Raw genomic sequence first — 144,179 nt, forward strand, 5'->3', positions numbered from 1 at the left:
TTATCTAAATTAGTGTTAGGTGGCATGTTTGTCGCTGCACAATGAAGAAGGATTTTCCAGAAGTTTATTTATCTGGTCCTCGGTGTAACTAACCATATGTGGTTCAGACATATTTAGAAAAAAGTGTGCGAAATGTCACAGGAAAAAAATAAAATACTTTTATTTATGAAATGCCACAAATGGTCACAATTTTTTGGTGCTGCACTTATGACACAGCATCCTGGATACCAACCTAGGATACACGGAAAGTAGTAAAACAGATATTTATACTGGTAGACACTATGTATATTGCTGGACCAACCCATTCTATATTTCAAATATTCATACTGTATGCAAATGGTCTAGCTGCTGACCCTACATGCAGCTGTTTTCAATAAAAAGAACATTTTTCAAAAATGGTCACAGACAGGACCTACACACTAAAACTGAAGCTAAAATGACCGACCACTACAGAAATATGAAGCACTCTGAAAATGAATTGAGTTGGTCAGTAATTTGTTATGCAAAGTGTCATCATAGGGGTGGGTCCATTTCAACAGTCTTGGCTAAAAATGACGCTAAAATGGTTGAGAAGCTTTGCACAGCCTCTGATGGTTAAAATGATTTGAATGAAATGTGGTCCTTGATATGATTTCTGTTTTGGTTGAATTTTCCGGATGCATCTATCTTTTAGCACCTTACATAGTGATTACTTGGATAAAAACCTATTGTTGATTATAATTAAAATCCTTTCTTACCTGTAGAGGGAACCACCTATGAATATTTGTTGCTGGTCTCCTTTATAATGGAACTTTGCCTATCAACACTACTCACAAGAGTAAGGTCATGTACAGGCTGATTGCATTAATATTTTAAGTAAGCATCAGTGACCTATAGGATCATTGTACAATAATGTATTTTTAAAGTGAAAAATGTATTGTATAAATGGTATGTGTCAATGTATTTAGGATTTAATCATTTCAAGATGTCTGCCACCTTGTGATATATTACATGTTCATAATCTGTTGATTTATTTTAAGGTGTCTCTAGGCTAAAAACACAAGCACCTGTATGGGCCTAATAATCTACATATTTAATGTGTTTTATTGCTTTTGGTCTGTGCTTTTGGGTCCTCGTCCCTTCTGTAATACTTGTGCCTCAAAAAGGGAACTTTACAGTTTAGGATGGCCGCCACAGGTTCATGATCTACCACATGACTTGCTCCCAGCAAGCTTTGCCCCCGATGTGTCGGCACCACTTTTGTTTACTCATGGCAGTCTTGTCTGTATGGATTTAGCTTTTTGAGTTTACGGGAGCTACAGATGCCTACATCGAGTTGGATCACAATGTGAAATTAAAGAATAATTGGCACCCCTATTTTCACAAGGTAGGCAAATGTATTGGACTGTAATCCCATGGTTATTTTTAGGTCTCAGCTAGAAAACACATGTGCTGTCTCGAGACATGTTGTGTTCAATCTGTGGTCTTCAGCCCACCAGTAGGCTTCCTATTTGTTCACTCCATCATCACTCTCATATCCTTTGTCTCCCCTTTCTATGACATGAATACAACATTTCTCTTCTTGTATTTAACCCTCCTTCAGATCATGACCCAAGTACTAGTGTCCATCCATTGATTCCATTTTGGGAGCTGCTTTTTTTTTTCTTGTAGCACTACGAGTACTCATGTTTTCACAAGCACCATCTCCTCTTACCCGCCCTTAAGTTTGTTACTTCTTTCCATCTGCACATTCTGTAGTAATGTGTGACTTTGTTTATTCCCTTCCTCACCCAACCTCACGCCATTTCCATATATTTTTGTTTTTTAAAATGTTATTGCGTTTCATTGTTAAAAATAAATCTGATATGGATACCGACATTCCAAAAGTAATAAAAGCAAATATTTTGCTTTTAAAATGATGTTTCTTTCATGCAGCATGTTGTTTATCAAGCCAGGTGTCACCCACATGTCCTCTTTTTGCTTGCCTTTAATTTATTTTTCACTCTCCTAGTTCACCCACAATGTAATTACATGAGTGCCTGAGTAGACCCTAAGTGTTTCATTAGTGCACGCATGCTCCTCAGTTTTTTAATGAGTGCATTGGTCATAAGTGGGTATTTAGATGCTGCATAGGTTCTGGCCAAGTGTTATAATGATTGCATAGTTACAGCCTTGTAAAGTTAGTGTTAAATTAAAAAAATGGTAGAAAAAGGAGAGATGCAGTGAAACCGAAAGAATGAGTTGAGAGAGTAGTTGTTGAGGTCTTTTCTTTGAAGAGGAAGCTTTTCATTTTGATTCTAAATGGAATGGAGACTCTTGACAAAATAGTGTTGTGCATGAGGAGACAAAACCTGAAGATAAGATTAGTGAATAGAAGAAACTGTTGAACAGTTTTTAGTGGACAATGGATAAATACTTCTTATACAAAAGCTTTCTTGAAAGAAGAAAGCTATCTCCAGGATAACAAATTAGTTCATGCTATTGTTTAAAGGCAACAATGTTATGAAACGAAAAATGATAGTCCTATAGCAAAAGAGGTGATGGTATCTAGAAATGTAGAAGAAGGTATTGCAAAAGAGGTGCAAGGAGGGCGTAGTCAGGGTACTCTATACAAATAGAATTGTAGTAGTGTATCTAGTATTAGACCGCAATCTACTGATATATTAAGAAAAATCCTACATATCTTCCCAAGGCAAAGTTTAAAACACAAAATAAGTTATATCACTCAAAAATGCGAACTTTAGGTAGGATGCCATATTATGTGAACATCCCTGCTTTATGTTTAGGAGAAATAAGTAAAGCACGTTTTTATTAGGTTGGCAGATGTAGAAAAGGTTTGTGGTGATGTGAAGTTTTGTTTCTTTGGTCATGATCATAATTCTAAGAAAATTGAAGAGTTTTTAAGAGGAGGAGTAGTAGAACAAGACACATATATTACAGTTGATAGTTTTAAAAATAGATTACAAAATGTAACACACTTTGCTGTATGTTTGTTTATGTTGTTGATGCACTTTCTAGAAGATTTAACCACAGACTGTTGAGTTATATTTAAAGAGTGAAAAGGTAAATTATGAAAACTGGCAAAAGTTACCAGTGTATTTATTTGAAGTTAGTTATAGGTAAGTTATAGTTAGGAATTAACATTTAAAAACCTTAGAAAATCAGTGAAAAAAACAAGGTTTACAGGGTTATTATAGTTATTTGCTAACTGTAACATCCCTGTAACATTTGGTGTTTTCATTGAATTTCTAAGGTTTTTTAAATGCTAATTCTTAACTATAATGTCCCTGTTACCTGTTGTTTTTACCTAACAATCATGTTTGCACAGTGGTGGAGAAGGGGACTTGGCCTCGGACCAGATCACAGGAATCCTGCTGTGTAGGACTTACAGGAGGTACCAGGAATGCTCCTTGGATCCCAGGGTCTCCCAGGAATAAAGTGGACTTATTCTGACTACCAGTAGTGCACCACAAGCTGCATTTGCAGAGTGATGCAGAAAGGGGGTTGGCCTCCAAAGACCTCTAAGCAGTCCCGCTATGTGGGACTTACTGGAGATAACATAAATAGTAGGTGCCCCCAAGGATGCCTTTGGGGCCAACTACTCCTCCTGTTATCGCCAGTAAGTCCCACACAGTCAGATTGCTGGGAAGTGGTAGGAGGCCACAGCCTCTTTCTCTACCACTCTTTAGAGATGCTTTCTGGCACACTACTAGTAGGGGATGAAGTCCCATTGGCTAGTGAGGTTCCTTGTGGGCCAATGACCCCTCCAGTTACCTCCAGCAAGTCCCACACAGTTTGTTTGCTGCAAGATTTTCAGTGGCTACGCCCCCTTCCTCCACCAGTCTGAAAACACACCTCCTAGCACACTACTAGTTGGGGGATAAAGCCCTCTTGGCTCTACAGGGTCCTCGGGGACCAACTAGCCCTCCTGTTACCTCCAGTAAGACCCACACAGTTGGATTGCTGAGAGGTTGTAATAGGTCTTGCCCCCTTTCTCCAACACTCTGCAAACGCAACTCCTGGTGCACTGCTGCTTGGGGGAAGAAGTCCACATTTGTCCTGAGGGCCTCAGGAGACAAGGGAACCTCACCCCCCCACCAGCAGTGCACCGAGAGGCGTGTTTGTAGAGTGGTGGAGAAAGGGTGTGTGGCCTCTGACCACCTCTCATCAATCCCAATGTGTGGGGCTTACTGGAGGTAACAGGAGGTCTTGTTGGCCCCTAAGGATGCTCAGTAGCCAAGAGGACTTCATCCCTGAGCCAGCAGCGAGTCGGAAGGCAAATTTGCAGAGTAATTGAGAAAGGGGGCGGGCCTCTTGTGAGGAAGGTGGCTGTGTGGCCTCCTCTCCTTGGACCATTTTGGGCACTGGCTCCCCGCCCCCAGGGCCTGTCTCCTTTTTTTCAAATAAAAACAAATGTAGGGTCTCCTGCACTTCTCTATTATTAAATTCCCAGGGTGGGCCAGGACCCGGGGGTATGCAGCCATAAATATGGAAAAAAAGGGGGGTTTTGTGGACCCCCTGTGCCCGGAGAGGGCCGCCACCATCCCAGGGATATAGCAATATAAATCAGGAGCTCCACAGACCCCAGTGCCACAAGGCCCACTACCTCCACAGGGTTATTCATTTTGTAATTGGTGGGCCTTATGGACCCTCCTGGTCCCCGAGGACAACCATCTTCCTGAGATCAAATTCTTTTTTTTAAACTGGGAGGAGGGCAGCGGGGAATGCCACCTCCAAGGGGCAGTTCCTACTTCAGTAAAGGAGGGGGCAGGGTGGCGGTCCGCGGACAACACGGGGTGGCAATTGAGTGCCATCTGGGGACAGGAGATTGCAGAGCAACAGGGGATTGGTGATCCGATTCAGCCTGTTGGAATAGTTGAGCGCTCAGGGGCATGAAGGCGAACTCCGGGGCTAGCGGTGGGACGAAACTCACCTGAGCCTGCTTCAGGATGCCCCCAGAGTGGATGTGAACGAGAGTTTTCTTGTGTGCAGTCCTTGCAGAGCCTCCATTTTGTGGTCAGGCAATGTGGAGTGACAGACGAGCTTACGTTCCCTCTTCACAGCCGATTCTTCCGATGGATAGGAGCGAGGAATGGTACTCTTGTCGGTGCTTCTGCGGCTCTTGTCGGTACTCCTGCGGTTCCGAAAAGGGGTGTCCTGGGGTCGAGTGAGGACTGGGAGCCACCGTTTACCAAATGAGGCAACAGTTTTCATCCAAAAGGTGTTGCGCCGGCGAACCTCATCTACTCAGTCTCTATTCAGGCTTAACCAGGTCGGGGGTTGCTTCGGTGAGTACACGCCCTTCGTTTCAGGGGATGGTGGGGAGGCAAAAAGGGTTATTCCTTCATTGATGTTGGTCATTCCCCGTAGCTCAATTTCAGTCCTCCCTCCCTGCGGCCAACAGTAAGTTCCACACAGTTGGATTGCTGAGAGTTGGCCGGAGGCTCTGTTCGCTTTCTGCATCACTCTGCAAACATGTATAGTATTTTAAAAAACATAGAAATTCACTGAAAAAACAAAGGTTGCAGGGACGTTATAGTTAGGCTCAGATTTCACTCAAACAAAACCATTGAAATTCAACAGTTATAGCTAAGTGAGCTAACAATAACTTACGCCCTGAAATGCACTGCTTATAACCTCCCATATTACATCACTCATGTTAAACTAAACAATCCAGTTAAAACGTGGAAAATTAAAAACACAACACTGCATATACAATGGGCAATTGTGTGTTGTATTTCAACAATATAAATGCGTCTGTTCAGTGCTGTGTACCCAGATTTCTGCATAGCTGGAGCAACCAGTGATGCCTAGGCTTCCTAAAACCAGTACAGAAAGAGAGTACAAGATGTTCTGTCTCCTCTGCATTGCTGCATTCCGGGCAGCCTAAAGGGATTGTGCCAGCCCATGTAATGATAGAGGCACACAACGAGAGAACCCTATACCTGAATTGTAAGTATAGGTTCCTGGCTAGGATAGGTTGAATATCATCCAAGACAGGCTCTAAATTATACTGACCTTAAATTCTCAGGAACACTGTAGTTAGATAGCCTGTTTTTGAGCTCCCCTGAAGCTGTGCAAGTTTGTTCTCCCTATAGCTCCGGGCCAGTTCCTTCCTAGAAGTTGTGGGGCAGAATGCCTCGGCGTTATGCCATTGGCTTGCTCTACCCAAGGCCAAAATTGTGCTCCTGACATGAGCTATCCATGGTAGTTTTCCCACACCTTGTAGAGTCAGTACCTCCCTGAGCTTGGGTTTGTATTTAGCCAATTCTGGGGTAGCCCATGAATGATGCCAAAATGTGAGGGGTCTGAGGGTAATTTTGTCTGCAATTGGCCTTTCCCAGGGTCATAACGGAGTGGTGTAAGGGGGTGTTAAAAGGTTGTTTTCACGATTTGAGACGCCCATATTTTTTGCTTTTTGAACACCTAATTGTGTAGCTTTTACTGTGGAAGAGACTCATATGCTGGGATTCACCCACAGTGAACTCATGATTAAACAGATTGCGTGTGGATTGTACTGGTGCCCGCCTTGTGAGAGAAGGCCGCTGTGCGGCAGCCAGGGTTAGGGCCACCGGACTGGTTACAGGTAGACACACGTGCACATGCATGTGTACCCGTGTAAGGGATGCACGGGTAAGATTCATGTGCGCAGCCCAGGAGCAGGTACAGATAGAATGGTGTGGCAGGAATTATGCAGAGTTGGGTGGTGATATGGAATAGGGTTTATAATGTTGGGGAGACACATGTAAGGGAAGGTGAGTGCGCTTTAATTGTTTCACTGTTAGAACACCCCATTACTCTCCTATGAAGACAGGGACCACATTGGGTAGTTTCACTTCCATGGGGCCTACAAATCCCAGACACGCACCAAAGTACACTGTAAATTGTGTATAAAGAAGTATTCTGCTGAGTCCAAAGTCATATCTGTTCTGCGTATGGGTCATCCAGAAAAGTCATATTCCTCTGTCTCAGCTCATAATAAGAGCCTGTCTGGTTGGGACCCTGCCAGGCTGAATTAATTACCTTCCTCCCCAAGCTGTAGCATCAGAGGCCTAGCCCTTCACTGCAAGCATTCTTAGGGTGAAGGTCTTCTCTCCAGGAGGGAGAGATAGGGTAACGCTGCAGGTTATCCATCAGCAGCTGTCAGCCGGTGCCAGGCACCAGGCCTGCTCCGGGCCATAAAGTCAGCAAAGGGGATTATTAGAGACCATGTCGCAGGGACGCCATTTTGATGTATCCCAGAGGCCTGTGCATGAAGGAGGTAGCAGGGACAGAGTGGTGATGTGTCACTGCAGGATAAGGCAGAAGGGCCTTCCTGCCAGCCCCGTCCAATTTTTTTTATAGGTCTTTCACAGGAAGGGGATGGGGAGGGTCTTGCTGAGGAAGACTCGTGCTGGAGCCTGGTGCCATGGGCAGTTGGAAGGAGGAACCCCCTGACTGTCCCATGATTCTGGACTGTGCCTTTGAGAGAGTCCAGGACAAGTGAGGAGAAGTCTCGGTCTCTGCTCAAGGAAGAGGGAGGCCCAGAAGGAGAGCAAGGTGAAAGGCTGGTGTGGGGAGCCAGTGAAGACAGCTCCTTGCAGAGTCACCTCTTGGAGGCAATGAGGGTGGTACAAAAAGTGCTCCAGGTGACTAGGGCTGGCCTTCAGGAGCAGGAATAGGCCAATATTGACAGAATGGGTCCCCTGGAGGCTGTGATATGCCCCCGGAAGTAGACAACCTTTGAATTTGACCTTTGACCTCTGATCAGACTGATGATCAAGCTCGTGGGGCTCCGCCGCTGGTTTTGGATGTGCCGCCGGGGTGGGTCAGGTCCTGGCGGCTGACCCCAGAAGAAGGGGATGTAGAGGAGCATTGTTACACCCCTATGAAGGTGCCTATGGGGCCCAGGCACTCCTTCCTGGGCCACTGAGAAGTTAAGTCGGGGCGCGCCATTGCGCTTCCCATGAAGATCTCTGGGGCCCAGGATCCCCGACTCTGGGCCCCAGTGTCTGCGGTGATTAGGGGGGAGTGCTGTTGCACTCCCCCAAGGTGGGAGAAGACAAAGCCAGGGACCCCCAACTCCAGGCCTCAGTGTCTACGGGGGTGGGAAGTGCCGTTGCACTCCCCTGTGGCAGGAAGAAGGTGGGGGGAGTGCCAACGCACTAACCTAAGTCCCCACCTGACTGGCTGCAAACTCCATGTCTGCCCGCAGAGGTGGGCAGACCACAATGGAAGGCTGGCTCCTGCGGCAGCATGCTGGCCAGTTGGGGAGCTGGCGAAAGTAGCCATGGGTGGGCTCTCCGACCTGCTCTCTGCACTCACCTGGATGTAGGGTGCCCAGGTGGGACCAGGCATCCCTGGGAAGTGCGGCTGCAGCTTGAGGCTGCCCACAAAGGCAGTGCGTCACCCCCCGGAGCAACGGGGAGCTGCTGCTCAGTTATACATGTGCAGTGCTTGAAGCACCCCATAAGGCCTTGCGGGGCAGGATGGGCCTTGAGTGTTTTTTGCGAGTGGTGGCCCCAGGAGGACGGGGGCACCACCATTTGTTGGAAAAGGTACCGGGGGAGCTGCAGGAGCAATGCAGACTCCCTCAGCACATGAGAGGAAAGTCCCCCCTAAGTCTCTGGGTACTTAAAGGAAACAACCCCTCAAGGGCTTAGCCAAGCTTCAACACCAACCTTTGGCTGGAACCTTTGTTCTGCAGCTGGGGGGGGGGTTCTTGGGACTGCACCAAGGTTTGAATGGCTGAACTTGGGATGCTTTGGAGAGACATCCCCTAGAGGTGGAGAGGTGCAATTGCACAAATGGTGCATTTACACTATGTTATTTCTTTTGGGGACTGGAAGTCACATATTATTTGTGAAATCATAAGCAAACTGGGGTTTTGTTGCTAGGCATTCCTGCTAGGGGGCCTAGTTGTATATGCTTAATCCTGTGATTATAACTGTGATACCTTTTAAGGACTTTAATTGCATTGCATTATAATTGTTATGAGAAATTATTTGTTCCTGTCATTCTAAGGGATGCTTAGACATGTCACTGTCCGTCACTGTGATTCAAGGGTGTATACTGTATGGTCAGTATGAGATGCTCAGTCAGTGTTGTGTGTCACTATGTCAGGTGGTCCCATTAGAAATGCTGGGTGAGATAACGTGGTGGGCCGTCACTGAGATGGTGCCAGTGGGAAGGTTCTTTACTCCAGGTTATGGTCAACCCACTGCATTTGGGGGAAAGATGATGTGCATACACGGGAGTGGTGGTACTAGACCCCCCTGTAGGAGGGGTGGGAATATTATGCAAAGTCACAAAGTAATTCCAATAGCTTATGTATATTTGTAAGTTGATGCATAGTATTGAGTAGTGTGTGTGTGTGTGTAATAAATATATTCTTCCTTTTTATAAAGAAAAGTATAGACTGGACAATCAATTATTGAGTGTTATTTCTGCATACTTGTAAATGGCGACTACTAGCTCACCCCACCTTCCTTGAGTAAGCCTTAGACTTCTCTGCAACTCTTCTCTCCAAGTCAAGCTCTACAATGGGGTGTTTGGTTCCCAGTGAAGGACAAATATAGACATGTTGTTTGTGCAGGCCTCTCAAATATTGCCTTGTTTTCCAACAGGGGGTACTTATGGGAAGGCCAAATAACTGTCTGATGAAAATGTTCTCGATCTTAGTAATACATTGTGGTGAACAATGCACCCATATTTCAGCCCTGTACAAAGAAGCACCCCTTGCTTGCACTTTGTATATTTAAACAAGCAGACTAATGGGTTTGTGAATGAAAGTCATAAATGACTTAGTCAATCACCCCATGGTCTGTGCTAGCTTTAATCTTGATTTATTGATTTGGGCTGCCCAGTTAAAGTAACCCCAAGGTGCTCAAATACAGACACCCTCTCCAGCGGAATACCTTGTAGGCAGAGGTTTGGTCAGGTTGAACTGCCTGAATTAAAAACCATAAATCTTGTCTTTTGGGTATTAATCTCGAGCCCCCTGCATTTACAAAAGTAATTGAAGCTATTGAGGGTCCTCTGAATGCCATTCGTGATTTAGAGATCAAAAAAGTTTTTTCGGCGAATATCATTGCCGGCACTTTCTGGTTTGCTATCTTGGGTGCATCAATGTCCTTTTCCGCATTTAGGGGGTTATTCTGAAGAACATGCGATAATCAGCACCAAAATAGGCTAACTCAATTTTTCATATCGCCATCTAACGCAGGAAAATAAGGCTGTGTTAACATCGTATTCACAACACAGAGGTAACATGCAATAGTTTCCCGATAACGCATCAAATGTCCGCCATAAAATTACTGTGACAGCAATAACTATCCAAAGCTGAACGTGAAAAAAGTGATGATGGGCCTAACCGCAAAAAATATCTGCAATAATCTGAACCAGGCCTTCAATTCACACACATGAGGTGGGAAAAATCACTATAAAAGCAGAAATCCCCCCACAAACAAACCCAAAACAACTGCAAAGCACAATGGAGGTATCCAGAGCAAATACAGAGGACAACCAGAACCCCACAAGCCCCACGGAGGACCAGCCTTGGACCTCTGGGTCAGGGAAGGACAAGGCGAAGAAGAGGAAGACGCGGTTCAGTCCACAGGAAAACAGGATCCTGATAACGAAGGTGGTAGAACACCATCAACTACTGTTCGTCACCTCTACTGTGTCATTGACAACAAAAAATGGAATATGGCAGTACATCGTGGAAATGGTGAATGCAGTCGGAGTGCTGAGGAGGACAATGAAAGAGGCCAAGAGGTGCTGGAATAATGTGAAGCACAAAACCAAGCAGAAACTCGGCAACAACCTGGAGCCAGCAATGCACACTGGAGGTGGGAGTCCAGCGCCACAGTAGGAGCTGGATAAGATGGAGGAAATGGTGTCCATAGTCATTAGTTTGGAGACGGTGGCAGGATTTGGGGGACCGGACACTGCTCAACATGACCTGACACAACAGCAACAGGGTGAGTAACGACGATGGCCTGGGGAAACGGGGAAGATGGGCACAATGGCACACTTGCACAATGAAGAATAGCACAGTGTACACCCACAATGATTCCGGATCATGTTCATGATCCCCTTGGCACACTGCAGCACACCTAGAAACAGCAAGTAAGCTCCCGTCGACTATTTGCCCAGTGGGTGCCTTTCCCACACATCACAAATGTCACAAATAACCCAAGCACATGTGCCAAACCCGGCAAAGCGGCATGTCTGTGAGTCATACTGACAATGCAAGTAACACTGCATGACAAATAGCATTGCTGCAGTCAATATATCATAACATGTTGCACACCACATCACTGAGGTGGCTGAGTGTGGACCACATCCGTAAAGGAGCAGGTCAAACTTTGACACATCCACATGTACAAACAACCCCTGACATCAACCACACATCTGCAGACATACCATGCCCCAGACTCCCAACTCCCACCCAGAGCCCAATTTACCCAAGTACGCAACAACTCAGCACTGTATTAGGAAGAAGTCAAAGCACACTGCCTGAAAGGAATAAGGGGCAGCAAAATCAGAGCTGCATGGGTGACTCTCCCAAAATGCAGCACACATACATAACATTCAGAGCACATCAACAGTGACAACTATGTGGTGCAAACTGCAACACTTTCACAACAGAACAGAAGGCTCCGCTATAGAAACTGGCCAATCACATCTGGCAAAGCTGGGAAATGTGAGTTGATAATGTACAAGTACAAACACATATCCGTTATGTTGTCAAAATGCCCTCGGTCCAGATTCAAATAGGCAGCTCCTCCCAAACAGTCACAATGTGCATTGTCATGCACTCTGTATGTAAACTTATACAATGCGTCAACATACATGTGAACACAATGCTAAACTGCATCTCCCCTTCACATTACAGAGGGAAAATCAACACCTCCTGCAGAGCAGACCAAACATCTCTACTGATGACAAAAAGGATCTCCACACCATCGACCCCGACGCCCTCCAACAGCTCATGGACAGCCTCAGCATCCCACCTCCAGGAGCAGGGCAGCCAAGCTGTATCGACGAGACCCCACCCCTGCACATACCACACAGCAGGAAGCATCCACCACCACCACAGCTGTTTCCCAGGACCCCCACGAACAACACATGGCCTTCCAATGCCGTGTGTTGGGGTGCCAGGAGAAGATGGCTGATCAGTTGCGAGTGGGGTTCGATCTCATAGCATCCAAACTAGATGCCACACATGGGTGTCTAAATCAAATCAATGACCACTCACAGTCCCTAACAGACACCCACAGTCTACTCCATGCTCTCCAAAGATCCATGGCTGACATCACTGGAGTCCTGACTCTGAGACAAGAACAACTGTCTAGTCAGAGTGGCTCTAGCGATGTCAGATGGCAGATGGGGAACATGGGGAGGATCATGGAGAAAATGGAGTGGACGCAGGCGGAATGAATGGCTGCCACAGCTGCACACCAGCGAGAGGTAGCGGGGTTCTTCCATGCCCTGCAGACCCCCATCATGGCATTGCTGTCACAAGGCCTGGAGCGGATGAATACTGCTGCTACTACTCCATCCACATCTCCGCCCCATGATGTGTCAGTCACAATCAGTGCTGCAGACAACCCACCTCTAGCCACTCATGTGTCACTTCCACACAGTGATGCAGACAAAACAACACCACCCACATGTGAGGCACATGGAACATTAGAGGACGTAGATGCGGGTGATTCTGCCTTAGTGGTAAGAAAGAAGCGGTAGCATTCATCTCCGCCATATGGCCTCTTTATGCTTGGTTCTACCCTCTGCATCATCACCTTCCACTGTCCGACACTCACCTTGAATCTCAACATGGACTGCCATATTCTGTTTGGTTACCAAGGACACAGCAATCAGAATGTGGACTGAACTCTTCCTCTACCAATGAACTTGTCAATCCCTAAAGGACTGGCCCTCCACGGGCATTAATGGTAAGTGGGGTTTGCATGGCCCTGTATTGCTCCAGCCTCAACACTCAACTGAATGTGAATAAAACATTCTAATTAACACAGATGTGTCATATTTGGGATCAATCAAGTATGAAAGTATGGATGAATGTAGGGGCAGTGATTCCCCCTCATGTCCATGTTGCTAATATTGCGGGACTTGAGTCACAGGGTGTAACTCTCTGCATCATGGTGGTACATATTTGAGCCCAAATGACACCCTGTTATCTTTTCTTGGTCACAAATGACAGCCTTTATGTCATGAATTTGGACACATGTGATACGCTGCAGAGTGGGATTACGTACTATCTTTGACACCCTGAAATGGCATTTTGAATATGTGACACCCTAAACCGGCTCTTTGTACAGAAGCGACACACCCACCATCTAATTGCCATTTGTGATATTGTTAGCACTAAATGTTGACCTCACACTTGTCAGAGTGATGTGTTCATGCAGAGGAGTGACATGCACACAGGGAATGTGTGTTGGAATAAATGTATATGCACTTGCTGTGCCTGTGGTCATTTTGTCCTGTTCCATGAATGCTGAGGACAATGTGACGTTCTCATGTGAAGAAGTTGTTAATGATTGTGTTACTTCGGGCTATTCCTGCTGCAGCTGCACTGGGGTGTGGTCCACCTGCATCATCCTCATCATCATTGTCCGGTGCATCTGGCACTTGCATTGGTGCGTACACATATGTGGTGCTACACACAACATGCAAACATGCAATGATCATCCTGCACACTATTTCCGGGTTTGTACAGGAGTCTTCTACCTGTGATGTCCAGGCACCTGAAACGTGACTTTAACACAACAAATGAGTGCACCACAATGCCCCTGGTGCGGTTGTGGGCTGCATTGTACAGCCTCTGGGCCTGGGTGTCTCAGAGGGGTGTAATCATCCATGGGCAGACTGCATATTCTTGATCACCTGTGACAGGGAGAGAGATATGTGTCAATCAGTGGTTCTGCATTTTGTATTGCCAGGTTTATTAGTTTAGTGGTATGTGATGTGTGTAACTTTGGGATTCATGTTTGACATGTATTGCTTGTGGGAAATGAGCAGCAGCCATGTGTGTTACGTTGCCTCACAGCTGCTTCTCTCGCCCCTGAGCCTATTTACTTGTGTGCGCTGTGTGGTTGCATCACTTCCACTCCTAAGACACACCATTGACTGTCTGCGCATGTCCACAAACCTGACAATGACACTGTGATATTGGCCGTTGAAAGTGGTCAGCCACACATGTGTAAGCCTATTGTCAGGATATGATGGACACATCCCGGAGGTGAACCACGCCTAGGGGCTAGGGCTATTTATTCCCACTCTTGTGCTGGACTAACGTACATCGGCCCAGCCCACTCCATTTACGCTTACACGGGGACCATAGCTACATGTCCAAGGTCTTCCCCACGGCTTGAGGTAACGTGGTTGCGTCCACTGTCCGCAACACTACAAACACCAGCAGTATATGTCCACATGGACATGTCTGTGCTCTGCATACTGTAGTCTGTCTAGCACATCACTGCCACATTTGGCATTTTGTACATTCTTATTCATGGGTCACTTGCCTCCTTTGCAAAGACTTAGTTCCCACCGCTCCCCACATTCAGCAATTGTGTGTCAGAGGTGCCATGACGTAGATGGTTTGTCTACATGGCTGGCCACGGTTACCACAGTAACTTGTGTTGTTGTGTCTGGTAGGTGGGCATGTTGTTTGGCATGTTGTATGTGATTTTTTAACCTGTGCATTCCCAAAGTTGTCAGTTTTATGGTTGTGGAGTTGAGGTGTGTGGTGCGTTAATTTGGTACTTACCAACGAGCAGTGCATTTCCATAGGTGCATCTTGGAAGTGCTGGTTGATGATGGACTGTCGGAAGATGTAGGAATCATGCACACTGCCTGGGTAGTTGGTGACGCTGTTGGTGAAGATTCCCCGGTGGTCCACTATTGCCTGCACATTGATGAAATGCATGTGCTTCTTGTTGCAGTAATTATGTGCAGTGTCGGCAGGAAAGTAGGGCATGTGTGCAGTCAATTGGCCCCAACAGGTGCGGGAATCCAGCTATGGGGTAGAAGCCTTACTTTGTCTCCAGCTGTTCCTGCGCAGTGTGGGGGAAGTGAAGGTGCTAGGGTACCAAGCCGATAATGGCATCCGAGACAGGTGTGAGGAACTTTGATAGGGCTGGCTGTGAGGCTCTTCTGACTCTGGCAGTTGTTGGTTGGAAGGTACCTGAGGCCAACAGGTGCAGCACAGCCTGCAGCTTTGCCTGAGAAGGGATGTTGGTTCTCCGATGTGTTGGTACCATCAGCCTGTGGGCAATGTGTGTCAGGATGGGGAGGATAGTTGTCCTTTTGAGCCTGTAGTGGGCAATGACATCCTCTGGAGCTAAGTCTGTGAGGCTGGTGCCTTTTTGGAAGGTCCACTGTCTTGTTCTGCCCTGCCTCTGTGGTAGTCCAGGGGGGTGGTCTGGGCAGTGGGGGTGGTCGTGGGGGTGGTAATGGTGGGTGTTGTTGCCCTCTTGGATCTCCGAGCTGCATGATAAGTAGCTCCATGACATGTGTTGGTCTTCAGATGTGGCTCTGGGCTGGGTTCCCTTTTATATTGTAGGGTGTCATCCTACTTAACACCAGTAGAAGGCAGGTGTTAAATCCCTCCTGCTAATGCACCTTATAGCCTGTTTAAGGATCGCATCGCCGATCTGGCTGATCATTGAGTATATCACGAACTCGTGTTTTTGTGTGTTTTTGCACGGGAATGCCTACTCTGCATATGATTAGTGTTAGTTGTTGCTCTCATCCGTGGCAATGTTTTTTGCAGCAGCTATCACTGGAAAACTGGCGATATCGGCAGTTTGCAACAGCTTGAGAATAGGGCGATAAATCTTTTGCCACTTTTGTGGTGCTAAAGTGCCGATAAATTAGCAATAAGTCCTTGAGAATATGCCCCTAAGTTTCTCTACAAGTGCGTTAATGAATAGTTAAAAGAGGGTGGGAGCAAGAACACAACCTTGTCTAACTTCTCTATCTATGGATATAGGGGCAGTTAATTCTCCATACTTAACTAATCTAATTTGGGCATGATTGCATTCATGAAGCCGCTTTTACAAGAAGCATAGATAGATTGGGGCCCCCAAATCACTTCAGACCGCCCACAATTTATCTCTTGGCAATAAATAAAATGCATATTTTAGGTCCACGAAGATTAGATAGAGGCTGCCATCATCTATGGTCACTGTTTTTCCAATACAGGAGTTGTAGTCTAAAGATTTGATCTATAGTAAACAACTTTTCCCTGAAGCCTGCCAGGAATGGACTCAGGATTTTGTGTTCTTCCATCCATATCTGAAGTTGATCCAGCAGCACACAGGCAAAACATTTCTGGCTGTAGTCAATTAGACTTAAAGGTCTATATTTTGTGGGAAGAAGTGGTGGGCCCTTTTTATAGATTGGCAGGAATTCTGCAACAGCCCAAGTTGGAGTTATCACCAAGCATTGCACAGGGCCCACAGGTAGGGGCCCCAGATGGAAGGTTCGCTATGAAAGAAGACTCTTATCTAGCCCCAGAGCTATGGACGGAGCTACTTTGCTTATGGCACTACTAATTTCTTTAAAATTTATCTCGGGGACCTCAACATAGAATTTCTGTGGAGGAGAGTTCTCATTAACTGTAGTGACTCTCTCGACCTCCAGCCTTGAATAAAGCGCCTCAAAATGGGTCTTCCAGACATCAGCAGCAATGTTGGGTTATGTAGGCTGTTTCCCATTGCTCCAGCCTGTGTTTACTATATTCCAAAAAGTCTTCATATCATGATTAGATAGGGCCCTCCTCAGAGAGTCCCACTTTTCCATCTCCCACTTTTTCTTTACATCGATAATGCTGTTTTTATATAGCTCCCTCTTTTCTCTAAATGCAGGCCTGTCCTTGGTTTTGATTGCATCAATGAGAACTTGCTTGGCCATTCAGCAGCTTTCACTAAGCCAGGAATATGGGTCCTTCTTACACGTTTGTGTACTGCAAGAGGGATAAAAATATCAGCCTGGGCAGATGTCAATGCAACTTATGTAAGGGAGATGGATATGCGATCATTTGCAACAGAGTGTTCCACTGCCACTAAAAGCGGGATAATATATTCTTATAAGGTAGCTAACCTATCAGAGGATTGGTATATAGTTGTCCACCAAACTCTTCTACTACAGTTGGTAAGTATTGGTCTTGCATCTGGCATGGGTTTTGGACCAGGGGCAGTCTCCAAAATCAAGGCATTATGATTGCTGTTGTATCAAGGCACAGCCTTCTATTGAAGGTGTAATTTCCAGGTGAATCCGATTTTGTACTGCCATTACATCATTACATGCTCTAAGGGAATGTTTCAAAGTAAAAGATTTAGTCTGAAGCACCAATGGAGTTCAGGCCCTGGTTGGAGGGGATATTTGACTCAGGGACTGCCCAGTGATGGTCCTCTTCACTGGGGATTCCTCCATTGAGGGCATTCAGAGGCTCAAACTGGCAGTTGAAATCACCACCAAAAATCACTGGGACGTCGATAGGAATTGTTGATACAAAAGTAGTTAATTGATTGAATGTCAACGAATCTTAACTATTGCTTACAGGCATAGAGTAGACATTAACCAGAGCAATTCTGACCCTTGTTGTGAAAGTAAGGAGAATACACAGGATATCATTTGAGGAGGTCTAAAACTGCTCAGCTGCACTACCGAAGTGAGTTCCAACCCATGTGCAGAGTCCACCAGAAGGCCTGCCCTTTCCCCTAGTGGTGGCAACTATTCTGAATGGTGCATAGCTCAGCCGCTGTGATTCCTCCCTGGTCCAGGTTTCATTAAACATGCATAAATCATGTTGGTCTACAAATACCTATCGGTCAGGATTGGCCAGTTTTGAACCCACAACATTCCATGACAGAACCTGCATCCTGGATGAGGCTGGGTATCTGCCTACATTTAGTGACTGGGCATCTATTTCAGGTGGCCTGGCAGCGCCTATATTATTAGCCTGCTCAACCCCTTGTGGCAATCTCATTGGTGGGGTTTTAATGCCGCATTAGGCGACTGCTCCCTGTCAATTTCTCTCTGTGTTGTATTGGGGTTAGCCATCCTGTGTTGTATTGGGGTTAGCCATCCCTCCACCAGCCTCCAACCTAGTTGTGGCACTAGAATAGTAAAGCCCTCTAGTAGAGACAACCCACCCCCGGGATTCCCCTAGACAGGTGGATTTCTCTTCCTGGCGATGTGGTCATTTAAGTCAATCAATCGTTCTAAGCCCCCAGATCTATTTGTTGTCAGAATAATATATAGTTAGGGTCGGGGGGTTCCTGCCACAGACTAGTTGGCTGGCAATTCTGGTTCCATAACCCTGCCTCATGTCATATTTACACTCTGATTGCTAGAGCTTAACCTGGGATATAAAAGGAGCTTAGTGGTCGACACCTGATTCCCACATCCTGGCTGTAGTGATTCGAACTTAAAATGCTCAAGACAGTCATTGGATTTTTAAAATTAATCACTATGCAGTCTGCTTTCACGTCTTCCTGTCTTTCTCCACCTAGCTAACACTACATATCTAGAGGACCTCGCATGCGTCTTTATAGGCAAATTGCCTCTGTCTGGCCATCCAGAACATGCACTTGTCATTAAGGTCAAGGTGAGTTTCTCTTTGCCCCCCTTTAAGCTCAGGTAAACCTGCTAGAACAATTACATATGGGGAAGAGGCCGGGAGTAGATTAATAGTAGGCAGAAATGACCTTACTTAATTTGCATCTAAGCTAGATACAAAACCAACCCCCCTCACTGCACCTAGACCCCTGTCTATACATGCAATCTTGCTCAATTAGCGAATTATGATGTGGCATGTCTTTACTCTTTGCCTCTTGGGTGACCTGATTGGTGTCAATGGTGAGGATACAATTTTGAGCATGGGAGGGCTTGGGTCTTGCTCGAGACATTGGGGGTCCAATATCTGCATGACAGCTTGCATCCTTCCCCCCAGAGTTTATTGCTGCACTACCTGCCCTTGCTTCTAGCAATTCAGCAAGCTTGTCAGCCCGTGCTACCAAGGAGCTAAGCTTATCCTTGACAACAGACCAAAGCTGGGCCTGTAGGTCCACCACCAAGTTCGTCACCCAGGCTGGATAGTCCAAGGCTACTTGTGCACTTTCTGCAGATCCCCTGTTTATGTCCAGGTCCTCCGTGGGGTCTTCAGAGTCAGGTGTCCCATCGTCGTGCTTCTTGCATTTAACCCCATCCTAGCTACTTGCTTGCCTTTCCCATTTTTGACAGGGCCTTGGGCGGTGTCATCTTTATGCACATGGACATTGGATACTTTGCACACTATTGCATGGTCTGTGTTTTGAGACATAGGAAAATTGTTGTCCTGGGGAAGGGTTGGGTGGGGAGTTCCGGACGTACCAAAGAGAGATGTAAATCTGGGGTCAGGGACAATTGTCTTTCTGTTAATTCAATTTCAGTCGCCACCACACCTGAAGCCCTCTGTCGCATCCTATCAATGGAGGTTGGGGGCAATGATGATATCGTTGGCGGAAGCAGCGCTTGCTTATTTTCAATACAAATTTGTTTCCCCATAGTTATTACTTTGCACAGGCGTAGCTGTAACCACTGTTTCAGAATAATGCTGGCCCAGCCCAGAGCTTGTTCGGGTGTGGACAGGCACAGAAGGGCCTGCTCTTGGTCCAGTCTTCACCCGGGCACGTCCTGCACAGCAGGAGCCCTGGTCCCGATTTATTCACACCTCCTGGTACAAAGCAACTGCAGCGGTGTTGGCGGCAGAGCCATGGATCCTCACAGGGCATGTAGTCCAGCGCCCACCAGCATCATGGCATTCTCAGCATTCCACGCAGCAGGCGTCCTGGCCCCGATTTATGCACACATCCTGGTCCGAAACAACTGCGGCATTGTCCGCAGGGGGTGTGTAGTCTAGCCCTCACCAGCACCACAGCAATCTCAATGTCCCATGTAGCAGGAGCACAGGCCCCAATTTTTGCGCACTTCCTGGCGCAAAGCAACTGTGGCGTTGTTGGAGGCACAGCTGCGGATTCTCATGGGGTGTATAGTCCAGCCCCTACCAGTGAAATGGTAGGCACACTTTGAGGCTCGGGAAGGTTCTGGGCACAACCCACCAGGCCTTCCAGTTCAAGTCGGAAAAAACACTTCTCCACACCAAAGCCTTTGCCCACTGTCTCGGAGCAAACCATATCTCATCACAAAGGAGCCATTGAACAGTCAGGAGACACTGGGCATTGGCAGAAAGGCAAATTTGGCTTAGGCTGAAAAATGACAACTGTCTATAAGTGTCACTTTTAAAATAGTAAAAAAAAATCTGACTTTACAATGAAGTTGGGTTTTAAAATACTATAGAATGTGTACTTAAATAATTTCTCTACTGCTTTCAAACTCAAACCAAATTTAAGTATTATCAGTTGTTCTAATGCAACCCTATGGGAGAGTCCACCTTGCTACAGAAAAAGACTGTAGAGGATTTGCACTGCCAGGACATGTCAAACATTTTGGGCCTCATTTACACCAGTTTGAGTCAGGGCAATGCTGCAAGTCACTTTGCTGCGCTGCCCTGCCCTGCGTCAAATGAAAAGGGCAGAAATGCACTGGATTTATGAGATACTCTGTATTCCTGTCCTCTTCCACTGCACTGACATACCAATGGCAGCCTTGTGCCAACTCAGACACCCTTGCACCTTGGGACAAGGGTGTTTGCATTGTAGGAATGGTTGTTTTTGTGCAGGAAGGGACACCTTCTTGCCCAAAAACAACCAATGGAGGCGTTTTCCTCTTTTTATGTACTGCAGAATGTGAGGAGATAAAGTTATCTTTCCTCATTATGAAACCCCTGGGGAAGCGCACAGTTTTGATGCACTTCCAGGTTTACTCTGTGTTGGAAATCAGGGAATGTGCCAAATACCATGGGCATTGAGTGGGATATGGCATGCCTCTCCAATGCAGTGTGAGGCAATGCAGCAACTTGCGCTGGATTGCCTTACACCATATCTAAGAGGCCATGAAAAACCACACAGGGTGGCTTTTTATGGCCATGTAGATATGGCTCTGCAATCTGTGCCACAGAAATGCAAAACAAGTGATGTTCAGGCAGCAAACAGGGTGTGTAAATAAGCCCCTGTATAAATAGTTTCTACTTTTTAAATACTATGTACCTCGCCATATGAACATTTAGGGCCTGCCTTATGTGTGACTTCCAAATATTGAAGTGGAAGGTTTGGGGCTGGCAAAAGGTTTACTTTGCCAGGTCAAAATGGCAGTTTAGTTTTCAAATGCATACCAAGGCTCTGGGACAGGAATGAAGATATGTTTTATAGTGCTAATTCAGTGGGACACACAATGAGAGCTGCAGAGCACTCATAGTATTTAATTTACAGGTCCTGAATACAGGTAGTACTGGAAATGAGGAGCTTACAAGTAGATTAAATGTGTAAATTCTGAATGTGTAAATGTTACCTTGCTTAAAGGGAAAGCATGCACACTTTACCACTGGTTAGCAGGTAAAGGGCACTGACTCCTATGGGACACAAATCAGGTTCAGTTAAAGAAGGCACAAGTATTGTGTAATATCATTCAAAGTCAAAATCAGCTTTATTCAATGCACCAAATACCACCATAAAAGCATACTAGTTAAAAAGCATTCCTACATTACATCAGGGTTGAAGTTTATACGATTAACAATTTAAATTGTATCAGCTAAAAATGTATACGGTGAGACAAGATACTTATACATATATAATTTTAAAGTGCAAGATGCCATTGTTAAAAAGTCTTAGAGAATTGGAGACGGATCAATTATACACTTCAGACTTTTCAACCTGCAATACAGACATATGATATAAAGTGCTAATGCAAAAAAGTCCATAATGATACATAAAGTGCAAGATACCACTACCTGACAGAAAACCTAATTTGAAAGAGGGCTAGGATTAATCATCTTGAATTTCATATAGCAATACATCCAAATGTGAATAGTCTTTTCTTTTTCTGATTGCGAGTTGTGCAAATAGAGAAACAACATTAATGATTTTCGCATTTTCCAGACTACATACAAAGTTAAAAGCATATTTATAATTAAAAAGCCTATTTGATAAAAACAATGGTTTTACAACTGATTTCCGGATATCCTTATAAAAACTACAAAAAATAATGAAGTGCAGCGTGGGCAATTTGATAATTTATAATACAATTTTTCCATTCTAGGAAAGGCAGCTAAGTAATGTTAGTCTAGGTAAATAAAATCTCTATTGTACATTACTCACTAGTATTGAATATGGCTATATACCCCTCACAAGTGGCTGTTGGCAGTAGGAAACAACACTATGTTTTTGACTGGCAATCCTTTCTCTTTCATGTTCCGTGGCATTTAGATATCTGGCTTTCAGATAATTTTTACAGATCTCCTGTATAGATGTGGGATTCTCCCTGTCAATGTCGAATTCAAAACTTGTTAGGAGGCTAAAAATATACTCCAGCCATGGTATAGCTAGGCAATTCATAATTAATTATTTTGTAAATTTTGTTTCGTCTTTAGCCCAGACTCTGTGCCAGAAGGTAAGGCCAGCCAATGTTATAGAGTCGCTTAAGTACGAGACTGAAAGTTCTTTATGAACTATATAATTTGCTGTTGCGCTAGGGACTGCCAGCAATATTTTTAGAAAATTGTTTTCTTGGATTTGTAGGGAGGTGGTGTTAGCTCTCCCCCAAATTGCAGCCCCATAGCAGAACTCTATAATACATTTACTCCAGTACAGAGCTAGGATTTCTCGAATGGATTTATTGCCTATTTTAGCTGAAAATCTAAAAATGCTCTCTATAACCCTTAACAATTTCATATTACATAATTCAATATGGGTAGTCCATGTACCACTCCAAATAAGGAGCATCCCCAAATAAGAAAAGGATGAGACTCTGTTTATAACAACCCGCCCACATGGTGTTGTTTGTTCTTAAGCCTATTGCTCGCACATGTCATGACAAATGTTTTCTTTAGATTTAATTCAAGATCTTTTTCAGTCATGGACAGGGCAACATTTTCTATTAGGCTTTGCAGGCCGTTAGCTGTCCTTGATATTAGGACAGCATCATCTGCATATAATAATTCTGGCGTGGAGCATGTGCCAATTTACTGGGCGTCCAGAATTAGGTTTTGTAAAAAGTGGTCTACATTGTTTATATAGAGAGAAAATAGGATGGGTGCTAATACACAACCCTTTCTGATGACACACATAACCCTAAAATCAGGTGTACATTCCCCCATTTTTCCATATTGTACCCTAGATGTTAAAAAGGTATAGATCTGGGATAAATTTGTAATTATATTGATAGGGGCCCCTACCGCTTTTAGTATTTCCCATAATTTTCAATGATTGACTAGGTTGAAAGCGCTGGTGAAGTCAACATATTAGAGGTGTAGTGCACCTTCCTTTGCTAGAGTATATTTCCCTATTAATAACTCTAGGTTTAGACATTGTTCTACCATCCCAATATCTCTTCTGAAACCATACTGGGCATCAGTTAAAATTATGTTCCCACTGGCGTAATTTTGAAGTCTTTCCAACATTAATTGGCCCATTTATTTGGACGTGAAATCAAGAAGAGATATTGGCCGATAGCAGTTAGCCTTCCCTCTATCCCCTTTTTTAAAAATTGGTAGGATGATACTTTCAACCCAAGTAACAGGTAAAAAGCCCCCAAGGGTAGCATTAAAAACTTTTTTTAAAATTGATATTCAGATGTCAGTTTAATACTTCAAAACATCGATGGGTACCCCGTCTAAGCCTGCGGCTTTACCATTCACACTTTTTTGCAGAGCTATTTTAATCTCTTCTGGCATTATAGGCAATGATTAGACTGGTTCCACCAATATAACATTTCCTTTTTTACTCTCGCTTACTTTTGCAGCATCTGGATTAAAGATATCCTCAGAGTGTGATATTCAATCTTCCAGAGGTACCACAATATCACAATTTACTCCTGTGTTCTCTTTGAAAAAGGTGTGATTAATTGTTTTCCAAAAGAGGACTGAGTCTTTCAACTCTGCTGCCTCAATTAATTTCTCCCAGTCCCCCTCACAGATCTTCCTTTTCCTTTCTTTCAGGGTATTTTTATAGGTTCTCCTCAAGGTGCTAATCCTTGCACTATCTCTTGGCTTTTTTTTAAGAGCTAATTTCAATTCCCCCTTAAATTTTGAACATTCATGGTTAAACCATCTAGGATTGAGATCACATATCTTCTTCCTCCTTTTAGTTGTCAAATCACCAGCAATTTCGGTTGTGATATTACAGAAAGCTGTTATAATCGCCGTATTCGGGGAAGAGCTATACAGACAGATTTCTAGGTCTCTTTGTTTTTTCCCTTTAAGATTTTCCATGAATGAGGCTGGATTCACACCCAACCATTTTATTGAGACTCCATTAGTCCCCTGTGTGGTAATATCATTATAAGCTATCTTTCCCAGATCTTTTTGTATCAAGTTTAATCTCAATGACACTGTTAGAGGGTGGTGGTCATTAAGGAGACATTAATTAATCAGCACTTTTCCACCAGTTCACTACAATTAGCTGATACGATAAAGTGGTCTATATTTGAAGATGATCTTGCTCCTTTGTATGTTTGTTTCCCCATCCACTTTAGTGGGTTCGAAGATTACAAGGTCATATTTATGAACAGCATTCCTAATTTTTTCACCATACAGATCATGTGAGAAATGGGGAATCCTATAGCCAAGACTATCGCAATATCCACAAGGTTCTCTAGTTTCAAAAACACATTTGGCGCAGTTAAAATTACCTGCCCAAACTAAAACATCATCTCCTCCTCCTCCCTCCAGAAAGTAATCCAAGTCATTTTCTAGTTGCTTAATAACCTTGCTCTTTGACTTGTCAAAAATATTACTATAAAAATGTATAACAATAATAACCTGCTTTCCTACTGAATAAAAATACAAAACCTGATAATATTGTGATAAGATTGCCGTTTTCTTTCAAATCAAAGGTGATGTGACTGCAATTAGTGTGGCTAAACTAACTTTCGCTCTTCCTATCCTGGACAGACAGTTTGATAGCCATTTATAATAAAGGCTCAGTACACCAAGGGGTCAATAGGACCTCAGGCGGATCGCCCCCGCCCACATTGCGGTGGCGATCTGCCCGAGGTCCGTCCCTGCCCACCACCCATTTCTCCCCCGCCATATTACTATTGTGGGGGGACCACGGTGGACGGAAAGACCGTCTGCGGCTTTTCCGCACGGTCGACAAGTCGTCCGGGCGGAAAAGAGTTTATTATGGTGGCGGTGTCTGCTAGACACCGCCATCCATATTATGATGGGAGCAGACACATGCCTTTCCGTGGCGGCGTTGCTGCCACGGAAAGGCATGCTGGAATCTCTCCACAGGACTATTAGCGTTTCGCAGAGGTTGTTTCTTCTTTTTTGCAGGGGGATATCGGAAACCTATCATCTGTTGACACTGAGATCTCTAAAGGTGTAGTTAGTACACATGGGTTAGATTTATTATGGGCATTTTCATCCATAGTTGTGTTTACTACAGATGACTCTATCTCCTCTCTCATACTTCTTGTATTATTTGCAGATGTTAAAGGATCATTCCCACCTTCTAATATAGATTCTTTTAAGGCAGCATCAAGTGCTGTTTTTGTTGCTGCTAATTGCTCCTCTACATGGACAATATCACTGTTAATGAGGCCCACAGCGTTCTTCAAATATTTGGTGATGGGTGCACTCTTTGTAGGCACTTTCCCCCCTTGTAATGGTAACTTCCTTTTGCCCATAGTTGGGCAGTATATTACTCTTTAAAGGTTGAATATAGAAAATAAACTAATTAAATGTATATTTCTCTTACCACGGATGGCGGTTTGTTTTCAGAGCGTCCAAGGGGGGTGGCCCTGCCCTGCCTCGTCCGGCCATGGATGGACCCAGATAAGCCCGCCCTAGGCCTGGGCTTGGCCGGGTGCAGCCCAAGCATGCCCACGCCAATTCCACACTGCAGGAGCCCAACCGTTCTGTAAGCGTCTCCCGGCGCTCTCCTCCGCGTCAGCGGTGTGCGCGCCGCAGGTGGTGCAGGGAAATGTAGTCCCTCAGTCCTTCAATCCTTTGCTACTCACATCCGGCGTCCAAAAAACCCGGTGAAGAAGACAACAAGGCGGCAGATATGGCAGGTATGGTGGTGGCAATGTTCAGAAAAAGACTCCCCATTCAAAAGATGATCATTTTCAACACGAAATGCAGTAAAGTGTGTCATGGAATTTAAAATAGTATATATATGAATTTCATTCAGGTTAATAGGCTGTGGGAGTGGACATTTGGTGGGTGGAACCTGATATATTTGTGCATATTTTGGTACCAGACACTCGGAACTGTTATGCTGCTGTTTTTAGGATGGGTGAATTTAATTTACCTAACGTTTTTTTCTTTTCTTTTTTCCTAACTCAATTATTCTGTTTCTGGCAACAAGATCTAAAGATTAAGTTTAAACACAGAGAAATGTTTACAGTTTTACTGTGGTTCTATGCAGGTCAGTGTTTTGGTTAATTGTCAGATAAGACTCTACAGACCATGTATAAGGACTTAGGCACTTTATTATCTATTTGCACAACAGTACATAATGTTTACAGTTCTTATTGCATTGTTTATGGCACTATTTAATCATTGCTTGTTACTTTTACTATGACCAATGGACGGCTGGGATAAAGATGTGTGTATGTGGTATCAATGTTCTAGTACGGTATGTAACCAATGAAGCATTTTTGTGCACATTTGTATAATAATGAGCGAATTAGGGAAATGCAAATGGTCTGAGCTATTTAACATGTCACATTTTAAAATGATTGATAAATTGTTTTTTATGCATGGCACTAATGTTTTAATTGTAATGATTTTTATTAATCAAACAATAAAGAATAACTTAGTGTAACTTTGAGTTGTTGTGCCTACATTGTGTTATTTAGCTTTTATTGTTGCTGAATGCTGTGGTGTTGTGCTCTTATTCGGTGTAGCTATGTTATTATGTTGTGTTGTGATGTATTGTATTGTATGGTTGTGCTGTGGTGTTTTTGTGTTGTAATATTTTGGCTAGTTGGTTTGAGGCATTTGTTGTTTTCATGTGCTGCTAGTGTGGTGTTGTTGTGTTGAGTGGGTTATATGGTTTTGTGTTGTATGAATGCTATGCGTTTTGTGTTGTAACTGTGCTTTGCTGTTACATGTAGAGTTTTTGTGTTGTGTGTCCTCTTGTGCATTGGACAAAGGAACAAATCTTTGGGGCTTGAAAATTGTAATCTTTGGTATAACATTAAGGTTAACATCTGGTTAGCAAGCTGCGTCAAGAACCAAAACTTTATATGGCAGTGAAAAGTAAAAGTAAAAGTTATATTTAGTCTTAAATTACCTTATTCACAAAAGTAAAATTGGCTCTAAACATACGTTTGTGACGCAATTATTCTTTCTTTATATGTCTGCCATGAATCCCCAAAGAAATCCTGGCTGGCGTAAATGTGTTTATTAAAAATTATTTGTGCGACACAAATGCAGATAAATCTTCGGACGCATATTCCAGTCAAGGGTGGGCAGTAGACATTATAAGACGTTGCAAAATTGGGGGAATACCCCATAACTTGTAAATTTATGGGGATACCTTATCTCGTCCCTGACCTTGTCCTACCCTGAAAATAGTAACAGATTCGCGCCAGTCAAAAGCTTGAGTAACTCCTATTCCAGAATGAGAGGAGGAACGAATCACCCCCAGGATTATTGACTGTTTAAGGGAAGAGCTTATCCACTGGGAAAAAATGTCAGATGATATTCCAGCTCGTATGGCGTGAAAGATTTCCTGGGGCTACTTTCCATGCACACCACTTAAAATGTAATGCATTGAAAAAAATACAAAATGTGACTTCAGGCAGAGGTACAAATCTCTCCCTATACTTTTACTTGAACTTATTCTTTTTCCTTTAATTGGGACCAAAATAGGAAACCTTACTTTCAGATCACTTAAAATAACTCTGCCCTTTTCAGGCGCCTTGATACCTGCGGGTTATTGTTTTTGCGCGTTATAAATTATTTTCAATCAAACAATCATGACTTTTGCAGTAAAGAACCAGCGATGGATACGTCAATCGTCTAGAAATGTCATGCAGATTCATAAGACAACGATAAAGTTGTAAGCAAATCAAGAAACCAGTTTCTGTTTGAAATCTCAGCGTTACCATGATTACAGCGTCAGCATTGCAAACTCTATAATATGAGGAATAAAATATCGAATGTGCTTCACTGGGAAGTACATACATATTTTTCATTTCTGGGAAAAAATGAATGTATTCTGCTATTTAGTGTGCTGATGTCGCTAGTCTTGCTAAGCACTGTTTGTTTACTTATGATCCACATATGATTAACTTCACAGCCAAGAAACAGTCAGAAAAATGGAGAGAATATCCAGATTTTTACAGCATCATGCATTCCCATTAAGCAAATTTCTCACTGTGCAGGCAGTGCCATTTTCGGAACCACATATGGCTCATTCCCGCTGTGTACCTCTAGTACTGCTCTCAGCTGCACCTAACAGTCATTCTAATACAGCTAATTGGATTCCAGTTAATTCACCACCTGCTCTTACAGACTGGTTACTTACTTCCACTGATATATTACCAATATTAGTAATTTCTGCTCCGACGCATGCATCCGCAGGCGGAATCAATGGAATTCATGTAACAATTGTGAAATGATTCCCGCGGGACCAATGCATCAAGGTAAAGGCTTTGGAGATGGAATGGTATTTCACGTAAATAAAGGCAGAACAATTTCACATTCAAGATGTAGAATCATACTGTGTTTCTGTGTTGAGGTTCTAGTTGTTTAATGTATCACAACTTTCCTATTGGTTGCTAGGCACGCGCACATCTAGAATGTTAAGCAGGTATAATAATGATGTCAGAGACGGGATTGTCGGATTTCACCCTGACTCTGCGTAGTGTCACTCCTCGCACAGGCTCTTTTACCTTACAAATAAAATTAATAAAATTCATTCCTTTCTTCCGGAGTTTCTTCATTTCGATATCACTACATTGGCGACGAGATACGGGATTGTTTGCAAATAGAGCTTGTGGAGGAATTTCTTCAAGATTTCGATTCTTCTTTCCGAGGCAAGTATTTGCTCTTCAATTTCAGTAAGGGACTTTTCTTAAATATAATTCTGCCTCTTTTCTGTGTTTCATCGAGTGGCACAGTAACGGATGTTTCCAGGAGTCCAGTTTCAGAGAATACATCGTGGAAGAGCGTCGTGTCACAGAAGCATCTTATAGTTATTTTTCAGGCAAGTGAGAATATTCACGTTTGGGAAGTGAAAATGATTGTCATTTCGCGAAATCGTGTCACATGTCTTTTACAGCATTGTGTGGAACTGTAATTCGTGGCAAAATGATATCTGAGGAGAGTGCAAAGTTCGTTGACAACGTTCGTTGGTAAGAAACTGTCAACTGCCAATTCACAGCTGACGCCATCTGTCATTCACGATCATTCTTGGTTCAGCATCATCAGAAGTTATAGCTGCGCGAGTGCGTCATCACGGCTTCGACGTAAGTACGCGACGCCATTTTGGATGGGCGGTTCTTTTCCTTTCAGCAATGCTTATGTACGGGAAACGGCCATTACAACGATGCCTTTACAACGAAATCGTTAACCACGCATGCAGTACAACGCATGCGTGGTTAACACGAAAGCCTTTACCACGCATATCTTTACTACGAGGTTTGTAGTAAAGGTATATGTGGTAAAGGTAAAAAGAAAAAAAAGGGGGGCTTGGGGGGGTCTCCCCCCCCAAAAAGAAACTCACCTGAAGTCACGTCGGGTATCAGCGTTGTTTAAGAGAAAATGGAAAATAAACTTCCGCTTTCTCTTAACGACGTATGACGTCACCACGCTAGTAATTGTGGTAAATGTAATGCGTGGTAAACGAATTCCGTTGTAACGCATGCGTGGTAAAGGCATGCGTTGCAACGGAATTCGTTGTAACGTCATATATTCCTTATGTACGCGAAAATGAGACAAATAGGTATTCGGTTCGTGACTAAATCTTCGGTTTTCATCTCTACGCTAAAGAAAGGTAAACAATCGGAACTGTTTGCTAAAAAAGGTGTTTGGGTAATAACCTTTCCTCTCCGCCTTTCACACGTAAAGAAGTGCATTTCTTCCTTTCAGTTCGAGTATATTGTATTTGGATTTAAACTGTCAGTTCTCAGCTGACGGCATCCGTCAGGATGACAGCTCTTGATTCAGCATCATCGGCTATTCATGCTGCGTGAGAAGGTCATCGTGCCGGTGATGTAAGTACATGAAGCCATTTTGTTTAGCAAATTATTTCCTGTCAGCAGCACACATCGTCGTGTTTATTTCGCAGCTAAGAAAATACAAAAAAAAAAACTGTGTACAAAGTGTCATTTCCATCGCTGATCATAACGGAAGGTAAACGAATATAATTGGCATTAAAGGAAGAGTAAAAGGACAGACCTGCTTATTTATTGAGTAGATTAGATGCTTCTTTTTCCTTGTAACCTTTATCAGTCAAAGTGTTTTCTTATTCAAGTGCTCAAATTAAGAACATTTCAAGAGTAGTGATTTATTCAAGTAACAAGTACAGTTTATGTACGTAGTGTGTTCGCATTCTAAATAATGCGAATTAATAGACATAATCCAGCATCACAATTGATTTTTTTTTATTAAAAGGGAGTCAGAGGAAGAAATACAAGTCATGTCCAGTGAAAGTATTTTCAATGCTCCTGCTCATTTTCTTGAAGTTCCAGGTAAAACGGTGATGAAGTGGAAGACCTGGTACAGGGCTTTCGAAAATTATGTGGTTGCGATTAATGGCAGGAAATATGACGTTAGGTTATTTATTTATTTATTTATTTACGTTACCTAAAAATATAACCAAATACAATTTTAGAGCTAAAATTAATGTGGTAGAGGATTTTAGTGAGGATATGTGTTCCAGTGTTGTTCTTTAGCATTGATCTAATGTGGATTCTTGTCTTTCCTATTGATCGTGTTCCAGTGTTGTTCTTTAGCTTTGGTCTAATGTGGATTCTTGTCTTTCTTATTGATCCTACAGCATTCAGGAAATCTTAGATTAACATTTTGATTCTTTCAAACGTATTCTTAGCATAAAAAGTAGAAGTATCAAAACCTAAGTTTATGTGGCAGTAAGGGGCAGAAACTTAGTAAGGTGGAGAGATAAGGTCACAGTTAAGTAATCCTAATCTTGGATCTTCCGATCCCTTGTATTAGATTTGGTGTCATTCCTTTTGTTTCTCTCCCATCAGGAGCCTGTAATGAATCATCTCTGTGTAAGTAAGTATATATATAGTTTGAAATATTTGTAGAAGAATTACGATTATTATTATTATTGTTCATTGTTCATATAGCATACCGTGCAAAGAAATAGCACAGCATTCAGTAAACCAAATATAAAACAATAAGCGATACCGTATGTATGTTATATTTTTTTTTGTATGGTTCTATGCAATGTATACATGGTATTAATGGAAGTAAACCTGGGTCTCCAAATCGTTGCTGCTTCCTGTTTTTAGAACATTGTGCATGTTGCTATAGATGTATGTTAAAAGAAGGAAAGAATTGCTCATATCTTATCTCCCAATAGAGTTATACTCATTTTTATTATTGTATTTGTACTCTTTGTGGGGGTAAGTCACATTTGTTTTCAATATATGTGTTGAATATTGTGATGTGTACCACTTGTAACAAGCACGGTACGCAATGCACAGAAATGTTATCTGTTTCCTTCTCAACTCAGCTCTTTTCAAAGGTGCCTTAGACGGGCCTGCACCTCTTTTCATTGTTATGCAAGTTTGTCAGCATTTTGACTCGGTTGTAGTTATGGACTTTCCGCGCTCATTGGAAGAAGACTCATTCTCAGGGACGGAATTCTACTGGCGTTGGCATCTAATTTACCATTTAAAAGACATTGTTCATGAAAGAATAATCCTCATTTTTTATGTGAGGGATGGTGGTGTTGTTCGAGGTTTCCTCAAGGAAAATTAGAAAAAGAAGAAGTATAAAAATGTTGGGTCGCTCTGCATCTGCCTTGCAGCTAGTGTGTATTCAACGTTTTATTTTTCATATGTAGGAATGACAACTTTTATGCAGCCAACTGAATAGAGTTTGTTGTGGGTCTCATAATATCATCATATGTATTTACTCCGTATTCACCATGTTTCCCGGTTCTGCTTGAGGGTTGGAAGGAGCTTACATAATTCATCATATATCCTAGTTATCCTGTGCACTTAAATAATATGAATGTATGTAAAATGTTCTTCCCTAAAAAAGGGAGATGTTGTGGTTCTAGTTGTTTAATGTATCACAACTTTCCTATTGGTTGCTAGGCACGCGCACATCTAGAATGTTAAGCAGGTATAAGAATGATGTCAGAGACGGGATTGTCGGATTTCACCCTGACTCTGCGTAGTGTCACTCCTCGCACAGGATCTTTTACCTTACAAATAAAATTCATAAAATTCATTCCTTTCTTCCGGAGTTTCTTCATTTCGATATCACTACATTGGTGACGAGGTACGGGATTGTTTGCAAATAGAGCTTGTGGAGGAATTTCTTCAAGATTTTGATTCTTCTTTCCGAGGCAAGTATTTGCTCTTCAATTTCAGTAAGGGACTTTTCTTAAATATAATTCTGCCTCTTTTCTGTGTTTCATCGAGTGGCACAGTAACGGATGTTTCCAGGAGTCCAGTTTCAGAGAATACATCGTGGAAGAGCGTCGTGTCACAGAAGCATCTTATAGTTATTTTTCAGGCAAGTGAGAATATTCACGTTTGGGAAGTGAAAATTATTGTCATTTCGCGAAATCGTGTCACATGTCTTTTACAGCGTTGTTGTGTGGAACTGTAATTCGTGGCAAAATGATATCTGAGGAGAGTGCAAAGTTCGTTGACAACGTTCGTTGGTAAGAAACTGTCAACTGCCAATTCACAGCTGACGCCATCTGTCATTCACGATCATTCTTGGTTCAGCATCATCAGAAGTTATAGCTGCGCGAGTGCGTCATCACGTCTTCGACGTAAGTACGCGACGCCATTTTGGATCGGCGGTTCTTTTCCTTTCAGCAATGCTTATGTACGCGCAAATGAGACAAATAGGTATTCGGTTCGTGACTAAATCTTCGGTTTTCATCTCTACGCTAAAGAAAGGTAAACAATCGGAACTGGTAAAAAAGGTGTTTGGGTAATAACCTTTCCTCTCCGCCTTTCACACGTAAAGAAGTGCATTTCTTCCTTTCAGTTCGAGTATATTGTATTTGCATTTAAACTGTCAGTTCTCAGCTGACGGCATCCGTCAGGATGACAGCTCTTGATTCAGCATCATCGGCTATTCATGCTGCGTGAGAAGGTCATCGTGCCGGTGATGTAAGTACATGAAGCCATTTTGTTTAGTAAATTCTATGGCAGGACAGGAGGCTCAGATTATGCTTTCTCGATTTCTTTACTACAAACAGCAGCCAATAGAAATACAGTAAAGAAATGAAAAACTACAACTCCCATGAGCACCTACATAACCATAGAGAGCAAGTCCCTATATAAAGAACCATAGAGGGCAATACATCCTCTTTCTTTGCTGCTTCGCAGCCAGTTAAGTCCCTTTCTACAGTTATTGTGTTTTTTGCATGTTTGCTGTGTGCTTACTGCATTATATTGTTGCGCCGCTACTTGCCGTCTCCCGACGCTTTGCTTTGTTCATATTGGCGCTGTTGCTTCCTTTGTTGGTACGGCTTGTGCCTCCGACTTGCGGACATTTGTGCATGCAGTGTTGTTTCTGGTGAGCGCGTGGTCGCCTCTCCGTTACACTCGGGCGCTTTGTGCCCGCGTTATTTCTCCGATGGAGTGGGACGGGGACTGGGGAGCTCGCGCACGACTGTCGCGCGTCGCTCCATTTCCGGGACACAGGCTTCTCTAACGCGCATGCGCGTTGAGTTTGTTTACACTCCGTTTCCTTGTGGAGCCCTGACACGCTGAGAGGCGGCGTTTCCACAGCCTCAGCCCACAGCCTACCGGAACGTCCCCTTTGACGCCCTTTTCTTCAGCAACTTTACAGATTGGGGCTGTATAATCTCTAGAGGTGTTGCCTAGAGTGACTGTCTGTGGCAAGCCTGTCCCTCCACATTTTATAATAACTGTTGTTCGGGCTGAGTATTGCTCTGCCTGTCTGGCTTGCTTGGGGTGGTCACTCCCCCGGACTGGGTCATTCTAGTTGGACTTTTGACCTTTAATTTGTCTATTGTGGGCATTGTTCTCAATCCTTCTTTATTATTTCCTCATTTGTGCTTTGCTTCGTGATGGCTGGCTATGAGGATTCGGAGGAATACTGTTACGATGAGGAGCCTGAAGATTCTTTCGGATATGATTTGGTTGACGCCCTTGACCAGGGGGTGCAACATTCTGTTAATACTGCGCTGGTCCGCGCAATTGGCCCGTTGAAGCGTCATCTGACCGATTACGCTCAGCAGCAGGGTTGGGTGCCTTCTACCTCAGGTAAAAAGTCCTCTAAGTCACCTAAAAACCCTCATAGGTCTGACTTTGTTAGGTTGGCCAAGTCTTTGTCTGCCCCCACTGTCTCTAAACGGTCTCATCTGCCCCCTCCGGATACCGATGATACCTCCTCCTCTTCTTCCGATCCCTCTGGTTCCCCTCCTGCTAAAAAGTCCAGAAAAGAACATTTTGTGGACGCCTCTTCTCACCCGCCTGTCCTCACCTTCGATCCTACAGATATCATTCACCCTAATTCCAAGTCTTGGCTCCCTGCACCTGAGGTTGCGGAATATATTCAGGCTCATATCCGTGAGCCATTTGACCAGGAGGTGAGGTCTCGCCTCCGTTCGGAGTGTCCCCGCCCGGAGTTGGCGGAAAACCTAGCGGACACTCCGGAGGTGGATCCCACTATCTTGACATACCTGAAGAAGTTCACCAAGGATCCTAAGAAAGGCATTGACCGTTCTTGGCGCCTCTGCCAGGATAAATTACTGGATCTGATTGGCCCCCTTACCAAAATTTTAGATTTAGGCTATCAAGCTCAGGGGTCGGCGTCTGGCATCGATCCCGATGAACTTATTGGCTGGGCCCAACGGGCTATTTGTCAATTAGGGAACGCAAACTGTGCTCTGTCCACTGAGCGTCAGCGTTCCATCTTGTTGAAGATGGATCCCAGATTGGCTGAGCTCGCAACGTCTGAGTCAGGGCCCCTTGCTCAAGGGCTCCTGTTTGGTCAGCCTTTTCTGAAAGAGTTGACGAAGTTTGTGGCCACCTTCAGCGGCCTGGAAAAGGCTCAATTCTCTCTGTGCAGGGCATTACGCCCGGTTTTTGCCAGGGCCGGACGTTCCAAGGGACGTTCGTTCGGCCGTGGTTCTGGACAGCAGCGTGGCCAGCAGTCCCAACAAGGTGGAGGAAATCAGCAGTCTTCCTATTCTGGAAACAAAACTACCTTCTACCCCTCCAGAAAAGGTCGAGGTCAAGGCAACAAAGGAGGCTATGGTGGAAACCAGGGAGGACGCCAGGATTTCTCCTCTGCAGGTGAGCCTGATTCCTTACGAAAGTGTGGTTCTGGGGGGCAGGGTGCGATTTTTTCTGCACAATTGGTGCGCAATCTCCAGCGATCCATGGATTTTGCAAACAGTGCAAGGCTATCACATCGAGTTTTATCATCCTCCCCTTCAATCTCGCGTCCCTTCTCCCCTTGTTTTTTCCCAACACGATCAGGACGTGATATCCGTGGAAGTAGAGTCCCTTCTGCGCAAAGGGGCGGTTGTACGGACTTACCTGCATCCTCAGGGGTTCGTCAGCAATGTCTTTCTAGTGCAAAAGAAGGGGGGGGGTGCTCGTCTAGTGCTCAACCTCAAAGAGTTCAACAACGGAGTGGTCTATCGCCACTTCAAGATGGAAGGCATCCATCTTCTCCGGGATCTCCTTCGACGAGGCGATTGGATGGTTCGCCTGGATCAGAAGGACGCTTACCTGTCCATTCCCATTTTTCCTCCTCATTGCCGTTTCCTCCAATTCCAGTGGATGGGAACGTGGTTCGAGTACTCGGTTCTCCCGTTCGGTCTTTCTTCCGCTCCGTGGTGCTTCACGAAGTTACTGAGGCCAGTCATGGAATCTCTGAGGGCACGCGGTGTGCGTCTCATCATGTATCTAGATGACATCTTGTTGATGGCTCAGTGTCCAGTCCAATTGCGAACCCACTTAGCGTGGACGATCGAGCTTTTGCAGTCTCTGGGATTTCTAGTAAATCCTCAGAAATCTCTATTACATCCCTCTCAATCGATCGAGTTCCTGGGTTTCCTGGTCGACTCGGTCTCTTGCCTACTGCTTTTGCCTTCCCAGAAGATACGGTCTATCAAGAGGGAATTGACCTTACTGTTGTCCGAACAGAGTGTGTCATTACGATCGATCGCTCCAATTGTCGGACTGTTGGCTTCGTCCATTCAAGCGATCTTTCCGGGTCCCTTGCATTATCGGGCCCTGCAGCGGCTCAAGATCAGGCATTTGCGGAAAGGTCTTCGACATTCCGATCTTGTCCCTCTTTCACCAGACGCGAAGTCGGAGATGATGTGGTGGCTCGACCACATGGAGGCTTGGAACGGGAAAGCCCTGTTCGGCTCGGCTCCAAATATGGTGCTGGAATCGGATGCGAGTCTTTGGGGTTGGGGAGCCCGGTGCGGGTCTGCGACGACGGGAGGCCTGTGGTCACAAGACGAACTGAGTCTTCACATCAACTGTCTGGAGCTCCTGGCGGGATCGTTTGCGATCCGCAGCCTTGCTCCTCAAGCCACCAGCTGTTGCATTCTACTCCGCAACATCTCTGCGGTGAGGTATGTGAACAAACTAGGGGGTACGAGGTCGAAGCTCTTGGCCGAAATTGCGAAGGACTTCTGGCATTTCTGCCTGCAGAGGAAGATCACTCTTATTGCAGAGTATCTCCCTGGTCGCTAGAATCAGGTGGCAGATTGGAACTCTCGCCATCTGCTGGACTTCAGCGATTGGCGGATTCATCCCCGCATGTTTCGGCATCTGTCTCGCCTCTGGGGTCGGCCTTGGATAGATCTTTTCGCCTCTCGCCTCAATGCGCAGTTGCCCAGGTTTTTCAGCTGGCGCCCGGATCCGGAGGCTCTGGCCACGGATGCCTTTCTCCAGGTCTGGCCCCCTCATCTTTGCTATGCGTTTCCCCCATTCGCGATGATTCCGCGGGTCCTGGCTCAAACAAAGCACTTCCAGTCGGAGGTCATTCTGATAGCTCCTCTTTGGAGGGCTCAGGCATGGTTTCCGGATCTTCTGGAGATGAGTTGCTCGACGCCGTTGCTCCTTCCACAGAAGTGGAACTTGTTGTTGGATCCTCTACTCCACCCGCATCCTCTCGTTCTGTCAGGTCAGCTCCGGCTGGTTGCGTGGCGCATTTCGGGGAACGCTGGGAAGTCCCTGGCTTCTCTGGAGACGCTAAAAGATTTATCGGTGAAGCTTGGGCCCCCAACACGCACAAGCGTTATGCATCAGCTTGGCGTCGATGGAGTGGTTGGTGTTCTGAACGGAACTTGGATCCCGCTTCAGCGGATGTTGCTTTAATGGTTAATTTTCTTGCCTCCATTGCTTCCTATGGTTCTGCTTACAGGACAGTCAATGCCTTCCGTTCCGCTGTTTCTGCGGGCCACGATTTGGTTGACTGGAAGCCTATTGGGGAGCACCCCTTGATTTCTAAATTGCTTCGAGGCATTTGGATGCTTAAACTGCCTTGCCCGAAATATGTAGCACTTTGGGATGATTCCGTTGTCTTACGTTTTCTGGAAGCTTGGCCTCCCAACCCTTCCTTGTCTCGTAAGCAACTTTCTGTGAAATTGACGATGCTTCTTTGTTTGGTCTCTTGTAAACGCATTTCAGATGTGCGCGCATTAGACCTCGCAGGGCGTTCGTTTTCCCCGGACGGAGTCACTTTTACAATTTCCCGGCGCACCAAGAGTAATATGTCTTCGGTGTCATATCCAGCTTTTCCTCAAAATCCACAGTTATGTGTGGTGCAATGCATAAAGGATTATGAGGTAAGTACTGCTCCTTTTCGACAAGATTTGTCTGGACAGTTGCTGATTGCTTTGCAAAAACCTTTTAGGCCTGTGGCGCCAGCTACCCTAGCCCGTTGGGTACGTTGGCTTATGTCTGAGGCTGGCATTGATGTCTCCATTTTCGGGGCTCATTCCGCTCAGGGTGCCATGGCCTCCAAGGCTTTTACTGTTGGTGTAAGTTTGCCAGACATTATGAAGGCCGCTGATTGGTCTTCCGATACTATGTTTAAAACGTATTATTTCAAACCTATTGTAGATATTGCTTCTGTGGTGGTGAGTCGGCTTTGAACAAGCATATTCTGAGCCTCCTGTCCTGCCATAGAATTAAAAATTTGCAAACATTCGTGACAAGAATTTTCAATTCTATTAAGGACACGGAGGCGAGGATTATCCCACCCAAATGTACTTTACTGCCTGTATCATGTCTGTTTCATTGCTATGGCTTTGTGACATGTTTTCTAGCACTTCTTTCCCTACCCTTTGTATATTATCTTATGGTACTGGGATGGCATATTACGGCTATGCTTTTCTTTTAGGTTCTGACCAGAAATGAGTTCCTCCAGTCTTCTCCTGACCGGCGGTCGGTCTTTCGGATGCTGGACATGTGGAATCCTGTCTGCTCCAGTCTCCTGTTCCTTGGTTGTCTGGGATTATCACCGGCTGGTCGTTCTACTGTTGCCTTCGGATGTTTTCCTTCAGGCTGTTCTTCAGTTCACGTGAATTGACTTTTCATTGACTTGTTTATTTTACTGGACAAAGAAAGAGGATGTATTGCCCTCTATGGTTCTTTATATAGGGACTTGCTCTCTATGGTTATGTAGGTGCTCATGGGAGTTGTAGTTTTTCGTTTCTTTACTGTATTTCTATTGGCTGCTGTTTGTAGTAAAGAAATCGAGAAAGCATAATCCTCGCCTCCGTGTCCTTAATAGAATTGAAAATTCTTGTCACGAATGTTTGCAAATGTTTTATTATTTCCTGTCAGCAGCACACATCGTCGTGTTTATTTCGCAGCTAAGTAAATACAAAAAAAAAAACTGTGTACAAAGTGTCATTTCCATCGCTGATCATAACGGAAGGTAAACGGATATAATTGGCATTAAAGGAAGAGTAAAAGGACAGACCTGCTTATTTATTGAGTAGATTAGATGCTTCTTTTTCCTTGTAACCTTTATCAGTCAAAGTGTTTTCTTATTCAAGTGCTCAAATTAAGAACATTTCAAGAGTAGTGATTTATTCAAGTAACAAGTACAGTTTATATACGTAGTGTGTTCGCATTCTATATAATGCGAATTAATAGACATAATTCAGCATCACAATTGATTTTTTTTTTATTAAAACGGAGTCAGAGGAAGAAATACAAGTCATGTCCAGTGAAAGTATTTTCAATGCTCCTGCTCATTTTCTTGAAGTTCCAGGTAAAACGGTGATGAAGTGGAAGACCTGGTACAGGGCTTTCGAAAATTATGTAGCTGCGATTAATGGCAGGAAATATGACGTTAGGTTATTTATTTATTTATTTATTTACGTTACCTAAAAATATAACAAAATACAATTTTAGAGCTAACATTAATGTGGAAGAGGATTTTAGTGAGGATATGTGTTCCAGTGTTGTTCTTTAGCATTGATCTAATGTGGATTCTTGTCTTTCTTATTGATCGTGTTCCAGTGTTGTTCTTTAGCTTTGGTCTAATGTGGATTCTTGTCTTTCTTATTGATCCTACAGCATTGAGGAAATCTTAGATTAACATTTTGATTCTTTCGAACGTATTCTTAGCATAAAAAGTAGAAGTATCAAAACCTAAGTTTATGTGGCAGTAAGGGGCAGAAACTTAGTAAGGTGGAGAGATAAGGTCACAGTTAAGTAATCCTAATCTTGGATCTTTCGATCCCTTGTATTAGATTTGGTGTCATTCCTTTTGTTTCTATCCCATCAGGAGCCTGTAATGAATCATCTCTGTGTAAGTAAGTATATATATAGTTTGAAATATTTGTAGAAGAATTACGATTATTATTATTATTGTTCATTGTTCATATGGCATACCGTGCAAAGAAATAGCACAGCATTCAGTAAACCAAATATAAAACAATAAGCGATACCATATGTATGTTATATTTTTTTTTAGTATGGTTCTATGCAATGTATACATGGTATTAATTGAAGTAAACCTGGGTCTCCAAATCGTTGCTGCTTCCTGTTTTTAGAACATTGTGCATGTTGCTATAGATGTATATTAAAAGAAGGAAAGAATTGCTCATATCTTATCTCCCAATAGAGTTATACTCATTTTTATTATTGTATTTGTACTCTTTGTGGGGGTAAGTCCAATTTTTGGTTCAATATATGTGTTGAATATTGTGATGTGTACCACTTGTAACAAGCATGGTACGCAATGCACAGAAATGTTATCTGTTTCCTTCTCAACTCAGCTCTTTTCAAAGGTGCCTTAGACGGGCCTGCACCTCTTTTCATTGTTATGCAAGTTTGTCAGCATTTTGACTTGGTTGTAGTTATGGACTTCCCGCGCTCATGTTTCCCACCGAGGGTACCCCGTAATTCTCCATTATTTACTCAAAAAACCACGGACTCATTGTAAGAAGACTCATTCTCAGGGACGGAATTCTACTGGCGTTGGCATCTTATTTACCATTTAAAAGACATTGTTCATGAAAGAATAATCCTCATTTTTTATGCGAGGGATGGTGGTGTTGTTCGAGGTTTCCTCAAGGAAAATTAGAAAAAGAAGAAGTATAAAAATGTTGGGTCGCTCTGCATCTTTTCATTTGTAGGAATGACAACTTTTATGAAGCCAACCGAATAGAGTTTGTTGTGGGTCTCGTAATATCATCATATGTATTTACTCCGTATTCACCATGTTTCCCGGTTCTGCTTGAGGGTTGGAAGGAGCTTACATAATTCATCATATATCCTAGTTATCATGTGCACTTAAATATTATGAATGTATGTAAAATGTTCTTCCCTAAAAAAGGGAGATGTTGTGGTTCTAGTTGTTTAATGTATCACACCTTTCCTATTGGTTGCTAGGCACGCGCACATCTAGAATGTTAAGCAGGTATAAGAATGATGTCAGAGACGGGATTGTCGGATTTCACCCTGACTCTGCGTAGTGTCACTCCTCGCACAGGCTCTTTTACCTTACAAATACAATTCATAAAATTCATTCCTTTCTTCCGGAGTTTTTTCATTTCGATATCACTACAATCTGAAAAGTATAGTGTTAAGTACAAATTCACTAAGGCAAGAAGTATTTGTACTAGTTTATTGTCTGGAGCTCATAGATGTCCTTCCATTTCCTCTGCACCGGTCACATATTCACATTCAACTTCACATCATAACAATTCTAATATGGAACATTGCTAGTTACCTAGCAATACGTAAAGTAACAATACAACACATTCCCAATCTTATAATAAAAAACAATATTTAATAATTAAAGAATAGGAAAATTCATTAATTACCTTACAAAAATAAACAAAGCAATCAAGAGTAATTACATTGCATTACATAGTCATTGTGGTTTCCGAGCCATGACTCCTACCACTACATAATCCTCCAACCATTTAGGAGGTCTTCCGGATCTTCCAATCTTATGGTCAATAACATCAGATGTTGAAGGGTTAGACTCCTCACCATTCACTTCTCTGTCTAGCAGAGATGTTGCAGACGAAGAAGCAATAGCACCATCCACATCACAGACAAAGAAGCAATTGCCCCATCCACATTCACAGAACTGAGAAGCAACTCTAGAATGTTCCAATACTTCATCACCTGGAGTACTCATGAGAGTACCATCCATACCTACGTTCTTTAATAGCATTAACTAGGGTAACTTTGGGTTTGACACCAACAATACCGATTTCATGTCCTAAGTAGGAATCTTCCCTTCTGCAAATTTGCATTGGACAACTCCACAGTGAGCCCATTAACTTTTAAGGTGTTCATAAATTGCCTATGTGTGTCATCATGACAAGTTCTATTTTCCCCAAAGACAAAAATGTTGTCTTGGAAGAATTTGGTGCCTACGGTCTTATTGAATAAATTAAACATAAGTCTTTGAAAGACTGCGGCCTCAGATGCTAACCTGAAGGGCATTCTTTTAAATGGAAAACAGCCAATAGGGGTAATAAACGCAGTAGGTTTTCTAGACTCTGGTGCTAAGGGAATCTGGTGTTAAGCAGACGATAAATCGATTGTTGAAAAAGCCTTAACACCTTTTAAACTGCTCACCATCTCATTATTATTTGGTAAGGGAAAGCGGTCAATTACAATGTTCCCTTAAGATGGCGAAGAATGACACAAAACACATTTTGCCATTGCTACGTCGTGCAACTACTAAGGGAGAAATCCAATCAGAACCATTAATAGGTTCAAGGACATCAGCTGGCACCAATTTATTTAGCTCATTGGTTACTTCTTCCCTAAGCAAGATGGGAATGTTGCTACACTTGTGAATCTTAGGAAAAGGATTCTCCTTTAAAATAATGCAATGTTCGACATTTTTTAATTTGCCTAACACATTGATAAAGACTTCTGGAAACAATGTAGACATAATGTCAGCTACTCTAGTTCCATCATCATTTACTTTGACTTGACTTGGTCTATCCACCCTAGTACTAGTGGGCCTTTCTTCGCAACATATAATTTGGCTCTGGCTGATCTTCCTTTAAATTTGAATGTGAACCAACTGTAACCTAGCATATCAATTTTCTCGCCAGAATACCCTTCAGGATAAATATCAGATTCAAGCAAGGTATCACCGACTCTGTGTACAAATGTATTATTCCACAAATCTTCATTAATAATAGAGTATGGCGATCCTGAATCAGCACAAATGTTTGTCTCAACACCACCAATATTAAGTAAACACTCAGGTTTGTTCATGATCACATTATCATCAATGTTGAGAACCAATTTGTCAGATAAATTTAAGACATTACAAATATCATTTTCATCTGACGCTCTTTCATACTCGTCTGGCTGGTATTCCTCTAGAAAACATTTGACATCAACTTTTTTCTTGTTGCAAACTTTTGTATAATGATCTACAATACCACAGTTAGAACATTTGTGTTTTAATGCAGGACAAGACTTGCTATGAGCTAAATGGTCCCAGCTGTCACATCTATAACGCCTATACTTAGTAACCATATTAGTTTTATTTTGTGGTTTATACTGCCTTTGAGACCTTTGAACAGTTTTGCTGTTGATCTTAGCTGCAATGGTTGGGGTATTACTTTTATCAATTAATTCTTTAGCACACCTGCCAGACATCTCACCCTTGCGAGCAATATTAATAATAGCATCCAGGGGAGAGTCACCATTAATCCATAAGAGATCTTGGATAGATTGATTATTTGAATGCATGACGATCTGATCGCAAATAAAATCATCTAAATGGTTCCCAAACTTACAATCCATGGCCAGTTTTTTTAATTCAGAAATATATTGATCAATTGTCTCTCCAGATAATTGTTTGCATTGAAAAAACGTGTACCTAATAATTCCAATGCATACCTTGGGAGCGAAATAAGTTTGAAGGTCTTTCAATGCTGCATTAGTATCACCAATAATGAATGAATGAAAGTGGATTTATAACAGCGCGAATTGCTGCCCTGAGGCGTCCAAGCGCTAGAGGAACCTGTTGGTTAAAGATGGGGGAGGTTGCAGTAACAGTTGTCTTAGACATTTGGTTACAGCCTTTAAACCCATAAGGACCAAGTGAGTGTAATAAAATATGTTTTTTTGGGCTGGGTGCAGTTTTTCAGATTCATCAATAGCCTCTATGTAATTTAAAAAATAATCTTTCCACTCACTCCACTTAAGGGTGGGTTCTGCACCAGATGGCCAAAATGAATGAAGAGAAGAAATCGAAAAATTCTGAGTAGCCACATTGATGATAAGGTTATATATATATGACTAAGGCAATGTAATGTAAAGTACAAGAAGTAGAGAAATACAATTGTTTGTCTTGCAATTGAGGAAGAAGAAAAAACAATTTTGTTGTCAAAACACGAGTCAAAGTACCTTAAATACTGCCGAAAGGTTCATAAATAATGAACGTTGATGTGACTGTGGGCTGCAAAATAAAATCACAATTCCAATCGCAAATGCAATTACGTTGAATAGCTGACAGGAAAGTTCTCAGCGATGATGGCAAGATAAAAAAATTGAGGCACGTACGCGTCACATAAGGTCACGCTCTTCTGACCTTGCGTAGTGTGATGCGTCGCGTGAAGTGACGTGCAATTCTTGAGAAGACGCTCGAAGAACTCTTGAATGGAAGTTCCAGTGAAGAGTCCAAGAAGGATTCCAAGATGCACGCTTCGAGAACTCGAGCAGCAACAACAGTGGCGTTTGAATGTCCGCGTTGTTCAAAGGTAAACAACACTAGATGATAGACAATTTGTTCAAAGGATAATTCCCATCTTACCGTCACTTAAACCACGATTTTCACCACAATTAATATGTAGATATCCTGGTGGCAAGATCGACAGCATATGTAGATGAGATTTCTTGAAAGATCGAAGTAAGGACAAAATATGTTTTCTTTGGTTACCAATTCGAGTAAATCCAGTAGGTAACCTTTGCGCAACCAGGCAGTCCATCCGAATGTGGAAAGGTAGCAGGAAGTTCATATTGTAGAAGAAGAAGTAGGAAGAATTCCTCAAAAATTCCAGTAGAAATCCGAAATATTTTTCTTGACAGGTAGTCAAATTCCAGTAATCATGTGGATTCTGCTCCAGACAAATTGTCGCCAATCTGTTAAGTACAAATTCACTAAGGCAAGAAGTATTTGTGCTAGTTTATTGTCTGGAGCTCATAGATGTCCTTCCAGCTCCTCTGCACCGGTCACTTCAAGTAAACAGTACATTCCACTTCACATTATAACAATTCTAATATGGAACATTGCTAGTTACCTAGCAATACTTAAAGTAACAATACAACACCTGGGTGTTAAAATTCTACCTCGTTTTGACTGGTGGATGCAGAAGAGAAAATAGGATTGCAGATTAACCATGTAGTCTGCGGCTACAGGGAATTGGATTTCAAACAAAGCATTGCCTTATTATAGATGGCATCTTAATTCTGGTTGGATGGCTAACAGGAGTTAAATGGCCCATCTACATCTTGAGAAACCCTGGAGCACCACATCTGTTTAGTTTCATCCTGAGATTTTGGGAGCTAGAATCAGCTGAAATCCCTGGTGAAAATCTGGCGGAAATGACGATTTACCAATTCAATAGGATCCTGAATTACCAATCCCCCTGGTAACTATTTATATATCTTGGGAGACTCAGAGTTCCATAAGTAATATCCATTAACACCGCCCCCATAGTCGCTTGTACCCCTGGTAATGGGACCTATGTGGTTTCAGGGGAATGGTTGGTGAGATAGATAGGCTGGGGAGATTAGGTACTGTTAGGTTGCAGGGACAGGGCTTTGAAGAAGGAGAGGTTGCAATCTATGAAATGAGCTGCCATCTATTTGCAGAATTACAAAAAGAGAGAATAAGGCAGACAGACATGAGACTGAGGGGAGTCTATACTCAGAAAGCATACGGAGGATGGAAGGTAGGAAGAGAATCATTTCTGAAGAAAGAAGAGAGAGAAATCAAGCAGAATTAAGGTCAAGTTCAGTTTTTTTCATGCAGGGGTTTAGGAGTATAGTGGAAGGCAGCATTCTGAGATGGTAATCAATCTAAGGATGCAAGTAGTAGAAAGCCATCTGAAGATGTAAGCTGTAAGTAAGAAAACATTATACATAGTGCTTAGTATCCAGGGCAGAAAGAGTAAAACATGCACATTTGAGTGTACACATCAATTAAACATTAGGGACCCAATTCACAAAGGTAAACAGACCAAAAGTCTAAGTTTACGACTTTCGGTATAAACAAATGTAAGTTATTTGTAGGTACTCTATGTCTGCAGTTGGGGCAAAATCTCTGCAGTCGAGGTGAAGTTTTCTAATTTGGGGTGGAATCTCCACACATGGGGAAGAGATTACACAATTGGAGCAGACTCTCCTCATTCATGGTGGAACCTCTGCTCTCATGGTGGAGGAAGTAATAACATACACCTGTATACAATTAATGCCACCTACACCCTTTGCACTAAAAACCAGATACAAGCAGCACACATTCAAGGCTCTGCTTGTTCCACACCAACACTGTGCCTGCCTGCTCTGCACCTTGACACGATGGTACCAATGTGAAGGAAGAGCAAGTACACAGAGGAGAAGACACAATTAGTTGTGCCATATGTTTGGAGGAACTATAAGAAATTGCACTGCCTACCACCATACTACTGCAGTGCAACATAGAAGACAGCCCTATGGCAGGAGTTGGAGATTGCAGTCACTACTTTGAGGGGAGGGGATGTCTTGGGGGGGTAATATCCGGTCCATCATGGACATAAAAAAGAAGTGGCAGGATGATAAGCGGTGGGTGAAGGAGAAGTTCACCAGGATAGAAGTGGCCAGAGCTCTCCTTGGTTGACAAGCTGGACCCTGTCTCCATCTCAGTGCACTTGAGAGGGACGTCCTCTCCATCATTCATCCCCAGCTGCTGCAGGGGCTGCCTGTAACAGCCAACTTTAATGTGGTGCAAGGTAAAATGTGATGATTTAAACAATGACACAAAATGATAAGTGTGTACAGTACACTACAAATGTAACTTTGGAAGTCACTTCAATTTTGTGTAAATATTCATGGTGAATTAGACTCTCAGGTGTCTCTTTTTGTCTGTTGCACTACAATTCCCAGAATCCTTTGTAATGAAAACGATAACTTTCAATTTCTGATTTACAAACAGTGACCCATCACTGCTACTGGTGTATTTTACACTCGTAAATGGCTCTACTAAATGCTCCTGATCTAGTAACCATTACTGTTGTCTTTCAAATGACACTTAGTAAATTATACATATTCTTCATTTCTTGGTATTGTCTGGTGACTTTTCCATTTCATTGCCATATAGAGCCAGAGTGCATTCACCCACTGGAGTAGAGGTCCCCCTAATTGCAGGAAGACAATGTCATGGGGAATAGCACTTGTTACAACGCATGCCATTACATCGCAGGTCGTTACAATGATGCTTTGTTACATCGCATGCCATTACAATGCAAATTGTTACAACAACTTGCTGTAGGGGGGCGCTGAAGTTTGAAATAGTATCATTTACTATTCCAACTCCAATGTGTGCACCAGTGGGGAAGGTGTTGGAATGAAAATTCAGCAAATCCAACACCTTCTTCCCCTTACAGAAAGTCGTTGTAACAACTTGAGTTGTAATGGCATGCGATGTAACAACACATCTTTGTAACAACTTGCGTTGTAATGGCATGCACTGTAAAGAATGCGTTGCACATGTTGTTTACCTCTAATGGGACACATCAATCTATACCACAAGCACAAACTGGTATGTAAATACGGACAGAAGAGGTTCCCATCTACTACCTTGTGATCAGACAACCAATAGATATTTTACATGGACAAGGGGCTGACGATGAAAGCCCAGATCCTTGGGGTGACTGGTACCTGTTTCGGTCTATTAAAGATGTTGCGGAGGTTCTTGCCTCTGTTGTCGGAGGAACATAGGAAGCTGACCGTGCAGGCTCTGATAGGCTCCAGGTTAGATTATGCCAACATTCTTTACCTGGGCCTACCAGAGTACCTGTTGCAACGGCTTCAAGTTGCGCAGAATGCGGCGGCCAGGGCCATTTTTGGCCTTAATAGACGTGCCAGCGCTTCGGGTCTATTGCGGACGCTGCACTGGTTACCCATCCGCAAACGGATCGCCTTTAAGGCTATGACTCTGGCCTATAAGGCTCTCCACGCGGTGGGAGCAAAGTACCTCCAAAAGAGACTTGCCTTTTACCACCCGGCGCGGTCTCTAAAGTCAGAATCTTTATTCTTGGCGGTCGTCCCTCGTGTGAAGAGAGCGCGCCTGGGTGGCCGTTCCTTCGGCTTGTTGGCGCCGCAGATGTGGAATTCGCTTCCGCTCCCACTCCGGGGGGCCACTAGTCTTCTTGATTTTAGGAGAGGTCTTAAAACCTGGTTGTTCACCCAGTAGGCCTCTCAGTAGCCCCTTTTTACTGCGTCTGTTCTTTTATTTTCCCCTTTTATTGTGTTATGTTATGGTGAAGCAGCTCTCCTTACCTAAAGCGCCGGGACACTCTTTATGAGTAACCGTTGCGCTATACAAAAGCATAAATAACATAATATAACATAACATATAATACGTCAATAATCTCAAACATGTGAACGAAATTAGGAAATGTGGTTCATTACATGTGTTAACTAGAATGCAAACAAAATAAACTCATATCAATTTCAGCCCTGTGACTTTGGACAGAAAGACACAGCCCACAGCGATCTCTTTTCCACGTACATGTGTGACATCTGGTCAGGCACCACACATTGTGTGGATGGTAGACCCTGGTAAGTACTCATGCTCCTAATGCTCCTAAAAAATGGGTGAAATGTCTGCAGTATGTGATGTGTGTACAATATCACTATTTCTGTGCTGCACTCTTCTCCATATACTCAGATATGGCTCATAAGAGTATATTACTTCATAAAATGTTGACGAATAAAAGGAAGACTCTAAATGTATGATAAGTGAATAGAGTAAGTATGAAATAGCATGTATTGTCTATTCTAAAGACTAGTTGCCACAACTGGGTTTAAAGATCACAACATGGATACTCATTAACAAATTTCCAGGGGTCAATTTATATGTTCATTGATGTGGCTGAGGGCCGCACTGATTCAATCAGGGTGGTGGTTGGGGATGGGTGGGGGTGCTAGTAAGGTGGGTGCAGAGGAAGCAAAGTATATACATCCTTTGGCAGACCTCCACAACATGACACCAGTAAACCTGGGATTTTTCCAAGCTTATCCAATTGACCAAATTGTGTGATCCTAGCCAATTGCTCATTTACCCTCTTCTTCCTTCATAATCGCATACAAGTGAATCTTGAAATACACAACCTCAGGATGTGTGCTGTACAACACCTTCCCCAGTGTTGGTTACAAAAACAATGATGTTGTTTATGTCTAATAAGTACACAGGCCACCCAAAGAGTGCACATTAACACATCAGATATGATTCACCTCTCAGTTCACTGTAGGCGTTGTTGTCTGGGGGTATGAGTGGGTGGATGAATATTACCAAAATCTTGTTTGAAAAGAAGTCCCTAATCACAAACTATTCTACAATGCACTGATATGATCCGATGTACAAAAGTGAAACAGTTCTGCATGTTGATGAACACACTTTTAGAATGTTGAGGAGATTTTATCATACTGTTACACTTATGCTACAATATATCTCTTAAAATGAACGTGTTTCTAGAGTCAAGCAGTGCGGGACACCCTAGTTACTTCCTTTCTTTAACTTTTTCATCAACCTTCAGATACACATTTGCCTGTCATCCCTCTTCAATGTCAGTGGCATGTTGAGTGAACAGCAGCCCAGTGCTGCTGTTGACTAGGGGGCAACATGTAAAGGTCAGGAGGGCCACATGCCGCCCACACATTGATTATCACTGGTCTATACCTATGACACATCCATGTTAAATCATTACCATCATCCTTTGTATTCAAATATGGATTTGTATGTCACATTACAGCTGCTGTCAGGTCTTCCTCAGGGATCTAGATGACACTATCCAGGGGTTTGGGAAACATCCTGGCTGCAGCAGTAAGACCCACTACCAACCGCCTGTCAGGTAAGTGTGCCATTTTGTGTTGTAAACTATTTATTCCCAAATTGTGCACAATAACAAAATTCTTGTGAAAGGGCATTAGCAGATATTGCCTCTTTATTGTATCATCTGAGGTTGGTAAGTAATATGTTCCCAAACTAATCATTGAAGTGTTTGTAAATTTTGCATGTGCACATATGAATCATGCTGCACAATAATTATGGTGTCTCTTCTTCGAAACCTGCTGCATCTAGGAGCATATGTTCTGCAACACACCCAAGGAGCCAAGTTCATCAGCTGGCATCATAGGAGATCTCAATACCACATCGCTGTGGCTGGAGCTGGTGAGTTTGAATTTTCCTTCCACATCTGCATTGACCAGCTCAATGGTACAGTGTGAGCTATCACATTTAGGTATACACAAACCAGGTAAAATGTGGAACATTAGTTGATGCAAAGATTAATAGACACAAACCTTGTGTTGTACCACATGATATACTAACGCAAATACTAATCCTGTTGCTACCACTATCTAACAGAGGCTGAGGACAATGATGAGTCACTTGAGGAGCTGGACCATGCACCAGTGCAGAAAAAACAGCAATCAGAGGAGGGAACCCCATCCTCATTCAAGCACCTATGTCAGCTGGCGTAATTGCACAAGAGGAAGAACATGATGAGGGTGAAGAGGAGGATGAGGGGGGAGTAGAGGAGGATGAAGATGATCTGGTGCTGCTTGGAGTGGATGATGAGTCTGATCCACTGCCCTCCATTGTTGGCCTACTGAGCAAAATATTTTAGACCACACCAGCTCCGACCAGCCTAGTACCTCCCACTACACCTCAGAGTATTGGCAGTTCCCAGTTGTCACCAATATATAAAGGGGTCCCCTGGGAAAAAAGATACCGGGCAGACATGCAGGGGAAATAACAAATAATTTTAACACAAAAAAGTGTCTGCCCTAAATTGATAATCAAAAAGGCTCCGTTAGAGTCCAAGCATAAGAAAAAACAGAGGAGAGCTCGCTGTTACCAGAAAGAATATTTCACATAATCAAAATCACACCAAGTTTACAAAAATATATATAGGATTTTATTCATTTTTTCAGATATAACAAAGAAATATCATTTCATTTAGGCATAAAGAGTCAACATGTAGATGATGGTACTCAGAATCAACAAATTACATGCACCCCAAACCACAAGCACACTCATTCACACAAATCACACCTTCCATATTCACAGGCAAAATCACACCCTCAAAATTCATTACAAACTATTCAAGCTTCACGAGTCAGATGTTGCACAATAAATCTTATGCTTGGACTCTAACAGAGCCTTTTTGTGTTAAAGTTCCCAGTTGTCAGCCAACCAACCACAGCATTCACCTACCTCAAAACAACTACTCTCAGTCATCCCAACGAGGTCGGACAGGTCAGATCTCCTACACACTCCTCTCATGACAGTGCCTCACAGGCCTTCACTCAAGCATCTAAGGGATCTACCACCCCTGGTGAGGAGCAGACATCACATAGGCACCAATCTACTCACAACAGCCTCCCATCTGCCGCCCCTTGCTAGTCACCCTGACAGTCGTATCTGAGAATGTCTGATGCGGAGGGGGTTGGCAGATGGTAATGGTGGCCAGTGGGAGTACATTTGTTCTAACAGCTGGCTAATTTAGGCAGGACATTCATGCAATAGGGGCTACTCTCTGTGAAATTTCAGACTCACTTGAGGACATGCACCAACTCCTGCAAATGACTGATAGACAGACCTGTGTCTTGGGCAGGATTGAGAAATCTGGCAAAGACATGACAAGGATGCAATATGACATCACAGCTCTTTATAGCAAAGAGAGTGCAAGGCACCATGCCTTGGCCATGAAGATGATGGAGGGCATCTTGAATTTGTACCAGAGTGTACTTTATGGCCAACTCATGGAAGGAACCCAATGCACCTACCTGCAACACATGCCACTCACCCACCTGTCCCACAACCTGCACAGGTACCCTGCGGACATATACAACCATCATCCCATGCATATGTCCAACTCACCACTGTCACATCCCCCCTTAGTTACATCCCCCACCTCTAAAGCCAACCTTAACCCCCTGTCCAGGCATCCTCACTCTCTGTACATGCACCTCCCCCACATGTCCAGGCACCCTCACCCACTGTCCAGGCATACTCAACTCCTGTGCAGGCACCCCCCACCTTTTCAGGTACCCTCACCCCCTCTACAGGCACCTGCCCCAGCTGTCCAGCACACTCATTACCTGTACAGGAACCCTCATCCCCTGTACAGGCACACCCACCACCTATAACGGCAGATGCACCACACCCACCCACACTTTAGTACCAACAGAGTAAATGTACTTACAGAGATCCTCCCCAAAACAATTGAGAAGTCACAAGAGAGATCCCATATGGTAACAGTGAAATATGTATACCCCAATATCTGTGAATAAACATATATCATTCACAAGTCAATACCGAGTTGTGTCATAGTTAGTGATGCTCAACTGGTTACTCTGGTCATTTTCAAACCATGTGACGATAAGTATCTGTGAACAAGATATGTAGAATAGTAGGACAATCTGTATAACAAGGTATCATGCTGAAAGCAGTGATAAACATCTACTATTTATTTATTTATTTATTTAAAAAGTTTTATATAGCGCTGCTGGACCCGAGAGTATCAGAGCGCTTTACATAGTGATGGCACATGAACATAGCAGGTACCTATTAATTAAAATATATAGTTAGAATGGACAAGATACAGTGAGAGAATTGGTCATTAGAGCAGATTAGAGGTGGTGCAGGGGGAGTTGAGGATAACGCTCAGGGAGAGGGTGAGGAAGGGGAGGGTGAAATGAGAGGGGGAGAATGTAGGGTGACAGAGAGAGAGAGAGATGGGAGATGCGGAAGTTCAAGGTCAGTGAGAATTATGAACCCCAGTATTTATTGAGGAGAAGAGCTTTGAGTCTCTTTTTGAAGAGAGGATAGGAGGGGTTGCATCGAAGGTCTTTGGGTAGTGCATTCCAGATAGTGGGGGCATTACCAGAGAATGAACGAGATTGGGTCTTTTTGCATTTAAGTTTGGGAGGGATAAGGGCTAGGGAGTTAGAACTTCTCAGCGATCTAGAGCTCCCTGCTTTTTGTAGTTTACTTGACAGGTAAGAGGGGGTGTCTTGGTGAAGCGCTTTATGGGTGATGCAAGCAATCTTGTAGGTGGAGCGACCTTCGATTGGGAGCCAGTTCAGGTTTTTGAGGACAGGGGAGATGTGGTCGAATTTTCGACAGTCAGAAATGAGTCTGGCGGCTATGTTGAGGACAGATTTAATTGGTGCCAGGTGGACCTTAGGGGTGCCTGCCAGAGTGGCGTTTCCATAGTCGATCTTGGATAGGACAAGAGATTGTACGACAATTTTGAAATCATCAGCTGGAATGAAAGGTTTAACTTTTTTGAGGTGGTGTAGGGTGGAGAGAGCACTTCTTACTGTATTTTTGATGTGGGGGATGAGGGTAAGGTTCTGGTCAATGCTGATACCCAGGGATTTTACCGAATTAGAGGTGGAGAGGGAGCAGTTAAGGGCAGTGATGTCTTTAGTCCAGAGTTAAATGGGTATGGAGTTAAGTTTCGGAGTGAAGAGGATAATTTCGTTTTTTTTAGGATTCAGTTTAAGATGATTAAGGTGGAACCAAGCTTGGACTTTTAGCAGAGTGTCATTGAGGTGAAGGATGTCATTGTGGGTTTTGATCTTGTAGTATAATTGGGTGTCATCGGCATATAGGTGGTAACTGATTTTGGCTTGTTTGAGAATGAGAGTGAGGGGTTCCATAAAGACGTTGAAAAGGGTAGGAGAGAGAATAGAGCCTTGAGGGACTCCCAGAGCGACAGGTTGGGGTTTGGAAAGGCACTGACTGAGTTTAGTTTGTTGGTATCTGTTCTGGAGGAAGGAAGTGAACCATTGGAGAACAGTGCCTTTAAGACCGAAGCGAACTTTTAGGGTGTTCAGCAGCGTGGGATGGTGTACGGTATCAAATGCCGCTGAGAGATCCAGGAGGATTAGTAGGGAGGATTCGCCCTTGTCAGGAGAGCGATGAATGTCATCAGTAATATTGAGCATGGCTGTTTCTGTGCTGCATCCTTTTCTAAACCCCGATTGGAAGGTGTCAAGAAGGTTGAAGGAGGAGATATGGTTGTCAAGCTGTGACAGAACACATTTTTCAAGGGCTTTAGATAGGAAGGGAAGGTTGGAGATAGGGCGTAGATTGTTAAGATCATTAGTATCGGCAGTAGGGTTTTTTAGAATAGGGGAGATTTGACCTAGCTGTAGGGAGGCTGGAACGTAGCCAGAAGAAAGTGAGGAGTTGATGATAGTGGTCCAAATTGGGGCAATGATGTATTTGAGTTGTTGGACTAAGTGGGAGGGGAGGGGGTCGTTAGAATGTGAGGATGGCTTGAGTTTGGCAATTATGTTGATGATCGTGGTTTCCGAGGTAGGAATAAATACATTCCATGAAGCGTTATTTTTAGGGATAGAAAATGTGGAGGAAGAGTCAGGCGGGGTGATAGAAGGGAGGGGTAGGGTGGGGTCGGGGTGAATGAGGGAGGAGGAGGTAGGTGAATTGGGAGAGTTGGGCAATGAGATTTTGATGGGGGGAGGTTGATAGGTGAGAGGAGAGAGGGAGGGGGAGGGAGGTGAGTTTGGCCAGTTTGGTAAGGTGGGTTGGATGGAGGGAGGTTGGAGCGAGAGAGGAGGGGAAGAGAAGGATTGTTCAATGGAGTTGACTTTGTTTGAAAAGAAACTGGCAATTTCTTCACATCTTTTGACAGAGGCAGCAAGTTTTGGAGGGTCAGAGGAAGTTTGTTTTTTAATAATGTTAAACAGTTCCCGGGGACGGTTTCTGGCCTGGTCAAGTTGAGACCGGATGAAGGTGGCTTTTTCGTTAAAGATATGTTTTTTGTAATGAGCTCTGTTGGATCTCAGTAGGGCCAGGTTTTCAGAAGAGGGATGATTCCTCCAAGCGCGTTCGGATTGTCTGAGGGTCCGTCTTTCGTTATTGAGTTCAACGTTGAACCAGGATTTTGGAGGGATTTTATTTTGTTTTTTTAACTTAATGGGGGCAATTAAGTCAAGGGCATCAAGGATGGATTTGTTATAGTGATCGGTGAGATCATTGGTGCCAAGAGAGGGGGGGGAAGGAGTAAGCAAGTTTTAATAGCTGATTCCAGTTTTTCAGGTGGGATGAGGTGAAGGTTACGAGTGGGTTTACTGGGGAAAGTGTTGATAGGGGCGGGATGAGTGGAGGGGCTGTTAAGGGTGAAGAGGATGAGGTGATGATCCGACCAATCAACAGGTGTTATGTTCGAGAGAGAGGCCGAATCCTTGTTCATCAGGATAGCATCAAGGGTGGCGCCTTTGATGTGAGTGGGGGCAAGGCAGAGTTGACTTCCATACTTTGAATGCAGCATATGTACTGAACAACACAAGACAGAGATGTTGTGATCAAAATAATTTGTCTATATCAATCATGAAATGAAAGAGTAAAAACTGTTCTTTGGAAAGAGAGAAAGGAAATCAAAAAATGGACTTCAGCCAGAATGGGCAAGGGGACTTGGAGGGGGTTTGGAAAATTAGCCTCCTTTGAACTTTTTCTGGCTGCACGGTGTAGATCCAGACACCCACAAGAGTGGATAACATGAGGGGTACATGGGGTAGCAGGGGAAACACAGAGGGAAGCAGACAGGGATACACATGGATAGTGGTATGGGTTTGATGTTGGGCTAATGCAGACAATATGGCTGCACCCAAAGAAGTAATGAAGGCAGTGAGGATGGCCATGGTGCTTGACTGTGCCTCTTGGAACTTCCAGAGTTCATCACAGATCTCCTCTAAATCTGAGAGGACACATTAGGCTCACCATCAGATGTCACTATCACTTCCTGGGATGCAGCCACAGGATCAATGATGAGCATTGGGGTTTGGCTATGACATGAGGGGTGTGGGGTGTTGGGAGCAGAGCTATCCCTCAGCTCTTCCAGGCACACACTTGGTGGGGGACTAGTGACAGTGGGTAAAGCTGTAGGCCCCAACCGAATGTGGACCTTAAGTGTTAGGGAGGGTTTGGTGACAGGCCCAGATGGTGATGTGGCCTGCTCTGGGGAGACCTCAGTCATGTTGGTTAAGGGGAGAGTTATATTCCTTCCTCCACATGGCTGAAGGTGTCCTGTTCGATGTCCCCCATCTGTGTTGTCAGCCGCCACTTGGACTTCTGCTGTTATAAGAGGCTCCATCTGGGTGGCGCACTACTGTTGACTGAAGCGCCCTGTACCTCCCCCTTCTCCTTGCTAGTGGCATCAAGAGGATGTACCCGCCGATAAGCATAGGATTCTCCACTCTACCCTTGGTCCAGCCGAGTGTGGTCTTGACCAGCCTGGAACACTGAAATAGATAGCAAAACATTATGCAGTTGGTGTACAAATCAAAGCAAAGCATGTGAATACATAAAGCAAGTGCAGACTTTGTACTTCTTGGATCTCACTAACCAATTATATGTTTTATCGGCCCCAAACATTTGTGTACTAGCACCTTGTTGTCAAGAATTTACTTACACATTGTTATCTTTCAAAATGTAGGTAAGTATACTTTTCTGTATGTACATAACCCTCACATTCAGCATTGGTGCAATGCGTGTTTCCTGACACTGAAACATACTTCTCTTCCAAGATATGTCTACAAGTGGAGATGGAACACAGTCTGGATGTATAGATCCACACCTACACTTGGCTCTAGGTTCCTCTTGTAATGTGCAGTTTCAACAGCCTTATACTTACTATCAAATGTCATCTGGTGTGTAGCATTGTGCACCACATCATAAGTGATAAATTGGGTGTACATACACAAACAAGGCCTTAGATATGACCTTTGCACAGATGTGATTCTAATATTGGAATTTCCCTTGGCAACATTAGACACTCTGCATCATTACACATGTCTCTACTGCTTTGTTTGTACACTGGTAAGTGCATGTGCTTAGTTAATTCAGCTACCTAGACATTATAAATGGCATATGTGCCACTGTTCAGAAAATGTGTATTTCATTCCTCTTTGACAGGTTTGTATAATTTTGAGTGAGACAAGTATCTCAAAGTCAACATTTACTTCATGGCAAATAAAAATATTTTAACTTGCTAACTTTTACACACAAAAGACGTGCATGATACAACATCCAACACCTGAAGTCCTCTCATCCTTACACTAGACAGTGTCTGTGTAATTCTGTCTTCATTGCATACAACAGTTATAAGGCTTGTCATAATGATTTAGGTGCATTTATTCATTTAAATGCAACTCTAAGGGTCATTTCCCAATTGGGTTTAGTACACTACAAGTCCACGAATGCACTCTCTAAACTGCATTCAATGTGCTATTATGATGCATTGGACTTATGAGTACTGCAACTATTACTCTGATCATGTGAAAGGTGACTGAAGACACATGATATGCATCACTTTCACCATTCATATTATACTACCAGACACATGTTGCAGTGTATGTGCTTACCAGGTCTCTGCTGCTCAAACTCCTCCAGCTGATCATGGAGGTTCGTCCAGGTTTCTCACAGGAACTCCTGTACAGTGGGCTAAGGCAAGGCCTCTGTATGTGGGGCTAGGAGGACAGGCCCATTAAGTCTTGATTCAGTCCCAGAGTCACAGGGTCACAGGTCCTCCCGTGCATGCAACAGGTTTGGCCCACTGTTGGTAAATGTCCACTGTACTGGAGCATGCAGCTAACGCTCCCCATATTCTAGTGTGCCCTGCATTGCTCAGCTGGTCCTCTACGCCCCCGTAAAGCTGAGGGTACTTATTAAGCACTGCCTCAACTAGTACATGCAATTCACCTTCACTGAAATGGGGTGCCTTGTCATCAAGTACCTCATCCATATGTGGTGCAAGTGAATTACACAGGGCAGTAAGATGGCAGAGGATCTTGTTCGGAGGTGAGAATGAGTCAGAGTGAGCATATAATGGTTGCCTGCAACTTCCTGATATGAACTTCCTGTTTTTTTTATTTCCTGTTTTCACATGAGTTGCATCACACACAAATACAAGGGGCCTGATTCACAACAGGTCCCTGCACTCATTATGGGGGAGTCTCCGCGCTCTGGAGGAATCTCAGCAATGAGAATTCTCATTGCAGAGATTCCAAACTGGAATGCTGATACTCCCCCACAATTGCGGGGCCTACACCCCGATAGCAAGTGTCCGTGGCAAATAAGACCCCTATTGATAAACTGTCCAGGGAGGTCTAAAGCATGCAGTACCATTTATTCCTCTAGCACAATGGAGTCCTTTGAGACGTTGTCCACTCTAATCACTGGCAGGTGCACCTATGTACACTTGACAGCAGCTGTTGTTTACATACATTATATATGGCTTACAAAGCGGTCTCAGTATGGAATTAATGAACAGAGTGATAAATATCCACCAATCATCATTGACGACTGCAAACCACATAAAGGTTGTAACTCAACTGTTTTCTCAGGAAAAAAAGTATCAAACAGCTGGTAACACGCCAGCATACACTGCCTTCTATTTTGTACAGTGGCCTGGTTGCCCAGATTCAGACCTTGGTGAGGGTCCAAAGGTATGTGTAAGCCATGACTAACTGCTTCATGCAAGACACTACAGGCTACTATCATCTTGCACACAAGTTTAGGGGAATACAGCTGCACCCCTGTGTGGTCAAGACATCTGAATCATGAATTCAGGAGACAAAAAGTGCTTTCCATGATATCTAATGTAGGATGTGTGCCCTATTATACCCACGCTGAGGAACAGTGGTTGCACGGCTGAATAGTGATGAGATTAGGTGCATATGCTGAGGAGGAATATAAGGAAAAATGTTTACATGTCACCCTTGAATCTGTACTGTACATGATGCATGAAATGATAGATGCAGTGTTGGTTGGGGCCAGGAATGTTGCATAAGGATTATTGTTTCACAATGGTTTTGTATATTACACAAACAATTATTGATATCAAACCTGTGTGGTGCATGGTATTTACCCAGAAGCCACATTTTGCCAGAATCTTCCACTGCCAGGCAAGAGGTGACCTGCAGAATGTGTAGCTGTCACATGTATTGCCTGGGAACACTGTATACACATCAGTAACCCTGCCACAAGCATCACACATTGATAGGTTGCCACCACTGTCTGTTGCAGAGGATTTGCTCATTGTGGTGTGGTGTCTGGAGAGCAACATGGGTGCATCAATTGCACCTATCCCACGTGGGATGTGGGTAAAGAGGTAGAAATCCCTAGTTAGCCTTTGCCTTCCTGACAGTGTATAGGGCATATGTATGTGGAGATTTCATCTCCTATAGATGCAGCTCAGTACCTGATGCAAGCATCAGGCCTATCTTGCCTGAGAGATGCCCACAAGCTCACTGGACAAACTGTGGGATGATCCCTATCAAAGAAATGGAGAGCTGCAAGGATCTTGACAGAACATGGGATGGCATGGGAATGGCAAGTCTTAGAGTCGATATTCTGCTCCCACTCACAAACCATCTCCAAGCTGGCATCAAGGGGCAAATGGAATGTAGACCTGACATCTTGGCTGGACATCCTAGAGAGGTTTATCCTTTGTCTAAAAATCGTCTCAGCTATTTTCCGCCTTCTCCTTAAATCTTTCTGTTGCATGGCAAGGGACAAACCCACAAACACATTCAGCGACATGTTGAGAGGTCTGAAAGGGTTTTTTTATGTGGCAGCTTTGCTTTTATGTTTGGCTGAGATTGGCAATTGAGCTTCCGACTTTCGGCTGGGTTGGTATGGCAGGCACTGACTGAGATGTGTCAGGATGAAAGCAAACTTCCTCCACCCCGAATGGGGATTTTGTGCCCCAATTTTGTGAAATCTTCACCCCCGAATGCAGTAGGTCCACATCAGTGCAAAAACTCCATCCGGCTGCAGAAATTCTGCCATGACTGCAGACATAAAGATACTACTAGTAACTTATCTTTGTGAATACCAAAGGTTGTAAACTTAGATATTTGGTCTAAGTTTAGCTGTGTGAATCGGGCCCTAAGCATCTAGCCTGCTGTGTGCCACCCTAAGACTGCACATTTAAAAATAGTCTGAAGAATGCCAACCTTGGGACAGGGTCTGCACACTTCATAATGGCAAAGTATGGTTTATAAACCTTCCATGAAATGGGGATATATCTTTACAATAATCACTTTTGAATATTGAATAACTAAGACACTCCTAGACACACACCTCTGGAGCAGTCTTTCCCTTTCTTATATTCTTTCTTGCATTTCTTTTCTTCCATGAACTGTTTGTCCTTATCTTGCTTCTTCGCTTTGTCGACAGAGAAAATTCTTATTAATGTTTATTATCAGAGGGATAAGTCTTAAACATAACCCAATCAACGTCAACATCTTATTCACATTTTCAATACAGATGTAAGAATAATAAGAAAAAAGCCTTGTATATAAATTACTTCAGTAAATGAACAACTTGGAGGCGAAGGGGGCTTGCAAAAAAAAGGAAACTGCACTAAATCGTTCAGTATCTTTCACAAATGATGTATGTCACCAACCAATATATGTGTATAGCATGAACTAAAGAGTACATATTGTAATTGTACCTGTATTGATATAGTGCCTACAACTCCGGATGAGGCATTGAAGCTCTTTTTTGATGAGTGGCACGCAACTCCGGAACCCAAGATTAGAAACAAAAATGTTCATGTGCATTTGTTGTGTTAGGTGTGAGCTCTTAATTTCATGTGTGTATAGTAGAGTTTGAAGCAGAGATAGAATGATAGGAATGGATTTGAAAAAGGGGTGGCTTGGAGTATGGATAGAATGGTAGGAATGGAATTGAAAAGGGGAAGTAGTAAGTTTTTTGGGAAGTAATGGTAGTTTGTGCTTGTTTGGTGAGTGGCATGTCTAAAAAGAAGGGGGTGAAAGCTTGACAAAAATATTTTAGGAATTCATAGTAGTCAGAAACACTTGGGATGAGACAGAGTGAGGAGGAATAGGAAAGATGGGAAGGATCATTTTAATGTTTTTTAAATGCAAAATGGACATAATTTATACTTGCATATCTAAACACACATGATGGATGGTAATGGTTATTTTCCTTGATTAAACCCCTTTATGTAAATACACAAATGTGCATTGAAATGGCAATGTTTGCTGTCCACATTTATTTTGTGGAAATCTTTGTATGGATTCAACTATTAATACATAAATATACATGCTACTTATTAGTAGCAGGCAAACCCCTCTATATATGCACCTATATGTACATAAAAGCAGACATTTGGACATGGTCTGATGTTATGTAACAACATATTTATAAAGCATCCATACACCAAAAAGGTTTCATGGTGCTAAGGCATAGAGGCAAGGGAGACCCAAAATCTTAGCCATATGCCTGTTTAAAAAGACAGGTTTTCAATGAGGTTCTGAAGCTTGTGTATGAAGTAGTAGTTCTAATATGTGGGGGGAGAGAGTTTTATACATTTGGGGCAATCACAGCAAAACTAGTACAACAAAATCTATTCCTCTTTTGAGAGTGCATTTCCACAATCTGGAGGTCACACATGTAAGGCTTTTCCTGTATTGGGATTGAAAATAATGCACTCGATTTTGAACAGGGTGGTTTAAGCAACTGGAAGCCAATGCAGTTTTGCCATCAGAAGTTCATTTGTAGTGTAGATCCTATATTCCCAATAGGCTTGCGCATTGGAATAATATATCCTATAGATATGACGTAGGACTTATGTGTACTAGGTCTCTATTGAATATATTAAACTTAATTGTGAGTGCCAGCTAGCTTAGAGGTCACTAGAAACTTTCTCGAATTCACAAGAAGAGATTTGTTTCTGGCAACCGGATAAAGTTCAGAGTCGTGGAGACACTAGATAGATATTTTACTCAGTCATTCGTGCATGCTTCGTTTCATCAGAGGTGCAGAGAAATAAAGAGACGGGCGTTTTCAATAAAAGTATTTATTGAACAGTCTTCTTTCTCATGCAGAAGAAATGAACTGCTACAATCGTAATACTGGCTGTAAAGTATAATGCGTACAGTAAGAAAAGTATTATAAAATAATACTGTAAAAGCATGGTATGGTTTCTAAGCCATAAAACACATATATAAATAAATAAAGACTAAAAAGTACTCAACTGGTGCTTCTAAAATACGCCTACCCCGATGTACCTAACCTAAGTCTAGTACGAGGGAAGAAGTAAGTGTGGTGTAGCATAAGTTTAGTATTCTTTTGCCAAGAATCCATCCAAGATTTCTCTTAGGGTCTAATAAGCTCCATACCTTGGGTTAGAATGAAGGTCATTCTCAGGACTCGATTTCCCAACAACCCACAAGGGTAGCTTGGAAACACTGGAGCTGGATTTCTCGGCAAGAGAAAAGAAAGAGTCTCTCTCAGTGTGCCTGCTGGAGGGTCGGCTTCCTTCAGCACTTGCTGTAGCGAGATGCGTCGGGCAAGTAGATAGTCAAACTGCTCCAAACCACCGTGTGTTTGCTTGGGCAAGTGTGGGCATATTTATACCTTGAAGGTGCCATGTTTGACATAAAGGCGGACATAATAACGTCATCAAAGAGTTTCAGTTCTTTGAAAACTCCATGAGTTCTTAGACAAATCAATATTCAAGCGAGGGGAAGTCCCTAACTGCTGAAGCCAAGTTTAACAAGAAATCGTTGTGGATTTTTAGAGCTAGTGGAAGTAGCCATGCCGTATTTGGACTGCATGAGCTATGTCTAAATATGGTTATGATTTCTATGCCGATATGAGGACAAGGTGGTTTATACCTATATAAGGGCATGAATCAGGAAAATTACCATAGGGTCCTAAAATGCTATACAACACATTGTGACAGTATCTCAGCAGGCACCATACTAGCCTGGCTGCCTGAATTTGAACCAACTGCAACCTCTGACTTAATCCCTTTGAAACTCCCAGATGTAGGGAGTTAGCATTATCAATCCAGGACATAACAAGGGCAATGATAATCTGAGTGATGGTTTCTAGAGAAAAGTATTTCTGGACTTTAACAAAATTTAAGAGCTGGGAAAAGCAGCACGAAGTTACAGCCTATATCTTGCACTACATAGAAAGTTCTTCGTCAACTAGAATCCCAAGGCTTTTGACTGCTTTTTTCAAAATAGGAGGTGCCCCAATCTCTAAAGGCCAGAGGGAGGGGTTCCAGCTATGTAGTTTGGTTTCAGCTGGTGGAACTTCATCCAATTTCTGATGTATAGCGTTGTCTTCTGAAAAAACTCTGCAGATCTTGTTGTGTCATTAATGTTGAAGAGGAACTTCATGTTATCACACCAGCAAGCATATGTAGATGTTAAATAGATGGGGAGGTAGAGAAGAGCCCAGAAGAGCCCTGCAGTACTCTGTAATTTAGCCTAACCTTGGATGAGCGAAAAGGAGCAAGGCGTCCCAATTGAGATCAGACTTAGAGAAAGGGTTTCATCCAATGTATTTCTGATCGCCACGGCCTTGACACATGTAATTAGGATATCATGTTCCACTGTATCAATGGCCGCTGATAAGCCCAAAAGGACTAAAGCCTGGTCCATTTCTTTGTCTGCATCTTCTCTCATATCATCAACTACGAGTAGTATGACAGTTTCCGTAGAGTGGGAGGGACGGAAACCCACTTGGTGAGGGTCTAGCAAGAAGGAGTCCTCTAATAGTGACCAAGAAAATTGGGCAATATGCAGCTCTAATATTTTGGCACGATACGGTAGTAAGGAGACAAGGCAGTAGCTCTTCAGGACTGCAGGATCTTTACAGACTTTTTTTTAAGTGGATGACTACCGCTACTTTAACGGTACCGGGTACAATACCCTGACTTAAAGATAGGTTTAGCAGGGAGATTGCAGGATCAGGAAAGAGTGAAAAAGTAATAGTTTGAATGCAGTTGGGCAGATATCTTCAAGGGATCAGGATTTGATTTTAGTCATCAGCTTCAGAAAACAGTCTTTGTTAATGGATGGGAAAGCTGTAAGTTTTATAGGGCTCACATCTTCTAAGGGAGAGGTGCAGGTTAAGTGGGGCTGGCAACCCTAATCATAAGCATGAAAGTTTGTTGCAGGATCAGCATATTATTTATTTCATCCACCCTCGATAGCTGAATAATGCCATTATATCAATAGTTTAAATTATATCTGAAACCCTACGCCTCCATCAATAACATTCTGATTTACTTCAAGTGTCTAGGAATGCACCCTGCATTCAGACAACTCACTCCTCGTTCTCAGCCTTGACTTCCACGCTCACCCTGCAGTCACAGCGATCACTTTGCACTCACAATGCACTTGTGCTGTTCACCCTGTAACTCACCCTGAAGTCACATGAACATACTACTCACCCTGCACCTAAGTGACACTTCACTCACCTGTCCCCATCACTGCTCAATCTGCAATGTCCCTCAAACAAGCCCATCACTAACCATTTATTCATTCGTCCCAATCTGCATTACATCCGTACCCAAAATCAAATGGTCACCCCACTCACACTGCAGTCACTCCTATTACCCTCCTCTCACACTGTCGCATCTCTCACGTGCACTCACATGGGCACTGCCACCGACACAGCACAGAGGGTTAATGTGCCTGCTATAAAGAATGTGTACCATGCAGATCACAGAACTGAGTGTGAGTAAACTATAAGTAGCTCTATAAAAAAAAATGTAATGTTTGTCTGAAAGGTGCTATAGAGAGATGAGGTGCACTGTTGGTGAGTGGTAGTGAGGGAATTCATGGAGAAGGAGGAAATGGAGGTGGGGCGCCAAAAAGAATGTTGCACCATGTGCGAACAGGGCCAAGGCCAGGCCTGGATGGAAGTGTTAGTCCCCCCAAAGTTTGGTTCTAGTTTGCCCCTGGTGTGCTGGCAGGGTCAAAGAGGTTGCTAAAAAAAAGAAAAAGACTAACGGGCCGATTATGATGGCGGACGGACCTGAGTCCGTCCGCCACCATAGAGTAGGAGGGACCGTCCGCAGGGGCTGCGGCGGTCCCTCCTTGCAGATTAGGATGTGACCTCCAGGGTGGCGGTCAAATACTCAATCTTTAACATTGCGGCGGGTGCAGCTTCAAGCTGCACCCACCGCAATGTTAAAAATGCATACATTGCATTTGTATGCAGCAAGCGGCAGGCACCGCGCGGTGCCTGCCGATTACTGCATACAAATGCAGGGGGGTACCATAGGTACCCCCCATGTGCACCACCCACCCCCCCTTCACCCAGGGGGCCCGCAACGGGCCCCCGCAGTGAAGCTCCGTATGCTTTTCCACGGCGGAAAACCCACCGTGGAAAAGCATTTCTTTTCAGGCATCCTAATATGGCTGACGGTGTCTGAGAGACACCGTCACCATATTAGTGCTTTTCCGCCGCAGTTGTAAGCCAACCGCGGCGGAAAAGCTGCGGACGGAAACCAGGACCCACCAGCCATCCTAATGTGGCGGTGGGTCTTTGGTGGGTCCGCAGAGGATTTTCCGCATCCTCCGGGCCGGAGGTGGCTTCCGCCGGCCCGGAGGATGCGGAAAATCCTCCATCATAATCGGCCCCTAAGTGCAGTCATGCAAGTGTGTATAAAATAATGCAGTAACACTTTAATTGGATAATAAATGCAGGTTAAACTAACTGGTAATAAATGCACTCTTTTAGTTTATGAAACTTCTGTTAGCAACTACCATCACTACAGATGTCTGTGTGTGTTAAAGGTGAGCACCGCTTAATTGAACCCTAGTTGGTGCAGAGGAATAGTGACAGTTGTATTTATAGTTAGGGCCACTGGAATTATGCAATTGTGTGGTTTTGGCATTTTGTGCATAGTTATAGATTTCCTGCATTTGCCACATAATCCATCATCTGCTGCATAATTTGCAGATTTAAAAAGAAAACTTGTTTCTAGCTCAAACGGTTTAAAAGTTACTAAAAATGCAGCAACAGATATTACCTCGCAGTGGAAGGCCCTTTCTAAATGTGACTGGTCACCTTTCTGTTATTTATTGCTATATGGGGGTGTTAATGTGGTACGTCTGTGGCTTTAACCCCTTCGCTGCTAGGCCTTTTCCCCTCCTGTGCTATGCCTTTTTTTGGCTATTTGGGGTAGTGCGCGCTTAGGCCCCTGTAACTTTTTGACCACATAAGGTATCCACGCCAATTTTGAGTCCTTTTCTTCCAACATCATTGGGATTCTAAAGGTACCCAGGGTTTGTGGATTCCCTTGCAGGGGTCTCAGCAATTAAGCAAAATACAGTAAAATATTAGTTTTTTTCAGAAAAATGGGAAAAATGGGCTGCAAATGAACGCCTCTGGGTTTTTCCCTGCAAATGTTATCAAAAAAGGGTTTGTGGGGCTGAAATCATCATTTTTCCAGCATTTAGAGAATGACAGTCTTTTGTCAGATAACCAACATTTTTCACACAGTTTTAGCATTTTTCTGGGACATAGCCTATTTTTGCTATTTTTAGTGCTTTCAACCTCCTTCCAGTTAATGGTAAAAATGAGTATGAAAGCAATAATGGATCCTGGAAAGCTATACATTTTAGAAAAGTAGACATCATTCTGAATTCAGAAAGGGGTCATTGAAAAATAGTTGAAAAAAACAGCCTTTTGTGTCAACGTTTTCACCTGTAGCTTCTTGTAATTATGACAGCTCTTTGAAAGCAATATACCGTTACATCCGCTGGACCTTCCTGGTTGTGGGGGTATATAGGGCTTGTAGGTTCACCAAGTACCCGACGAACCCAGAGCCAAAAACTGAGCAGCAACTTGGAATGGTATTTTATTAAGTGCCGGGTATAGAGCAATTATTCTTTGAAAATGTATACATGGAAAAATCGGTATGAAAGACACCTATGTATTTATGACTTGGGTACAAATTATAAAGTTTAGAAACAGTACATATTTGCACATTTTCAAAATTGGGAATGCTCACACTCATACCCAAAACATTTTTTGATAGGCAATGTCGATGTTGCCTCAAATTGTTTTGGGCACTTGCCTGTCGTGGGTACTTGGGCCTCCCACGCTAATGAGGCGTCATTTTTATCGGGAGACCTGGGGGAACGCTGGGTGGTAGGACATTTGTGTGAGCCCAGTGATGCCAAACTTTCCCACACAAAAATATGTGAAAAAACTGATTTTCTTCTTCAGCTAAAATTGAGGTTTGCAAGGGATTCTGGATAAGGGGACGTTGGGGATCCATGCAAGCCATACCTCCTTGAAGACCCTGGGTGTCTACTTTTCAGAAATGTGTGGGTTTGGTAAGTTTCCCTAGATGGCAGTCGATCATGATGGTTCAGTATATAACATTTTATTAACAAGAGATTTTACAAAAATGAAATGCACTGTCAATTAAATGGACCAAAAAAACGAACCAATGACTCGCAGCTCGTGATCTGTAAAGCCACTTCAAGGCACCTTCGCTTTACAGGCCATTCACACACCTTTCAAACTTGATACACAGAAGACCATTCACACCACGAGGCACGAAAGCAAAACATCACAACATTCACAATAAAGGGACAAGGGGCACCCTGCTTCAAAAATACAAAAAATATATATTACTGCACAGCCATCGATTCCTCAAACACACATACATATTGGTTGGATTTGGCACTAGGGGGGCTCACAAATTGAGCGCCAGTCCACGCACACCGCCTGCCAAGCACCAGTCCACGCACACCGCCAGCCAAGCGGCACTTCACGCCCACTGCCAGCCAAGCACCAGTCCACGCACAACACCAGCCAAACGCCAGTCCACGCACACCGCCAGCCAAACGCCAGTCCATGCACACCACCAGCCAAGTGCCAGTCCAAGCACACCGCCAGCCAAGCGCCAGTACAAACACACTGCCAGGCAAGCACCAGTACAAACACACTGCCAGTCAAGAGACAGTACAAACACACCACCAGTCAAGTGCCAGTCCGCGCTCACTGCCAGCCAAGCACCTGTCCAGGCACACCACCAGCCAAAGACCAATCCAAACACACCGCCAGGCAAGTGCCAGACCACGCACACCACCAGCCAAGCACCAGTCTACACACACCGCCAGCCAAACGCCAGTCCACGCAAACCAACATCACATTTAAGAACTTTTTTTAATATAAATAGGAAAACACAAACAAATTGCAAATTGATACAAATCTACTAACACAACAACTAAAACTAAATACACTACACAAATACCAACTTTGAAACTGAACAAAAATTATTAAACAATAGAGGCCAGGCAGTTTACTTTACCACTCATGGATGCTCCCAAAAATTATTTTGCGTGTGATACATTCTAAAACAAGCAGGCACGCACAGCCCAGGGTTAGAAGGACACTCAGGGCAGTACATATGAACCTCCTTCCGCAAACCTCTTTGCCAATAGACTCTACCTCTCCTACTGGGAAAGTAGAAGGTATCTGATCAGGAAAGTGGCGATCTTTCAATCTAGCAACATCCTCCACCACTCCAACTCTAGGAACACTTGCCTGTTCCTCTCAAACAATGCTGCCTATTACAGACTCCTAAAACTTTACAAAAGTCATCTTTGACTGAGGACAAGATTCCTGGAACACAACCAAAGCATTAAAGGTTGCCAAGTGGAAAAGATGGATAGCAAACTTCTTGTACCAAATGTAACCACACCACCCATGTGCTTATTATAGTCTAAAATGTACACAGGTTTGCGCGCTTCAGTAACCTCACCAGTCACCGGTTCAGTGCTTTCATCATGGATGGTAATCAACATGTAGACATCTCTCCTGTCTGCAAACTTCACAGCTAGAAGCTCCTCGCAACGCAATGCACCGCACTGTCCCCGGAGAAGCTTTTGACAAACAAGTTCTTTTGGGAGACCTTTACGATTACAGCGGATTGTGCCACAAGCAAAAATGTCCACTTTGGCCAATTCCCTGAACAACCGCACACCAGTGTAGAAGTTATCTACATATAAATTATGGCCTTTGGTAAATAATCCTCTACCAAGTTCCCACACAATTTTCTCAGTCACTCCAAAAGTGGACGGACAACCAGGGGGGTTAAACCTGGATTCCTTACCGGTGTACATCCTGAAATTAGAGACATATTCAGTGTGACTGTCACACAGCATATACAGCTTTTTTCCATAGCGTGACCTCTTACTAGGAATGTGTTGCCTAAAAACCAAGTGGCCCTTGAACAACACCAAAGACTCATCCACTGCAATTTCTTTCCCTGGAGCATAGATCTCAGAAAATCGATCAACAAAGTGATCAATGACAGGCCGCATCTTGAAAAGACGTTCACAATCAGGGTGATCTTGTGGAAAAGCTAAATCATTATCGACAAAATGCATCATCCAAAGCAGAAGCAAATACCTATCAGGACTCATGACCGCCGGAAATATAGCAGTTGCCATCAAGGGACTAGTAGACCAATATGAAGCCATTGATGGCTTCCTTAGCAAGCCCATCAAAAAAGTTAAACCCAAGAACTTCTTCATCTCTTCGAGATTTGTGGGAGTCCACCGGGTAGCTGTAGAGTGGGGCTTAAAGCTGGCACTGTTCTGCATCAAAAACTGTTAGTCTGCTCAACAATCTCTGCCAACAACACATCATCCATAAACAACTGAAAAAAATCAATCGGCAAAAAGTTTTCAATGTTCACCCTACACCCTGGAACATCAGTAAAGTCTGGCAATGCCTGCTGCACCATACCTGGGGCAACCCAGAGGTCAACAGTTTCAATGGGAAGCCTTGCAGCCCCAGGCTGCCGCCCAGCTGCCTCTTGACTCAATATGCCAACGGGAAGTCTTGCAGCCCCAGGCTGCAACCCAGATGCCTCTTGCCTCATAATACTAACGGGAAGTCTTGCAGCCTCAAGGCTGCAGCCCAGGTGCCTCTTGCTGCACTATCGGCACATCAATGTCCTCCTCCAACACAGGCACTTCATCCACACCAAGAGTAGCTTCATATGCACTCAGAGTATCTTCATCATCAGATGATGCCATGTGGAGAGAAAACTCACTGCCTGAATCTTCCCCTCCCACCTCTGCCTCAGAATCAGAGTCAGTCTGGTGGACCATGGTCAGAGGAAGAATCAAAAAGCAGTCCAACAACTTGCTGAGCTGTAATCCGGCGGCTAGCCATTATCCTTACTAAGGGGCTCATTAGGATGGTGGACGGAAACGGGTACCGTAAGCCATGCTCGCGGCAAAATCACTCCCAACTGCACTGCGGAGAATCCGCGGTTGCGATTAGGATATTTAAGTCAAGAAACTCCGACCGCGGCGGACGGATCACATCAAACACCGTCCGCGGCGGACGGAACACATCAAACACCGTCCGCGGCGGACAGAACCAAAAGAACACCCACCGCCGCGGACGAACATGACCGTGGGAACAGGCCCAACCGCCGCTATACCTGTGGAGGGTCCGGCCGCGCGATTATGATAACTCCGCCATTCCAACGGAACTCACCGCCATCCTCCACCGCCGCGGAAACAATACATCAGAAAAGGGACCATGACTGCGGAAGGACCACACAAACACCATCCCTGCCGTCAAACCGATTACAAAATGGCAGACGGAAGTAAATAGAAAACACAACAAACAGAACACCCAACCACCTGAAACACCCACCCCCAGGAACTACACGCCCCAATGACACCCCCCAAGCACCGAAAAATGCACCAAAATCACCACACCCACAGAACACCTGATTGCCAACAACCATTGGGACACGACCACCACACAGAGTATAAAAATAATCCCTCCCACCACCACAGTCCTTTGCATCACAGCATAGCTGCAAGCAAGAGCCACAATACCACCAACAGCAGACACACACAAATACACATACAACCTGCACACAAACACACACACCACACAAACCCACACAACACCATCCCTACACACCACACACCTGCACAACCCACCCCACCCCACCAACACCTTGCACATCACACACTGTGGCACCAAAGAAAACCCCCAAATTCACAGACAGTAAGTTGAAGGTCATGGTGGATTAAATCATCCATGTCGAACCACATCTCTTCGGCAACCTAGTCCAGCAGACCACCTTGGCAACCAAAAACCACATGTCGGACAGGATAGTGACCAGAGTCAATGTGTCAGGGACCGTGCCACGCACCAAACACGAGATCCAGAGGCGGTGGCACGACCTCAAGGCAAGGGTGAAAGGCATCAGGGCGAAGAACCACCAACGGGCACACCACACTGGCGGCGGCACTCCCCCAGAGCCCATACCATATGCAGAATGGGAAGAGAAGGTGCTGGGCATACTGCACCCTGAGAGCCTGGAAGGAATCGAGGAGGGACAAGAGGCTGGTAAGTACAAACCAATGACCACTATCACACTGCCATGGTCTGCCATGCACAACTGCCAACACACATCTCCCTGGCCCCAATCCATGCATGTGGACCACACAGTCACCCAAATGTGAAGTCCTGGCCTCAAATGCACACACCATGACCAAACACAAATGTTGCCTCCTACCTTCCTAGCCTTGCATGTTGTCAAAGCAGCCAGCACTACAACTCCCAACAGGCACCCATGTCCACAGGGATGGTGTTGGTAGGTGGGGGGTGTGAGAGAGGTGGGTGGGGTGTTTGCGAGAGGTGGGTGGGGTGTATGCGAGAGGTGAGTGTGGTGTGTGAGAGAGGTGGGTGGTGTGTGTGAGAGACCAGCACTACAACTCCCAACATGGCCCCATGTCCACAGGGAGGGTGGTGGTGGGTGGGGGGTGTGAGAGAGGTGGGTGGGGAGTGTGAGAGAGGTGGGTGGGGTGTGTGAGAGACCAGCACTACAACTCCCAACAGGCCCGCATGTCCACAGGGAGGGTGGTGGTGGGTGGGGAGGTGAGAGAGGTGGGTGGGGTGTGTCAGAGACCAGCACTACAACTCCCAACAGGCCCCCATGTCCACAGGGAGGGTGGTGGTGGGTGGGGGGGTGTGAGAGAGGTGGGTAGGGTGTGTGAGAGACCAGCACTACAACTCCCAACAGGCCCCCATGTCCACAGGGAGGGTGGTGATGGGTGGGGGGTGTGAAAGAGGTGGGTGGGATGTGTGAGAGAGGTGGGTGGTGTGTGTGAGAGACCAGCACTACAACTCCCAACAGGCCCACATGTCAAAAGGGAGAGGGTGGGGGTGGGTGTGTGAGAGAGGTCATTGATTTGTAGTGTTGGTAACAAAAACATGTCATGTCCACAGCATTGATCATGATAATCTTGTCCCTCAGGTGATCGCAACTTGACTGGCCAAAGCAGCAACCGCCAGCACCAGTCGCCCCCCTCACAGCACGGACTCTCTGGGGACGAGACCATTGCCAGCTCAGGCGCAGAGGATGATGCGGGGCCAAGCAGACTTCCAGGGCCATCAGGCTCCCAGGACATCACTGCCTCCACCACCTCGGCCTGTGTCACCACACCAACAGCTGCCATTGTGAGCTGTGCAACCACCACTACCACCACCTCCACCACCACCACCACCACCACTCCTGCCTGTGCCACCCTGCCTGACCCATCGGCCGATGATGGACCATCAACATCCCAGGCAAGCAGGGAGAGTGGACTTGAGAGGACACAGGTGAGGGCAAAGCTCACAACCAGGAGTGCAGTTGTCCGGCGAGGTGGGGAAGGACACCCACCCCATCCTGGCGCCGAAACCCTGGAAGCCATCGCCAGAGTCAATGCCTCCTATGAGCGGTCGCAGGCACAGTCTGATCGGGCCCACCAAGACTCACAAGAGAGCAGTCATCTGTTGCGGTCAATTGATACCCGCATATGCCAAATTGTGGACCTCATGGGCCAGCAAACTGCTCTGTGGAGGGACTGGCTATCCTGCGCCACACCACCACCCCCTCACCCAAGTGCCCAGCGGGACCGCTCACCAACACCACCGCCACCCACACCTGAGCTCACGGACAGGGAGGTAGCCCCTGACCAACCTGCCCCCACAGTTGTCTCCGCTCCGGCTCCAAGACGGAGGGGCCGACTGAGGCTGGATCCAGGTGAGAGCAGTGGTGTTGCCCCATCTACCCGCTCTAAGAGGGGGCGCCAATGACTTCACCCTTGTCTGAGCCTGCCATTCACCCTGCAAACTATCCTGTCCCACTATGCCAAGCCTTGCCACACGTCTGTTGGACTAGCTGGACATCACACATTGTGGTGTCCCCACGGTGTTTCATCTGCCATGACCTTCAACTCTCACTCCCCCACCAACACTTCTTTGTAAATATGCACCAACATCAATCCTCAACCTGTAAATAAACATCACTTAAACACTCAATGATGTGTGGCCTCCATGTTTTATTCACATGAGTGTCTTAGAATGTAACGTTACCAGGTGCAGGGATCAATGTTGTTGAGAATCATGCCTCTGTGGGAGTGACCTAGGGATAATGAGAAAACAACAAACACAGGTCAGGAAAGAGATTCACACCCATCACAACACACTGTAGTGCAACATCCCACAAACCACACTCATCACCAATTAAGTGGATCATAGGACACACATCAGGGAGCATTGCATGTACACCATCTTCCACACACTTGCAAACAGAACATACCAGAACAGGCATCATAGACACACCACATCCACACTCCACCACCAAACATACATCACGCATTGTCTGGCTGCACAAGCGGTAGTTACTCACATTCAAGGGAAATAGCGATCAATGAGCTGACGCCTCTGCTCCACACCTTCTTCCTCACGGTTCCATGATGAAATATCGATTACTAAAACATCGACCTACAAAAATATCGCCACAAATACATCGTCTACAAAAATATCGTCACCATATACTTAAACAAGGATTTACACAGATATCGATATTTGTTTATCGACTACTCTAATATCGTTAACAATTATATCTACTACATAAATATCGACTACTACATTATCGACAATATTTAAAATAACATTACCTTCTACACTAATATCGACAACACTAATATCGACTACCTTTCTACTTATATTAATATAAAAAAAATCGTCATTTTCTTTATAACCTTATATACACATTACCTTTCTGTTATTCACTTTTTCATAGTTGTTTAAATTCAAAAAAAGCTTTTCTAACATATATGTATATACAATATGTATTATTTATTTATATATAATAAGAAAAAATACATTAGTAATATAAAGTATGTATGACGTTACAACGCATACTTTTACAACGCATACCTTTACAACGAAATTTTTACAACGCAAAAACCATTACAACACATGTATTTACAACGCATGTTTTTACAACACAGGTACCTTTACAACGCATACCATTACAACGTAAGTATTAGTAAATATATAATAATTTTTTTAATATAAATTAATTAAAATGAATAGATTTTAATTAAATTTAATTTAATTTAATTTCATTTCATTTAATTTATTTAATTAATATATTAATTTTTCTTTTTTTACCCTGTACCCCTGTACCCCAAAAACACAAAACTGACCCTGAACCCTAAAAATTCCCCTTTAACCAAAAACTGAAAACTGACCCTGAACCCTAAAAATACCCCTTTACCCAAAAACAGAAAACTGACCCTGAACCCTAAAAATACCCCTCTACCCAAAACCTGAAAACTGAGCCTGAACCCTAAAAATACCCCTTTACCCAAAAACTGAAAACTGACCCTGAACCCTAAAAATACCCCTTTACCCAAAAACTGAAAACTGACCCTGAACCCTAAAAATACCCCTTTACCCAAAACTGAAAACTGACCCTGAACTCTAAAAATTCCCCTTTACCCAAAAACTGAAAACGGACCCTGAACCCTAAAAATACCCCTTTACCCAAAAACTGAAAACTGACCCTGAACCCTAAAAATACCCCTTTACCCAAAAACGTAAAACTGACCATGAACCCTAAAAATACCCCTTTACCCAAAAACTGAAAACTGACCCTGAACTCTAAAAATTCCCCTTTACCCAAAAACTGAAAACTGACCCTGAACCCTAAAAATACCCCTTTACCCAAAAACTGAAAACTGACCCTGAACCCTAAAAATACCCCTGTACCCAAAAACGTAAAACTGACCCTGAACCCTAAAAATACCCCTTTACCCAAAAACTGAAAACTGACCCTGAACCCTAAAAATACCCCTTTACCCAAAAACTGAAAACTGACCCTGAACCCTAAAAATACCCCTTTACCCAAAAACTGAAAACTTACCCTGAACCCTAAAAATACCCCTATACCCAAAAACTGAAAACGGACCCTGAACCCTAAAAATACCCCTTTTCCCAAAAACACAAAACTGACCCTGAACCCTAAAAATACCCCTTTACCCTAAAAGCCAAAACTGACCCTGAACCCAAAAAATATCCCTTAAAAAACCCCAAACATATTACATTTTAAATATAATTATATACTTACCAATACTTACGTTGTAATGATATGCGTTGTAAAGGTACCTACGTTGTAAAAACATGCCTTGTAAATACATGCATTGTAATGGTTTTTGCATTGTAAAAGTTTGGTTGTAATGGTAGTGCGTTGTAAAAGTTGCATTTTAAAGGTTGTATACCAATATAAACATTTCCAAACACTATCATACACTCTTATCGGATTACTTTAAATCACATTTCACTAATTTTAATATTGTAATAAATATTTACCATTAAATAAAACACATATAATCTTTACAAAATAACGGCTTTCAAATTCAAACTAATGTTGTCAGCCAATGAATTTAAAATATATTTAATTGAACCAATCAAATATAACCATTAATTAACTCACTACTATAAATACAATTACAAACTTAACTTAAATTACCATTTTTTGGCCAAACTTGGAGGAAAACGGTTACCTTGCTGAAAAGAAGAGAATACACACCTACTACAACGACTACAACACAGCATACTACAACTCAAGTAAGTCAAGTCCCATTTCATTTATCATACAAACCTGTCGAAAAGTAGCTAAACTCCCTAAACTAAAAACATGGTCTTTATATTTGTTTAAATATAACTACAACATCCTATCAACAACCACCACAAGATAATAATTAAATGAAATTATGAACTGCCTTATCCATGTCTACTTAGAAAGCTTTTAAATAATTTTAAAAAGTTGCAAAGTAAAGTTGCAAAAGACTTGATATGTTATTACCTACTAATATATTCTAATACAATAAATAACACAAATTAACTTTCTTTTACAGGATATACAAACTTCATCTACCAATCTACAACAAAACTAACAACATCTTCTACTACATTAAGTAAGTATACCCACTGTGTCTATTAATAATCAGAAAGAAAAAATAAACAACTATAAAACTAAATCATTTTTTTGTATTATTCTTTACCACAACTACAGAACATTAAAGAGTGAAAATCTACATATAAGAACAGAAAACATAAAATTAGCAGGAAAACAACATTGTAAGTAAGTTTTTGCACTTTTTCCTTTTAACGTACACATCTCAAGAAATGTTTATCACTTTTACTAAAAAAACATATATATGTCTTCACAGATCTACCTTAGACATGGCAACAGGAGCTACTTTTATTACTTCTCAAAAAGGGAAAATAATGCTGAGCTACATGGGTTACACCTACACCCAAGAAAGAATAAAAGGGAATAAAACTTACTGGAAATGTAGTAAATATTACTCAACTGCATGCTATGGTAGAGCAAAGACTGTTGATAACAATGTTGTAAATGTACATGAGCATAACCACCCACCCAATGTAACAGAAGTCGAAGTAAGAGAAGCACTAGAGACATTGAGAGAAGCTAGTACAGGCTCACAAGAAACAAGCACCACTATTTTGAAAAATGTTTTAAGCAAGGTGCCAGAACATGTCACAGGACAGTTACCTTCAATACCCAACTTGAAAACATTAATTGCTAAAACAAAACAAGATTCTGATCCAACTCCACCAGCACCTGAAACTTTTCAAGACATTAAAATATATCATGAATATACTATTACACACAATGAAGATAAATTCTTAATGTATGATAACCACAGTGATGATAAAAGAATTTTACTTTTTGCAACAAATAGCAATTTGCAAAAACTAAAATCGTGTGAAACCTGGATGATGGACGGAACTTTTAAAGTATGTCCCAAACCTTTCTATCAACTTTACACCATCCATGGTGAATACCAAGAAACAAATATCCCTTTAATTTATACACTGCTGCCAAATAAAACAAATGCTACCTACGTAGAAATTTTAACAACTATCAAAGATTTTACTGATAATTACTATCCACAAAGAATAATAATAGACTTTGAAATAGCCATGATTCAAGCTATACTTAAAATATATCCTCACACATCTATACAAGGGTGTTATTATCACTACAACCAAAGTATATGGAGGCACTTACAAAAATCTACTTTAAGCATTGAATATTCAACAAACAGTAACTTTGCTTATCAGATTAAAAAGTTAATTGCATTGGCATTTGTACCAACAACAGAAGTTGCTAACTATTACAATTTACTACTTGACAGCCCTTTCTACCGCACCAATGAGAAAAAATTAACTCCCTTCTTAGACTATTTTGAAGATACCTGGGTGGGAAGATTACATCGTTCTGGCCACCGCAGACAACCTAAATTCCAAATTCCATGGTGGAATGTGTATGCTAGTACTATGGCACAGAAAGCCAAAACTAACAACGCGGTCGAAGGATGGCATAATGCCTTCCAAGCCACAATAGGAAGAACACAACCCACACTTCATAAACTAATCCAAAGCATCAAAAAAAGAGCAAAGCTACCAAGAACTAAGAATAGAGCAATCTCTATCTAAAATCGGCCCTAAACTAAGTAAACAAACATTAAATATGTACGAATACCTACAGCAAAAAATAAGAATGTACCCAAGTATCGAAGGTCTTGAATACTTAGAACTAATAGCAAAATCTATCCTTTAACAAGCAACACATAAAAACATTTCAAACAATAAATAAAAAAAACATTTTTTTAATGTAGTTAAATTATGTCATGTAAAAATAAATGTAATCTATTATTACAAGACATAATAAAACGACATTGAAAAAAACTTGCACAATATAGCACAATCCACCCCAAACAAAAATATAATAATAATTTAACTGTTCTGCAACTGTAGAATGTGTTCCAAGAAGATGGTTTCAAGACGAATAGAACCAAAATCAAACCACATGTTTTAAAAAAATCCCCACTATTGCAAAAAATACAACTGTTTTAAAAGGGTCCCACGTAGCAATCCTCTGGAGAACGGAACCATAAAAAACCCGAAAAATAATAACGATAAAAACGGCCCAAAATCCCGAAAAATCAAGAAATGTAGTGAAACATTTACCTGTATTTTACAAAAAATACGAGATAAAATCCATCTGCTCACCAAAACGAACACCTGTAAATAAATACAAACAAACCCCACCCACAATAAATACGAAAGCCACAAAGCCTAAACATAACATATAAAACATAGGAAAACACCTGAACTAATTCATTTACACAATACATAAACCTTAATTTCATAAGAAATATCTAAGAAAGTACGTTATCAATAACGACCTTAAATAACACGTATTTTTCACATATACTGTAAAGTACAACACATAGCAACACGTACACACTACAACTAGCTCTATAATGTCTTAAAATGCAGTTAAAATTAATGTAAAATAAACTTACATTCACCAACACGAAGCAGCTCCCAACCGCGAGGTTCCGTTTTCTGAAATGACCCAAACAACGATGTAGATAGACTAAAAAGTGAAGTTCAAAAAACAAAATGGCAGCACAATAAAAATAAAAATAGGACTAAATCCCCATTATTAAAAAGAAACAATAGAGATGAATAGCAATTTATTTTCCATGTTTTGTAATAATGTACTTATTGTTTGTAAATAAACATATGATTAATGTAAAATATACAATAATATATTTAATATATTTATATATTAATTAATTATTGTATATTAAAAATATGTTTTTGATTGTTAAAAAATATTTTTATATGTATAAAACTGAGCACTATTTTATGTACATACTTTAGAAAAATACAATTACATGTAAATTAATTAACATATTAAATTTTAAAAAATAAATTTTAAATTTAATATACTAATTAATGTAATATAACAATGTATATATGACTAAAATTGCAATGTAAAATGTAAACAAATAATTGAAAAAGGTGTATTAAAATTATGTAAATGTTTGCATCAACAAATGAAAGTATGAATAAAAAAAATGTGTACAAAACTATATTACTATTGTACTTAATAAATGTTGACACTTGTGATATGTATGTAAAAATGTTGAAAATATTCATATTAGTTTATTTATAAAAATAATATTACAACATTATATATAATAATAATTCTAAAAAATTAAAAAAATATATATTTAAAATTTTTTTTTATAAATAAAAAAATATAAAACATAACTCATAGAAAATACTTAACAGTAAGCAACAATAAATAACTATTTTAACTCCAATCATACATAAGTCAGATAAAGTGCTAGACAGGAAACCATAATAAATAACTATTCTAACTCCAATCCTACATAAGTCAGAGAAACTGCTGGACAGTAAACCATAATATTTGTGATATTATAACACATAAACATCACTTTATATATATATTAATAACAACTCTTATCTATTATACTACAAAATAGACTATTAAATTACAATCACACAATATGTTTTTTTGAACATAACAATAACACATTTTTTAAACAAAATTTAAATTTCAAATTTCGAATTTTTTATAAATGTTTACATAATTTTCACAATTTTATAAATTTTAACCCAAACTTATTTTTTTTGTTTTTCGAATCATTCTTAGCATATATTATAAGAAATACACAAAAATAAAAAATTACACACTTGACTTAATTTAATATAATTTAAAAATTAATTTTCTAATTTCAAATTTCAAATTTCAATATTGAAATTTCAAATTTCTAATTTTTTATAAATTTTTACATAATTTTCACAATTTTATAATTTTTAACTCAAACGTTGTTTTTTTTTTGTATTTCCAATCATTCTTAGCATATATTATAACAAATACACAAACATAACATATTACACACTTGACTTATTTAAAATAATTTAAAAATCAATTTTCTAATTTCAAATTTCAAATTTCAAATTTAAATATTGAAATTTCAAATTTGGTATTTTTTATAGCAATTTTATTTTTTATTAAACACTATATAAATAAAACCCACACTTAATTACAAAATTATTATATAATACATTCAATTTCAATTAAATATAATATTTTTTCGTATTTCAATTTATAATTTTTTTAATTACATTTAAATGTTATTAAACATATTTTAATATACTACCCACCCTTATCCCCTATATCACCAACAACCCGCTACTAAATCTTTTTAAAAACCCATTAAATAAATAATTCTGTTATTTAAATTACATTTCAAATTTCGCCATTCAAAATAAAAAATAAATTAAAATGTTCTATTTTTTTACCATTCTATACATATTATTTACACTACTTTTTTAAATTACTACCCACCCTTATCCCCTATAATACCAATAACTCGCTCCTAAAATATTTACAAACATTTAATTTTTTTTTACATTTTGATCCTTATAATAATAAAAATAGACATTTAATTAATAATATTTAAACATAAAACAAATTTTTCTACACTTATATAACACATTCAATTATTTTGTCGATATTATATTCAACGATATTTCTCTACACGATATTCTTTACAACGATATTTAATTTTGACGATATTTTTGTCATTATACAAAATCGATATTTACAACAACGATATTTACTTCAACGATATTTTTTAAATTCGATATTCTTACCTCGATATTTATGCAATCGATATTATCCCGTCGATATTCCTGCTTTATACCCTTTCTCACCACTATCCTCATCAGTCGACATGGGTGGGATGGGAGGCCGAGCAACCTGTTGGTCTTCAGGGTCCATGATAAGTTCAATGGTATTGCGCAAGGCCAGGTTGTGGAGCATGCAGCAGGCAATCACGATTTTGCATACTTTGCCTGGTGAGTATGGCAGGGCCCCTCCGGTTTTGTCAAGGCAGCGAAACCTAGACTTCAGCAGTCCAAAAGTACGTTCAATCACTTGAAGTGTCCTCCCATGGGCATCATTATAATGCAATTCACCAGGGGTAGTCGGATTCCTGATGGGGCTCAGCAGCTACGGCCGGTTTGGGTACGCAGAGTCGCCTAGGTGGGGGGATGACAGACACACATTTCATTACAAGGATTTGTGGGAACACCATGCCACACATACAACACAATTGTCCTTACAACACACTGACAACACAATTGTCCTTTCAGCACACTCACCTACAAGCCACGCACGTTCTGGACGCAGATTAGCCATCAGTTGGGGGACAATGCTGCTCCGCATGATGTGGGAGTCATGGGCGGAACCGGGAAATCTGGCACACACATGCGGGATGATGTTGTCAGCCAGGCACACCACTTGCATGTTGATCGAATGGTAGTGCTTCCGATTCCTATATACAGCTTCACGTGCCTGGGGTGGTATGAGACCAATATGTGTCCCATCAATGGAACCCACTACGTGTGGTAACTGGGCCAGGGCATAGAAGTCCCCTTTGACTGATGCCAACTCTGCCGGACGTGGAAAATGGATGTAATCATCCTTGTAAAGCATCATGGCATTCAGACCATCCCGCAGTACAATGCTGAACATGGATTGTGACATCCCTCCGGCATGACCAACTGTGTACTGGAAAGTGCCAGTCGCAAAGAAATGAAGTGCCGCCATCACCTTTGCTCTGGGTGTGAAAGCTCCAGGATATGTCCTGCGTGGCTGCAGATGAGGTGACAATTGCGTGACAAGCTCCTGCAATCTCAGTCGGTCAAGCCGGTATTTGCGGATCACCTCCTCGTCAACCATGTCCTCCAGCACAGTGTATGGTCGATGCACATTTGGAGCCCTCCTGTGTGGGTGTGGATGGCAGCAGATGTCAAATGACCAACAACGCATAGCTGTGCAACACTATCACATCTTGACCAACACAATGCTAATAATACATGTTGCAGACAGTGATAATATGTGTGACCGGACCAATATATAAGGCAATACAGCTGACTACACAAACAATGTACAACACAACGAACATCCTGTGGGCTAACATGTACAATGTGTTGTGCACACATGTTCAAACATCTTGCAACAACAAATGACTGAGGGCCCATATGTGGACAAGCGTCCCCACAGAAACACATGTACGTGCACACACAACATGAAATTGGAACACACCCTCCTTGTCTTCATGCACCCATGAACACACCTACAATGCCCCCTCAGCTGACATGCATGGGCACACAACAACAGACACGCATACACAGAATGCATGTACACACACATCATTGTTACTTGCACACACAAACCACACACTCACAACTGCTAATGAATGTGTGTACACACCCTTGCGGTACTGTGTAGATGTGTAGAAATGAAAACGTGTGTCCCCAAAACCAAAACATCAACACGTCGCCATGCACATCTGACGCAACTTGGGCACACATCACTAGCCTTTGTTAACCACTGGCAAGGTCAACAGTATGAGCACACATGCAACAAATGGACATGAATGTCGCACGTGGACACGGTCCATAGACTTCACATCAATATTCTTCCAGCATTCCGGACATGTCCTAACACACACGTACAACTAAGAAGATTACATGTGTGCAGAGACATGCAGTGTGTGTACATACGCCATCTGGGGACGCCTTCCACCAACACAGAGGATGACCGTTTACACAGCAATTAAGCATGACATATGCTGTATGGTCAAGGACCATCCGGGGTACACCCCACAAAAAGCATGTGCGCACTACCGCGATGATGCATCTTTTGAAATCAATCACTCACTGGCGCCGCTATGGCGGTGCACGCATTCCGCGGGGGGGGTGCAGGCCAAAACATACATTTGATGATGCAATCTGAAATGGTAGTTGAGAAACCCCCTTACAGTGTTATTGCAGCACCCACCGCCAGGACTGGGCGGTCACCCACCGCCAGTCCTGGCCGGTCACCCACCGCCAGGCGGTGGGTGACCGGGCAGGACTGGTGGTGGGTGACCGCCCAGTCCTGGCGGTGGGTGACCGGCCTGGGCTGGCGGTGGGTGACCGCCCAGTCCTGGCGGTGGGTGACCGGCCTGGACTGGCGGTGGGTGACCGGCCAGGACTGGCGGTGGGTGACCGGCCTGGACTGGCGGTGGGTGACCGGCCTGGACTTGCGGTGGGTGACCGCCCAGTCCTGGCGGTGGGTGACCGGCCAGGACTGGCGGTGGGTGACCGCCCAGTCCTGGCGGTGCGTGACCGGCCTGGACTGGTGGTGGGTGACCGGCCTGGACTGGTGGTGGGTGACCGCCCAGTCCTGGCGGTGGGTGACCGGCCAGGACTGGCGGTGGGTGACCGGCCAGTCCTGGCGGTGGGTGACCGGCCTGGACTGGCGGTGGGTGACCGCCCAGTCCTGGCGGTGGGTGACCGGCCAGGACTGGTGGTGGGTGACCGGCCTGGACTGGCGGTGGGTGACCGCCCAGTCCTGGAGGTGGGTGCCGCAATAACACTGTAAGGCTGACGTTCCCAAAGTGTGCGCCGCGGCGCCCTGGTGCGCCATGCAGGGAAGCCAGGGGCGCCGCGCCGCTGCATAGGATGTGGGTCTGAGAAAAAAATATATAATTATCCTCAAAATGCAGTGAAACTGCGAGCTGACAATTTTGGAGCTGGTGAACCGGGTTCGACCCTCGACGTCAGCTCAGAATCCTGTGTCACTCCGGGCAAATCACTTAATCTCCCAGCAGCTACCAAAACAGAATAAATGAATGTATCCTTGAATGTATCCTTGTGTAACGTGACTGGTGCTCTTCGGGTCTCCTAGTAACATGGAAATAAAAAAGAGTAATGTCAGCTTTTTTGCAAATGACTTGAGATTTTCAGCTCAGAACTCCGGCTGAGTACAACTTCACTATAATAGTTAATCATTTTCTGTAAACTCCTTCAAACCTAATTTTGTTGGTACGCATATGTCATACCTTAAATAGAACAAGCACTAATGTTTTCTCTAGCAGTGCGTATTTGCTACATTGTCTGGGACCGTTGCAGGTATTGTAAATAATGGTTTAAGTGTTCATGGAACCAAACACAATATTACCTGTTTTTATTGCTAGGCAAAATAGCCGTAAGTGTTTTCATTACAGCACTGAACTTTTTATTTTTTTGCCATATCAGAACATGAAGCAAAATTAAACCTGATGCCTTATGCTTAAAGAATGCAGTAGGAGGAGCATGGGGCCATGTGTTAAGCAGTAAAATAGAATGCATTGTTGCTGCAATAGCGTCAGTCACCACTCCATGGTAATTCATGGTTATGCTCATCAGTTCAATTATGGCTATGTGGGACCTGGGTGCTTTGTCCTACAGTGCAGAATCATACTTCAGATTCTGAGTTGAGAATTATTATTTCTTTGGATGAACTAACTGTTATCTGATTAACTCTGTGTGGCAACTTGTTTGAAACTGGACTCTAACTAAGAGACTAGTAAGTTTAGTAAGGTTATTATTGGAGGTATTAGATTTTTTTTCGGCTATGTGCATTCAACTTAATCGCTTTGGATATTTATTTTGGAGACTTGCTGTTGTATTTGATGTATTGGGTGGGAGGCCTGGTGGGGAGCATTGGGTGGGTGGGTGCAGGGTCAGGGGCTTGGTGGAGAGCGTTGGGTAGGTGGGTGCAGGGTGAGAGGCCTGGTGGGGAGCATTGGGTGGGTGGGTGCAGGGTGAGAGGCCTGGTGGGTAGCGTTGGGTGGGTGGGGGCAGGGTTACGGGCCTGGTGGAGAGCGTAGGGTGAGTGCAGGGTCAGGGGTCTGGTGGAGAGCGTTAAGCGGGTGGGTGCGGGGTCAGGGGTCTGGTGGAGAGCGTTGGGTGGGTGGGTGGGTGCAGGGTGGGGGGCCTGGTGGAGAGCTTTGGGTGGGTGGATGCAGGGTGGGTGCAGGGTCAGGGGCCTGGTGCAGAGCATTGGGTGGGTGCAGGGTCAGGGGCCTGGTGGAGAGCGTTGGGTGGGTGCAGGGTCAGGGGCCTGGTGGAGAGCATTGGGTGCATGCAGGGTGAGAGGCCTGGTGGAGAGCGTTGGGTGGGTGGGTGGGTGCAGGTTCAGGGGCCTGGTGCAGAGCGTTGGGTGGGTGCAGGGTCAGGGGCCTGGTGGAGAGCGTTGGGTGGGTGCAGGGTCAGGGGCCTGGTGGAGAGCATTGGGTGCGTGCAGGGTGAGAGGCCTGGTGGAGAGTGTTGGGTGGGTGCAGGGTCAGAGGCCTGGTGGAGAGTGTTGGGTGGGTAGAGGGTCAGAGGCCTGGTGGAGAGCGTTGGGTGGGCGCCTTATGCCCTGATGCAGCCGCACTCTGCCAGATTCTGTCTTTGCCTCACTCCTCGTTGAGGGGTCGTCACTCGTGACTGCTGCATGTTGGAGAGTGTGGTGTGTTGTCTTTCAGTTTTGTGTTTCTGCTCTGCTCCCTCGAGGAAATCCTCCTGTGAATCCCTTGTGTGGCCTCGTCGTCCTACATATGTGGTCCTGGGCGAGGGCCTCAATCTGGTCTCGTAAATCCCTCCCAATCTCCACTGTTTCATGTAGGGACACTGCGCACCACGGCCCACACACAGCTTCATATATAGCGCTGTATAAAGCGCCTACTGGTTATACGTCTTCAGAGGCTGTTTATGAGTTTATGGTGATGTGAAAAGCCTCTTGCGCCGTGCTCTTTGTAATTTTACTACGTCATCTGTTTCAATGCTCCCCAAAAGCAGCACAAGACCCCCCTACCAAGTATTTTTTTGCAGTTTTATAAGGCACCATCTCCACCCGAAGGCATCCGAGCGCTTTACATTAGCACCAGTTGCGTTACAGACGGACACATTCATTTTTTGGCACGGGGAGTCCATCATGCTTTTGAAATGGTGCCATTGTTCCAGGTGGCAGTCCCCTCCATTAGATGGGAAGGGTGCAAGGGGGTGGCCGAGAAGGGTGCAAGGCAGAGGGGAAAAGGGTGCAAGGCAGAGAGGAGAAGGGTGCATGGTAGAGCGGAGAAGGGTGCATGGTAGAGAGGAGAAGGGTGCAAGGCACAGAGGAGAAGGGTGAAAGGCAGAGGGGAGAAGGGTGCAAGGTAGAGAAGGGTGCACGGCAGAGGGGAGAAGGGTGCACGGCAGAGGGGAGAAGGGTGCACAGCAGAAGGGAGAAGAGTGCAACAGGGAGGGGGAGAAGGGTGCAAGACAGAGGGGAGAAGGGTGCAAGGTAGAGAAGGGTGCACGGCAGAGGGGAGAAGGGTGCAACGGGGAGGGGGAGAAGGGTGCAAGACAGAGGGGAGAAGGGTACAAGGTGGAGAAGGGTGAAAGGCAGAGAGAAGGGTGCAAGGCAGAGGGGGGAAGGGTGCAAGGTAGAGAAGGGTGCAAGGCAGAGAGAAGGGTGCAAGGCAGAGGGGAGAAGGGTGCAAGGTAGAGAAGGGTGCAAGGCAGAGAGGAGAAGGGTGCAAGGCAGAGGGCAGAAGGGTGCAAGGCAGAGGGCAAAAGGGTGCAAGGCAGAGGGCAGAAGGGTGCAAGACAGAGGGCAGAAGGGTGCAAGGCAGAGGGGAGAAGGGTGCAAGGTAGAGGGGAGAAGGGTGCAAGGCAGAGAAAAGAAGGGTGCAAGGCAGAGAAAAGAAGGGTGCAAGGCAGTGGGGAGAAGGGTGCAAGGCAGAGGGGAGAAGGGTGCAAGGCAGAGGGGAGAAGGGTGCAAGGCAGAGGGGAGAAGGGTGCAAGGCAGAGGGGAGAATGGTGCAAGGTAGAAAAGGGTGCAAGGCGGAGAAGGAGTAGGGTACAAGGGGGAGGGGAGAAGGGTGTAAGGCAGAGGGTTAAAGGGTGCAAGGGGGGTGGTGATGAAGTTAAAAATGTGCCCCCCCCACAAAAACATTTCTGCGGATGCCCATGATCAGAGCCCACATCACGTAAATTTCCTCACGTAAACTTCTTGTAACGCCACAGAGCTCCTTGAGCCTTTCTCTAGCCTGGTTACTTTTAGTGGGAGTGCTTTAGCATTGAGATGTACTTTATAATGTCTTTGTGATTGCAAATAAAGTTTTATGACAGTGATGGCTACTCTCTGAATCCTTTATCATGTCTAGGCTTGATTCTTCATGTAGACCAGTGTTTCCCAAAAGGTGCACCGCGGCACCCCGGTGCATGGGTAAAAAAAATGGTGGGGAGCCACGGCCAACTGCCAATTAGGTCAAGGGAGCCACGGGTCAAAAAAGTTTGGGAATTCTGCTGTAAGGGGTTTTCTCAACTGCCATTTCAGATTGCATCATCAAATGTATATGTTGGCCTGCACCACCCCCGCTCAATGCGTGCACCGCCATAGCGGCGCCAGTGAGTGATTATTTTCAAATGATGCACCATCGCGGTAGCACGCACATGCGGTTGCCGGTGTGTGAACGTGACGGTCCGTGCACATGTAGCCAATGGGAACAGGTTTACGCGTTGCGCGTAAGCACATTCAAAAATTGCGGAAGACGTGCACCGACACACCAGTGCGAGTCATTGGCTTTTTTTGAATGATGCATCCAGGGAAAACCAATTGCTGCAGACGTGTGCCACTTATATGAGCTCTGGGCCTTATATATGTGTGAAGATTTCCTGCACACATTCACTGCTTCCAGCCACTGCTGCCTGCGACCGTCACCTCCACCTGCTGCTCCTGAGTAAGCATGGGCGGATTTTGCGGATCCACGATTCGCGGATTTAGCGGATCCACGGATCGTGGATCCGCAAAATCCGCCTATTTAGCGGATTCAGCGGATTTGCGGATTGGGGGCGGGGCTCCCTCGAGTGTGTGGGCGGGGCCAAACGGACGGGGCTTCCACGCGAGCGCACATGCCTCTTGTGTGTCCGGGGATATTTGGGAAGAAGGCACATCTGCCCAGCCTCCCAACGCTCACGATTTTTTTTGGGCTGGTGATGAGTCACTACATTTGCGCTTCAACTAGTTCCAGCGACCAAGTGTGTGTTACTATGCAATCGCGCCGAAGTGCGCAGGGGTCCCTTTAGTGAAATGTCCATCATAGTGGGTAAATGGCGGGAAGACGGTGCACACCTCGAGTGTGTGGGCGGGGCCAAACGGACGGGGCGTCCATGCGAGCATGCCTCTTGTGTGTATAAAAGGGCAGAGACCGATCAGCAGATTAGTTTTTGGGCTGATCAATGAGTCACTGAATTAAAGCTTCAACTAGGGCACATGCTTTATTGGTATCTGCAAGTGTTTCCTGTTGAGGTTTATTTTTTTGTGCCAGGACCGTCGTGCCCGAATGAACCCTGCCCTTCATATTTACTCAAGAAGACACCACCGGTGAAATAATTTACGATGGCGCCGGCAAGCTGCCAGCGCCATCCTGCAATAGTTACTTAATTAGCTTCAACAGGAAGCTCTAACTGTTAAAATAAAGCAGGCGCTCGAGCCCCTGCTGTATCTTATCTATTAGAGCTTCCTGTCGAAGCTAATTAAGTAACCATTTGAGGATGGCGCTGGCAGCTTGCCGGCGCCATCGTAAATTATGCAGGCTTGAACTTTTGACCGCAAAATCCGCTCCGATCGCGGATTGCGGATTCTCGGTAAATCCGCGAGAGTTCGCGGATCGCGGATTTACCGAAAATCCGCAAAATCCGCGATCGGAGCGGATTTTGCGCTCATGCTTACTCCTGAGCTATCCAACAACTGCTGCCTGTGACCGTCACCTCCACCTGCTGCTCCTGAGCTATCCAACAACTGTTGCTGAAGTGCCACAGTCCAGGACCTTGCCATGTCGAGAGTGTAAGAGATCCGGTCTCGTCCCTTCACCGCAGCGGAGCTGGACGTCCTTGTGGACGGTGTGCTCGGCCACTATGAACGGCTCTATGGTGCCCCCGGACAGGTGGTAAGTGAAGTGGGTAACATGTTGGTGGGCATGAGGTGGTCACTGACTCCTTGCTTCTGCAAGGTTGGCGGTGTGCTGTGGGACCTTCACATGTGTTGTACTGCGCATGGCTGCATGAAGATACGTGTTTCTGCAATGTTTATAAATGTCAAACAGTCCACTGACGTTCCCCTCTTGTCTCCCATCCTGTTAGGTGAAGCTGCACCTTTGCAAGGCCGTGTGGAGGACCATAGCACGTGATGTACGGGCAGTGGGGGTGTGCAATAGACGACACACACACTGTCACAAGCGCTGGGACAACATATCCAGGCTCAGCAAGAATGTTGCGGAGATGACACTGGGGATCATTCCAAGAACAGTCCGCCTTGCCCGACGCACCATGACCCCTCTAATGCACCGCATAATTGCTGTGACGCATCCTGAGCTGTTCGCCCGGCTGAGAGGGGATCAACAGCAAACTGGCGGTAAGCAGACTGTATGTGTCTGTAAGTTGTGAGTGCATGCATGTATTCGTGCTCAGACACAGTGTTGACATCCGTGGTGCATATCTTTTGCATATATTGCATGTTGGTGGCATTAGCGGAGTGAGTGGTAGCACCCATGTCCGCCAGGTGGACATACCAGGTGATTTGTATTTGAGGGTTCCAGGACATGCCGTTGAGGTCTGGTGTCCCATGGCATGACATGTGTGGTGGCCTGCATGCACTTGCCCTGTTTGTATGATGTACATGTTTCACAGACACCCACGGATCTATGATGTGAGGATGTGTGGAAGGGGTGGTTCGTGTCCAGGAAGGGTGCTACATGTCAATCGACTGTAAGGAACGGTGTGACTTTCTAACCTTCAGTACGTGAGTGTGGCACTTAGGTTAACATCTCTTCCCTCTCTCTTCCAGCTTTGGCCGAGGGCACTGACACACAGATGACGGAGATGAGTGGTGGCAATGCATCCGGATCAGAAATGACACACACGCAGACTGACACTGAAGAGGGCAGCCACAGAGAGGGGGACAGAACCGTCCCTGAGGACTCACATGTGGAGACACCATCGTCCTCATCCTCAGAAAGTGTTGGTGAGTCAGCACTGTTGTCACAGACAGGGAGTGGGCAATCAACACCTTCAGTCAGGACACAGCACACAGGGCCCACATTGCCACCCACTGCAACAAGTACTGCTCGTGCTCGCCAGAGTAGGGGGAGCAGAGTTGCCTTTGGCGCAGACACCACTGCCCCTGCCCCTGTGACACAAAGTGCACTTTGTGCTGAGGCAGTAGATCTGCTGTGACAGCTGTGTGTAGGGCAGACCAACTTGATCAATGCATTCCAAGACCACGATAGGAAGTTGGGGCAGGTGGTGGCATTCATGGAGGGGATGCATGCCATGTTGCTGGTCTCCACAGAACAGTTCAGTCATTGGCAAACACTGTGTCTTCAGCCATTGTACAGTCGCATAGACAGGGTTCTACTTCTGTACCACCATCCACACCACTTGATGTTTCAGGGGAGAGTGATTTATCAGACCCGGCCTCTTATTCTGGTTATTTCACTAGGAGCTGCCACAGGCAGCAAGGCAGGGCACGGAGGGCACAGACACCATCCCCTAGGACTGGGATATCTTTCTCCGAAGACAACGTGAGCTACACTGGAGTTGACACACAGGATCATCAAGGGGTGTTGGGGGAAATGGCTTCACATGCTACACAGGCATCCCCCACAAAAGGAACTCCCAAGGCAAGGGCACCTCCCAAGAGCAGGGACACTCCCAAGGACAAGGACACTACAAAGGAAAGGGCACCTCCAAAGAACAGGGACACTCCCAAGGACAAGGACACACAAAGGAAAGGGCACCTCCAAAGAGCAGGGACACTCCCAAGGACAGGGACACTACAAAGGAAAGGGCACCTCCAAAGAGCAGGGACAATCCCAAGGACAAGGACACTATAAAGGAAAGAGCACCTCCAAATTGCAGGGACCCTCCCCAGGACAAGGACACTACAAAGGAAAGGGCACCTCCAAAGAGCAGGGACACTCCCAAGGACAAGGACACTACAAAGGAAAGGGTACCTCCCAAGATCAGGGACACTCCCAAGGGCAAGGTAGCTTCAAAGGAGAGGGACACCACAATGGACAAGTCTGCACCCAGGGACAGGGCACCGCCCAGGGATCAGGGAAATTCCAGAGACAGGACACCTCCTACGTCCACGGCACATCCAATGGCCAAGGGTTCTCCCATAGACACGAGCACCATCAAGGACAGGCATATATCACCCCTGGCTGCACTGAGACTGATGTTTAAGGAACATACAACACATGTGTCAGCGGTGGAGTCCCCCCATACCTCTACTCCCATCCACGCCCCGCAGAAGCAGAGAAAGGAGTACACTGTTGTTGCATCCCCCATTACACATGATGCAGAGGGCAGAAGGCAGGCCCACAGCAAACGACAGGCAGGGTCCAGCACGTCCCCAGAGAGCAGACCACCACAAGCACATGATCCACCTGTGATGTCTGATGATGCCACTCCACTTACCAGTCCAGTCATGTCCGGGGTGCCCCTACATTTCACAAAGAAAAGGAGGCACACACCAGTGACACCTGACCATCTCAATGTCGCTCCAGTACAGCTTTCCCCAGCTCCCATGGCCACCCTGCCTCCTGGCCCATACAGCCCTGTGGCTCATCATTTCAGTGGTCCTAGTGGGTCAGCTGCAGTTCACTCTCATGTGTCAGATAGTGGCACTCTGTCTATTGTACGCTGTCATGCATCATGTAGTAGCACTGTGTCAGTTGTGCCCTCTCCTGTTGCAGGTACTGGCACTGTGTGTGTCAGCCACTCTCATGTGTCAGATGCAGGCATGGTATTTGTTGGTCACTGTACAGGGACATGTCCTGGCAGTGTGTCTAGGTCTATGGCTCATGTGTCAGTCAGTAGATCTGTGGCTGTGTCTCACACTCCTGTTTCTGGTGCTGGCGGTGTGTCAGGGTCTAGGGCTCATGTGTCAGTCACTACAGCTGTGGCTGTGACTCACACTCCTGTTGCTGGTGCTGGCAATGTTTCTGGGTCTATGGCTCATGTGTCAGTCAGTAGATCTGTGGCGGTGTCTCACACTCCTGTTTCTGGTGCTGGGGGTATGTCTGGGTCTATGGCTCATGTGTCAGTCAGTAGATCGGTGGCTGTGTCTCACACTCCTGTTGCTGGCGGTGTGTCTGGGTCTATGGATCATGTGTCAGTCAGTAGATCAGTGGCTGTGTCTCACACTCCTGTTGCTGGTGCTGGCGGTGTGTCTGGGTCTGTGGCTCATGTGTCAGTCAGTAGATCGGTGGCTGTGTCTCACACTCCTGTTGCTGGTGCTGGAAGTGTGTCTGAGGCGAGTAGTTCAAGCACTCCACCAGATTCTGTGGTGTGAGCTTTACTTGCCATCACTCACATGTCATTTTACTTTGTGTGTAGATTGACGAATGTAACCACCCTGACATTATTATTGTCCTTGTGACGGGTCGCTTGACACACGTACTTGGGTAGCCAGTGATGTACCTGCTCTGTTGTAAACACTGCCCTGTTGCTGTTGTGATACTGCATTGTGCCGTCATTTGCTGCCTCTGATGTACCTGCTCTGTTGGCCACAATGCCCTGTTGCTGTTGTGATACTGCATTATGCCCTCTCATGTGCTGCCAGTGATGTACCTGCTCTGTTGTAAACACTGCCCTGTTGCTGTTGTGATACTACATTGTGCCCTCATGTTCTGCCTCTGATGTACCTGCTCTGTTGTAAACACTGCCCTGTTGCTGTTGTGATACTGCATCGTGCCCTCATGTTCTGCCTCTGATGTACCTGTTCAGTGCAATGGACTGTTGATGCACTTAGCCCCTCTCATGTGCTGCCTCTGCTGTACCTGTGCCTTGCCATGGACTGTTGATGCACATTGCCCCTCTCACGTGCTGCCTCTGATGTACCTGTTCAGTGCAATGGACTGTTGATGCACTTAGCCCCTCTCTTGTGCTGCCTCTGCTGTACCTGTGCCTTGCCATGGACTGTTGATGCACATTGCCCCTCTCACATGTTGCCTCTGATGTACCTGTGCCTTGCCATGGACTCTTGATGCACTTAGCCCCTCTCATGTGCTGCCAATGATGTACCTGTTCTGTGCAATGGACTGTTGATGCACATTGCCCCTCTCATGTGCTGCCTCTGCTGTACCTGTGTCTTGCCATGGACTGTTGATGCACATTGCCCCTCTCACGTGCTGCCTCTGATGTACCTGTTCAGTGCAATGGACTGTTGATGCACTTAGCCCCTCTCATGTGCTGCCTCTGCTGTACCTGTGCCTTGCCATGGACTGTTGATGCACATTGCCCCTCTCACGTGCCGCCTCTGATATACCTGTGCCTTACCATGGACTCTTGATGCACTTAGCCCCTCTCATGTGCTGCCATTGATGTACCTGTTCTGTGCAATGGACTGTTGATGCACATTGCCCCTCTCATTTGCTGCCTCTGATGTACCTCAATCAATCAATCAAAAGTCTTTATTCGATTGTAGAACATACAATCATAAAAGTACAGTTCAAAGATACACATTTTAAAACAGTTCCAAACAATACATTTCATATGGCAAATGAAGGACACAGAATACAGTACAAAAAAGAGAAGGTACAGCGGGTGCTATGAGCATGAGCAGTGTGAGATTAAAAACATAAATTACTATATTAGTTAAAAAACACCTAAAATATTCACAGCATAATTATCCGTCCATACTTTTCCTAAAACAGATAGCTTTTTTAAAAAAGTTACAGACGAATAAGGTACAATCACAATTCAGTAGTTGTAGGTAATAAAGTGCGGGCTTAATTTGTAAAAAATTCAGTTTATTAAGACATGGTTTAAGGTATAAATTCCGTGGGATAGAGTAATAAGGGCAAATAAAAAGAAAGTGTGCCAGATCTTGAGGAGACTTACTGTCGCAGCCACAAGCTGGCAACACTTCTCCCCGTTTTGCCCCACTTGGTACCGCCAGTAGAAGATGATATAAATCAAAACGGAACCTTATTAACAAAAACCGTTCATAACTAGTCATAGGCCATGTCAAATAAGGCTCCATTTGTGGGCAGGTTTTGAGTAATAGATGTTTCCTGACACTACCCTTCTGTATCTCCACCTCTTCTCTGTCGGTACATCTTGCCAATAGTATAGCGTTTTTTACTGAGACAACATCAGGTTTTGTAATTAGATTAGGGGCATAAAACAGATCAGAACGGCCTATTGCCGACAAACAATCCCTTATATATTTCACCCACGGAATTTTAAGCCTACCATCTAGGGAAAAGACGTCTTTCAACAGGGCATGTGTAAGCGGAATGTCGGTGTTAAGCCAACAATTCAGCCAGCACAAAACCGGGTTGACTGCTATTCTGTCGCTTAGATATGAAACCCCCAGCTCCTCGTGTACGGAGTAAGTCCCGGTACACCTTGGCAACCTCAATATCTTTTTCAGGACGTTGTTTTCTGCGACCTCTAGGTCTTTTATCCTACAATAGCCCCAGAGCTCGCTACCGTAACAGGCAACAGCAACACTTTTTGCCTGATAAAGTTTGAGTAGTGCGGCCTTGGGGCAATTGCCAATTTTTCTCCCGAAACCAAGAATGGCCGCGTTTACCCTTGTTACTTCGCCCTTCTTTTTGGATATTGCGGGGCCCCACGTTAATTTATGGTCTAAAAGGACCCCAAGATATGAGAAAGAATTGGTTAAAGGGATTTTCTCCCCATTTATACTAAAGGAGTCAGTTTTCCCGGTGCCCTTTCCTGTTTTCATGACGTAGGACTTGGAATTATTTATGCTAAGGCCACGTGACTCCATAAACTTAAAGAAGGAATTTAATAATTTTTGGAGACCGATTGCTGTCCTAGATATAAGTACTGCATCGTCTGCATAAAGGAGCACAGGCACCCCCTTGTGTTCGACACGGGGGTAGTCTGCTTCTGTATTTAAAAGAAATTCCTCCAGTTCGTTTATGTACATGTTAAAGAGGAATGGGGCCAGAATACAGCCCTGTCGAACTCCCCGATTTATTCTAAATTCATCCGTTACTTTAAGGTCTTGAGTGTAACGGACGTTAGCTTTAGTATCCGAGTGCAAGTCGGCTAGGAAGTTGACAAGATTCCTCTCCACACCCATTCTCAACAAAGAGGCCCATAATAAGCTTCTGTCCACACAATCAAAGGCGGACGACAGGTCCATAAATGCCATATAGACAGTACCTTGTCTAGCCAGGGTATATTTACTTAAAATCAAATATAGGTTCAGACATTGCGTAATGGTTCAATGGCCAGGTCTGAACCCATATTGTATGGGAGACAAGATGCTATTGTCTTTTGCCCATGTAGATAGCCTGTTAAGTATTACCCCCCCTACCACTTTAACTACTGAATTTATTAAGGATATCGGCCTGTAACATAATGGACTGCTGCGATCGCCCTTTTTAAAAACGGGGACTATGGTCGATAGGCCCCACGTTTTTGGGCACCCCGTTGTAGCGGCTGCATTTATTACTGCCGTGAGGACGGGAGCCCAAAAAGAGGTGCTAGACTTAAACAGGTCCGGTGGTAAACCGTCCGGGCCCGGGGCCTTATTACTGGTTAGACCCTGGATCCCCCTTACAACCTCATTTACTGTAAAGCATAATTGGTTTACAGGTGATATTAAAAGGGCGTTTTCTGCCCTATGCTCATTACTCTTAAAAATTGTACTAAAGTGAGACACCCACTCTCCTTCTGAAATGCTTGTACCTAAAACTGTGTCATTTGGGTTATCAAACAATGGTTTGTTGATAATTTGCCAAAACTTACTACTATTCCCCAACACTGTAGGATCAAGGAGGGATTCTATAGTGTTAGCCTTGATTTCCTTTTTTCTTACGGCTAGTGCTTTCTTATAAGACACACGAAGACTTTTTATCAGGTCAGGATGTCTAGGTTTAGTTTTTAAAGCGTTCTTCAGATCTCTACTTGCCTTTGAGCAGTTGTGGTCAAACCATTTGACCTGCTTTCTGCTTTGCCCCTTTATTGGTGCTGATAGCATGTCACCAATTTTAGAAGCCATACCCGCAAACCCGGACAAAATATTCATAGGGGATGAATCAAGAGATGAGCATGCTATCAGCTCCTCCTCACATGCACTGTTTATATTAAAATATAAACTGTCTTGATTTATCATTGTCCATTTGATACGGCGTCTACCGTTTATACAACTCAGCGTACCACGATCAATACCAGGCGGTCGTTTGGTGAACAAAAACCCACCCAAACCAATAGATAGGGGGTTGTGATCACTGTATACGCTGAGGAGAATGGTAAATTGCAGGACCCGTTGTACAAGATCTGAGGATAGAAGTATGTGATCTATAAAGGATCCCTGACCATGTCCTTTAAAAGTCGGAATATCAAAGATTTTGGTATCAGGAACCATAGACATGGCTACTGTTAGGTTATTCCCGTATACTAAGTCATTTAGACTCTTGCCACCCCTAGTGTGAGAAAAGTGAAAGCCTTCGACACTATTACATCCCAAGGAGCCCATTGGGATGAAGCCTGGGTTACCACAGGGGTGAACATTAAAGTCACCTGCTATCAACAGGTTCCGGGATGTAGTGTGGGTGTTTTTTCTCAGTAGGTCTGTTAACGATATAATGTCACAGCCACCAGAACCACTAGCATTATAGAAGTTGACCAGAGTCAGGGCTTTCTTGACATTTTTTAAATCAAGCATCTGAATGTTTAAGTTATCAGTATGATATATGCTGATATTGCAGAGCAATCCCAGGTTTATAAAGGTGGCCAATCCCCCCTTTGCTCTGCCCCTGGTCGAGGCAACCGCTGGAATGGTGAAGCTTAAGTACTCTTCTATATGGACATTTCTATCCTCCATCCACGTCTCTTGAAAGCATACAATGGAAAAAATTTTAATAAATGATAACCAGGCTAGGTCACATAACTTGTCGGCCAAGCCAGCTATATTCCATGAAATTAAATTCACGCAGTCGGCTAATGCTGGACATGTGAGACTTTCACTGATAGATGGTACAGGAGTTGGGGTTGGTATTTCAGAGTGTGTGATCCCCGTGTCCACAGTGCTTACTGCGGCCGATACTAATGGCTCTCGAGTCAGAGCATGAACCTCATACAAGACAGAAGAGTTGGTATCTACGGGTGAAAGGTCCAAAGGTACAAATGATGTGCTAGGAAGATCGTCATGGCAATTATACGTGCATATATCCTTGATAACATCGGAAGATGGTAGACGGTCTCGCAGGGACTCCTGGCTCCTGGAGTCCCTGCACGCTCGCAGCCCCGCTAGCGCCTCTCACCCGCAGCCGTGTCTCGACAACCAAGCCTTCCTCGATGTGCCCTGTGCCCCACTGCGCGACGCGGCACCCGCGGAACGGGTGAGGCGAGGTGTGGGCGCCGCTGACGTCCTGGTCAGTTCAGGTAGAGTGGCTCCGTGAAAAGCAAAAGTATCCCGCAGGAAAGGCAGTGGCGAGAGATTAAGAGTCCTCGGCAGGGCGGGGGGCGGGGCCAGCAGGGAGAGCGGACCGGAAGATGGTAGACGGTCTCGCAGGGACTCCTGGCTCCTGGAGTCCCTGCACGCTCGCAGCCCCGCTAGCGCCTCTCACCCGCAGCCGTGTCTCGACAACCAAGCCTTCCTCGATGTGCCCTGTGCCCCACTGCGCGACGCGGCACCCGCGGAGCGGGTGCGGCGAGGTGTGGGCGGTGTGGAGTGGGCGCCGCTGACGTCCTGGTCAGTTCAGGTAGAGTGGCTCCGTGAAAAGCAAAAGTATCCCGCAGGAAAGGCAGTGGCGAGAGATTAAGAGTCCTCGGCAGGGCGGGGGGCGGGGCCAGCAGGGAGAGCGGACCGGAAGATGGTAGACGGTCTCGCAGGGACTCCTGGCTCCTGGAGTCCCTGCACGCTCGCAGCCCCGCTAGCGCCTCTCACCCGCAGCCGTGTCTCGACAACCAAGCCTTCCTCGATGTGCCCTGTGCCCCACTGCGCGACGCGGCACCCGCGGAGCGGGTGCGGCGAGGTGTGGGCGGTGTGGAGTGGGCGCCGCTGACGTCCTGGTCAGTTCAGGTAGAGTGGCTCCGTGAAAAGCAAAAGTACCTGCTCTGTTGGCCACAATGCCCTGTTGCTGTTCTGATGCTGTATTATGCCCTCTCATGTGCTGCCATTGATGTACCTGCTCTGTTGTAAACACTGCCATGTTGCTGTTCTGATACTGCATTATTGCCTCTCATGTGCTGCCAGTGATGTACCTGCTCTGTTGTAAACACTGCCCTGTTGCTGTTGTGATACTGCATTGTGCCCTCATGTGCTGCCTCTGTTGTACCTGCTCTGTTGGCCACAATGCCCTGTTGCTGTTCTGATGCTGCATTATGCCCTCTCATGTGTTGCCATTGATGTACTTGCTCTGTTGTAAACACTGCCCTGTTGCTGTTGTGATACTGCATTGTGCCCTCATGTGCTGCCTCTGATGTACCTGCTCTGTTGTACCCAGTACCCAAACTCTTGGGTAGTGTACGATTATACCAATATTATGTTTAATAAAGCAAGTCAATCATGTGTCGTGGTTTGTCGTTGTCATTCCTGGTTGTGTACTTGAATTGTTGATATATTGGTGCGATCATAAAGGCAGTTTCACACACATGACACTCCCCCTCCCTACTTCACAGCCCTGGAAGGTATTCCCCTTCCGACGTCAATTGGTGCGTTGGCGTACCTGCGTCGTCGTCGGTGATGGTCCATGACTTGCTGGTGGTGGAGCACGAAGAGTATCGGAAATGCGTGTAGCGCTGGGTCCATGACGGCGATCTGCTTGTGGTGTGTATCTCCGCTGTGGTGAGTCCGCCGTGTTCAGGCAGGTTGTTTTTCCCCAGCGTATTTATGTGTGTTTTCCGCCATCGTGATTTGGAGGACGGACGGAGACGTCATTCTGTACGGCGGTGTGTCTGGATTGGGTGCGTCCGCCGCGGGGTCGGGTGTACTTCCGCGGCGGTGCATGCTCTTCCGCCGCGTACGGTAATTTGACAGTGTTTCCCATACTAATATGACGGACGGAGTGTCCGAGGCAGGCGGACAGAAAAAAGGATTTTTCCGTCTACTCCAGGACGGCGGTCGTCCTTCCGTCCGCCATCGTAATCGACCCCTTAGAAAGGAGACTGCACAAACAAGTCAACAACCAACACTTTGCAAAGTATGTAAAAAAATGTGTGTGTTAGACTTGTCTGGATTTTTTGCGTAGTCCCTCCTCATTATTATCTATTTTGTCCCCTTTTTGCCCCTCATACCCTTAATAATTTTTGTGTCTACTACTTTTTATAGGTATTGGTCAAGGGGATAGGTGTTCTTTTTCCCCTCAAAGTCTTTCACCTCAGGCCCAGAGGCCTGTTCTGACAGGGAAAGTTGGAACCACAAAATGGTGGCTACCAACTGCCCTAACTGCCAAGTCCAGAACTTACCCATAGACCAGCATAGGGCATTCCAGAACCTTCTGGTCCATTCTGGACCACTGAGGGGCAGCCTATATAAGGCGGAATGCGGGGCAGCCATTTTGTCTACCTGTGAGAGTCAGCTGGAGGACAGGCTATCTTGGAAGGTGGGGAGAGACTAGTGCGAGGGGTGATCTCCTGATCTGGGAAGCAGCCTAATTAATCCACTTCTCTACTCCTCCTTTAGGATCCTTGTCTTGTCCCCGCTGTGGATGTTTAAGGGAGACCCTGGGCGCCTGACTAATCCCTAGCTTGATATTAGTGGGGTGGGAACAGGAGAAGGAGACTGTGACGCTGCGAAACGCAGTCCTCTGCCCAGTGAACAAGACTCAGGAAGAATAACCCTCATCCTTATACCCCAGCCTCCATCCAGACTTGAAAATTAAAAGGACTTTGCGAAGTGGGGAAGTGGGAACTGAGGTGCAAAATCAAACCAGCGCTGTTCCTACCTTCCTGGGTGCTGGGGAAGGCTTGTGCCCTTGTGTCCTGAGAAGCCCTGGCCGGACCTGCAGTCGACCGATCTCTGGATTCCCTGGTGAAGGGTGCCAGTTTCTCTGAGGTAGCGCCGCCTCCACTGGGAGCAGGACCCCTGGGGTACTGATCGCGCACTGGGATAGCGCCCCCCCCCGGAATCCACTGAGCCTGAGAAGCCTGGCGAGGCTTGCCCTTGTGAGCGGGACCCCGGGGGCGCCTTCCGCGCTTCTATCGCGTTGCTGAGGAACGTCCCGGTTAGCAGGGGAAAGCCAGGGCGAGACGCTAACAAAAGGCGCCTTCGCGCATGCCCAAACTGCTTTAGTCAATCCCTCAGCAGGGGCCTAGGACCGAGCAGGCCCAGTGCGGGGACACTGTACCTTCGCGCATGCGCGGAAGAAGCCTCGCGTGTGGGGAAAACGACGACTTCACCGCTGAGGGGAGGCGTCTCCATTGCGCGCCGAGGGACAGATCCTTTCTGGTGTGGAGCCGCCGCTCGAGTGGCGGAGTCATCGCAGCAGCGACCCGGGTTGCACCTGGGTGGGCTGCCGCTCTGTTGTGAAAGGGGGCGGGGAGGCCAACCACCGAAGAAGGAGCGTCTTCAGGGTCTGGTAGGAGAGCGGAGGAATTGCCTGCTGCCTGCTCACACAAGTAAGCCGGGAAGAGTGAGGGGTGGCGAGGGAGAGCTGGTTAGGCCTCCCGCTCGTCTGTCTTCTTCCCCTCACAGGGCAGCACTGACCCAGAAGAAGGGGGTGGAGGGCCTGAGAAAAACGAGTGGCCTAACAGACCAAAGACTCACTGATTCCAGAAGCTTGATTTGATCTGAGGGGTGAAGAAAGTATAAGGCCTCATAGAACCCCGGGCTCTTGACAGTGCCTGACAGTTTGCCCCCCCCCCCAGGGTGGAATAGAAGCTCTAAGGAGCAAAAGCCAAGTACAATGCATATTTAACTGGCCTAAGAAAGCATAAAGGTTACCTGCCAGTTATTGTTTTAGTGCTTGTTTAAATGTAATGAACTATAGGAATCAATTGAAAACTTGCATAGCAGTTTAAAAGTATTATTGCTATTGCTGAGACCAGTTGTAGAGTATAGGTCATATTTAGAAACTATGCCTAATTAAATGCTAGAAACGCTAGTAATGTAAAGTTGATGATTTAAGCTAGCACCTTGGCAGAGACTGAATTAACTTCCTGATTGATAAGAATTGTGCTTTCATCTCCAAAAGGAAATCTGCATAAGATGTCAATTTAGTAACTGTGAAAGACTAAGAATATTTACAGGTTGAATGTATTGAGTTGAAATTCTCTTTCCACAGACAAACAAGTGTTATAATTTCTCCTGAACTAAGTGTACATTTTTCTGTGTGAATACTGAGAGCTAAGCCAGAGAGAATCTTATTTTTATAAAACAGCTCATATTTTCCTAACAAGTTGGTGTAGTGTTGTTTTTGGGTGCTATTGCGTGGTTTTACTCTTGGGTGGTCTGCAACCTTCACACTGTGCCTCTAGAAATTGCATGTCTTACCCCTAGGCCAGGCTACCCTAGGTGACCTGGCATCTCAGGTTCTAACAGTGTGCCTTTATCACAAATATCTATATACTGAAAAACTATACAATTCACTTACAAGGGACAGCTATACTCACCAGCACCTACTCTGCAAAGACACAGCAAATAATCACTGATAACCCACTAGAAAGCAGAAGAAAAAAAATGAATCTACAGAAAACCAAATACACATCAAGCACAAATGCAATACATTTTTCAGACACTCAAAAAACAAAAAAACAAACATACTGGTATTATTACACACTTTGCAAATAACACATTTACATTGAAATTGAACAAAAAAGGTCTCCTACTCAACACATGCCACTACACAAACAGCAAAACCACCAGTAACGAAACCACAACCTGCAACTGTCTAAAGAGCAAAAGCCGGGAACTAGAACAAAAAAGAGGGAAATAAAAGATTACAATTGACAAGAAATAAAAACAATACACATTATAGCAGGCTATGTCACAGGCTATGTCACTACACAAATGGGGACAGAAAGGCCAAATAAACGGGCTGAATACACATAAACAAATATATGTCTCCTGGAAGCAACCAATTTATTTATTTTTACTTGTCTGGCACTTGTGGGCTTTCCTGCCCCCCCCTTCCGGGGGCCAGAAATGCCAAAAATATAGCTAATCTGTCCGCAAGGGGGGGCAGAAAAGTCTAACAAATTAATTAGGCCCATAAGGAAGTGACCTTTGCCCAAGGGGTCACAATCCATTTCAAATTTAAAATACTCCCGTCTAGTGGGGTTTTCTGTCCTCCCCTGGGGGCAGAAAGGCCAAATAAAGAAACCGATCTGCCCCCGGGGGCAGAATATACTAAAAAACAAAAATGGCCCCTGGAAGCGACTGGTCACTTCCAATTTTTAAAAAAACCAATTCCCTGGCTCTAGTGGGCTTTTCTGCCCCCCCCCCCCCCCCCGGGGCCAGAAACGCCAAAAAATCAGGCTATCTGTCCCCAGGGGGGGGCAGAATATAAATATATTAAATGTGGGCCCCCTCGAAGCGACCCGTGCCCAAGGGGTCGCTTCCATTTTTTAAAAAAATAATTCCCTGGTGTCTAGTGGGGTGCAGAAAGGCCAAATAAAAAAAAATGATCTGCCCCCAGAGGGGGCAGAATATACTTTAAAAATATTTTGTGCCCAAGGAAGCGACCCTTGCCCCAGGGGTTGCTTCTGATTTTTTTAAAAAACAAATTCCCTGGCTCCAGTGGGCTTTTCTGCCCCCCCCCCCCCGGGTCCAGAATCTGCCAAACAATGGGTGATCTGTCCCCAAGGGAGGCAGAAAAGTCAGATGTTTTTATGTGCACCCTAGGAAGCGACCGCTTGCCCAAGTAGTTGCTTCCTTTTTGCCAAAAAAGACATCCCTGGTGTCTAGTGGGGGCATTCCTGGTGCACGATTGCAACGCTGTGCGCGATGGTGCACCAGGAATGCCCTGCATTTAGACATCAGGGGAGAGGAAACACGGTTTCCTCCCCACGATGCCTCAAAGCAGGTAGAAGGCCAGTCAGGTTGCATTTGGTTGCAGAGCCCTAATTCTCTCAATCCCGCTGGCCTCACAGTAATGGTCTAGGAAACAGAGGAAAGGAGCGAGATTCATAGATATTGTCGAAGAGACGGCCAAGAATAGGGAGCACTGTATGGGCACTCAGTTTTATGTTTACAAATGGCAAAAAACACCTTCTTCAGAGAGATACCCCAAAGAAGGGGACACTATAGTGTTTTATTTTTCTTAAAGGGGCCATTTATTAGTGAAGCTGGTACTGCTACCAAGTGTGCAAGTGGCCACTGCTGGTTATCATTAAGGAAGCAGATGCAGCAGGACTGGGGATTTGAGGGACCCACATCATCACAATTATTACTGTCTACCTTTAAAAAAGGGGCTTCTGAGTTTATTTTCCTTTCAAGCATTAGGACCGAGGTGATGATCTGTCATGGTGGGGAAGAGCTAAAAGATGCAGAGGAGAAAGCCTGCTACTCTGGACTGCAGTTATCATTAGTGCAGCAGGTGAAGTTGCATTGTGGTCAAAGAGTGTGAGGGGATCACAACACCCCAATTATGGGGAGCAGTTTGGTTGGGATAATATCTGTTTGTGCTTGATGCAGGGTACATGGCTTGATGCTTTGTGCTGTTTTATAAGTCTCTTATGTAGTGAGTTTCATAAGCTATAGAAAAAGTATTCCTGAAATATTCTCATAAGCCCCGCTCGCTGCATGCAGCCATGTCTCTCCTGCTCCCTCAATCCTTTCCATAAAGTTTTGGAGGGGGGCCCGACCTCAAAACATTTTGCTTAGGGGGGCTCAGAGTAAAAAAGTTTAAAGACCTCTGACCTAAGGGAACGAGAGACAATAAAATAATCTATACAAGAGACAAACTGGAATTGTCGAGAATTAAAAATATATTGCGACATGCACGGGTGAGCTCTACACCTTGTCTCAAGGCATCTAGTGCTTTTTTGTGGTTGGCTTCAACAGTTTTTTTATTTTATTCGAAGTTTTGCATACTAGGCTCTGAATGTGGTTAAAATCCCCTCGAGAATTATGGGACCAGCAGCTCCCCTAACCAGCTCCCTGACCTTTATAATAGACCACAGGTCATCCACCACCAGGGCATTATATTTGATAAGGCTGAATAGATTGCCGTCTACCTTAACTGTAATCCAAATCCATCTACCCTGGGACTCCCTCTGGAATTGTATAACCTCCCATTCTATCCCCTGTCCCAGGTAGATGACTACACCCCTTATTGCCAATACAGCAGAAGCAGAGTATGCCTTCCAAAAATATTGAGGACTAAAGAGCTCATGGGTATTTGTCTTTATGTGAGTTTCTTGAAGAAAGAGAATTTGTGGTGAAAAAGAGGTTACCCATCTCATTAGACCACCATAGCTCTGCTTATTGGATACACCACTGACATTTACCAATATAGGGCCAGATCCAATATAGGGCCAGATGTATCAAGCCTTTCTGCGTTCGACAACGGGCAGATTTGCAGAATCTGCCCATTTGCGTAACGCAAAAATTGTTTTTCCGATGTAGCGAACCCAATTTAGTGATTCATTAACTTGTTACCGAATTGCAAAATGTGTTTGTGATTCGGTATTAGGAAGGGGCATGTTTAGGGCGGCCCTTCCTAATGCCGAATCGCATCGGTATGTATGAATGTTTTGTGACCACAATTACGGTTGAAAAACATTTGCATTTTACCACCTACTTCAAGTAGGTGGTTATCCATTCGCAAATGGGAAGGGATCCCCAAGGGACCCCTTCCCCTTTGTGAATGTTTGTAAAACCATTTTTAAGAGCAGGCAGTGGTCCCACAGACCACTGCCTGCTCTTAAAAAATTAAAAGAAAACTTTTCATTTTTCTTTTTGTAAAGCATCTTATTTTCCTTTAAGGAAAACAGGGCGCTTTACAAAAGAAATGATTGGCGGTCTGATGAACTTAGCAGCCCACCATCCTTGTGATTTTTGCAATTCCTTGGAGGTCACAAATTGCGACCTACCTCATTAATATTCAGGAGGTAGGTCATTTGCGACACCCAAGGAATTGCAACTGTGTACTACACACCTTGATACATTCCATTTTGTGATTTCCTAATTGTGAATCCTTGTGATTCGCAATTAGGGAATCTCAAGACGCTAGCTTCATACAATTGGCCCTATATCAGGCCTGGGCGTAGTTCGCAGAGTTTTGCTACGCTGAACTCCGCAAAGTTACAAAAAAACTCAGCGAAGTTCCGCGCGTGGCGGAGTGTAGTGCAAACTGCAGTTTGTGCTGATATTCCTGCTGCTCGGGTAGAAATTCTACCGTTCGCAAGCACATCAGGAAGCGGAGTTTTCTGCACTCCTCGGGCTCCGCGGAGTGCAGAAAACTCTGAAAACTCCGTGGATCGAAGTTCACCACCCAGGCCTACCCTACATACGTATTACAAGCTCTATCTCCCAAATATGCTTCACTAAGTTAAAAACTTAAAGCTGAAAAATTCTTCAATGGTTACCTTCTCATCTATGTTTCCGTTCTTTTTTGATGAACATGCTCTCCACCAGTAGCACCCGTCCGCACTACCCCTCCCACCCTTTACACCCCTGGGAGAAGGGGAATTGCCCACAATACCCCACTCCAACCACCCTCAGATGGCACCTGCATGGGCCTCTGTAATGGGTGTCATGTTGGTGCACCTGCAGTGAGAACCCCAGCCACCGTCTCCCTGACCAATCTAAGTGTTTAATTTCTCACTTCTTTTGACTGACTGAGATACCCTTTGTTTTTTGCTTGTATGCAGAATGAAAGCATCTTCCTTACAGGAGATTTCTGGTGAAGCTTGAGGCACAGATACAATTAAATATTTATTTTCATTATTTTTCACAGATCCCCTTATTTTTTAGTTTTTTAGAGAAGCCTTTGCAGTGGTCTGAGCACTGACTAAGTTGATAAAATACCTGTTTGGGACTCACTTCCAGGTTCAGACAGACCAAAGATCACACAAGTCATGCAAATCAGTGTTGAGACTCCAAAACTGTTGAGGTGATTCACCTCCCTATAGGGTATGCACTTTAAGGAAAACTGCCCTGGGACTGACCACTCCAATGTTGATGGTCTTTGTAGATTATTTGACCTTAAAGATGAGAACTTACATTAGGGTAGGTAGGACTCCTTACTTTCAGCTTGATGGTGGGGCTTGTTAGACCTAACTTCTTGAGTAGTAGTCCACCAAATAATTTTGCCTTCACCCCTCCTATTTTGCTGAACTTGTTTTTGTTGGCTTTAGGACTCTGCACACTTTACCACTGCTGACTATTGCTAAAGTGCTTGATCTCTCTCCTCTTAAGTTAATAAAATTGGCTTACGCCAATTTAGCATATTTAATTTACTTGTATGTCCCTAGTAAAGTGGCATACCATATACCTAGGGTTTGTAAATTGAATGCTACTAGTGGGCCTGCAGCACATATTGTGGTTCCCACTTAATTAGCCCTTTAAACCTGTCTAAGGCCTGCCATTGCCAGCCTAAGTGTGTAGTTGTAAACAGCCATTTCAAACTGCAAAATAAACTTTTAGCAGACCCAAACCATCCTTTTAAATACATTTAAGGTGACCCAAAGATTGACCCTAATAAGGCCATAGGTCAGGGTGCAGTGCGTTTAAAAAGTTGGAAATGTACCTTTAAGTTTTACATCTCCTGGTAGTGACATACTCCTAAATTCATACTGTGATCCCCACCTCTTCCATTAGATAACATTGGATTACCTTATTCCATTTAACAAGTCACAACCTTTGTTTGTTTGGGAACAGGTGGGAATATCATATTTGGAAAAATATAATTGTAACTCTTTTTTAATGGTAAATTAAGATTTTAAGTCACAATTCTGAGAATGCTGCTTTTAGAAAGTAAAGAAACAGGAGGGGTGCTGGGCCAAGTTTTTTTCAGCAAGGCTGACCACTGAATAATCAGAGAACAAAAAGGGAAAGACAGTTCTGACATTACTTCTTGAGAAAATATTTACAATAATGTGGTCAAAAAACGTAATTACCATGATCACGTTTTTATTTTTCAAGTGCACTGTACAATGTGCACTTTGGATTTTCATAGCTTAAGCTGTTGTTGATTTTTATAAAAAAAATACAATAATTTTGACAACAGACAAATTCATAATTTTTAATCCAACCAACGATGACAAAATAAGAAGGGAATAAGGAATATCTCATAGTTCGATGTCCTAATGAAATCTCTCAAATCTGGTTGGGGTTCAAATGCGTCAACAATTATCAATTCACCAGGGAGTCCTCTTTCAAATGTTACACTGGCTTATAGCCAATAGGAACATTGGAATGATCAAACCCCTGGAGCATATGTTTTCAAAGTGAGCCCACACTAATAGCTTAATCCATTGAGGTGTGTTGGCTCTATTAAATGTCAGAACTGTGACATATTGATTTATTTTTCAGTTTTTATTGTTTATGTTGTTCTATTTTTTTGTATAGCTATGTTAAAAATATATTTGTGTCATAACATATCTTGGACAAAAACTATTTCATAATTTCCCTGATGTTTTTTGTCTTTGATATCTGAATGTGTATGGCAGTACCTCAAAAAGAGTTGAATAAATGAAACATAAAACGTGATTACGCTAATTAAGTTTTGTGCCCACATTATTGCAAATAACTTCAAGAAGTAATGTCAATGGCATTTTCTTGTCCTAACAAGTTGGTTCCAGCAGCCGTCATCCTGGCTCAGATGACTCAGTGTAGTGGCAGTTGTGTAATCCTCCCAGACATTATCACAATAGAGGGTCTAGGGGGTTGCAGGTTGGGCCATCCTGATGTGAAGGTGGGTCAAGATATCTCTTACCACACTTGCACATTAAAGGCGCTGGCCCAGTACACTCACAAAAAAGTCCCACTAGCCTATTGTGCCCCCAGACAGACTGCTTTATTTTAATTTTAAAAGTGTTATATAGAGCTAGCCAGACCCGTAGGTATCAGAGCGCTTTACATACACACTGTAAAAACCAAAGGAAATTGCATTACATAGTAGGAAGGCAGTAAGGAAGCAAAACAGAGAAAAAAAATACAACATGAAAAATAGATAAACAGTGCAGCGGAGGGAGATAAAAACAAACAAAGGTGATTAACACAGCCCGGTCACCACTATCCTTGAATGTCAAGAGAGAGAGGAGTCAACTCGGATCTTGAAAGCTAGGTTAGTTGACATTGGTCAGGAAAGAATTTGTTAAGGAGATGGCGTTTCAGGTCCCTTTTGAAACAGGAGAAGGAGGGGTTGCATCTCAGGACTCTAGGAAGAGTGTTCCACATCCTGGGAGCGTTGCCAGAAAACGATCGGAATTGGGTGTTTTTCTTTTTCAGTTTCAGAGGGATAAGAAGGAGTGAGTTCGAACTTCTCATCATTCTTGATTGACTTGCTCTTACCAGTTTGTTGTTTAGGTAGTTGGGGGTCGGAGAGTGAATGGTTTTGTGTGTGATGCAGGCCAGCTTGTAAATACACCTCCCTTCCATGGGAAGCCAGTTGCGGGAGTTGAGAGCTGGAGTGATGTGTTCAAATCTTTACACTCCAGATAGGAGTCGGGCAGCCATGTTCAGCACTGCCCAAAGTGGGGCTAGGTGAGCTTTTGGAGTCCCTGTTAGGATTGCGTTACCGTAGTCGATTTTAGAGAGAACTAGGGACTGTTGTCTTGAGGTCATCATGGGGAAGAAAAGGTTTTAAATTCCTGAGGGTTTTTATAGAGAAAAGAGCACTTTTTGCAGAGTTTTTGATGTGGGCCTCCATTGATAAGTTCTTGTCAGGGGTGATGCCTTTAGACTTAATTGAGTCAGATAGGATGAGGGGGCAGAGTAGGGCAACCAGATTCTTGAGCCACTCTTGGATTGGTCGATGGGTGCTTTTAGGAGAGAATAGGATTAGTTCCGTTTTATCTGGGTTGAGATTTAAGTGGTTAGCGTTGAACCAAGTTTGGATCTTGGTTAGAATGACAGTGAGGTGTCGGATGTCGCTGGGAGACTTGATTTTGAAATATATTTGGGTGTCATAAGCGTAAAGGTGGTACTTCACTCCAGCTCTTTTCAAGATGATTGTTAGGGGCTCCATGAAGAGATTTAAGAGGGACGGGTAGAGGATCGAGCCTTGCGGGACCCCAAGTGTGACTTTTGCTGGCTTCGAGAGACAGGAGTTGATTTTAATTTGTTGCGAGCGGTGTCAAAGGTAGGAGGTGAATCATTTTAGCACGGTGCCATTAATGCTGGAGCACTTCGACAAGTTCTCCAAAAGAGCTGGCTGATATACTGTATTGAATGCCGTAGATAGGTCAATAAGGATGAGTAGACAGGCATCACCTTCATCTAAAGCCTTTTGAAAATCGTCAGAGATGTAGAGCATAGCTGTTTCAGTGCTACAGCCCTTCCTGAACCCTGATTGAAAGGTGTTGAGGAGGTTGAACTCATCAATGTATTTGTTGAGTTGGTGGAGAACACATCTCTCCAATGTTTTTGCACAGAACGGGAGGTTGGAGATAGGTCTGAGGTTGTTAAGATCATTAAGGTCGGCCCCTGGTTTCTTGAGAATGACTGTGATTTGTCCTAGTTGAAGGGAGTCTGGGACACAGCCTGAGGAGGTGAGAGAGGCATTGATGATTTTTGTCCAGAAAGGGGAAATGGTGTGGTTGAGTTCTTTTACAATTGTGGATGGGAGGGGGTCCATAGTATGGGAGGAAGGTTTCAGGTTAGAAATTATACTGAAGACCTCGTTTTCCGACATTAGCTCGAAGTCGGACCAATGTGCATTGTTTTTTAGCTGGAGGCAGGCCTGATTGTCCTGGGTAAGAACTCTTTCTGATTGGTCAAGGGTGGTTAAAGTGGGGCAGGTTAAGAGGGAAGGAGGGTTTGTGGTTTGAAAGAAGGATTGATCAATTTTTGAGACTTTATTAGTGAAGAAGGTGGCAATTTTTTCACATCTCTCTTCGGTGGCTTTGGTTTTGTGAGAGGGAGTGCAGTTTGTTTGGCTTTTGACAATGTTGAAGAGTTCTCTAGGTCTGTTTTTTGCCACATCTAGTTGGCTGCGGAATAAAGACGCATTTTCACAGAAAATGTGTTTTTTGTATGCCTGCCGAGCAGATCTAAGTTGCGTTGGTGTAAGGTCGAGGGGTTTAGTCTCCAAGACCGTTCGGTTTGTCTGAGTTGATGCCTTTAGTTATTCAGATCCACGTTGAACCAGGGTTTAGTTTTGGTTCACCTGATTTGTTTGAGTTTGAGTGGAGCTACTTGGTCTAAAACCTCTGTCATTTTTGAGTTAAAGTGTGTAGTGAGGTCATCGGCCGTCCATGATGATGTTTGGAGTTGTAGATGGGCTTGAATCCTGGAGTTAAGTTCAGGTAAAGGGACTTCTTTGATGTTTCTGGTCCAGTGCTTAGGTTTGTCATCATGAATAGGTTGGAGGCTGACAAGTGACCGTCAGATTCACTCCTGGATCTGTGGAACCTACAGAACTACTGCCTTGCAGCCAGAAGACTGCTCTGCTACTTGAGGCCTGCCCTACTGTCTCAGAAGGAACACTGGACATGCATCCTTCATCCCAGGCTACTTGAGTGCCTCCAAGGGCTAATTAGCTGCCTTGCAGCCAGAAGACTGCTCTGCTCCTTGAGGCCTGCCCTACTGTCTCAGAAGGAACACTGAACATGTATCCTTCATCCCAGGCTACTTGAGTGCCTCCAAGGGCTAATTAGCTGCCTTGCAGCCAGAAGACTGCTCTGCTCCTTGAGGCCTGCCCTACTGTCTCAGAAGGAACACTGAACATGTATCCTTCATCCCAGGCTACTTGAGTGCCTCCAAGGGCTAATTAGCTTGTGTGGTATGAGCTACAAGGACACAACTAGCTCCAAAGGAATAACACTTGTTACAACGCATGTGTTTACAACGCATGCCATCACAACACAGGTAGTTACAACAACTTGCTGTAGGGGGACCCTGGAGTTTGGAATAGTATAATTTACTACTTCCAACTCCAGTGTGTGCAACAGTAGGGAAGGTGTTGGATTAAAAATCCAACAAATCCAACATCTTCTCCCCCTACAGCAAGTCCTTGTAATGACTTGCATTGTAATGGCATGCGATGTAACAACACGCCGTTGTATGACTTGTGCAAGTCATGGCATGCGTTGTAAACGTTGTTTACTGCTCTAGAGGTCTCCCTCTAACTGTCCAGCTGATCTGCTGCACTGGACCTGACTGGAAGTGCAACAACCTGCCTAAGATCTGCTGGCCTCTGCTGTAGGACGTTCCTGAACCCAAGTAAGTGCCTCTCAGGTCCTGTACTCTTGGTTTGGCATCAGTTGAGATCCTCCATGAGGAAAAGGAAAAACCCTGACGTTTTGGGCTCTTCATGACTGTGAACAGGCCAGTTTACACCAAGATTTTCCTGCTTGTGCCGACAGATAACGCAAAGGCTCTGATTCAATACAACTCTTTGTGCTGCATTGATTGCCTGCCACGGCTGGCAATGCAAGACATGCACTTCATGTTTTAGCATCAACAGCCCGCAGTGTTGTATCACGCAACATGTTGTATCTAGCTGGTTAAAATTCAACAAGATGCAGTCCCCCTCTACTGTTTTTTCCCTCAGGCCTAACCACTCCACTCTTCTGGATATGATGATGTGAGTTGAAATGTGCAGCCCCACCCCCAATTGATCATTACACCAGTGTTTAACTTTCACATAATCTTATGCTTGGATTCCACTACGCTGGCTATCAACGGAAGTACGCCTACCAGGACTGCCACCAATTGTGTGGCTACGAGGGGGGAGCTGTATTCTTTGGCCATTTTCCAGAGATTCTTTCTGTTCATGGGACGGGCAGGTTGGGGGTCTCTAAGTGCCCTCAGTGTTGTGAGGAGTATCAATTGTAGGAGGAAATTGGAACGAGTAAGGAGGAAGTATTACTAACCCCTTCCATGTCAGTTTCATGGAATTCTTAGGATTCCGCATAAGTGAAACTTATTTCCCTGGGAACCCCCTGAGGTCTCAGAAGTTTTAAGCCTGTTAGGTCAACTGCAGGATGCAGTAAAGTCCTAGAAGTAACCTTAGGTGCCTGTTGTACATATTGGGAGTATTTAGCCGATTGGTCAGAGGACCCTTTAGCGTTCCCTAAAGTTATTCTTTTCAAGTTTACAACATATGCTTCTTTCACACTCAACGTTGCCTGGAGACCCTCCAATTAAACTGTAATCAATTTTTCAATATAGTCGTTTAAAGTCTTAAACAAACGCTCCAATATGGCTTTGATATGGCACCTCACTGCAATGGGAAAGGCAGAGTCACACAATGTTGCATTTGATAGGGAAACGCCCTGTCTGAAGTCAAATAAAGCTCCTTATTAATATCCATGTTTGTCAGTCCAGTTTTGGGTCTTACCCTGGAGTTTTTCATGTTCTTCGTTTTAGCTGGTGAAACCCACTCATAGGAAAGGGAGCCAGAGGTAACATTGGTTTCAGCTGTGGTGGGCCCCCGTGTGGTGAATGCAATAGACAATGTCCAGTCCCTATATGCTAATGGGGATCTTCAGCTGTCTCTACAATACCCACATGCTCCCTTATTTCCTGAATACTGGGGCAATGTAATAGTTTCTCCGCTCTCAGACCCAGTTTTTCCTCAGTACGTAGTATTTCTTCCATCAGAGCACCCACTGCAGTTATAAGTTATGACATAATGGATAAACAATTCAGGGGGATTTTTAAAAGACTTTCAGCCTGATTCATGAAGCGAAATAGCGCCCGCAATGGCTGCGAAAACGCAATTGCGGGTGCAAAACACGGAATCGGCATTCAAGTACGAAATAGCGAAATCGCTAAAAAATAATAGCGACCGGAATAGCGATTACGCTGTAAAAGTCGCAGACTCCGGGAAGCCGAGCATTAGCGATAATGAAATAGCGACCAACCACGGAATCTGCGAATTGAATAGCGAAACGCAATATTGTCTCAATCGGCATTCATGAAAGAAATACATTAGCGAAAAAGCGCTAAATCGCACATTTGCGCGGCGCAATTTAAGGACAACTCAAAGCAGGTGGTAACCATAAAAGCCATGATTAACCAAATTTTGAAAAACTGTTAGCCAATCACCAACAGGTCCAGGCCTGACCAATCACACATAAGGACATTCAGCAGCAGCAATAGGCGTTCCACAATGCCTGGGATGTACATGGTGGTGAGGCGGCGAAGGCTACAGCGAGCAGCACGGAGGAGACGCATGAGGCAGGCAAGGATTTACCGGCAGCGGGTCACCTTGCTGGGGCAAACCAGAGAACAGATTTATGCTAAATACAGGCTGAATGGGGAAATGATCACCTGGCTGATACAAGAACTCGACCCCATCATGCAGCACCCAACAAGGCGATACCATTCTGTGCCCACACATGTGCAGGTATTGTGCAGCCTGCACCTCCTGGCATCCGGCAGTTTCCAGGGCATAGTAGCCGCTGCTGGGGGGATATCCCAGCCCACCATGTCACGCTGCCTCCACACTTTTGTTGACGCCATGCTCACCCAGCTCCACTGGCACATCACATTTCCCACGAGCCAACAGGATTTGGACCTCACAAAACTACAATTTTATAATGTTGCCCATTTTCCCCATGTCCTTGGCTGCATAGACTGTACCCACGTAGCCATCTGCCCACCAGCTGGCACGGAGTATATGTACCGCAACAGGAAGTCGTACCACTCCCTCAACATACAGATGGTCTGCAATGCCAAGACCATCATCACTGACATTGTGGCCCAGTACCCAGGGAGTACCCATGACTCCTTCATCTTCAGGCACAGCGGACTCCACACACGACTGATCAGGGGAGAGTTTGGGGAAGGACACCTACTCGGTAAGTACACTTTGTCGACAATGTCACATTGCTATGAAGTAACTGCGCTGCACAGGCAATCAACATCTGCTCCTCTCATACAGGTGACAGTGGCTACGCCCTACGGGAATACCTCCTGACCCCTTACCTCAACCGTGCCACACCTCAGCAACGCCGCTACAATGTTGCGCACATCCGGACAAGGAACTGTATTGAAAGGACATTTGGCCTGCTCAAGAGCAGGTTCCGTATACTGCACAAGACAGGTGGGGCCATGTATTACAGTCCTGCAGCGTGCTGCCGCATTGTGGCTGTCTGTGCAATGCTTCATAACATTGCAACCAAGCGCCGGATACCAGTTGACATCTCAGGCAGTGAATCTGAGGGGGACGACCGGCCACCAGCACATGCGCACCATGCACGCGGGGAGAACCCAGCTGAAGGCCACAGACGTCGCAACCACATCACAGCTAACAATTTCTAGCCCACCCCCTTCCCCCACCCCACATATCACAATTGCATGCAAACTGTAATGATTACACAAGGCGTATGTGTGCACCAAAATAAATGTATTTGTTATTATCACAAAAAATAATGGGTCTTGGAAACAACTATTTACAAAATGCAGTATTCATGCATACTGCATGACACGGTCCATGGCAGGCTTAAGTTCAGCCTGCGCCTGTGTCCCTGACACAATGTCATTGGCGCCTCCGGCGCACAATTTGCATGCGCCTGGGAGGCTCCTCCTCCTCCTGGGCAGCTGGAGCAGGCGTAGCCCTTGTGCTGCGCCTAGGTGGGGGGGCCTGCGTGGCAGAGTGGCTGCTGACACTGGAGGCACCCTCACTAGCATCATCACCCCCCACAATTGCCGGTAGCACAGGTGCGTGCAGTGCGGTGACGGCGGTGGTCAAATGCTCCAGCACCCGGGTAATATCTTCGCAGCACTGGACCAGTTGGTGCTGCTGGGTCAGGGAGCGCCGCGCAAGCAGGGTGGTGGCATTTGCCGAGACATAATTGGAGCGGCTGTAGGTGGACAGCCGGCTCAGCAACTGGTGGTGGCGCCTGCTTGCAACACTGCGGTGCTTCACCAGCGCTGCAGTGTTGTCTTCCATAGCCGCCGTCATGCGGTCCATGGCCGCCGTCATGCGGTCCATCCTCTCCCCGACTCCAGCCACATTGCGGCCTATCTTATGGAGCTGGAGCTGGATTGCTCCCTGCTGCTGGGACTGCCGCTGGTGTATGCGGAGCATGCGCCGCTCCACTCTCAGGCAGGCATGGAGATGCCCATTGCCCCGCCTGCTGTTGGGCCGCTGTGTAGCGGATGTGGCTGGGCCAGATCTTATTGGCCGTGCTGCAGGTGTTGTTGCAGCTGGTGTTGCAGGTGCCGCAGCCACTGGAGGCACATTGGTGTGGTGCCTGGCTCTGGCAGACGGTGGGCCTGCAGGTGTTGAAGCAGCAGAGGCGGGGGGCCTGGCCTTGGCAGCCGGTGGGCCTGTAGGTGTTGATGCAGCAGAGGCGGGGGGCCTGGCCTTGGCAGCCGGTGGGCCTGTAGGTGTTGATGCAGCAGAGGCGGGGGGCCTGGCTGCTGGTGTTGGCGCTGCTGCAGGGGCTGGTGGCTGTGTCTCAGGTAGGGATTCCTCCTCCTGGGCCTCCTCATCGATCAGCAGCCTCTCACTGTCACTGCTGTCTCCCGCACCTGTGAGGGTAAGTGGATACTCATTAGGTGCATGTGACTGTCAGACGTGCAGATGTTACATGCATGCTGGGTGTCATTCCCTGGGTGGCTGTGTATTTGCGCACTTTGGAACCTTTCTGGCCGCATTGTGGTACTACTACATTGTGGACATACTACGTCTCCCACAATGCTTCAGGGCATTTCCTGATGCACAACATAGGCATGACTAAGGGCCAATGAGTGAGCCTATTTGGTCAGGGGCGGTCATAGGGGACAGAGTCGCAGTCGCATGCCACTTACCTTGGGTGTCTTGGGTGGGGCGGGAGGAGTCCAGAGGGGTCACGCCAACACACGCCTCCCTCTCCAACGTGTCCTCTACCTGGTCCTCCAGGGGGGTGTTGGGTGGGACAGTCGGTCCACCACCTCCGGTGCCTGATGCCTCACCAAGGCGCTCCGCAACCCTCTCCTTGGCACGGCCTCGGAGGTCGTACCACCGCTTTTTGAGTTCCTCCAGAGACCTGTCCGCAACGCCCACAGAGTTCACACTGGAGGCAATCCCAACCCAGATCCTCCTCTTCTCCTGCTCTGGGACCCTCCGGGAGTTGGCACCAAACAGCTGGTCGTGGTTGGCCACCACCCCTTCGATGAGGTTCTCCAGCTCCTGTTCGGAGAATTTCAGTTTGCGCTTGCGGGCAGCGCTGTTGCTGGGGCCTGGCTGGGGTTCCTCCGACATGGCGGTCGCTATTTCGGCGGGGTTGTGAGTCGCTAACGGCAGTTTAGCGGCAGCTTTCGGTCTTCAACACTCGACTGATAGCGTCACTGTGTTGTTTGGGGGTGGGATTTGGCTGCTTCCTGGTTGTGATGTCATCACGGTGCTCGTAATGCGTCTTCCCGTTTTCCAGATCCCGCGAGATAGCGACTCGCATTCCCGATCCCACGGGATTGCGAGTCGCTATCCCGTGCGATCGGGATTGCGAGTCGCTATCCCGATCGCAGGTAGCCGGAAATAGCGATTTTTCTGCGTTTTTTGTCGGTCGCTAACGGCTTTAGCGCCCGCGTGCGAGTCGCTGTTTTTTCCCCGAAAAGTACATGAATGCCGTTTTGCGTTTCCTCAATAGCGAGTCGCTATTAATCGCTATTAGGGACACGCAAAACGGCCCGTACATGAATCAGGCTGTTTGACTCATTTGTACAGCTGGATTTTCGCTAACTTTTTGCTGGATGAAAGAGGGGTGGCCCATCCTGTGCGAGTCGCTGCCGAGCTCAGGACAGGCCTGCCCTTGGCCTGGTAGAGTCCCAGGTGTGGCCCGCGCACGTCCCATGCTGCAAGACTACAAAATGTGCTTTATAGTGCTTCCTACCTCACCAGTTGAATATTATTGTAAGGAGCCAGATAGTTAGGGTTAGCCCACTACAGAGTTTATGTTTCTACAAGACTATGTAAATCAGGATCTACATTTTTCCGCTAAGTATTTACAACCAGAAAAAGTTGTATCACACATTGACTGCGGCAGCAACCAAGTCTAATGCCACATTTTAAAATGCAAGAGCATACCTTGCTCCCCAGCAAGCCTTTGCTTCTCCTTCTCCCCATCCCCTGCCTCGCCCCCCACTCCATTCCACCTACAGGGCAGTCCATAATACATTTACGACCTACTGGGAGCAGGTTGTAAATGTATACAGTAAAGCTGCATGGAATAGTGGATTCTGGCCGATTTTACGACCCAGGAAATCAGTCCCTCATGGCAATCCTCCACACTACGAGGTCTTATCCGTAAATATATGTGGCGGAAAAGGCAAAACACATGCGTTTTAACCATGAACGCAGAACCATGTAACTCAGAATCCTAGCCTAAAATTTATTAAACCTTACTATCTCTATTTGGTGAGGAAATAAGAATCAAGGCATGTAGAAAAACTTTAAATTGTAATCCGTTGCTCTGAACTAAAAATGGCCATTTAAAAAAATGATTTCAAGAAAACAGCTGCTTCATTGTAAAATGAGCTTGTAGCGTTGCATTAGCTGGAGGATTTGGAGCTATTTTAAGGAAAAACACATCTCTGCACCATTTATAGATTTACAGAAGCACACTTTCATGAGAATATAAATGCTGAGCATCGATTGGCCTTTTTTTTATAACAAGTTGCTTATATTTATCCTCTGTGCAGAAGGCTTGCACTGCTGTTGGTATTTAGTAAATAGTGTTTCTCTCTCAGCAGATTTAACTGTTGTGGCTGTTTCACACAAAACGAATACTGGAGAAAGACATAAAGTAGATTGGGAGACTGTGGGGCATATTTACAAGCCCCTATAGCCACGGGGACGTCACTTTTTACTACGTTCCTGTGGCGATACAAGCTGTACCTTATTTACAAGGCTGTGTTAAGCCACTTATTGTGGCTTAAAGCTGCCTTGTAAATAAGGCACCCTTTCACGCTATGCTTAGTGCGAAAGGGGTGGGCAATGGGTGTTGCTGTGATGGGAGTTGCATCGCAGCACTCATGGATTTTGACGCTGCCCATATTTATAAGGGTGGCGTAACTGTAAAGCAACGCCAAAATTAAGACCAAAAAACTGGTTCTAACATGCAGCAACAAGGTGAAATGCTTTATTTCTTGTCGTTTTTGCTGTTTCCATGTGTGCTGCACAGTACAGAACACAAAAATACAGCAACACGACATTCATGATTGTTTATTTGAAGGAACGGGTCCCTTCCTGCACATAAACAGTAATTAAAAACATTTCTAGTTGTAACTTCTATGTGTGCTGCACAAAGCAGAACACAGAAGTTACAAATCACCATTTAAGGTTGATTATGTGCAGGTACGGAATTGTTTATGTGCAGGTAGGGACACCTTCCTGCACATAAACAATCATACCAACAATGCAGGCACCCTTGCACTATGGTGCAAGGGTACCTGCATTGGCACTCGGAAGCTGTAATTAGTGCCAACGCAGAGGGAAATGCAAGGTTGCAGCGTAGTGTTCTAAATACGGTGCAGCCCTACGTTTCACAAGTGGAAGAGCGCTGCATTAAGCCAAGAAGGCTAACGTCATGCTCCATCACTATTCTTGTAAATATGCCCCTTTATGCGCAAAGATGTGAACATCCTGTGTGCTGTCTTTAACATTGACTCCTATTTTTGTGCCTTTTGCTCTGCAGCAGTCAACTGGTCTTGAAATTTAGATTTGGAAACCTGAGACATATGATTTCTGACTTTCCAAAAGATTAAATTACACAAAATTCAAATTCAAAATACTTTATTCGGCATAAAACAATACCATAAAAGTACAGTGTTAAAAAAATATCTCAAGCATTTTAAAAGCCGTCCTAAAAATCTATTTACCAACAGTGCATAAAATATAATTGATTCGATACAGTGATCATCTCTTAGATCTAACATAAAAAGGCCTAGGTTAAAATAATTCATACCAGAATATAGTGCAATATTTCATTGAGCTGTTACATAATCAAAACACAGATAAGTAATTCATAAAAACCCGAGGGATACCCTTCCTTTCTCATGATGACAGATATTAGACACACAAACCTTTATTCCTCCCCACTGCTGGTTCTAAATTTCATCGCCAGTCTTAGAAAATTTACTGTACAGAAAAGCGTTAGAGGCTCTGCAGACAACTTCAGAAACAATAGGGCCACCTTCGCTTGTTTGAACTTGGCATTTCATAAAATACCTTTTAAAAATAATCGCCTAGGGTAAGCATAAAAAGGGCATAATAAAACAAAGTGGAGCGTGTCCTGCAGAGTCCCTCGGTCGCAGCCGCAAGGACCCTTCATCTCCAGATGCCTTATGTACCCTGCTGGAACTGCCAGAATATGGTGGAGTAAGTTTAGCCTGAAACGGGTCATAAGGAATCTGTCATGGGGGTTGTAAGTGAGGTACAGATAAGGTTCCAAGCCTAAACACGACTTTGTTAACTGATGAGTTCTCACTGATAACTTGGTCAGCTCCCTATCTTCCCTATTTGATATTACTCTATTTAGAATTTCTGTCTTAATGGGGCCCTTATCCTTTGGTAACAATTTTGTTAGGTGAGTACAATATTCAGCATTACCCAGGGCCGTCAGGTTTTCGCTGACATATTTGAGCCAAGGTATGTTATGGCCCTGGCCCCTTGCCATACAGTCCAGTATTACCTTCTGGCTTAGCGCCGCCTCTGAGTTTGTCTATATCTTACTCCAGCATGCAAGGGGTTTCCATTGCAACCTATCACAAAAATGGGCTATGCCCAGTTCCTCATGAACAACATAAGAAGGTGTGCTCTGTGGGACTTTCAATACCCGCCTCCAGTATTTATTTTCTTCTGTTTGTAACTTGTGTGGGTCTATAAAGCCCCAAACCTCACTGCCATATAGAACTTTTGCACAACTTACACAGTTGTAAAGGTTCAAGATTTGCTCTGGGGACCATCAACTTAACCTTTTTGCGAAATTCATAATTTCCCCAGTAGAGTTAATTAAACTATGGCATTTCTCCTCTGCAATGGCTTTTACCCCTTGGGCGTGGCCACGATTCTGCGCCTGTGCATCACTTTTATTGAGTGGGTGGGTTCATGACGGCCCCCAGCCGTCATCAGCACATGCCCACCATGGTGCATGACGGCCGGGGGCCGTCATCAGCAGGGAAGGGGTTAAAGCTAAGGTGACTATCAAATAGGATGCCAAGGTATGAAAATGACTTGACCTTTCCCAGTCCGTGTGTTCCTATTGTGTACTTGGTTTTCCTAGTTGGTCCTTTTCCTATCTCCATGACATATGATTTAGTGAGGTTTGGTGACAAATCTAGACTGTCCATAAAATGGACAAAGCCGTCTATAAGGCACTGGAGTACGCGTGCGGTGCGGGCCAAGAGTACCGCGTCATCCGCATACAATAACACGGGAATCCCTCTCCTTCCTATCTGTGGGAAGTCCACCCCTAAGGCTACCAGCTCCTGAGCTAAGCCATTTATGTATAAAGTGAATAGGAAGGGTGCCAGGATACACCCCTTCCTCACTCCCTTTGAACAGCGGTCGGTGACATGTCCCTCCTCATCATATCTGACCTGGGCAGAAGTTTTCTGGTGCAATGCTCTTAGTATATTTACCAGTCCTGGGTCGACTCCCAAAGCCCCCAATAATTGCCACAGTTTCCTCCGATTTACTCGATCGAATGCCGCCGTGAGGTCCATGAAAGCCAAGTACACCGTCCCCTCATTGGCAACAGTGAACTTGGCTGCCAGGAGATATAAATTGAGGCATTGATTTGTGGTGGAGCGGCCGTGCCTGAACCCATACTGGGTATCAGTGATAATCTCATGTTCCTCCGCCCAGTCAATCAATCGTTTAAGAATGGCCCTACCTAAAACTTTCATGGTCACATCAATGAGTGAAATTGGCCGATAACATTGTGGGCTGTTTCTATTGCCATTTTTAAATATGGGGACTATTGTGGCCGTAGACCAGGACGTTGGCATCCTTGTCTCCAGTGCTGTGTTTATTACCCTGGTGAGTATGGACACCCAAAGTTCTTTCTGGCAAAGGAGGAGGTCTGGGGGAATCTCATCAGGGCCCAGCGCCTTATTACGGGTCAGCCCCTCAATCCCCGGCTTAATCTCTCCTAAAGAAAAGATAATCTGTGATGGGCTCACGCTTACTGGTTCTGCTATGATCAAATCAGGAGTACTGCCATGGTTGTATAGACCCTGATAGTGCTCAAGCCAAGTTTCTGGGAGAATATGACAGGCCAGCTTGGGTTTGTTCAAATCCTGGAAGCATGGTTCATTAATGACTTTCCAGAAGGCAGTCGAGTCCTTTGACTCAGCCGCTTCTCTCAGGTTTTCCCATGCCTGGTACTGCAGTGCGATCTTACTGCATTTCAATGTGTTATTGTACCTTGCGCTGCACCTCAACACCTTCATCCTATCCCTGAGTACACTTTTCAGGGCAGACTTCAGTTCCCTCAGGGCTACGGTGCAATCATGGTCAAACCAAACGGGCTTGCTAGGATCCTTAATCATTTTTCTACTCCTAAGTAAGCCATCAATTTGTCGGGCGACACCCTCAAATGCCTTGATCAGATCTACCCCCTCAACCTCTAGGTCCAAGCACTTCCAAACATCAGATTCGTCCTGTGTCAATAAGGTTCTGTAAAATGCTTCGCTGCCAATGTTGGCCCACCTTAGTCTCCTACCCTGGTCGGTGGCTGTAATTAGCCCTCCGGCCTCCCTTCGGAATAATTGATTTGTCACATTTGGGTCTCCAATACACAAAAGCAGCGGATTGTGGTTGCTGAAAATGCTAACCTCTATATTGAACCTTGTGATCTGACACTTGAACATGATTGTAACAAAAATAAAATCAATAATGGAATCCTTTCCCCTGCCTTTAAAAGTTGGGTTAACCGTGCTGTTTCCCTCCATGCTATTCAGATCCATAATGTGTGCGAGGGCATGACTGCCCAGGACCTTATTCAGTGCTCCTCCCTCCCTTGTATGATGCAAGTGCCATCCCTCTACCATCATGCAAGCCAACCAGTTCCCCCCATTCATTCTTAAAAAGGGGCACGGATGACAGTTAAAGTCCCCCGCTAATACTAGCTGAGAACTTAATGCCCCTTGCTCCTCTGTTCCTGCCAGCCCGACCCCCAATTCGGTTAAAGATGAGAGGGGTTGACCTGGGATAATAGCGTTGTAAAAGTTGACAAGGGTCACATTAAGACCCTTATTGCGGTACGTGATTCCCAGCATGCAGTCCGAAGCCCATCTTAGTTCATCCCATCTTCCTGGTAATCTAGGATCGAGATAGATGGTCAAGCCACCTTTTGGCCGCCCCAAGGCTGATTTACGTGCTGGGCCAAAAAACATTTTATATCCTTCTAAGGCCTGGGCATTGCTATTTACCTCCCACGTTTCTTGTCAAAAAATTATATGATGTTTCTTTATATAGGTTAGCCAATTATGATTTTTTATTTTTTATGATAAACCCGCAATATTCCAGGAGATTATCTTAATCTCTCCCGCTATTTGGCTGCCTACAATGTCAATTGTGGGGCTGGTATGCATTGCAGGAGGTTCATCCAATTTGCCTCCATTTTCCACTGGGCCCCTCCCACTGGGCTCTTTATCTCTTGAGTTAGGGTTGGGGTCGTTTGACTGTGTAATGCCTGACCCGTCTTGTTCTCCTAGTTGGGACCGCCCCTCCCATGTGGCGTCGTTCTCGTGTGACAACCCCCCTGTCAGTCTGTCTATTTCGCTTAGGGCTGAAGCACTGTGAAGAGGTGCGTATCGATTAGTTAGTGGGACTGTCCAGCCCTCCCGTTGTGGTGCAACCAGGTTCCGTCCATAGTCACGTTGTGTGTTCACACGCACAGTGTCCCTATAGAAAAAGCCCAAGGGGAGCAATCTAATACTAGACCCTTCCTCCCCTTGGTATTGGCCCCCTGATTGTTTGTGAAGGAGGTCTCTAACTAGCTCTGGGTATCTAGGATTTAGTATCACACAGTCGCCCGCAAAACTCTTCCTACTGCTACCAATCCAGGCCACCCTCCTTGCCATCAGAATATGCCTGTGGTGTGTGATGTTAAAGCCTGTATGTTTGGCTAACCAATGGGCTATCTTATTGATTAGGGTGCACGAGGTTTCTTCCCTGTCATCCCCACAAGTCGGGACCCCTACTAGAACTACTGTATAGGGGCATGAGGCTGGGGGAGATCCAGTATTGGTAGACCCCGGGTGCTCTGTACCGGGTCAGCCCGTGTTGGCTCTATTTCACCGTCTTTTCCCCTTCTTCCCTCGGGGCACCTTTGGTCCATATCAGTCTGAGGCATGTAAGTTGGCCCAAATCTTCTTACACCTTGATTGGTCCCACTCGTTCCCGCCAAAGGGCCCTTGTTGGTGACTTTGCTGACTCCGACAAACTACCCGCATTCTCGAGGCCCCCCTCCCTGGCCATCATTACTTGTGGTTGGCTTGAGTTGTGGTGCAGCCTCTGTTACCCCCTCCTCTGACCCCGTAGTCCTGCAGGAAACATTTCTACCCTGATCGCCTAACAAGGAACGTTTTTCCTCAATCGCCTTGATTTTCTCCAATACAGGCCCCAAGTGAGTGATAAAAAGTAACTCTAGCCTAGGCCATAAAGAATTTTACACTCCCTGATCAACCTCCGTCTTCCCACAGTTTGAGCACTGTGAGCTATCTATGAGTCCCGCTGAGGTTTTGGCTCTACTCGTCTTTGCCGAACCCCTCTTTTTGTCTTGGATCTTGGCGGGTGCTGCCCCCTCCGCCCCGATCGTGTACTCCAGGTCCTTGTGTCAGCTGAGGGTGATGCCATCTGTGGGATACCTGCTGCTTTTGTGGCTCCTTTCGATCTTGTAACTACCTCTCCACCCTCCCTAGCTGTGGTCCCTGTACCTAATTTGACCCTTGGTGCTGCCAACTCTGCTTCCCCCATTTCTGACCCGTCAATCACTGGTGCAGTTGGGTTGGAATACCCCTTTGCTTCTTCGATGATAATCTGGGACTGAGCTGATTCAGGAATGGGTGGGTCAGCGGGATCTTTAGGTGAGCCAACTGCCTGTACCATGTGGGATGCATGAACTATGGCACTAGTACTATTACTACAGTTTTGTTTTGATTGGCCTTGGGGAATGTCTTTGCTTGGAGATTTACACCTGCCTATTGAACCCATGGATGATCGATTATGGTCTGAAAATGTGTCTAGCGACAATCTCTTTTCTGTGAGCTGGATTTCATGTACTAGCAGCGACTCCGCTCTCAGAAGAAAAGCATCAAGTGTCCCCTTTATCCCACTCCCTACCCCTGCAGGTGTCACATTCCTCTTACTCATATTGGTAAGTATTTGAAATAGGGTACAAACGTAAATATCTTTTAGGACTTAATCTAATCTTATAGTACATACAATGCTAAGACCACTAAAGGCTAGGGTAAAATCTACAAAAGCACTGCCTCCGGATCGGCTAATCAGGCGGTAAGTTCTAACTCTTTACCCAGGCTGTCTTACTGTCAATACAGGGCACAACAATGGTGTAAACAAATCAGTCCACTTGTTACGTCTCAGAGCCTTCTAATTGTCCCTTTAGAGGTTGTCCCAGCTATAAATCAAAGGGGGTGGCCCTGCCTGGCCTTCTCCGGGCTTTGACGGATGCGGACGGGCCCGCCCTTGGCCCGGGCAGTGCCCGGGCACACCCGCACGCATCCCGCACTGTGGGAGTCACAGTGTTGATTTAAGCGCCTCCGGGCGCTTTAGAATGACGTCCTCGATGTGCGCGTCCCCGGGAGTGCTGGGAGATGGAGTCCTCGGCGCCTTCAGTGCCCCTCAAGCAGCAATCTCTTGTGGCGTGAGTGGCAGTGGATTCAGCCCGATGTGGCCGGACCCATGGCAATACGGCAATACCCCCAGCAACAACAGGTAAGGGCGAGCAAGAAAAGGTGTGTCCCGCGCCGCGTGAGGTGCAGCATTGATTTAAGTGGCTCCGGACGCTTTAGAATGACGTCCTTGATGTGCGCGGCCCCGGACATGCTGGGAGATGGAGTCCTTGGCGCCTTCAGTGCCCCTCAAGCGGCCGTCTCTTGCGGCAAGAGTGGCGGTGGATTCAGGGCGATGTGGCCGGACCCACGGCAATACGGCAATACCCTCAGCAACAACAGGTAAGGGCGAGCAAGAAAAGGTGTGTCCCTTTGCCAAGCATGCATGATTTGATTTGGTCATAACAATTTAGGCTCCTTATGGAAACTAAAATAGTAATTCTCTAGATAGACTTAACATTTTTACCAGCAGCCCTTTGCTTGAAACGCATTAGAAGCCAGAGATGCCATTTTGGAGCAGTAAACTGAAGCTGCAGCACCTCTCTTAATGCCCTGCAAATTTAGTAATTCATCCAGTATTGAGCATTCAATCAAGTTACATACCCTTACCCATTTTACGTTTTTGTGCTTTTGCTTTTATCATTAACTGTTTATGCTGTGCCAATTTTTAACCCCTTTGCCGTGGCGCAGGGGGGCGGGTGCGAGCGCAGCACTCCCTCATTCATGACGCTCCATGCCATCATGAGTCACGGGTGGCATGTGCGCATAACGGCGTGGAGCCGTCATGATCCCCCCACTCGCTAATTCGCCTACACAGGCGGAGAATTAGTGCTGCATGGACGGAGAGGCAGTTGGATGACCGCTCCACACTGTCATGAGCACTTGCCGCCCGTGGCTCATGACGGCGTGGAGCTGTCATGAGCATGGAAGCGGTTAAATAAGGACAATTTAAGTACAAATAAATGACCGTCATATGGGTGGGTTAATCTAAAGCCACTAGGGGGGTGCGGCAAACTCCGCTCAGCTGGCGTAGTTTGTCTACTTTTCTATTCTGCGCTCTGCTTTGAGCACCGAGTTTGGCTAAAACTCTGCCATCTGCTGCATGGCAGATCGTACCGGAGCCCACCACTCATAGTAGAATAATGTTGCAAAAGGTGAGCGTGCTTCGGGCTGTGCATGTTCATAATGAAAGTATTCTACTCTCCTGCACTGCAAGAGAGCTGGTGTCACTATCAATACGGTAATATTTATACATAGCAACTCCAGCCTGACAGTGCGGTTGTGCATGTGTCTGCTCATACAGCATGGGAACTGCTAGTAGCTTGGGTAGGGGAAGGGTCAGGACAAACGACCCTCATGTTAGCAGTAGCAGCAGCCGTGCTTACTATCCAAGCTTCGCATGATGCAGCAACTAAGTTTAGTAAGTAATAAAATCACAGCGTATCATTAATTTTTTTATTAAGTAAAGCTAAGAGAAGAGAAGACACCTGGCAGAGAGGAGCTTCACTTCGCAGAGGCTGCCTCCACGAAGGGGGGGGCTCGAGAGCCGGCGCCATAACGGTCACTGTGCCCCTCTCCTCCCCCCCAGGAACAAGTCAGCTCGCCAAAATTTGGCGCGCTAGCAGCCTGGGTTCACCACAGCCCCCCTCCCCCCGCCTGGTCCGCCCAGGCCAATGGGGGGAGCGGGATAAGAACCACCCAATGGGGGCCCAGCCAGCGGGCAGGCCACCAAGCAAACAAAGGAAAGGGGAGGATATAAGGCTGCTCCCCCAGGTGAGCTCCATGTACACGGTCGGAGCAGTGGAAGCAGCGCCGGGGGCTGATTTTTACCTTGTGGACGGGGAGTTAAAGGGCGAAGCGCTGTCTGGTGAAACAGAGTGACCAAGGTACCACCTACTCAAGGAACGAGCCTGCAGCAGCGAAGAGGAACCGGAGCCAACCCGGCAGGTAGGGGAAGACAGCGTAGCAGGCGAAGCCGGGAACCCACCCGGCAGGAAGAAGGGAGGTCGACGCCGGGAGGACATCGGAACCCACAGCAAAACCGGAGCCCACCCGGCAAGCGTGAGGAAGAGGAGGCCGGAGCCCACCCGGCCGGAGGACCGAAAGCTGCGGCAGAAGTAAGGAGGCCGACGTCGGCAAGCGGGAGGCAGAGGACACCGGAGCCCACCCAGCAAACAGGGAGGAGAGCCGCGGTAAACAAAACCAGAGCCCACCCGGCGGACGCGCAGCGTGCCCGGGACCGCTGCCTCACTGCCCTGAGACCCCAGCCGGAAGCGCTGGGGGCGGAGCGGCGGTACAGGCCGGGTGCGCATCCAACTCGCCTCTCCTCTCAAGCCCGCACCAGCTGATCAGAGGGATCAGGCTGCAGCCGAGCGGCGGGAAGCGGCCCCCTTCCTCGCAAAAAACTCCCCAGCAGGCCGTGCAATAAGCGAGGGAGCGCAGCAGGGACCCGACGGCAGCAGTCCCCGCGGGAGGAGCAGAAAGAGAAGCAGGCAGCAAAACGTGCTCGGCACATACAGGCAGCAGTCACTGGGGCACAAGAACAAAGGCATTTGGTACATGGAACAGGGATTATAACCCCAAAGGAACAGAGGCAGGTGCTGTTGGTGCATAAACTCGGCGGCAGCACCCTGCCAGGACCAGACAAGTAGGCACAGCGTCCCCTACAAATGCAGGAGCAAACTGAGGGTTGGTGCATAAGACTCGGCAGCACCCCGCCTAGACAGCTAAGGTGGGATAACCCAGGATATCACCCCTTGGCACTAGTGCTCAGGCAGGAGCACGCGACCGTGTCCAGGGGGCAAGCGGCGCGTTAACAGCGTGAGCAGCATGGCAAAGAGGGGAAGAGGCAAGAAACAACAGGAGGACCTCAACGACCTGCTAAGAAGGATCAGGGAAGCATCTGCGGTGCACAGGAGCGACTGGCTGCAGCCCCACATGTGGGAGAACGGAGGAGAAGGGCCCACAATCACAGACAGGAGGATGCCGGCGCACCACCAGGCAAGAGACAGAAAAGGGTGCCAGCCAGGTTCGCAGAAGTGGTGACCCACAAGAAGGCAACCCCAAAGACAGTTCAGCCACCTAGACCTCCCACGGCGGCGGCTGGACCTGACAGGGGAGACTTGGACACACCGGCAGCAGGTGAGCATATAAGTGCTATAGTAGCAGAATGTATTAGGACAATGGCACCAATGTTTATTAATGCAAATGTGCAGGGCAGGGGGATCCCACTATGGGGAAGGCAGGCAGGCGCGAGAGGGGCGGGGCAGCAGAGGACACAGAAGAGGAGGAGGAATCGTCAGGCCTGCCCTGGCACCTACTTGATCCAGGGTTTGCGCTCCGGGTGGCATTAACAGGCCACGGGGCAACAAACAATAAACCAGGGGACGGGTCACCAGTGGTAGCGTGGGGAGTGGGCATAGATCCCATGCCACCAGCGCCGGCACCAGAGCCATATGCACGACCCTCCCGGGGTCCGGCACCACTGACCACCAGAGCCACAGGGCTCGCAAGCTTAATTCCGCTCGCAATTAAGGAGAGAATTTGGAGGAAGGAATTATTAGTTATCTTCTCACTATTAGAAATACAGCTAGAGGGGCTGGACCTGACAACATGTGATAAGAAAGAGGAGGAGTGAAGGGAAAGGCGCAAAGAGCGTAAAGAGCAAAACTTCGATAATTGGCTGGATGCATTTCGAATTATGGCATGCATAATCGTAGAAAAATTCCGCGCTGCGCATCAGATCTGTGGCTTTATGAAGCAAGCATCCATAACGCGCAAAGCAATTCCCAGGCGAGGCGTGGCTCGGCTCGAATACAACAAAGGTTTTAGACTTAAAATGCAGGCCCACCCAGAAATGGAGTGGAATGAGGAGGATGTGTCCGGTTTCATCCATAAGATGATGGTAGCGAAGGAGGCAAAGACATGGTATGGCAGGAAAGAGCAGTCCTTTTGAGGGCATGCCCACAGGGGGAGGAGTAAACTATTTCAGAGGCACAGGCAGTACAGTTCGGGAAAACCCACACACAACACTGGTCCACCAGCAATATGTGGGAAGTTTGAGACCAACTAATGCACATATGGGGCGGCATGTAAATTCCAACACATATGCACCACGTGCGGGTGGACACCCAGCAACGGGATGCCGGTGCCAGAAGGAACAGAAGGTAGACAGGAAGGATAAAAAGAAATGAGGAGGGGGAAACAGGGGAAGAAGGGGGCACAGCAGGGCACAATGATTTAAGACTAGCATGGTCCCCCATAAAAATGCCAGAACTGAACAGACTAGCCAACAGGTACCACATTGAGACAGATGCAGCAATCCTAGGACAGTGTTTCAAAGAAGGCTTTCCCATGTCTTTCAAGGCCCATTGGCAGCAAGACAAACCTAAAATCCACTACGGAACACCCAGGGATGGTAACCAAGAAGATTGAGAAGGAGAGGAGGCTAGGGAGTATCGAGGGCCCCCTCCCCGCGAAGATGGCAGAAGGTTTAGTGATCTCTCTGTTAGGGGTAGTCCCCAAGAAGGAAAAAGGGCAGTACCGCCAAATCCACCACTTATCCTTCCCAGAGGGAACTTCGGTGAACGATGGGATCAGCTCAGAGATATGCTCAGTGAGCTACTCCACGATTGAGGACGCCATAGACCTAGTGAGGGCATCGGGGTGGGGAACCCTGATGGCGAAAGCGGACATTGAGTCTGCTTTCCGCCTCCTCCCGGTGCACCCGGAGAGTTTCCATTTGGTAGGTTTCCAGTGGGAAGGGAGCATCTACATAGATAAGGCTATGCCGATGGGATGCTCCGTATCATGTGCATATTTTGAGATTTTTAGCACCTTTGTACAGTGGGCACTGCAAGACAGGCACCCAGCAGGAGGAAAACTCCACTGCTTGGTTGACTTCCTTTTCACGGGCCCTGCAGAGTCTGCCGAATGCGGAAGCACCCTGGAGGCATTCAGAGCATTGGCGAAAGAGTTGGGGTTCCCCCTTTCGGAAGAAAAGACAGAGTGGGCTGACCAGTAGGATCACCTTCCTTGGGATAGAGCTGGATTCGGTAGCAGGAATGTTCAAGCTCCCACCAGAGAAAGTGGAAGACTTCCGGAAGGAGATCAGGGGTTTGTTCGGGAAAGAGAAGGCAACTTTCGGGACCTCCAGAGACTAATAGGCAAATTGAAGTTTGCAACCAGGGTGATCCCAGCGGCCAAGGCCTTTGCTAGGAGACTAACACAGCTGACATGCGGACTCACGCAGAAACACCACCACGTCAGGTTAGGAGCAGAGGTAAAGAAGGATTTGGTGAAGTGGGATTCCTTCCTGGCAAACTTTAATGGCACATTAATGTGGCGTGAGGGATGGCTAACTAACAAGCAGATCGAGTTGTACACGGACGCATCAGGTAGCACAGGCTTTGGGGCTATCCTGGGGGACAGGTGGTGTGCAGGGCAGTGGCCCGCCAAGTGGCACAGACAAGGCATCACAAAGAATATCACCTTCCTAGAGCTGGTTCCCATCATAGTGGCACTGACGATATGGGGCGAGCACATGCGGGACATGAAAATAACTCTATGGTCAGACAACAAGGGGGTGGTGCAGACCTTAACAGGGGCTCAGCTAGGTGCCTGGACACGCTGCGTCTAATGCGGAGGTTGGTTGCATTACAGCTGCACGGTAACATGGAGGTGCGAGCACGCCAAGTCCCGGGGGTGGAGAACAAAGTGGCGGACGCCTTGTCCAGACAGCAAACCGACAGGTTCAGTGGGCTGGCACCCAGGGTGGAGCAGAGCATGACCCCTTTTCCAGAGCAGCAGTGGAGATTGGCAGGACAGACCTAACTGAGCTGGTGCACCAGGCACTCGCGCCTGAGGCGGCCAAGAGGTACAAAAAGTACACAGAGACAGTGATGAGGGTAGGCGGGATCAGTTCCCTGGGTGACTCAGGGGCGACGCGCAGGCCAGCGGAGCAGTTTATTCAATGGGCATTCAAGGCAGGAAAATCCAGGTCCTGGGCCCATGCCCACTGGGCCGCTGTGGCCCACTTCGCAAGGGGCAAGACCCTGTGCCATGTCACTACATCAGGGCACCAATGAAAGGGTGGAGAAGGAAGGAGGTTCTTTGAAAGGATACCAGGCATCCCATCGATTTCACAACTTTGTGTACTGCTAGGCGCTCTTGGGGGGAGTGGTAACAAACGATATAGAGGTAGTCCTGTGCAGGGTGGCCTTCTCCACCTAATAAAACAAACTCGCTCCCCTATTGTCAAGATACAAAAAAACACAACAGAGCAGACCAGGTCTGGAAATGGTGTGTAACTGTACTAGTGACTGCGAAAAAGTAAGGTGCATGTGTGAACAAGTGTCGTTTGAGAAACACAAGCTAGGGGAGCGAGCAGACAGGTCGTAAAATATTCCCCTTGACCCTTCACACACATGTTTGTTTTATTAGCTTTGAGAGCAACTTTCAGTTGCGGGTCTATTTGTAATTCGTGCAAACGCACTTTTTGTTTACACCCCTATAGCTCACCCAACTTAATTGTGCATGTTGCCCTTCTGCTTACCTCCCTTGCCCCCCTCCTTTCTTAACACTTGATGATATCACCATCATATTTATTTTTCACCAACATGCAAAGATTGTGACAATCACTCAGCCCCCTTTTTTGGTTCACCATACAAGGACTCATTGTGATTTTTGAATCCTTGACAAAGATACATGTCACCCTTTATCGGGGTCGAGGCAAGTTCCTTTATACAGTAGTTTTTGCTGAGGTTAACGTTTTCTATTTCTAATTGTAAATCCAAATCTCGGGCCATAGTCATAGCTACCCCTCCCGATCTCCTCCCTTTAGTTGATGTGGAGGCACTTTAGATCCAAGGCATACATGATTCTAAAATACGGTTAAGATGAACTACACGTCTCTATATTTATACCGCAAGTTGTATCTTACATATCATGTAAATGCTGTAAATAACAACTAATGTCATGGTATAACGTTGGTTTTATAAGCGGGAGAGGCGCTCATCAGATATCCGAAGATATGGAGCTTTTCACGTACTATCAAGCTTGGTCTAAGTGATGCTTTTCGTGCGCATGCCATAGGAACCGTGTTTCCCGTTTGAGCATGCGCACTACTCCCTGGTGGATGTCAGACCTACAAGCAGGAGATTTCAGACGCGCGCTCCACCATTTAGTTAGACCCGTTTTAAGTAAGGTTTCTTTGAACCCCCCCTTTTTAGCGACCTAGTTTGGGAGCCTGTGAGAGTCTTTCTTCACTACGCAGGTGCGATATGTGCAGAAACACGAATCCACCACTTGGCGGTTTTAAATTTTCACTGCGCATGCGCGAAGGAGCAGTGTCCCTTATCGCGCCTACTTACGTATTTTTTGGTTTACGTAAACGCCCCGTTCTGGCTCATTATTGAATTATTGGTCGACATATAAAACGGCGTAAGGCGGTACTACGAGTTCTTCCCCTTCCGCTCGGTTCAGAATCGGAGGTACCGACGGACAGGTGGGTTGCCTGTCAGCCTCTTTGTTCCCAATCAGTTCTTGGTGAGGGGTTATGACAAGAAGGAGCCTAGAGTGCCCTCCTATCCCATCAACTCTCTTTCCCACTTGGGACTCTGTTGATCTATGTACCTTGGCATTACAGGGACTAAAGGGATATTGTTGCACATGGGTTCTTTAAGTGTCCTATGAGAATGTCTTTAAGTGTCTTTTGAGAATTCTGGTGAGGGTTAGTTTTAAGTTTGGCGGATGGGTTTCTATCACACGTTCGTTGGGGTATATGTGTAGAACAATTTGTTTGGGCACAGTAGATTTGTGTGATAACTGCGCCCTTTTTCTACACTATAGAGCGGGGCCTCATACTCCCCAGCGGTCGCCGGGTGAGGTGAGGTCTTCACCCACACAAATCTGGGTGAGTATCACTGTGAGGAAATGCCTCTTAGTGATAAAGCTATTATGCTTTCTTTAGAATGCTGAATGTAAATTATTCATGCAGGTGTGTTTTTTCTGTGCGTGTTTCTGTGTACTCATGCGGGTGTATGTGGGTAACCTAGAGTTGCTGAAAGAAATCTTTTGTTTCTTGATAGGAAGAAGACATGCTTCTCTCCCTCCAGTGGACATTTAATCATCCAAGTTCCTGGTAGATATGTAACTTTTTCTTAGTACATCTTTGGTATTTCTCACTTGAACACATATTATGAAGTTGCAGTAGCTATTCCATGCCTAAGGTCCTGAAGAAAGCCGGGGTAACTCCCCAATAGGCTGAAACATGTCGACCGTCCTGCACCTCGCCATATGGTAGTCCTACTACTTGGCGTGTTTTTATCTCTTGACACATAGACTTCTATCTGAACTTTTTGCTGAGACTGAGTAGTCAATTTTATTCATCACTATCACCTGAGCACTGCACTTTATTAAGACCACTCTACAATGAACATCATGGCTAGAGTACTGACATTCATTCCCGCACCGGCACTGTATGGTCGGATGTGGTGTTGAATGACCAGCAAAAAAAAACCCACATGACGTAAACTCCACCAAAAGGGTGGTCTGATGGGTTTGGTTCTAGCTTGTTTTTCTCAAACGACACTTGTTCACATATGCACCTTACTTTTTCGCAGTCACTAGTACAGTTACACACCATTTCCAGACCTGGTCTGCTCTGTTGTGTTTTTTTGTATCTTGACAATAGGGGAGCGAGCAGGCAGGTCGTAAAATATTCCCCTTGACCCTTCACACACATGTTTGTTTTATTAGCTTTGAGAGCAACTTTCAGTTGCGGGTCTATTTGTAATTTATGCAAACGCACTTTTTGTTTGCACCCCTATAGCTCACCCAACTTAATTGTGCATGTTGCCCTTCTGCTTACCTCCCTTGCCCCCTTCCTTTCTTAACACTTGATGATATCAACATCATATTTATTTTTCACCAACATGTAAAGATAGCCGATGACAATCATTGTGACAATCACTCAGCCCCCTTTTTTGGTCCACCATACAAGGACTCATTGTGATTTTTGAATCCTTGACAAAGATACATGTCACCCTTTATCGGGGTCGAGGCAAGTTCCTTTATACAGTAGTTTTTGCTGAGGTTAACGTTTTCTATTTCTAATTGTAAATCCAAATCTCGGGGCACAGGCATGGCTACCCCTCCCGATCTCCTCCCTTTAGTTGATGTGGAGGCACTTTAGAATCTACGATCCAAGGCATACATGATTCTAAAATACGGTTAAGATGAACTACACGTCTCTATCTTTATACCGCAAGTTGTATCTTACATATCATGTAAATGCTGTAAATAACAACTAATGTCATGGTATAACGTTGGTTTTATAAGCGGGAGAGGCGCTCATCGGATATCCGAAGATATGGAGCTTTTCACGTACTATCAAGCATGGTCTAAGTGATGCTTTTCGTGCGCATGCCATAGGAACCGTGTTTCCCGTTTGAGCATGCGCACTACTCCCCGGTGGATGTCAGACCTACAAACAGGAGATTTCAGACGCGCGCTCCACCATTTAGTTAGACCCGTTTTAGGTAAGGTTTCTTTGAACCCCCCCTTTTTAGCGACCTAGTTTGGGACCCTGTGAGAGTCTTTCTTCACTACGCAGGTGCGATATGTGCAGAAACACGAATCCACCACTTGGCGGTTTTCAATTTTCACTGCGCATGCGCGAAGGAGCAGTGTCCCTTATCGTGCCTACTTACGTATTTTTTGGTTTACGTAAACACCCCATTCTGGCTCATTATTCAATTATTGGTCGACATATAAAACGGCGTAAGGCGGTACTACGAGTTCCTCCCCTTCCGTTTGGTTCAGAATCGGAGGTACCGACGGACAGGTGGGTTGCCTGTCAGCCTCTTTGTTCCCAATCAGTTCTTGGTGAGGGGTTATGATAAGAAGGAGCCTAGAGTGCCCTCCTATCCCATCAACTCTCTTTCCCACTTGGGACTCTGTATATCTATGTACCGTGGCATTACAGGGACTAAAGGGATATTGTTGCCCATGCGTTCTTTAAGTGTCCTATGAGAATGTCTTTAAGTGTCTTTTGAGAATTCTGGTGAGGGTTAGTTTTAAGTTTGGCGGATGGGTTTCTATCACACGTTCATTGGGTTATATGTGTAGAACATTTTGTTTGGGCACAGTAGATTTGTGTGCTAACTGCGCCCTTTTTCTACACTATAGAGCGGGGCCTCATACTCCTGAGCGGTCGCCGGGTGAGGTGAGGTCTTCACCCACACAAAGCTGGGTGAGTATCACTGTGAGGAATTGCCTCTTTGTGATAAAGCTATTATGCTTCCTTTAGAATGCTGAATGTAAATAATTCATGCAGGTGTGTTTTTTCTGTGCGTGTTTCTGTGTACTCATGCGGGTGTATGTGGGTAACCTAGAGTTGCTGAAAGAAATCTTTTGTTTCTTGATAGGAAGAAGACATGCTTCTCTCCCTCCAGTGGACATTTACTCATCCAAGTTCCTGGTAGATATGTAACTTTTTCTTAGTACATCTTTGGTATTTCTCACTTGAACACATATTATGAAGTTGCAGTAGCTATTCCATGCCTAAGGTCCTGAAGAAAGCCGGGGTAACTCCCCAATAGGCTGAAACATGTCGACCGTCCTGCACCTCACCATAGGGTAGTCCTACTACTTGGCGTGTTTTTAACTCTTGACACATAGACTTCTATCTGAACTTTTTGCTGAGTCTGAGTAGTCAATTTTATTCATCACTTTCACCTGAGCACTGCACTTTATTAAGACCACTCTACAATTAACATCATGGCTAGAGTACTGACATTCATTCCGGCACCGGCACTGTATGGTCGGATGTGGTGTTGAATGACCAGCAAAAAAAACCCACATGAAGTAAACTCCACCAAAAAGGTGGTCTGATGGGTTTGGTTCTAGCTTGTGTTTCTCAAACGACACTCGTTCACACATGCACCTTACTTTTTCGCAGTCACTAGTACAGTTACACACCATTTCCAGACCTGGTCTGCTCTGTTGTGTTTTTTTTGGTCTTCTCCACCGCCTTCTTTGGGGCCTTCCGCCTCAGCGAACTGGTAGCCCCAACCAAGTGGGGATCAGCAGGAAAATGCATACAGGCGAGCTAGGTCACACCCACAGCAAATGGGGTTGAAATGTTACTAAAATGGTCACAAGCTGACCAAGCGGGTAAGGGAACCAAGATAAGGCTGCAATGCAGAAAGGACCAGGGGTGCAACATGGTATGTTGCCTACTCACCTTCAAGGCGGTGCGTCCTGCGAGGGAAGGCCCCCTATTCAAACACAGAGAGGGTACACATTTAAGCAGGTTCCAATTCCCAACAGTCATTCACAACGCACTGTGTAAAGCAGGATTACATTCGGCAGCTCTCGGGCTCCACTCCTTTAGAATAGGGGCAGCCACAACGGCAGCACTGCACGGGATGACGGAGGCAGGCATTAAGGAGGTAGGAAGATGGAGGTCACAGGCCTACAAAACTTATGTGAGATCTCAGCTGCTTTCCTTTAACCCACACAACATGCGCACCCATAGAGCACCGAACCACAAGTGACGCATTTTCCTTACTTTAACAGGAAGGAGACCACGCCTGGTATGGGTGGTAGGGCACTCGTTCATATCCTGGATGCAGACATGGCGTCGTGATGGGGGCAATAAGACGGAAGGGGTACCAATGGACACATGCATCCGGTGGTTCGGCCGGCGGGGATGAGGTGGAACCAGCTGCCGGCAACCGTCAAGGAATTGAGGGCAGATACAGCATGGCGCCCAGATATACTGATAATACACCTGGGCGGCAACGACCTGGCACAGCTCGGGAGGAGGACGCTGCTGCACATCATACAGTGGGAGGTCACAGAAATAGCCAGGATATTCAGGGACTCAGCAGTAGTGTGGTCTGAGGTAATCAGCCAACATGAATGGCGCGGGCGGATTCACAAAAGGCAGTTGATAATTCCTGCAAAAAATTGAATCTGGTGGTAAGCAAATACTGCAGGGCCAATGTCCTGGCGTCGGTAAGACATGGGCTCATCGACACAGGTCGCCCGGAACTATTCGCCAAAGACAGCATACACCTGACAAGCGAGGGCATGGGCCTGTTCTGGAGCAACCTCTGAGGCGCCATGGCATTAGCAGGGTGCATGTAGCGGGACACACGGCGTAGTCGGAGGGGGAGCCGAAAGTAGACGGAAGCCTCCCAGTTGGAGTGGCGGAGAACTAGGCGGATAAGGGTTGGTAACGAGGCACACCGGAGGGCGGTGTGCCAGGATGGGACCACTAACCTTGGGATGCCTCACGGCTGGGAGAGCTGGCCAGAGGGTAAGACCACCCACCTTCAGATGCCTCATGGCTGGGTGAGGTGGCTTACCGAAAAGGGGAGGTAGCGAAAACGGAGATGGCGCTCGCAGCCCAGCCCCCACCGGATTTCAGGGCACAACCAGAACCGGAAAGATAGCGAGTCATGGCCTAACTCCTTGGACAGAAGCTACCCCTCTCCTCCACACAAGTGGAGCCCAAAAATCCAACCTACTGTTAAGAAAAAAGAGACTAAAAACCAACAAAATGCAGAAGTTATGTATATTGTCACTGTATTCCAAAATAAAAACTGCGGCCAATAAATGACTACAACAAGAAAGAAGTGTGTATTGGTTATTTAACTGGCACAATGGGAATGCAGTATGGTGTATGTTACAAAAAGGGGAGGTGGGAGCAAGTGCGAAGGTTATCGCAGAGGCAGCCTCCACGAAGGGGGGGCTCAAGAGCCGGTGCCATAATGGTCGCCGTGCCCCTCTCCTCCCCCCTGGAACAAGTCAACGTGCCAAAATTTGGCACGCTAGCAGCCAAAGGCGTGAAAGCAGCCTGGGCTCGCCACAACCCCCCCGCAACCCCCCCTGCCTGTGCCGCCCAGGTTAATGGGGGCAACGGGATACAAACTACCCAATGGGGGCCTAGCCAGCGGGCAGGCCACCAAGCAAACAAAGGAAAGGGGGGATTTAAGGCTGCTCCCCCAGGTGAGCTCCATGTACACGGTCGGAGCAGGGGGAGCAGCTCCAGGGGCTGAATTTTACCTTGTGGATGAGGAGTCAAAGGGCGAAGCGCTGTCTGGTGAAACAGAGTGACCAAGGTACCACCTACTCCAGGAACGAGCCTGCCGGGGGCTGAATTTCCCCCCCCACCCACGCCAAAGGTACAGCAATGTTACAGGCTGAGGATTAGGGGCAGGCGTGGCAGGAGAACTACGCGGATTAGGGTTGGTAACGAGGCACACCGGAGGGCAGTGTGCCAGGATGGGACCACTAACCTTGGGATGCCTCACGGCTGGGAGAGCTGGCCAGAGGGTAAGACCACCCACCTTCATATGCCTCACAGCTGGGTGAGGCGGCTTACCAAAAAGGGGGGTTATCGAATACGGAGACGGCGCTCGCAGCCCAGCCCCCACCCGATGGCAGGGCACAACCAGAACTGGAAAGGTAGCGAGTCATGGCCAAACTCCTTGGACAGAAGCTACCCCTCTCCTCCACACAAGTGGAGCCCAAAAATCCAACCTACCGAAAAGAAAAAAGAGACTAAAAACCAACAAAATGCAGAAGTTATGTATATTGTCACTATATTCCAAAATAAAATCTGCGGCCAATAAATGACTACAACAAGAAAGAAGTGTGTATTGGTTATTTAATTGGCCCAATGGGAATGCAGTATGGTGGATGTTACAAAAAGGGGAGGTGGGATCAAGTGCGAAGGTTATTACCGTCCTTCGTTTTTCAACTTAACTCTGAGGACAGAAAGAGAAGGGCTTGGGGGAGATGGTTCTCAGGGTCTTGGGCAGAGAGAGGATTGTTGCTTGGTTCCCCTCAGTATATTTATGTTGTGCTAGCTCCTGTTGGCACTCAGTGCAAATTATTTTAAATTAGATTGGAGGACTAACCAAAAACACAAAATAAACCTCCTTTATTCTAGTGCCCACGACAGCGTTGTTTCCAGGGCAATTCAGGAGCCCCACCCCCTCCCACAAGGCAATTATCTGGAAATGTGGGTACCATGGGTCTGGCGGCACTGACCGCTGCTGAAAAAGAGCACCTAGTTACAAAGAGGGGGACATGACTAAGAAACACAGATCCACTTAATTATCTAGCTTTGTGTAGTGTCTTGCTTGTTGCCTTGCACTTTAAATTACTGAAGCATAGCGTGAAAAGAAATACTGTTATTTTAAATTGGTGTCAGAGCCAGAATTGTTGTGAGAGACAGGTATTTGTATGTGTTTTCCAAAGTGTTTGTGATTATTCAACAACTTTGAGAGATTTTGGCCTACTTCAGATCTGCTAACTCCACTTCAAAGCAAACCCCTATTAACCCCAGAGCCCCACATTCATGTGACCCAGCCTTTACTTAGGAACAATGATAGTAAAAATGGGGTGTCTGCAGTAAACCTGTAGCCTGACCACAACTTCTTGTGCAGTGATGCGGGATGCAAACCCCGGAAGAGGAGCTTGGAATGAAGACCAGGAGGGCAGCATTTATTTTATATTATTCCGTTTTGCATTTCATCCGGTGCATTGCTTTACCGTCAAATACTTACAATGTGGGCTTTGTGTGTAGAGGTATGTCGGGGTGGAGCGTCAATCATGTGTGAGAAATGTTTTGAATTGTGCTGTAATCTGTACAATGTATTGGAGTATCTCTGTGTTCCCAGAGAAGAGCTTCAAAACAAATTTTGTGTGGTACATTGTAAATGGATTTATCTAGCGCTTACTGTTCCTGACGACAAGGCAATGTAAACTTTGTAAGCCTATGTGGAACTTATACTGTGCCCAGTCGCGGAACTCAGGTTTTTTGCTAAGTCCATGGACTTCCACAGAGTAAAACTCTACGAACTACACCCAGGCCTACATGCCACTTTAAGGCCTCTCATTAAAAATGTAGATATTATAAGGTATTGTATGACGCACTTCTATTACATCTATAGCACTGGCGCAATTGCACTACTTTTAAAACCATTGATCATGACATTAAGAGAATCGAAACCTATAACGCGAACTAAAATTTTAAGGTGGCATTCACAAACCTAAAGTAATATGTTTTTTCATGGAGATTTAGCAAACGAGATAACTAAAAGCAACATTACGTACACATGACTATTACAATGATTAAATATTTTTTCTATTCATGTAGCTTTTCTTGACATTATTAAACTTCCTTATGCAATACCAATAACCTGAAAATCTTGTCACCTTCTTAAATAATTGGTGTGACCCTGTTACCGCTGAAATTGGCATATTCTATAGTTGAATGTACTTTTAGTGCCCAATATTTGCCAATTACCAATTCAAAATAATGTGCCTTTAGATCTTTAAATAGACGCTATAAATGTGACCACAACCTCAACAACACCTACTAAAAAATTGAGGGCTAGAGTAGCTTCATTTTTCCTCCATCTTCTTTCTTTGACTAGGTCACATATATATTTATCTTTGGCCTTATCAATCAATCAATCATGGACATTTATAGAGCGCACTACTTACCCGGAGGGTCTCAAGGCGCTTGGGGGGCAGGGGGGGTGCTGCTACTGCTCGAACAGCCAGGTCTTGAGCTTCTTCCTGAAGGAAAGGTGGTCTTGGGTCAGGCGCAGGTCGGTCGGGAGGGAGTTCCAGGTCTTGGCGGCCAGGTGGGAGAAGGACCTTCCTCCTGTTGTCGTTCTTCGGATGCGGGGGACGGCGGCGAGGGCGTGACTGGCTGATCGGAGGTGGCGTTTGGGAGCGTAGAAGTTGATGCGGTTGTTGAGGTAGCTCGGGCCTTGGTCGTGTAGGGCTTTGTGTGCGTGGGTGAGGAGACGGAAGGTGATTCTCTTGTTGACGGGGAGCCAGTGCAGGTCTCTCAGATGTCCGGAGATGTGGCTGCGTCGGGGGATGTCGAGGATGAGTCTGGCCGAGGCGTTCTGGATCCGCTGGAGTCTCTTCTGGAGCTTGGCGGTGGTTCCGGCGTAGAGGGCGTTGCCGTAGTCCAGTCGGCTGGTGACGAGGGCCTGGGTGACCGTCTTCCTGGTCTCGGTGGGGATCCACCGGAAGATCTTTCGTAGCATGCGCAGGATGTTGAAGCATGACGAGGAGACGGCGTTGACTTGTCTGGTCATGGAGAGGGAGGAGTCCAGGATGAAGCCCAGGTTGCGTGCGTGGTCTGTCGGTGTGGGTGCGGTGCCCAGGGCGGGGGGCCACCAGGAGTCGTCCCAGGCGGAGGGCGAGGAGCCCAGGATGAGGACTTCCGTCTTGTCTGAGTTCAGTTTCAGGCGGCTGGTCATCATCCACTCGGCTACATCTTTCATCCCTTCGTGAAGGTTGGCTCTGGAAGCGGCGGGGTCGTTGGTCAGTGAGAGGATCAGCTGGGTGTCATTGGCGTAGGAGATGATGTTCAGGTTGTGTTGGCGTGCGATGGGCGCGAGGGGGCTCATGTAGACGTTGAAGAGGGTGGGGCTCAGCGAGGATCCTTGAGGGACGCCGCAGATGACTTTGGTGGCCTCTGACTTGTACGGTGGTAGACGGACTCTCTGTGTTCTTCCGTCGAGGAAGGAGACGATCCATTCCAGTGCCTTCTCCTGAATTCCGATGTTGCTGAGACGCTGCACTAGGGTGCGGTGGCAGACAGTGTCGAATGCCGCGGAGAGGTCTAGGAGGATGAGGGCCGCTGTTTCTCCGTTGTCCATCAGGGCTCGGATGTCATCGGTGGCAGCGATGAGGGCGGTCTCGGTGCTGTGGTTGGCTCGGAAGCCAGACTGTGAGGGGTCGAGGGATCCATTCGTCTCGAGGAAGGCGGCCAGCTGTTTGTTGACGGTCTTCTCGATGACTTTGGCTGGAAACGGGAGGAGCGAGATGGGGCGGTAGTTCTTGAGTTCGCTGGGGTCCGCTGTTGGTTTCTTTAGTAGAGCGCTGAGTTCGGCGTGCTTCCAGCTCTCCGGGAAGGTGGCGGTGTCGAAGGAGGTGTTGATGATGTCCCGCAGGTGGGGTGCGATGACAGCGTCGGCCTTGTTGAAGACGTGGTGAGGGCAGGGGTCGGTCGGAGATCCGGAGTGGATGGAGTTCATCATGCGGGCGGTGTCGTCGGTGCTGATCGGAGTCCAGGCGCGGAGGGTGGTGGTGGGCGGCGTTGCTGCGGTCGTTGTGTGCGATGGTTGACTGCTGAAGCTGTTGTGTATGTCCGCGATCTTGTTGTGGAAGTAGGAGGCGAGGGAGTTGCAGAGGTCTTGCGATGGGGTGATGTTGTTGTTTCCGGCGTTGGGGTTGGAGAGCTCTTTCACGATGTTGAAGAGTTCCTTGCAGTTGTGTGTGTTGTTGTCCAGTCGGTCCTTGAATGCAGTTTTCTTGGTGGCGCGGATCAGTTGGTGGTGCTTCTGGGTGGCAAGCTTGAGGGTGGTCATGTTGTCCGGTGTTGGTTCCCTTCTCCAGACTTTCTCGAGTGCTCGGCTGTTCTTCTTGGAGTTCTTGAGTTCGTCGGTGAACCATGGGTTATGTACTCATGTGACACTATAATACTATAGAGATATGGTGCTCTGAATGTATAGAAGTGCATCTTTTATGTGTATTGACATATATGTGTGTGCATATTGACGTTTGTACTTTTCAGAAACATCTGGACTGCTGATAATAATCTTCTATACATTTAGATTGCAAGGTGGTGCACTAAACTACATTTAATGTAGTGTATTTGCCTGAGATTCATGAGAATTAATCACATTTATTTAATGCTTTCTTTATAAAGTCAGACTAGTTGTATTTTTTGCTTCAAATGACATGTATTAATTATTAACCCAATTTTAAGAGCACCCCGCTATATAGTTTGATTCAGTAATAAAGAGTTGTAGACCAAAGGCACTCGTTGGTTTGTGAAAAGCACATTGTATTTCAGAGATAGTGAGGTAAGGAAGAGCTGGCAAGATCAAATGATATTAAAAACAAAGGGGGCATTATGATTTGGTAAAATCAGAGGAAGGGAGGAACCAAGGACACTTTGGATGTAGACACTGGAATATGGGAGTAGTGTTTCAGGCACCAAGATCATTTCTGGGATTGGAAAACATATTATGATGTGTATGAGATCATGTTTTCTCGAATGTTTTATGCTCATTTTAATTAGTAAACTGACCCTGGGATGAGTCCGATTTCCTTCCGACATGAAGAGTTACAGACCTCTCTTAACATCTCTAATTGTGTGGCTTCTTGCTAAACAGAAATCGTTACTTATAGAACTTCTACGGAGGGTCTGATACCTTTTATTCTACCTTGCTTCAATAGGGTTTTCCCTATCCTTACGTTAATACAGGGTTTAGTAGATGCTGCGAATCTTTTCCATGTATGGAGAGAAGGCTTGAAACCATTTGACAAGTCATCGAATGATGTTGTATATTTTCTAAATTACAGCTACTGAGACACTTATATGTTCTTTGCCATTAAGGACACAATTTGTAGGATGCTTTGGTCTCCCTTTGGTGTTTTTATACTTTTATACTATGTTTTTAAGATGTATATATATCAGTCTGGCTTTAAGTCCCATACACAGGATTTGTAGGAGGAGGAGCCACGTACCTTAGCTGTGGTGTTGCCGTGCTGCTGTGCCGTGCTGACGTGTTGACGTGTTGTCGGTTTGCCGGACTGCCGAGCCCCCCCGCTCCTTGCTGCCGCTGCTATTCCCCGACGGCTGCTGCCTCCAGTGCTTGCCCCTGCTATCGGATTGGCGTTTTGGCGGCTCTTCTTGAGTCCAGCATGAAGTGTGCAAGGTTGGGAGCGGACAGGCTGGGAGGAGGAGACAGCTTTGCTGCAGACCGCCGCGGTGTGCCTGTGTGCACCTGTCGTGCGGGCCGCAGATTGTCTTCTCTGGTGCAGCCAAGTCGCAGGCGGGGTTTAGAAGCATCCCCTGCAGAAACAGGGAAAATGAGCCACAGTGGTTGCTGGATGCGGTGAGGACTCTTCAGATTGTTGTTGATAAAACGCGGCCTGGAGCCAAAAACAAAACTAGCCAAGCACAAGTATAGTACAAGTATAAGCTTCAGGCAACTTCGTAGTGACTTCGGTACTGGGGAGAAGGCAAGGGAGAGGGGACACAGTCACAGTCACAATCCCTGGTTAATTGTTGGAAGGAAAAGGGGTCCACTTGAATACATGGTACATACGGGCTACATGGAACTCATGGAATACATGGTTAAATTGTGATAATTTGGAAAGCTATTGAACCTGTATATATTTTTCACCTCGTTTACCAAACTGCAGTAGGAGCACTCCTGGCGTAAGTTGAATACTTGCTGGCGTGAGCCGAATACTTGCTTAGGATAAATATTTGCCTGTGCTGTTGTATATGGTGCTATCAGTTGGTCTCTTGCGGAGGGGTTG

This window comes from Lissotriton helveticus, chromosome 1_1, assembly GCF_964261635.1.
Source record: "Lissotriton helveticus chromosome 1_1, aLisHel1.1, whole genome shotgun sequence".
NCBI classification, from domain to species: Eukaryota; Metazoa; Chordata; class Amphibia; order Caudata; family Salamandridae; genus Lissotriton; species Lissotriton helveticus.